The 144,179-nt window shown below is 46.0% G+C and overlaps 2 protein-coding genes across 4 annotated transcripts in view; both read left to right on the top strand.

Annotated features, from left to right (window-relative positions):
* The window catches only part of gbe1b (glucan (1,4-alpha-), branching enzyme 1b), a 318,001-nt gene extending 306,768 nt beyond the window's left edge, over window positions 1–11,233 (top strand). Inside the window, exon 16 of the mRNA XM_045704110.1 lies at window positions 8,336–11,233. Within this exon, the coding sequence (XP_045560066.1) occupies window positions 8,336–8,398 (63 nt within the window). The 3' untranslated portion in view covers window positions 8,399–11,233. The remainder of the gene's footprint in view (window positions 1–8,335) is intronic.
* Window positions 11,234–43,864: 32,631 nt separating this feature from the next.
* Window positions 43,865–123,152, top strand: LOC106581541 (high affinity cationic amino acid transporter 1). 3 transcript variants are annotated; one of them, XM_045704109.1, is made up of 12 exons: window positions 43,865–44,145; window positions 81,548–82,005; window positions 86,689–86,847; window positions 87,004–87,175; window positions 87,892–88,025; window positions 88,729–88,951; window positions 92,592–92,728; window positions 96,103–96,205; window positions 114,945–115,150; window positions 115,467–115,618; window positions 116,672–116,780; window positions 121,904–123,152. In XM_045704109.1, the coding sequence occupies exons 2-12, from the start codon at window positions 81,636–81,638 to the stop codon at window positions 122,095–122,097; spliced, it is 1,959 nt and encodes a 652-aa protein (XP_045560065.1). In that variant the 5' UTR covers window positions 43,865–44,145; window positions 81,548–81,635; the 3' UTR covers window positions 122,098–123,152. The 3 variants fall into 3 exon arrangements, with proteins under 3 accessions (XP_045560065.1, XP_045560063.1, XP_045560064.1); XM_045704107.1 differs by lacking the exon at window positions 92,592–92,728 and adding an exon at window positions 89,188–89,327 and having other exon boundaries at window positions 121,904–123,151; XM_045704108.1 differs by lacking the exons at window positions 43,865–44,145; window positions 92,592–92,728 and adding exons at window positions 79,578–79,871; window positions 89,188–89,327 and having other exon boundaries at window positions 121,904–123,151.
* Window positions 123,153–144,179: the final 21,027 nt, after the last annotated feature.

The raw sequence follows: 144,179 nt of genomic DNA, 5'->3' as shown, positions 1-144,179 counted from the left end.
CAGATCCCTTCCCTACTTATGTTTCCCTGTGCTACCATGGTTACGTCCCAAATGGCGCCCTATTCCATTGGAACCCTGTTGAAAAGTAGTGCACTATATAGAGAATGTGGTGCGATTTCGGACAGCCATGTTTATTCTCCCTCTATCCACCAAAGACCGATAGATGCCAGAATCCCAGTTCCTGGCTGACAGCTTCCTCCACAGATTCCTCTGTTTCATGTTGTCTATGTTCAATATCTATATTTCATGTTGTCTATGTTCAATATCTATGTTTCATGTTGTCTATGTTCATTATCTATGTTTCATGTTGAATGTGTTTAATATCAATGTTTCATGTTGTCTATGTTCAATATCTATGTTTCATGTTGTCTATGTTCAATATCTATGTTTCATGTTTTCTATGTTCAATATCTATGTTTGATGTTGAATGTGTTTAATATCAATGTTTCATGTTGTCTATGTTCAATATCTATGTTTCATGTTGTCTATGTTCAATATCTATGTTTCATGTTGTCTATGTTCAATATCTATGTTTCATGTTGTCTATGTTCAATATCTATGTTTCATGTTGACTATGTTCAATATCTGTTTCATGTTGAATGTGTTTAATATCTAGAAACAAAGCACCGTTGTCAATATGCTTTACATGTATTTTTGTCTTGATTTGAAGAGGAACATTTTCAAAATTCAAAGAACAGGACATTTTCTCTCCAGGCAAGAACTTTCAACTACAGTAAAGCAATTTATTTTCAGATATAATACTATGTAGTAATTTCACAAAGCACATAACAAGGAAAAATCATTATTTATAGAGTCATTAAACACAAAAATCAACAAACAGAACTGAGGTTTTCCATCAGGAAGAGTGAACTACTGACTGCGGTCGGTCGGTTCAGTATGACTGACTGCTGTTGGCCGGTTCAGTATGACTGACTGCTGTTGGTCGGTTCAGTATGACTGACTGCTGTTGGTCGGTTCAGTATGACTGACTGCTGTCGGCCGGTTCAGTATGACTGACTGCTGTTGGCCGGTTCAGTATGACTGACTGCTGTTGGCCGGTTCAGTATGACTGACTGCTGTTGGCCGGTTCAGTATGACTGACTGCTGTTGGCCGGTTCAGTATGAATGACTGCTGTTGGCCGGTTCAGTATGAATGACTGCTGTTGGCCGGTTCAGTATGACTGACTGCTGTTGGCCGGTTCAGTATGACTGACTGCTGTTGGCCGCTTCAGTATGACTGACTGCTGTTGGCCGGTTCAGTATGACTGACTGCTGTTTGCCGGTTCAGTATGACTGACTGCTGTTGGTCGGTTCAGTATGACTGCTGTCGGTCGGTTCAGTATGACTGCTGTCGGTCGGTTCAGTATGACTGCTGTCGGTCGGTTCAGTATGACTGACTGCTGTTGGTCGGTTCAGTATGACTGACTGCTGTCGGTCGGTTCAGTATGACTGACTGCTGTCGGTCGGTTCAGTATGACTGCTGTCGGTCGGTTCAGTATGACTGCTGTTGATCGGGTTCAGTATGACTGACTGCTGTTGGCCGGTTCCTTATGACTGACTGCTGTCGGTCAGTTCAGTATGACTGACTGCTGTTGGTCGGTTCAGTATGACTGACTGCTGTCGGCCGGTTCAGTATGACTGACTGCTGTCGGCCGGTTCATTATGACTGACTGCTGTCGGCCGGTTCAGTATGACTGACTGCTGTTGGCCGGTTCAGTATGACTGACTGCTGTCGGCCGGTTCAGTATGACTGACTGCTGTTGGCCGGTTCAGTATGACTGACTGCTGTTGGCCGGTTCAGTATGACTGACTGCTGTTGGTCGGTTCAGTATGACTGCTGTTGGCCGGTTCAGTATGACTGACTGCTGTCGGTCGGTTCAGTATGACTGACTGCTGTTTGCCGGTTCAGTATGACTGACTGCTGTTGGCCGGTTCAGTATGACTGACTGCTGTTGGCCACTTCAGTATGACTGACTGCTGTTGGCCACTTCAGTATGACTGACTGCTGTTGGCCGGTTCAGTATGACTCTCTGCTGTCGGTCAGTTCAGTATGACTGACTGCTGTCGGTCGGTTCAGTATGACTGACTGCTGTCGGTCGGTTCAGTATGACTGACTGCTGTCGGTCGGTTCAGTATGACTGACTGCTGTTTGCCGGTTCAGTATGACTGACTGCTGTTTGCCGGTTCAGTATGACTGACTGCTGTTGGCCGGTTCAGTATGACTGACTGCTGTTGGCCACTTCAGTATGACTGACTGCTGTTGGCCACTTCAGTATGACTGACTGCTGTTGGCCGGTTCAGTATGACTCTCTGCTGTCGGTCAGTTCAGTATGACTGACTGCTGTCGGTCGGTTCAGTATGACTGACTGCTGTCGGTCGGTTCAGTATGACTGACTGCTGTCGGTCGGTTCAGTATGACTGACTGCTGTTTGCCGGTTCAGTATGACTGACTGCTGTTTGCCGGTTCAGTATGACTGACTGCTGTTTGCCGGTTCAGTATGACTGACTGCTGTTTGCCGGTTCAGTATGACTGACTGCTGTTTGCCGGTTCAGTATGACTGACTGCTGTTTTCCGGTTCAGTATGACTGACTGCTGTTGGCCGGTTCAGTATGACTGACTGCTGTTGGCCGGTTCAGTATGACTGACTGCTGTTGGCCGGTTCAGTATGACTGACTGCTGTTGGCCGGTTCAGTATGACTGACTGCTGTTGGCCGGTTCAGTATGACTGACTGCTGTCGGCCGGTTCAGTATGACTGACTGCTGTCGGTCGGTTCAGTATGACTGACTGCTGTCGGCCGGTTCAGTATGACTGCTGTTGGCCGGTTCAGTATGACTGACTGCTGTCGGTCGGTTCACTATGACTGACTGCTGTTGGCCGGTTCAGTATGACTGACTGCTGTTGGCCGGTTCAGTATGACTGACTGCTGTTGGCCGGTTCAGTATGACTGACTGCTGTGGGCCGGTTCAGTATGACTGACTGCTGTTGGCCGGTTCAGTATGACTCTCTGCTGTCGGCCGGTTCAGTATGACTGACTGCTGTCGGTTGGTTTAGTATGACTGACTGCTGTTGGCCGGTTCAGTATGACTGACTGCTGTTGGCCGGTTCAGTATGACTGACTGCTGTTGGCCGGTTCAGTATGACTGACTGCTGTTGGCCGGTTCAGTATGACTGACTGCTGTTTGCCGGTTCAGCATGACTGACTGCTGTTGGTCGGTTCAGTATGACTGACTGCTGTTGGCCGGTTCAGTATGACTGACTGCTGTTGGCCGGTTCAGTATGACTGACTGCTGTGGGCCGGTTCAGTATGACTGACTGCTGTTGGCCGGTTCAGTATGACTGACTGCTGTTTGACGGTTCAGTATGACTGACTGCTGTCGGCCGGTTCAGTATGACTGACTGCTGTCGGCCGGTTCAGTATGACTGACTGCTGTCGGCCGGTTCAGTATGACTGACTGCTGTCGGCCGGTTCAGTATGACTGACTGCTGTCGGTCGGTTCAGTATGACTGACTGCTGTCGGTCGGTTCAGTATGACTGACTGGTGTTTGCCGGTTCAGTATGACTGACTGCTGTTTGCCGGTTCAGCATGACTGACTGCTGTTGGTCGGTTCAGCATGACTGACTGCTGTTGGCCGGTTCAGCATGACTGACTGCTGTTGGCCGGTTCAGTATGACTGACTGCTGTTGGCCGGTTCATTATGACTGACTGCTGTCGGCCGGTTCAGTATGACTGACTGCTGTTTGCCGGTTCAGTATGACTGACTGCTGTTGGTCGGTTCAGTATGACTGACTGCTGTTGGTCGGTTCAGTATGACTGACTGCTGTTGGCCGGTTCAGTATGACTGTGTCGTGTCTTTGGCTATGCCGGATTAAGTGATATGACATGCTAACTTATAAAATTATTTCTCTGTAATTAATATTACCTGATTAAGCTAATCATGTAAATGTAATTAACTAGAAAGTCGGGGCACCACAGAAGAACGTTTATAGAGCCGTTATCTTCCGAATAAACTCTTAAAATACTTTGTAATATTTTACATCGATAGCAGTCAATATTAACCCTTGTTTTATTTTCAGTCTCATAATGAAAGTTGTAAATTCTTGGTTATCTTCACGAACCCTGGCTAACAAGTTGAATCAGCAATACAAAATTGGGTTTAATTATTTATTTACTAAATACCTAACTAATCACACAGAATTACAAATACACAGAATACAATGATGTCATACAGAAAACGTCCTGGTGGACGGAACCTGTATCATGGCTGGTTACACAAAGGAAAGGGGGTTGGGCTTGAATGAAAGAGCGGGAAGATTTAGGAACACAGAAACAGCAGCTATGCTATCGTAAATACATTATCTTATTCATTCTAAATTACCGCCCATTTGGAAAAGGAAAATGCAATAAATATTTACTCTGAGCTGCGCTTCGGTAGATTGGTCGTAGATGCTGGCCGGGTTGGCCAACAGACCTTCCTGTCCTCGCAAGAATGTCTCTGGTGGTAAATTGGATACGTGGTGGTATCTTCGTCCGTCTGTTAGACTGGATCCGTCGTCCGTCCTTTCCTAGCCCACGTTACAGCGGCCGCTGCTAACTCAATGGCTAGGAAGTAGCACTTCTGTAGTGAATAAGCTCAAAGTTCATACCAGTTCATACCAGAGCTCACGCCGAGGTTGGCTTAGTTCTGTACTTGACATGTGTGTCCTTCTAACGTAGAGGCTGCAGACCTCCCGTACTGGAACAACGTGGTTATCTTTTCGTCAAAGGATTATATAGTAGAGAGGGGGAGGGAGGTGTTTCATCGTTTATAACCCCTGTCTCTTCACAGGGGTGGGCCACTGATCAAGCAGGGCACTTTCCCAATTCTCTCATTTGGAAGCTAAAATTACATTTAATCTCCTAACAAACAATTTCCATATCAAACATTTCAATTGCATAACAATTCCATGTGACTCTGATAACTAGAGGGTGGATACTTTCCCAGGTACAGTTTATGTCGTCCTGTCATCAATCATAATGTCTCAGATGACAACTGAAATGAAATCCATACTCATTACGTTATCAAGCATATTTCCAACTGGTTTTATTAACAAAATATGGTTCCTTTCCCCATTTGTTTGATGTTCCCAGGCTCTCTATATTTAACACAGGCTATTCAAGTCCTTCAGTAGATTCAGAGGGGAAGGGAGAAAGGTATTTATGGGGGGGGTCATAAACCTTACCCACAGGCCAACGTCATGACAACTGACTGCTGTTGGCCGGTTCAGTATGACTGACTGCTGTTGGCCGGTTCAGTATGACTGACTGCTGTTGGCCGGTTCAGTATGACTGACTGCTGTTGGCCGGTTCAGTATGACTGACTGCTGTTGGCCGGTTCAGTATGACTGACTGCTGTTGGTCGGTTCAGTATGACTGCTGGTGTTGACTGTTTAGCAGAACACTGTGCTTCTACACCTGCATTGCTTGCTGTTTGGGGTTTTAGACTGGGTTGCTGTACAGCACTTTGAGATATCAGCTGATTTAAGAAGGGCTTTATAAATACATTTGATTGATTTTGACATCTAGTTAGTTAAATAAAGGTGAAATAATCAGAACACTGCTGATGTCACCGGAAAACACAGAAATAGTTTGCATTCCAAATGGCACCCTGTTTCTCATATAGTGTACCAATTTTGGCCAGAGCCCTTTGCAGTATGTAGGGTGCCATTTGGGAAGCACTCTACAGGGCATATCATCATGATTTAGGAATATTTAAGCTGCAGTTTATTTTCTTATAAACATGTCTCCTCTCTCTTCTCCCCTCTAAACCCCTCCCCTTTACCTCTCTATCCCCTCCTCTTTACCTCTCCATCCCCTACTCTTTACCTCTTCCCTCCCCTCCCCTTTACCTCTCCATCCCCTACTCTTTACCTCTTCCCTCCCCTTTACCTCTCCAATTCTTTACCTCTCCTTCCCCTCCCCTTTACCTCTCCATCCCCTCCCCTTTACCTCTCCTTCCCCTCCCCTTTACCTCTCCAATTCTTTACCTCTCCATCCCCTCCCCTTTACCTATCCTTCCCCTCCCCTTTACCTCTCCTTCCCCTCCCATTTACCTCTCCTTCCCCTCCCCTTTACCTCTCCATCCCCTCCCCTTTACCTCTCTATCCCCTCCCCTTTACCTCTCCTTCCCCTCCCCTTTACCTCTCTATCCCCTCCCCTTTACCTCTCCATCCCCTCCCCTTTACCTCTCCATCCCCTCCCCTTTACCTCTCTATCCCCTCCCCTTTACCTCTCCTTCCCCTCCCCTTTACCTCTCTATCCCCTCCCCTTTACCTCTCCTTCCCCTCCCCTTTACCTCTCCATCCCCTCCCCTTTACCTCTCCTTCCCCTCCCCTTTACCTCTCCATCCCCTCCCCATTACCTCTCCCTCCCCTTTACCTCTCTATCCCCTCCCCTTTACCTCTCCTTCCCCTCCCCTTTACCTCTCCATCCCCTCCCCTTTACCTCTCCAATTCTTTACCTCTCCTTCCCCTCCCCTTTACCTCTCCTTCCCCTCCCCTTTACCTCTCCTTCCCCTCCCCTTTACCTCTCCATCCCCTCCCCTTTACCTCTCTATCCCCTCCCCTTTACCTCTCTATCCCCTCCCCTTTACCTCTCTATCCCCTCCCCTTTACCGCTCCTTCCCCTCCCCTTTACCTATCTATCCCCTCCCCTTTACCTCTCCTTCCCCTCCCCTTTTACCTCTCCATCCCCTCCCCATTACCTCTCCCTCCCCTTTACCTCTCCTTCCCCTCCCCTTTACCTCTCCATCCCCTCCCCTTTACCTCTCTATCCCCTCCCCTTTACCTCTCTATCCCCTCCCCTTTACCTCTCTATCCCCTCCCCTTTACCTCTCCTTCCCCTCCCCTTTACCTCTCCATCCCCATTACCTCTCCCTCCCCTTTACCTCTCTATCCCCTCCCCTTTACCTCTCCAATTCTTTACCTCTTCCATCCCCTCCCCTTTATCACTCCATCCCCTCCCCTTTACCTCTCCTTCCCCTCCCCTTTACCTCTCCATCCCCTCCCCTTTACCTCTCCATCCCCTCCCCTTTACCTCTCTATCCTCTCCCCTTTACCTCTCCAATTCTTTACCTCTCTATCCCCTCCCCTTTACCTCTCCAATTCTTTACCTCTTCCATCCCCTCCCCTTTATCACTCCATCCCCTCCCCTTTACCTCTCCTTCCCCTCCCCTTTACCTCTCCATCCCCTCCCCTTTACCTCTCTATCCCCTCCCCTTTACCTCTCTATCCCCTCCCCTTTACCTCTCCAATTCTTTACCTCTCCTTCCCCTCCCCTTTACCTCTCCATCCCCTCCCCATTACCTCTCCCTCCCCTTTACCTCTCCTTCCCCTCCCCTTTACCTCTCCTTCCCCTCCCCTTTACCTCTCCATCCCCTCCCCTTTACCACTCCCTCCCCTTTACCTCTCCTTCCCCTCCCCTTTACCTCTCTATCCCCTCCCCTTTACCTCTCTTTCCCCTCCCCTTTACCTCTCTATCCCCTCCCCTTTACCTCTCTATCCCCTCCCCTTTACCTCTCTTTCCCCTCCCCTTTACCTCTCTATCCCCTCCCCTTTACCTCTCTTTCCCCTCCCCTTTACCTCTCTATCCCCTCCCCTTTACCTCTCCAATTCTTTACCTCTTCCATCCCCTCCCCTTTACCTCTCCATCCCCTCCCCTTTACCTCTCCTTCCCCTCCCCTTTACCTCTCTATCCCCTCCCCTTTACCTCTCTTTCCCCTCCCCTTTACCTCTCTATCCCCTCCCCTTTACCTCTCCAATTCTTTACCTCTTCCATCCCCTCCCCTTTACCTCTCCATCCCCTCCCCTTTACCTCTCCTTCCCCTCCCCTTTACCTCTCTATCCCCTCCCCTTTACCTCTCTTTCCCCTCCCCTTTACCTCTCTATCCCCTCCCCTTTACCTCTCCAATTCTTTACCTCTTCCATCCCCTCCCCTTTACCTCTCCATCCCCTCCCCTTTACCTCTCCTTCCCCTCCCCTTTACCACTCCATCCCCTCCCCTTTACCTCTCTATCCCCTCCCCTTTACCTCTCCAATTCTTTACCTCTTCCATCCCCTCCCCTTTACCTCTCCATCCCCTCCCCTTTACCTCTCCTTCCCCTCCCCTTTACCTCTCCTTCCCCTCCCCTTTACCTCTCCTTCCCCTCCCCTTTACCTCTCCTTCCCCTCCCCTTTACCACTCCATCTCCACCTCTTTACCTCTCCTTCCCCTCCCCTTTACCTCTCTATCCCCTCCTCTTTACCTCTCCCCCTCTCTTCTCCATCCATTTACCTCTCTTGTCTCTCTCTCCACCAGGTGTACATCCCCTGCAGGACAGCTCTGATCCTGGGTAATGACGATACAGAGTCCTGTTATTAGAACGCTACGACTGACGCTCGCTACCAGCAGAAACAGACGCCCAGCTGGCGCCAACCTCAGTGTTATCAACCAATCACTGTCCGTTTCTTTTCAGTGTCAACCAACCACACGCCACTCATGCCTTCTCCTTCCCTACCCGTAATTCTACCACTTACACACAGTGTATATATATCATTCATATTTTCAGTCCATCCACCCACCACTAGTTTGCCAAGCCTTGGTATGACACCTACAACACTTGAAAAGAAACCGTGGTACAGGGATATGGTAATGCTAATATGCTAACATAAAGCATTGCTTGTGGTACAGTAATGCCAACATGCTAACATAAAGCATTGCTTGTGGTACAGTAATGCTAACATGCTAACATAAAGCATTACTTGTGGTACAGTAATGCCAACATGCTAACATAAAGCATTGCTTGTGGTACAGTAATGCTAACATGCTAACATAAAGCATTGCTTGTGGTACAGTAATGCTAACATGCTAACATAAAGCATTACTTGTGGTACAGTAATGCTAACATGCTAACATAAAGCATTGCTTGTGGCACAGTAATGCTAACATGCTAACATAAAGCATTACGTGTGGTACAGTAATGCTAATGCAGTTAGCAATAGTACTACCTTCTCCACTGATTCCAGCATGCACAGGCTTGAAAAAATATTATTTTACATATATATTGTATTTTGATCGGTGTGGTATTTATATAAAAATATAATACGCATGCAATTTTTGATGTACAATTTAATGCTTATGATTTTGTATTTAAATGCCAACAATGTTTTGCAATTGGCCATCCGAAAGTGTATACTATAAGAGTGTGTACTATTTAAAAGTGGATACTATAAAAGTGTGTACTATTTAAAAGTGGATACTATAAAAGTGTGTACTATTTACAAGGAATAGGACAGAAAAAGACTTACCAGTGCTGCATTAGAACCATGACTGCATCCCAAATGGCCCCCTATTCCCTATATAGTGCACTACTTTTGACCTGGACCCATAGGGCTCTGGTAAAAAAGTAGTGCACAATATATTTAAGCGATAAGGCCCTAGGAGGTGTGGTATATGGCCAATATACCACGGCTAAGGGCTGTTCTTAAGCACGATACATCGCGGAGTGCCTGGATACAGTCCTTAGCGTTGGTATATTGGCCGTATACCACAAACCCCCTGAGGTGCCTTATTGCTATTATAAACTGGTTACCAATGTAATTAGAGCAGTAAAAATTAATATTTTGTCATAGCCGTGGTATACTGGTCTGATATACCACGGCAGTCAGCCAATCGGCATTCAGGGCTCAAACCACCCAGTTTATCTAGAGGAAATAGGATGTCATTTAGGAAACATACCAGGAGATCCCTGTGGATGTCATCATGCTTGCTTCGTCACTGTTGATTTATTGATGCTTTGTTGGAATTGTATTTACATCGAAATAAGCCATCTTGAATAATATATATAATTTTGTTGACTAACCTTACTTTAGTGGGTTTGTAATACCTTTGTGGTGTGATGAGTCTTCTGTCAAAGCAGCTAAGGATCATGCGTTTTACTTGTTTATATACTTTTTGTGTGTCGGTAATTTGCAGCTAAAGCCACATAGTAAGAGTACTGATTACAGGCAGCTGAAAGCCAGTCTGCTATATGAGTCATGTAAACTTCTGGAATGGACAGTACTGGATCCTGCTAAAAGACAGGAACTGGCCGTCCATATTCTGAACCATTGTCCGTCCTGCCCAACTTACTTCCCTCTTGTCTGTCCCTTATACTCTATTTTAGACACTTTTACCCCTGGCGAAAATGGAGCTTTGATTTCAATTATACATATATATATATATATGTGTATGTATGTATATATTGTTTAACGTTATCTGCAAAGGTCCATACTGTCAGTGATTCTAAGGCTAAAATACTATTTCTATTTAGGAAAAGACCAAGATTGTTCATGCTCACTGAATACTTGTATGTTACCTCCCAAATTACCCCCTATTCTTAAATAGTGTACTGCTTTTCACCAGCCCGCCCCTTTGGGCTCTGGTCAAAAGTAGTGCACCATATAGAGTGTAACTTGGGATTCAGCCTGTGTGGGTGGGTTAAGGTCATGTAGCATCAAACATGAAGGATCACTGAGTCGTATTTACCAGAGGATCACTGAGTCGTATTTACCAGAGGATCACTGAGTCGTATTTACCAGAGGATCACTGAGTCGTATTTACCAGAGGGTCACTGAGTCGTATTTACCAGAGGATCACTGAGTCGTATTTACCAGAGGATCACTGAGTCGTATTTACCAGAGGATCACTGAGTCGTATTTACCAGAGGATCACTGAGTCGTATTTACCAGAGGATCACTGAGTCGTATTTACCAGAGGATCACTGAGTCGTATTTACCAGAGGGATCACTGAGTCGTATTAGTTAGCTGTAGTAGTTATTACCCGAAGACTTACTGTATAACGGTTTGCGTCTCAAATGGCACCTAATTCCCTTCATAGTGCACTATTTTGGACCCGGGTCCATAGGGCTCTGGTCAAAAAGGTTAAATAAAACATGTTTAAAAACTAGTGCACTATAAAGGGAATAGGGTGCGCCGTTTTGGTTAAAAGTAGTGCACTATAAAGGGAATAGGGTGCGCCGTTTTGGTTAAAAGTAGTGCACTATAAAGGGAATAGGGTGCCATTTCATTTGGGACTCTGCTGATCTCTGCTGTGGTTTTGTGGTTGTGTTTTCAGCTGTTGTCTAACCTCGTCCCCAGACTGGGGGGTGTTTAACATTGTCATGTGAACAAGAGGTGATGTTTTTTACTCCCCCCCCCCCCAAAAAAAAAAAAATAGTCATTAAACTGAATCAACCAATGGTGTCTGCTTATTGTCTTGTCTGTGGGTCCTCTTTTTCTACTGTATCTTAGAGACAGTCACGTTTCTTTATTCACTTGGGTGGATTATATGTCTGTATCCAAAATAGGCAGCGTATTCCCTCACAAGCTGACTTCTCCTGGCCAGAGCCCTATGGAACCTGGTCAAAAGTACTGCCATTTGGGATGTGTCCTATGTGTGCCATTAAAAACACCATTTGATCAAGTCAAGCATTTCATATTGGACATTTTAGTACTCATTTTTTTCCACCACTGTGTTTCCTATACGACTCTTTGTCTGCCTTCACTAAAAAATAAAAAAACTCCCAGTTTTTGACTAATATTCTGCCTTTTAAAGATCACTTAAGCAAAGTAATGCACCCTGTTATTCACATTCCTCTCACGTCCTGTATCAAAGCAATAAGATTGTCAATGTGAAACACCACAGACCCATTTTGTGTATTCCAGACGAAAGCTAATATCTTGATTTACGGATGCTGTAATTCTGAGCTTTAAACCCGTTGCATTGCTGCAGGTTCTGAGCACAGGCAGCGATGTAGACTAGCGTAGCATATGGCAGGTTTTAATCCATCTCCCCTTCAGCAGGAGAGAGAGAAAAAAAAAAAAATACATTGATATTCCAGGAACATCGTCCTAATATTTAACCACCAGAAGTATCTTCAACACTTCGTTTCCCTTTTTATATAACACCAAAGCTTTCAGAAAAAAAGGGGCTTTTTCACCTCTCCAAAAGCACAGAGGAGCACTTTGCATAAATATGGGCGGTAATGAAAGAGACCCGGTTGTGGAGACTGAGATGGGTACAGTGTTTTTAATCACGGACGGATCTCTTCTGAGCCAATGAGTTCGTCTGAAATTACACCCAAAGGGCTCTGGTCAAAACTAGTACACTATGTAGGGAACAGGTGCGCCGTTTCAGACGCGGTCGTTGTCGTTACCTTCGCCACAGTGACTCGGGAGGGTTTTTAAATCTCTCGTTGATTTAAAACTGAAAGAAGTCTGATACATTCAAATATAGCTAAGCTGCTCCATCCTGAATCAAACACACTTCTTCTGTATGATCGACCCCAGTAGAAGTAGTATTTAAACAGATATGAAAATCCTGAACGAATCATCCCTCAGTGACCCCAGATTCACTCAATGCCTCATCCAGCCTCCCACCGCTATAGAGAGATACATATATACACTATATATTTGGGCAGATAGATGGACAAATTTATAATGTCTCTGTGTGTCGTGTCCCAAATGGAACCCTATTCCTTAGTGCAATATATAGGGAATAGGGTGCCATTGGGGACGTATTTGTATTTGAGTACCTCAACACAAAGAGCTGTTGGATTTTACTGTTTGATGATCCTTTATCGTTTTCATGATCAGAACAAACACTAGAGCCTCTTCCCTGATGAAGCTGCTTCCCTTTACTCTCTGTCTGATGAAGCTGCTTCCCTTTACTCTCTGTCTGATGGAGCTGCTTCCCTCTACACTCTCTGATGGAGCTGCTTCCCTTTACTCTCTGTCTGATGGAGCTGCTTCCCTCTACTCTCTGTCTGATGGAGCTGCTTCCCTCTACTCTCTGTCAGATGAAGCTGCTTCCCTCTACACTCTGTCTGATGAAGCTGCTTCCCTTTACTCTCTCTCTGATGAAGCTGCTTCCCTTTACTCTCTGTCTGATGGAGCTGCTTCCCTCTACACTCTCTGATGAAGCTGCTTCCCTTTACTCTCTGTCTGATGAAGCTGCTTCCCTTTACTCTCTGTCTGATGAAGCTGCTTCCCTTTACTCTCTCTGATGGAGCTGCTTCCCTCTACTCTCTCTGATGGAGCTGCTTCCCTTTACTCTCTGTCTGATGAAGCTGCTTCCCTCTACACTCTCTGATGGAGCTGCTTCCCTCTACTCTCTCTGATGGAGCTGCTTCCCTCTACTCTCTCTGATGGAGCTGCTTCCCTCTACACTCTCTGATGGAGCTGCTTCCCTCTACACTCTCTGATGGAGCTGCTTCCCTCTACACTCTCTGATGGAGCTGCTTCCCTCTGCACTCTCTGATGGAGCTGCTTCCCTCTACACTCTTTGATGGAGCTGCTTCCCTCTACTCTCTGTCTGATGGAGGAGCTTCCCTCTACTCTCTGTCTGATGGAGGAGCTTCCCTCTACTCTCTGTCTGATAGAGCTGCTTCCCTTTACTCTCTGTCTGATAGAGCTGCTTCCCTCTACTCTCTCTCTGATGGAGCTGCTTCCCTCTACTCTGTCTGATGGAGCTGCTTCCCTTTACTCTCTGTCTGATAGAGCTGCTTCCCTTTACTCTCTCTCTGATGAAGCTGCTTCCCTCTACACTCTCTGATGGAGCTGCTTCCCTTTACTCTCTCTCTGATGAAGCTGCTTCCCTTTACTCTCTGTCTGATGAAGCTGCTTCCCTTTACTCTCTCTCTGATGAAGCTGCTTCCCTCTACACTCTCTGATGGAGCTGCTTCCCTCTACACTCTCTGATGGAGCTGCTTCCCTCTACACTCTCTGATGGAGCTGCTTCCCTCTGCACTCTCTGATGGAGCTGCTTCCCTCTACACTCTTTGATGGAGCTGCTTCCCTCTACTCTCTGTCTGATGGAGCTGCTTCCCTTTACTCTCTGTCTGATGGAGCTGCTTCCCTCTACTCTCTGTCTGATGGAGCTGCTTCCCTCTACTCTCTGTCTGATGGAGCTGCTTCCCTTTACTCTCTGTCTGATGGAGCTGCTTCCCTTTACTCTCTGTCTGATGGAGCTGCTTCCCTCTACACTCTCTCTGATGGAGCTGCTTCCCTCTACTCTCTCTCTGATGGAGCTGCTTCCCTCTACACTCTCTGATGGAGCTGCTTCCCTCTACACTCTCTGATGGAGCTGCTTCCCTCTACACTCTCTGATGGAGCTGCTTCCCTCTACTCTCTGTCTGATGGAGCTGCTTCCCTCTACTCTCTGTCTGATGGAGCTGCTTCCCTTTACTCTCTCTCTGATGAAGCTGCTTCCCTCTACACTCTCTGATGAAGCTGCTTCCCTTTACTCTCTGTCTGATGGAGCTGCTTCCCTCTACACTCTGTCTGATGAAGCTGCTTCCCTTTACTCTCTGTCTGATGGAGCTGCTTCCCTCTACACTCTCTGATGGAGCTGCTTCCCTCTACTCTCTCTGATGGAGCTGCTTCCCTCTACTCTCTCTGATGGAGCTGCTTCCCTCTGCTCTCTGTCTGATGGAGCTGCTTCCCTCTACACTCTCTGATGGAGCTGCTTCCCTCTACTCTCTGTCTGATGGAGCTGCTTCCCTCTACTCTCTCTGATGGAGCTGCTTCCCTCTACTCTCTGTCTGATGGAGCTGCTTCCCTCTAATCTCTGTCTGATGGAGCTGCTTCCCTCTACACTCTCTGATGGAGCTGCTTCCCTCTACTCTGTCTGATGGAGCTGCTTCCCTCTACTCTCTGTCTGATAGAGCTGCTTCCCTCTACACTCTCTGATGGAGCTGCTTCCCTCTACTCTGTCTGATGGAGCTGCTTCCCTCTACTCTCTGTCTGATAGAGCTGCTTCCCTTTACTCTCTGTCTGATGGAGCTGCTTCCCTCTACACTCTCTGATGGAGCTGCTTCCCTCTACACTCTCTGATGGAGCTGCTTCCCTCTACACTCTCTGATGGAGCTGCTTCCCTTTACTCTCTGTCTGATGGAGCTGCTTCCCTCTACTCTCTCTGATGGAGCTGCTTCCCTCTACACTTTCTGATGGAGCTGCTTCCCTCTACTCTCTCTGATGGAGCTGCTTCCCTCTGTACTCTGTTTGATGGAGGAGCTTCCCTCTACATTCTGATGAGGAAGATTTACCTTCTGAGGTTATTTTCAGGTGAAATGGTAATTTAAGTTAGCCTGGTACGATACCTGTTTATATAACAACAATATAACTAGCTTTAAAGCCACTTAGCCTGGTCCCAGATCTGTTTGTGTTGTCTTGACAAGTTAAATAAATGTTAAATAAATAAAACTGTCTTTCCTATAGCCATTGGCACACCAAGCACTGACCATAGGAGTTAGCAAGACAGCACAAACAGATCTAGGACCAGGATAGAGTAAGATCTGGGACCAGGATAGAGTAAGATCTGGGACCAAACAGATCTGGGACCAAACAGATCTGGGACCAGGATAGAGTAAGATCTGGGACCAAACAGATCTGGGACCAGGATAGAGTAAGATCTGGGACCAAACAGATCTGGGACCAGGATAGAGTAAGATCTGGGACCAAACAGATCTGGGACAAGGATAGAGTAAGATCTGGGACCAAACAGATCTGGGACCAGGATAGAGTAAGATCTGGGACCAAACAGATCTGGGACCAGGATAGAGTAAGATCTGGGACCAAACAGATCTGGGACCAGGATAGAGTAAGATCTGGGACCAAACAGATCTGGGACCAGGATAGAGTAAGATCTGGGACCAAACAGATCTGGGACCAGGATAGAGTAAGATCTGGGACAAGGATAGAGTAAGATCTGGGACCAAACAGATCTGGGACCAGGATAGAGTAAGATCTGGGACCAAACAGATCTGGGACAAGGATAGAGTAAGATCTGGGACCAGGATAGAGTAAGATCTGGGACCAAACAGATCTGGGACCAGGATAGAGTAAGATCTGGGACCAGGATAGAGTAAGATCTGGGACCAGGATAGAGTAAGATCTGGGACCAGGATAGAGTAAGTGGCCTTAATTCTACATCGTTGTATTGTAGTTATATACAGTAGGCAGATGCTATTTACTTAACCTCTGTTTTATAACCCCCGCACACTCGAGCCAAACATCGGATTCAGCTGTTCTGCATAGAGTAGAACGTTGAGAAGGGTTAAAAGTCCGTCACTGTAACATTCTTGAGGTTAGTTGTAGCAGAGAGTTATGGGTATATGGGAGTATATGGTATATGCCTGATGAGACAGACACTACAACAACTACTGAAGAGTGACTTTTCAACAGTACATGTTCAACTCAGAAGCCGTTCCAGATAAGAGAAAGGAGTGTTACTGGCAGAAAACGTACAGTGAGGGGAAAAAAGTATTTGATCCCCTGCTGATTTTGTACGTTTGCCCACTGACAAAGAAATGATCAATCTAATATTAATGGTAGGTTTATTTGAACAGTGAGGGACAGAATAACAAAAAAATCCAGAAAAACACATGTAAAAAATGTTATAAATTGATTTGCATTTTAATGAGGGAAATAAGTATTTGACCCCCTCTCAATCAGAAAGGTTTCTGGCTCCCAGGTGTCTTTTATACAGGTAACGAGTGCTCCTAATCTCAGTTTGTTACCTGTATAAAAGACACCTGTCCACAGAAGCAATCAATCAGATTCCAAACTCTCCACCATGGCCAAGACCAAAGAGCTCTCCAAGGATGTCAGGGACAAGATTGTAGACCTACACAAGGCTGGAATGGGCTACAAGACCATCACCAAGCAGCTTGGTGAGAAGGTGACAACAGTTGGTGCGATTATTCGCAAATGGAAGAAACACAAAAGAACTGTCAATCTCCCTCGGCCTGGGGCTCCATGCAAGATCTCACCTCGTGGAGTTGCAATGATCATGAGAACGGTGAGGAATCAGCCCAGAACTACACAGGAGGATCTTGTCAATGATCTCAAGGCAGCTGGGACCATAGTCACCAAGAAAACAATTGGTAACACACTACGCCGTGAAGGACTGAAATCCTGCAGCGCCTGCAAGGTCCTCCTGCTCAAGAAAGCACATATACATGCCAGTCTGAAGTTTGCCAATGAACATCTGAATGATTCAGAGGACAACTGGGTGAAAGTGTTGTGGTCAGATGAGACCAAAATGGAGCTCTTTGGCATCAACTCAACTCGCTGTGTTTGGAGGAAGAGGAATGCTGCCTATGACCCCAAGAACACCGTCAAACATAGAGGTGGAAACATTATGCTTTGGGGGTGTTTTTCTGCTAAGGAGACAGGACAATTTCACCGCATCAAAGGGACGATGGATGGGGCCATGTACCGTCAAATCTTGGGTAAGAACCTCCTTCCCTCAGCCAGGGCATTGAAAATGGGTCGTGGATGGGTATTCCAGCATGACAATGACCCAAAACACACGGCCAAGGCAACAAAGGAGTGGCTCAAGAAGAAGCACATTAAGGTCCTGGAGTGGCCTAGCCAGTCTCCAGACCTTAATCCCATAGAAAATCTGTGGAGGGAGCTGAAGGTTCGAGTTGCCAAACGTCAGCCTCGAAACCTTAATGACTTGGAGAAGATCTGCAAAGAGGAGTGGGACAAAATCCCTCCTGAGATGTGTGCAAACCTGGTGGCCAACTACAAGAAATGTCTGACCTCTGTGATTGCCAACAAGGGTTTTGCCACCAAGTACCAAGTAATGTTTTGCAGAGGGGTCAAATACTTATTCCCTCATTAAAATGCAAATCATTTTATAACATTTTTGACATAAGTTTTTCTGGATTTTTTAGTTGTTATTCTGTCTCTCACTGTTCAAATAAACCTACCATTAAAATTATAGACTGATCATTTCTTTGTCAGTGGGCAAACGTACAAAATCAGCAGGGGATCAAATACTTTTTTCCCTCACTGTAACGTCTAAACCTTCTCTCTATGAGGAGGATCTCTTCTGTCCTGTGATGCTGTGACATCTATAAAGATTCACAGCTTCTGTAAAGCCTGTCTGAAGCTATGCTGGAAACAGAAGGATTCTCGGGTATGTCCAGTCTACAAGAAAAAGTCCTCAATGCAACATCCTCCCTGCAACCTGGTTTTAAAGAACCTGTGTGAGACCTTCTTACAGCAGAGGAGTCAGAGAGCTTCAGCAAGGTCTGAGGTACAGGAGAGGAGTCAGAGAGCTTCATCAGGGTCTGAGTTACAGGAGAGGAGTCAGAGAGCTTCAGCAAGGTCTGAGTTACAGGAGAGGAGTCAGAGAGCTTCATCAGGGTCTGAGTTACAGGAGAGGAGTCAGAGAGCTTCATCAGGGTCTGAGGTACAGGAGAGGAGTCAGAGAGCTTCATCAGGGTCTGAGGTACAGGAGAGGAGTCAGAGAGCTTCATCAGGGTCTGAGGTACAGGAGAGGAGTCAGACAGCTTCATCAGGGTCTGAGGTACATGAGAGGAGTCAGAGAGCTTCAGCAGGGTCTGAGGTACATGAGAGGAGTCAGAGAGCTTCAGCAGGGTCTGAGGTACAGGAGAGGAGTCAGACAGCTTCATCGGGGTCTGAGGTACAGGAGAGGAGTCAGACAGCTTCATCAGGGATCTGAGTTACAGGAGAGGAGTCAGAGAGCTTCATCTGGGTCTGAGGTACAGGAGAGGAGTCAGAGAGCTTCAGCAAGGTCTGAGGTACAGGAGAGGAGTCAGACAGCTTCATCAGGGTCTGAGGTGCAGGAGAGGAGTCAGAGAGCTTCATCAGGGTCTGAGTTACAGGAGAGGAGTCAGACAGCTTCATCAGGGTCTGAGGTACAGGAGAGGAGTCAGAGAGCTTCATCAGGGTCTGAGGTACAGGAGAGGAGTCAGAGAGCTTCATCAGGGTCTGAGGTACAGGAGAGGAGTCAGAAAGCTTCATCGGGGTCTGAGGTACAGGAGAGGAGTCAGAGAGCTTCATCGGGGTCTGAGTTACAGGAGAGGAGTCAGAGAGCTTCATCAGGGTCTGAGGTACAGGAGAGGAGTCAGAGAGCTTCATCGGGGTCTGAGGTACAGGAGAGGAGTCAGAGAGCTTCATCAGGGTCTGAGGTACAGGAGAGGAGTCAGAGAGCTTCATCGGGGTCTGAGGTACAGGAGAGGAGTCGGAGAGCTTTATCGGGGTCTGAGGTACAGGAGAGGAGTCAGAGAGCTTCATCAGGGTCTGAGGTACAGGAGAGGAGTCAGAGAGCTTCATCAGGGTCTGAGGTACAGGAGAGGAGTCAGAGAGCTTCATCAGGGTCTGAGTTGCTCTGCAGTCTGCACGGTGAGAACTCAAGCTCTTCTATCTGGAGGATAAACAGCTCCTCTGTCTGATTTGTCAAACACCCAAAAAGCATAAGAGTCATGACTGCTGTCCGATAGATGAGGCTGATCAGGACCATAAGAAGGAACTCCAGACTGTCCTGAAGACTTTACAGGAGAAGCTGGAGGTCTTTAATAAAGTTAAACTAACCTGTGATCAAACAGCTGAGCACTTTAAGAGCCAGGCCCAGCACACAGAGAGGCAGATTAAAGAGAAGTTTAAGAAGCTTCATCAGATTCTACAAATGGAAAAGGAGGCCAGGATAACTGCACTGAGGGAAGAAGAGGAACAGAAGAGTCGGATGATGAAGAAGAAGAAGATTGAGGAGAAGATCAGAGAGATGTCATCACTTCCAGATAGTATCATAGCCCTAGAGGAGGAGCTGAGAGCTGAAGACATCTCAGTCCTGCTGAATTACAAGGCTACCATGAAAAGAGACCAGTACACTATCAGAGCCCTAGAGGAGGAGCTGAGAGCTGAAGACATCTCAGTCCTGCTGAATTACAAGGCTACCATGAAAAGAGACCAGTACACTATCAGAGCCCTAGAGGAGAAGCTGAGAGCTGAAGACATCTCATTCCTACAGGTAAGGACCAATATCTCGATAAGATGTAAACATTATTGTGACTGATATCATTTTAGTTTTTATATGAATTATTAATTCACTGTTTTGTCCCCCTGCAGAACTACAAGTCCACCATAAAAAAGGTAAGTGATCTGTCTCCTATCTCTCTCTTCTCATTGGTTCTAAACCCAACCCTACAGCAGCACTGACTCATGAATCTTCTTCCAGAGCCTCGCTGATAGATGAGGCCAAACACCTGGGAAACCTGCTGTTTAGAGTCTGGGAGAAGATGCAGGGCATTGTGAAATACAGTGAGTATCTGTTTCCATGATCCCTTACCTGGTGACATTTACTAGCAATCAACAATAGGAAAACATATATTATCATAGTGTCCAATGATATTAAACCAGAAGAAATACAAAATGATAACAAATGTATTAAAATTCCCTTTTTCCCCGGTCAGAAAAGATGGGTGTGACTTTCAGTCATTATGCTGATTTAATTATAATGTTATATTATTATGCTGTATATAATTATAATATTATATTATTATGCTCTATATAATTATAATATTATTTTATTATGCTGATTAAAATATTAGATTATATTATTATGATGTATGGCTGCAACTTGACTTGATTCGTGTACATACGGCTGCAGCTTGATTCATGTACGGCTGCAGCATGATTCATGTACGGCTGCAGCTTGATTCATGTACGGCTACAGCTTGATTCATGTACGGCTACAGCTTGATTCATGTACGGCTGCAGCTTGACTCATGATACGGCTGCAGCTTGATTCATGTACGGCTGCAGCTTGACTCATGTACGGCTGCAGCTTGATTCATGTACGGCTGCAGCTTGACTCATGTACGGCTGCAGCTTGACTCATGTACGGCTGCAGCATGATTCATGTACGGCTGCAGCTTGATTCATGTACGGCTGCAGCTTGACTCATGTACGGCTGCAGCTTGACTCATGTACGGCTGCAGCATGATTCATGTACGGCTGCAGCTTGATTCATGTACGGCTGCAGCTTGACTCATGTACGGCTGCAGCTTGACTCATGTACGGCTGCAGCATGATTCATGTACGGCTGCAGCTTGATTCATGTACGGCTGCAGCTTGACTCATGTACGGCTGCAGCATGATTCATGTACGGCTGCAGCTTGATACATGTACGGCTGCAGCTTGATTCATGTACGGCTGCAGCTTGACTCATGTACGGCTGCAGCTTGACTCATGTACGGCTGCAGCTTGATACATGTACGGCTGCAGCTTGATTCGTGTACGGCTGCAGCTTGACTCGTGTACGGCTGCAGCTTGACTCATGTACGGCTGCAGCTTGACTCATGTACGGCTGCAGCTTGACTCATGTACGGCTGCAGCTTTATTCATGTACGGCTGCAGCTTGATTCATGTACGGCTACAGCTTGATTCATGTACGGCTGCAGCTTGACTCATGTACGGCTGCAGCTTGATTCATGTACGGCTGCAGCTTGACTCATGTACGGCTGCAGCTTGATTCATGTACGGCTGCAGCTTGACTCATGTACGGCTGCAGCTTGACTCATGTACGGCTGCAGCATGATTCATGTACGGCTGCAGCTTGATTCATGTACGGCTGCAGCTTGACTCATGTACGGCTGCAGCTTGACTCATGTACGGCTGCAGCATGATTCATGTACGGCTGCAGCTTGATTCATGTACGGCTGCAGCTTGACTCATGTACGGCTGCAGCTTGACTCATGTACGGCTGCAGCTTGATTCATGTACGGCTGCAGCTTGATTCATGTACGGCTGCAGCTTGACTCATGTACGGCTGCAGCATGATTCATGTACGGCTGCAGCTTGATACATGTACGGCTGCAGCTTGATTCATGTACGGCTGCAGCTTGACTCATGTACGGCTGCAGCTTGACTCATGTACGGCTGCAGCTTGATACATGTACGGCTGCAGCTTGATTCGTGTACGGCTGCAGCTTGACTCGTGTACGGCTGCAGCTTGACTCATGTACGGCTGCAGCTTGACTCATGTACGGCTGCAGCTTGACTCATGTACGGCTGCAGCTTTATTCATGTACGGCTGCAGATTGACTCATGTACGGCTGCAGCTTGACTCATGACTCATTGTCTATTCTCCTCTTTCTGATCAACCATGACATCATGACCAGTTCTAATCTCTAGTTGTCTTTGTTCATCTCCTGTGATTGTGGACCCCAACCCTCTCCACCCACAATGCATCCTGTCTGAGGATCTGATCAGTGTGAGATACAGTGGAGTGAGACAGCAGCTTCCTGTCAACCCAGAAGAGGTTTGAATACTAGATATGGGTCCTGGGCTCTGAGGGTTTAACTCAGGGACCCAGCTGGGACGTTGAGGTTTGAATACTAGATATGGGTCCTGGGCTCTGAGGGTTTAACTCAGGGACCCAGCTGGGACGTTGAGGTTTGAATACTAGATATGGGTCCTGGGCTCTGAGGGTTTAACTCAGGGACCCAGCTGGGACGTTGAGGTTTGAATACTAGATATGGGTCCTGGGCTCTGAGGGTTTAACTCAGGGACCCAGCTGGGACGTTGAGGTTTGAATACTAGATATGGGTCCTGGGCTCTGAGGGTTTAACTCAGGGACCCAGCTGGGACGTTGAGGTTTGAATACTAGATATGGGTCCTGGGCTCTGAGGGTTTAACTCAGGGACCCAGCTGGGACGTTGAGGTTTGAATACTAGATATGGGTCCTGGGCTCTGAGGGTTTAACTCAGGGACCCAGCTGGGACGTTGAGGTTTGAATACTAGATATGGGTCCTGGGCTCTGAGGGTTTAACTCAGGGACCCAGCTGGGACGTTGAGGTTTGAATACTAGATATGGGTCCTGGGCTCTGAGGGTTTAACTCAGGGACACAGCTGGGACGTTGAGGTTTGAATACTAGATATGGGTCGGTTCATGGGTGTAATTAGCAGAGTCTGTCCACAGAAAGGAAGAGAAGACTTAGTGATACATGGATTATATATTATCATGAAGACAGATCAATTCAGACAGACAGCCAGTGAAGACGGAAACCCAAGAGGATCAGAGTGCAGCTGCACTGGGACAGAGGAAAGCTGTCATTCGCTGACCTTCATAATAACACACATCTACACACAACCACACACACTTTTACCGAGAGAGTCTATCCATGCGTTTGGTATAACTGTATACTTCACCCTCTGAGGATCATACTAGGCTAACTGATTGATAAAGATGTTGTAGAGAGGAGGAGGGAGAGAGAGGGAGGGTGAGAGAGGGAGAGAAAAGGAGGGAGAGAGAGGATGGGAGGGTGAGAGAGGGAGAGTCAGAGAGGAAGTGAGGGAGAGGAAGGGAGAGAGGGAGAGAAAGAGAGGAAGGGAGGTAGAGAGAGAAAGAGAGGGAGGGAGGGAGGGACAGAGAGGAAAGGAAGGGAGATAAAGCACACTGAACATATTTTGCAGTTATAAAGACCCTGTATAAATTTAACCAACCAATTAGTATTTGGCTTAAATTATTTGACTGTCATAACTTCAAACCTTCTACAGTGGCTTGCAAAAGTATTCACCCCCCTTGGCATTTTTCCTATTTTGTTGCCTTACAACCTGGAATTAAAATAGATTTTTGGGGGGTTTGTATCATTTGATTTACACATATAATGCCTACCACTTTGAAGATGCAAAATATTTTTTATTGTGAAACAAACAAGAAATAACACAAAAAAACATAAAACTTGAGCGTGCATAACCATTCACCCTCCCAAAGTCAATACTTTGTAGAGCCACCTTTTGCAGCAATTACAGCTACAAGTCTCTTGGGGTATGTCTCTATAAGCTTGGCACATCTAGCAACTGGGATTTTTGCCCATTCTTCAAGGCAAAACTGCTCCAGCTCCTTCAAGTTGGATGGGTTCCGCTGGTGTACAGCAATCTTTAAGTCATACCACAGATTCTCAATTGGATTGAGGTCTGGGCTTTGACTAGGCCATTCCAAGACATTTAAATGTTTCCCCTTAAACCACTCAAGTGTTGCTTTAACTAGGGTCATTGTCCTGCTGGAAGGTGAATCTCCGCCCCACTCTCAAATCTCTGTCAGACTGAAACAGGTTTCCATCAAGAATTTCCCTTTATTGAGCGCCATCCATCATTCCTTCAATTGTTACCAGTTTCCCAGTCCCTGCCGATGAAAAACATCCCCACCACCATGCTTCAATGTGGGGATGGTGTTCTTGGGGTGGTGAGAGCTGTTTGGTTTGCGCCAGACATAGCGTGTTCCTTGATGGCCAGAGTACCTTCTTCCATATGTTTGAGGAGTCTCCCACATGCCTTTTGGCGAACACCAAACGTGTTGGCTTATTTTTTTCTTTAAGCAATGGCTTTTTTTCTGACCACTCTTCCGTAAAGCCCAGCTCTGTGGAGTGTACTGCTTAAAGTGGTCCTATGGACAGATACTCCAATCTCCGCTGTGGAGCTTTGCAGCTCCTTCATGGTTATCTTTGGTCTCTTTGTTGCCACTCTGATTAATGCCCTCATTGCCTGGTCCGTGAGTTTTGATGGGCGGCGCTCTCTTGGCAGGTTTGTTGTGGTGCCATATTCTTTCAAATTTTTATTAATGGATTTAATGATGCTCTGTGGGATGTTCAATGTTTGGTGTATTTTTTTATAACCCAATCCTGAACTGTACTTCTCCACAAATTTGTCCCTGACCTGTTTGGAGAGCTCCTTGGTCTTCATAGTGCCGCTTGCTTGGTGGTGCCCCTTGCTTAGTGGTGTTGCAGACTCTGGGGCCTTTCAGAATGTGTGTGTGTGTGTGTGTGTGTGTGTGTGTGTGTGTGTGTGTGTGTGTGTGTGTGTGTGTGTGTGTGTATATATATATATATATATATATATATATATATACTGAGATCATGTGACACTTAGATTGCACACAGGTGAACATTATTTAACTAATTATGTGACTTCTGAAGGTAATTGGCTGCACCAGATCTTATTTAGGTACTTCATAGCAAAGGGGGTGAATACATATGCACCACTTTTCCGCTTTCAATTGTTTCGAATTTTTTGAATGAAATTATTTTTTTCATTTCACTTCACCAATTTGGAATATTTTGTGTATGTCCATTACATGAAATCCAAATAAAAATCAATTTAAATTACAGGTTGTAATGCAACAAAATAGGAAAAACGCCAAGTTTGATGAATACTTTTGCAAGGCACTGTATATGGAAGTTTACATACACTTATGTTAGAGTCATTAAAACTTGTTTTTATAAACTTGTTTTTCAACCACTCCACAAATTTCTTGTTAACAAACTATAGTTTTGGCAAGTCGGTTAGGACATCTACTTTGTGCATGACAAAAGTAATTTTTCCAACAAATGTTTACAGACAGATTATTTCACTTATAATTAACTGTATCACAAATCCAGTGGGTCAGAAGTTTACATACACTAAGTTGACTGTGCCTTTAAACAGCTTGGACAATTCCAGAAAATGATGTCATGGCTTTAGAAGCTTCTGATAGGCTAATTAACATCATTTGAGTCAATTGGAGGTGTACCTGTGGATGTATTTCAAGGCCTACCTTCAAACTCAGTGCCTCTTTGCTTGACAACATGGAAAAATCTAAAGAAATCAGCCAAGACCTCAGAAAAATGATTGTAGACCTCCACAAGTCTGGTTCATCCTTGGGAGCAATTTCCAAACGCCTGAAGGTACCACGTTCATCTGTACAAACAGCAGTACACAAGTATAAACACCATGGGACCACGCAGCCGTCATACCGCTCAGGAAGGAGACGCGTTCAGTCTCCTAGAGATGAATGTACTTTGGTGCGAAAAGTGCAAATCAATCACAGAACAGCAGAAAAGGACCTTGTGAAGATGCTGGAGAAAACAGGTACAAAAGTATCTATATCCACAGTCAAACGAGTCCTATATCGACATAACCTGAAAGGCCGCTCAGCAAGGAAGAAGCCATTGCTCCAAAACCGCCGTAAAAAAGCCAGACTACAGTTTGCAACTGCACATGGAGACAAAGACCGTACTTTTTTGAGAAATGTCCTCTGGTCTGATGAAGCAAAAAAGAGAACTGTTTAGCCATAATGACCATCGTTATGTTAGGAGGAGGGATGCTTGCAAGCTGAAGAACACCATCCCAACCGTGAAGCACAGGGGTGGCAGCATCATGTTGTGGGGGTGCTTTGCTGCAGGAGGGACTGGTGCACTTCACAAAATAGATGGCATCATGAGAGAAGAAAATGATGGGAATATATTGAAGAAACATCTCGAGACATCAGTCAGGAAGTTAAAACTTGGTCGCAAATGGGTCTTCCAAATGGACAATGACCCCAAGCATACTTCCAAAGTTGTGGCAAAATAGCTGAAGGACAACAAAGTCAAGGTATTGGAGTGGCCATCACAAAGCCCTGACCTCAATCCCATAGAAGATTTGTGGGCAGAACCGAAAAAGTGTGTGCGAGCAAGGAGGCCTACAAACCTGACTCAGTTACACCAGCTCTGTCAGGAAGAATGGGCCAAAATTCACCCAACTTATTGTGGGAAGCTTGTGGAAGGCTACCTGAAACGTTTGACCCAAGTTAAACAATTTAAAGGCAATGCTACCAAATCCTAATCGAGTGTATGTAAACTTCTGACCCACTGGGAATGTGATGAAATAAATAAAAACTGAAATAAATCATTCTCTCTACTATTATTCTGACATTTCACATTCTTAAAATAAAGTGGTGATCCTAACTGACCTAAGACTATTTTTACTGGGATTTAAAGTCAGGAAAAGTGAAAAACTGAGTTTAAATGTATTTGGCTAAGGTGTATGTAAACTTCAGACTTCAACTGTAATAGAGACAGTAGATATATCTCCAGAGTTTGTCCTGGTCTGTTATAATATAATAGAGACAGTAGATATATCTCCAGAGTATATCCTGGTCTGTTATAATAGAGACAGTAGATATATCTCCAGAGTTTATCCTGGTCTGTTATAATAGAGACAGTAGATATATCTCCAGAGTTTGTCCTGGTCTGTTATAATATAATAGAGACAGTATATATATCTCCAGAGTATATCCTGGTCTGTTATAATAGAGACAGTAGATATATCTCCAGAGTATATCCTGGTCTGTTATAATATAATAGAGACAGTAGATATATCTCCAGAGTATATCCTGGTCTGTTATAATAGAGACAGTAGATATATCTCCAGAGTTTGTCCTGGTCTGTTATAATATAATAGAGACAGTAGATATATCTCCAGAGTATATCCTGGTCTGTTATAATATAATAGAGACAGTAGATATATCTCCAGAGTTTGTCCTGGTCTGTTATAATAGAGACAGTAGATATATCTCCAGAGTTTATCCTGGTCTGTTATAATAGAGACAGTAGATATATCTCCAGAGTTTATCCTGGTCTGTTATAATAGAGACAGTAGATATATCTCCGGAGTATATCCTGGTCTGTTATAATAGAGACAGTAGATATATCTCCAGAGTTTGTCCTGGTCTGTTATAATATAATAGAGACAGTAGATATATCTCCGGAGTATATCCTGGTCTGTTATAATAGAGACAGTAGATATATCTCCAGAGTTTATCCTGGTCTGTTATAATATAATAGAGACAGTAGATATATCTCCAGAGTATATCCTGGTCTGTTATAATAGAGACAGTAGATATATCTCCAGAGTATATCCTGGTCTGTTATAATATAATAGAGACAGTAGATATATCTCCAGAGTATATCCTGGTCTGTTATAATAGAGACAGTAGATATATCTCCAGAGTTTATCCTGGTCTGTTATAATATAATAGAGACAGTAGATATATCTCCAGAGTATATCCTGGTCTGTTATAATATAATAGAGACAGTAGATATATCTCCAGAGTATATCCTGGTCTGTTATAATATAATAGAGACAGTAGATATATCTCCAGAGTATATCCTGGTCTGTTATAATAGAGACAGTAGATATATCTCCAGAGTATATCCTGGTCTGTTATAATATAATAGAGACAGTAGATATATCTCCAGAGTATATCCTGGTCTGTTATAATATAATAGAGACAGTAGATATATCTCCAGAGTATATCCTGGTCTGTTATAATAGAGACAGTAGATATATCTCCAGAGTTTATCCTGGTCTGTTATAATATAATAGAGACAGTAGATATATCTCCAGAGTATATCCTGGTCTGTTATAATATAATAGAGACAGTAGATATATCTCCAGAGTTTGTCCTGGTCTGTTATAATAGAGACAGTAGATATATCTCCAGAGTATATCCTGGTCTGTTATAATATAATAGAGACAGTAGATATATCTCCAGAGTATGTCCTGGTCTGTTATAATAGAGACAGTAGATATATCTCCAGAGTATATCCTGGTCTGTTATAATATATAGAGCCAGTAAATATATCTCCAGAGTATATCCTGGTCTGTTATAATAGAGACAGTAGATATATCTCCAGAGTATATCCTGGTCTGTTATAATAGAGACAGTAGATATATCTCCAGAGTATATCCTGGTCTGTTATAATAGAGACAGTAGATATATCTCCAGAGTTTATCCTGGTCTGTTATAATATAAAGAGACAGTAGATATATCTCCAGAGTATATCCTGGTCTGTTATAATATTGAGACAGTAGATATATCTCCAGAGTATATCCTGGTCTGTTATAATAGAGACAGTAGATATATCTCCAGAGTATATCCTGGTCTGTTATAATATTGAGACAGTAGATATATCTCCAGAGTATGTCCTGGTCTGTTATAATATAATAGAGACAGTAGATATATCTCCAGAGTTTATCCTGGTCTGTTATAATAGAGACAGTAGATATATCTCCAGATATTGTCCTGGTCTGTTATAATATAATAGAGACAGTAGATATATCTCCAGAGTATATCCTGGTCTGTTATAATAGAGACAGTAGATATATCTCCAGAGTATATCCTGGTCTGTTATAATATAATAGAGACAGTAGATATATCTCCAGAGTATATCCTGGTCTGTTATAATATAATAGAGACAGTAGATATATCTCCAGAGTTTATCCTGGTCTGTTATAATAGAGACAGTAGATATATCTCCAGAGTATATCCTGGTCTGTTATAATAGAGACAGTAGATATATCTCCAGAGTATATCCTGGTCTGTTATAATAGAGACAGTAGATATATCTCCAGAGTATATCCTGGTCTGTTATAATATAATAGAGACAGTAGATATATCTCCAGAGTATATCCTGGTCTGTTATAATATAATAGAGACAGTAGATATATCTCCAGAGTATATCCTGGTCTGTTATAATATAATAGAGACAGTAGATACATCTCCAGAGTATATCCTGGTCTGTTATAATAGAGACAGTAGATATATCTCAGAGACAATAGCTCCTACCGTGTTATTCACATGAGCCCTTACTGATTGAATGTCTCAGTTGTTGCCGTTTGTTCTCTTTATTATTATGATTGCGTTGGTTGATATGTATTAGTATTGTTGCTTAAACATATTGCTATGGCAACAGTGGCAACCACCTTTTCATGGTAATAAAGCATGTATTTGTGAAAGAGAGAATTCTCGTAGGTTAGACTGTATCGCTCTGCAGTTTACATCTTTCAACCCAGACTATGGAACAATATACAATCAATTATATAATGTAAAATATATTGATTCTTGCTCCACATAATTCGTATTCTTTACGCATTGCCATTATCATACTTTCCTTGTTGTTTATTTGATGAGTGTTATCAATATTAGCCTGTTTATTGTTGTTTAATTGATGAGTGTTATCAATATTAGCCTGTTTATTATTGTTTAATTGATGAGTGTTATCAATATTAGCCTGTTTATTGTTGTTTAATTGATGAGTGTTATCAATATTAGCTTGTTTATTATTGTTTATTTGATGAGTGTTATCAATATTAGCCTGTTTATTATTGTTTAATTGATGAGTGTTATCAATATTAGCTTGTTTATTATTGTTTAATTGATGAGTGTTATCAATATTAGCTTGTTTATTATTGTTTATTTGATGAGTGTTATCAATATTAGCCTGTTTATTATTGTTTAATTGATGAGTGTTATCAATATTAGCTTGTTTATTATTGTTTAATTGATGAGTGTTATCAATATTAGCTTGTTTATTGTTGTTTAATTGATGAGTGTTATCAATATTAGCTTGTTTATTATTGTTTATTTGATGAGTGTTATCAATATTAGCTTGTTTATTATTGTTTAATTGATGAGTGTTATCAATATTAGCCTGTTTATTATTGTTTATTTGATGAGTGTTATCAATATTAGCTTGTTTATTATTGTTTAATTGATGAGTGTTATCAATATTAGCCTGTTTATTGTTGTTTAATTGATGAGTGTTATCAATATTAGCTTGTTTATTATTGTTTAATTGATGAGTGTTATCAATATTAGCCTGTTTATTATTGTTTAATTGATGAGTGTTATCAATATTAGCTTGTTTATTATTGTTTAATTGATGAGTGTTATCAATATTAGCCTGTTTATTATTGTTTATTTGATGAGTGTTATCAATATTAGCTTGTTTATTGTTGTTTAATTGATGAGTGTTATCAATATTAGCTTGTTTATTATTGTTTAATTGATGAGTGTTATCAATATTAGCTTGTTTATTGTTGTTTAATTGATGAGTGTTATCAATATTAGCCTGTTTATTATTGTTTCATTGATGAGTGTTATCAATATTAGCCTGTTTATTATTGTTTCATTGATGAGTGTTATCAATATTAGCTTGTTTATTATTGTTTAATTGATGAGTGTTATCAATATTAGCCTGTTTATTGTTTTGATTGATTTTCTGTTTGTCTTCTTCTTGTGTTTACCTCCTGTCCTGTTTGTGTTGACAGAAGAAATGTTATACCACTGAAGCCTGCTGAATCATTGGTTGTGTTCTGTGCTTGGCCTAGTCTTTAGGCTCCCGAGTGGGGCAGCGGTCTAAGGCACTGCATCTCAGTGCTAGAGGTGTCACTACAGTCCCTGGTTTGAATCCAGGCTGTGTCACATCTGGCCGTGATTGGGATTCCCATAGGGCGGTGCAAAATTGGCCCAGCGTCGTCTGGGTTTGACTGACTTGCCTAGTTAAATAAAGGTTAAACGATTACCTTCCCTGTATCTGTCACTCCCTTTGGTTCCTTCCACAGGCGTTATTGACTGTCCCAGGTTTCATGTCTGTATGCTTTTCCTGTTTTGTACCATGTTCCATTTCTTTATTAAATGATTCACTCCCTGTAAATGATTCACTCCCTGTGAATGATTCACTCCCGGTGAATGATTCACTCCCTGTAAATGATTCACTCCCTGTAAATGATTCACTCCCTGTAAATGATTCACTCCCTGTGAATGATTCACTCCCTGTAAATGATTCACTCCCTGTGAATGATTCACTCCCGGTGAATGATTCACTCCCTGTAAATGATTCACTCCCTGTAAATGATTCACTCCCTGTAAATGATTCACTCCCTGTAAAAATATAATAAATAAACCAAAATCGCACACATTCCAGCCCATCTTCTGCATCAGAGTCTTACTGACTGGGGACTTTTTGTTTAGGCTACAGCTTGGCTCCATGGAAGCAGAGCCTAACACGGTCTCGGCGGTACACAGGAAACCCGGGTGTGAACCCAGGTTATGTTCCAAATGGCACCATGTTCATTACAGAGTCCATCAGTTTTGACCGAGGCCTGGTCAAACATAGTGCACTACAGGGAAAAGGGTTCCATTTGGGACCGAATCAGTCACTTGTTGTATTCTGGAACTCTGCCCTTGTCATGGAACATTCCACCGTGCTTGGACTAGCTCTCCATGACCTTGAACTAGTTAGCCACGGTGAACTGTCTATTTAGGGCCATTATGTCCAATTTGTAAGTCGCTCTGGATAAGAGCGTCCGCTAAATGACTTAAATGTAAATGTAACTAACTCTCCATGACCTTGGACTAACTCTCCATGACCTTGAACTAGCTCTCCATGACCTTGGACTAACTCTCCATGACCTTGGACTAACTCTCCATGACCTTGGACTAACTCTCCATGACCTTGGACTAGCTCTCCATGACCTTGGACTAACTCTCCATGACCTTGGACTAACTCCCCATGACCTTGGACTAACTCTCCATGACCTTGGACTAACTCTCCATGACCTTGGACTAACTCTCCATGACCTTGGACTAACTCTCCATGACCTTGGACTAACTCTCCATGACCTTGGACTAACTCTCCATGACCTTGGACTAACTCTCCATGACCTTGGACTAACTCTCCATGACCTTGGACTAACTCTCCATGACCTTGGACTAACTCTCCATGACCTTGAACTAGCTCTCCATGACCTTGAACTAGTGTGTAGTGCGCTGCCAGCCCACGGCTCTCTGTGTCCTCCCCCGGCAGCACGCAGGGCCTGTTCTCATCGGAGAGGTCTTTGGGGCCTTGAATGGGGGTTTCAAATTTGGGGAAATGACACTCTCTCTGACTGTTTTGCGTTTTTTGCATTTTGTCAGGGGGTGCAGCTCCGTCTCGGGTTCTGCTGTTGTGCAGTGGTTGCGCGGCCTTTCCTCTGCAGGGAGCCGGGTTTTCCTGTGTCTGCCCTTCTCGATGGCGGGGCTGTGCTCACTGGGCCTGTACTTTGTCAGGGTTTTTCTATGGTTTTGATCAGTGGCCATGGTCAAATAGTTAGCCACGGTGAACTGTCTATTTAGGGCCATTATGTCCAATTTGTAAGTCGCTCTGGATAAGAGCGTCCGCTAAATGACTTAAATGTAAATGTAACTAACTCTCCATGACCTTGAACTAACTCTCCATGACCTTGGACTAACTCTCCATGACCTTGGACTAACTCTCCATGACCTTGAACTAGCTCTCCATGACCTTGGACTAGCTCTCCATGACCTTGGACTAACTCTCCATGACCTTGGACTAACTCTCCATGACCTTGAACTAGCTCTCCATGACCTTGGACTAACTCTCCATGACCTTGGACTAACTCCCCATGACCTTGGACTAACTCCCCATGACCTTGGACTAACTCTCCATGACCTTGGACTAACTCTCCATGACCTTGGACTAACTCTCCATGACCTTGGACTAGCTCTCCATGACCTTGGACTAACTCTCCATGACCTTGGACTAACTCTCCATGACCTTGGACTAACTCTCCATGACCTTGGACTAACTCTCCATGACCTTGAACTAGCTCTCCATGACCTTGGACTAACTCTTCATGACTTTGGACTAACTCTCCATGACCTTGAACTAGCTCTCCATGACCTTGGACTAACTCTCCATGACCTTGGACTAACTCTCCCCTTGTCATGGAACATTCGACCGTGCTTGGACTAATTTACTGCATGTATGTTAGCTGTGTCTGCTCTCGAAAATGCACTACTTTTGACCAGGACCTATTCCCTATACAGTGCACTACTTTTGACCAGGACCTATTCCCTATACAGTGCATTGGTCAAAAGTAATGCAGTGTATAGGGAATAGGTCCTGGTCAAAAGTAATGCAGTGTATAGGGAATAGGTCCTGGTCAAAAGTAGTGCACTGTAGAGGGAATATTCCCTATACAGTGCACTACTTTTGCCCAGAGCCATGTACCCCATTATGTAAGGAAAAGGCTACTGTTCAGGATGTAACCCATGTTAAACAGTGCAGAGTCAGACAAGAGACTCATTCATATGCTAGCTAACACTGCTCTCTGGCGGTAACCATGTTCCATTGCAGCCACTGTCTATCCTGGGATGAATCTCAATAGTCTTTTCCTTGATTCCTCACATCCTCTCCCCTCACGTCTTTCTCAAAACACATTGGAGGAGAAGATCTGTGGTTCCTCTCCTCGCACCTTCTACTCCAATACGCTTACAGAAGGAGGTGAGGACAGAGGATGCAAGGAATCAAGGAATCAAGGAAATACAATTGAGAATCACCCCAGGACTGTCTCCTTGACTGATCTGAAACAGGCTGGATATACAGTACCAGTCAAAAGTTTGGACACACCTACTCATTCAAGGGTTTTTCTTTATTTTACTATTTTCTACATTGTACAATAATAGTGAAGATATCCAAATTATGAAATAACACACTTGGAATCATGTATTAACCAAAAAAGTGTTAAACATATATATATATATATATATATATATATATCACTGCTCAAAAAAATAAAGGGAACACTTAAACAACACATCCTAGATCTGAATGAATGAAATAATCTTATTAAATACTTTTTTCTTTACATAGTTGAATGTGCTGACAACAAAATCACACAAAAATAATCAATGGAAATCCAATTGATCAACCCATGGAGGTCTGGATTTGGAGTAACACTCAAAATTAAAGTGGAAAACCACACTACAGGCTGTTCCAACTTTGATGTAATGTCCTTAAAACAAGTCAGAATGAGGCTCAGTAGTGTGTGTGGCCTCCACGTGCCTGTATGACCTCCCTACAACGCCTGGGCATGCTCCTGATGAGGTGGCGGATGGTCTCCTGAGGGATCTCCTCCCAGACCTGGACTAAAGCATCCGCCAACTCCTGGACAGTCTGTGGTGCAATGTGGCGTTTGTGGATGGAGCGAGACATGATGTCCCAGATGTGCTCAATTGGATTCATGTCTGGGGAACGGGCGGGCCAGTCCATAGCATCAATGCCTTCCTCTTGCAGGAACTGCTGACACACTCCAGCCACATGAGGTCTAGCATTGTCTTGCATTAGGAGGAACCCAGGGCCAACCGCACCAGCATATGGTCTCACAAGGGGTCTGAGGATCTCATCTCGGTACCTAATGGCAGTCAGGCTACCTCTGGCGAGCACATGGAGGGCTGTGCGGCCCCCCAAAGAAATGCCACCCCACACCATGACTGACCCACTGCCAAACCGGTCATGCTGGAGGATGTTGCAGGCAGCAGAACATTCTCCACGGTGTCTCCAGACTCTGTCACGTCTGTCACGTGCTCAGTGTGAACCTGCTTTCATCTGTGAAGAGCACAAGGTGCCAGTGGCGAATTTGCCAATCTTGGTGTTCTCTGGCAAATGCCAAACGTCCTGCACGGTGTTGGGCTGTAAGCACAACCCCCACCTGTGGACGTCGGGCCCTCATACCACCCTCATGGAGTCTGTTTCTGACCATTTGAGCAGACACATGCACATTTGTGGTCTGCTGGAGGTCATTTTGCAGGGCTCTGGCAGTGCTCCTCCTGCTCCTCCTTGCACAAAGGCGGAGGTAGCGGTCCTGCTGCTGGGTTGTTGCCCTCCTACGGCCTCCTCCACGTCTCCTGATGTACTGGACTGTCTCCTGGTAGCGCCTCCATGCTCTGGACACTACGCTGACAGACACAGCAAACCTTCTTGCCACAGCTCGCATTGATGTGCCATCCTGGATGAGCTGCACTACCTGAGCCACTTGTGTGGGTTGTAGACTCCGTCTCATGCTACCACTAGAGTGAAAGCACCGCCAGCATTCAAAAGTGACCAAAACATCAGCCAGGAAGCATAGGAATTGAGAAGTGGTCTGTGGTCCCCACCTGCTGAACCATTCCTTTATTGGGGGTGTCTTGCTTATTGCCTATAATTTCCACCTGTTGTCTATTCCATTTGCACAACAGCATGTGAAATGTATTGTCAATCAGTGTTGCTTCCTAAGTGGACAGTTTGATTTCACAGAAGTGTGATTGACTTGTAGTTACATTGTGTTGTTTAAGTGTTCCCTTTATTTTTTTGAGCAGTATATATATATATATATATTTGAGATTCTTCAAAGTAGCCACCCTTTGCCTTGGTGCCAGCTTTGCACACTCTTGGCATTCTCTCATCCAGCTTCACCTGGGATGCTTTTCCAACAGTCTTGAAGGAGTTCCCACATATGCTGAGCACTTGTTGGCTGCTTTTCCTTCACTCTGCGGTCCAACTCATCCCAAACTGTAACGTGTACACTGGGAAGCAAGAACAGGGAGGGAATAATTTACAGGGAGTGAATAATTTACAGGGAGTGAATCATTTACAGGGAGTGAATCATTTACAGGGAGTGAATCATTTAATAAAGAAATGGAACATGGTACACAACAGGAAAAGCATACAGACATGAAACCTGGGACAGTCAATAACGCCTGTGGAAGGAACCAAAGGGAGTGACAGATACAGGGAAGGTAATCGTTTAACCTTTATTTAACTAGGCAAGTCAGTTAATAACAAATTATTATTTACAATGACGGCCTACCCCGGCCAAACCCGGACGATGCTGGGCCAATTGTGCACCGCCCTATGGGACTCAATCACCCAATCACGGACGGTTGTGACACAACCTTGATACGAACCAGGGTCTGTAGTGACGCCTCGCACTGAGATGCAGTGCCTTAGACCGCTGCGCCACTCGGGAGCCCTGGCCTCCACGATCGCCCGACCTCAACCCAATTGAGATGGTCTGTGTCACGTATACTCCCTCTCCGGTGCTCACGGTCACCGTACAGACACGAAGTCCAGGTGAGTCTGATGAGGCGCTGGTGCGCGTAACGATGATGACAGGTGTGCGTAATAATGAGCAGCCTGGTGACCGGAGAGGTTAGTATACGTGACACAAACCATCTCAATTGGGTTGAGATCAGGTGATTGTGGAGGCCAGGTCATCTGATGCAGCACTCCATCACTCTCCTTCCTGGTCAGATAGCCCTTACACAGCATGGAGGTGTTTTGGGTCACTGTCCTGTTGAAAAACAAATGATAGTCCCACTAAGCTCAAACCAGATGGGATGGCATATCGTTATAGAATACTGTGGTTGCCAGCAAAGCAGCCCCACACCACCACACCTCATCTCACATCTCACAAAGACACGGTGGTTGGAACCAAACATCTCAAATTTGGACTCATCAGACCAAAGGACAGATTTCCACCGATCTAATCTCCATTGCTCGTGTTTCTTGACCGAAGTAAGTCTCTTCTTCTCTTCTTATTGGTGTCCTTTAGTAGTGGTTTCTTGGCAGCATTTAGACTATGAAGGCCTGAACAGTTGATGTTGAGATGTGTCTGTTACTTGAACTCTGTGAAGCATTTATTTGGGTTGCAATTTCTGAGGCTGTTAACTCGAATGAACTTATCCTCTGCAGCAGAGGTAACTCTGGGTCTTCCTTTCCTGTGGCGGTCCTCATGAGAGCCAGTTTCATCATAGCGCTTGATGGTTTTTGCAACTGCACTTGAAGAAACTTTAAAAGTTCTTGAAATCTTCCATATTGACTGACCTTCATGTCTTAAAAGTAATGATGGACTGTCGTTTCTCTGCTTATTTGAGCTGTTCTTGCCATAATATGGACTTGGTCTTTTACCAAATAGGGCTATCTTCTGTATACAACCCCTACCTTGTCACAACACAACTAATTGGCTCAAATGCATTAAGAAGGAAAGAAATTCACCAAATTAACTTTTAACAAGGCACACCTGTTAATTGAAATGGATTCCAGGTGACTACCTCATGAAGCTGGTTGAGAGAATGCCAAGAGTGTGCAAAGCTGTCAGCAAGGCAAAGGGTGGCTACTTTGAAGAATCTCAAATATAAAATAAATGTTGATTTCTTTAACACTTTTTGGGTTACTACATGATTCCATATGTGTTATTTCATAGTGTTGATGTCTTCCCTATTATTCTACAATGTAGAAATTTGTAAAAAATAAAGAAAATCCCTGGAATAAGTATGTGTGTCCAAATTTTGACTGGTTCTGTATATATATATATATACAGTGAGGGAAAAAAGTATTTGATCCCCTGCTGATTTTGTACGTTTGCCCACTGACAAAGAAATGATCAGTCTATAATTTTAATGGTAGGTTTATTTGAACAGTGAGAGACAGAATAAGAACAAAAATCCAGAAAACGCATGTCAAAAATGTTATAAAATGATTTGCATTTTAATGAGGGAAATAAGTATTTGACCCCTCTGCAAAACATGACTTAGTACTTGGTGGCAAAACCCTTGTTGGCAATCACAGAGGTCAGACGTTTCTTGTAGTTGGCCACCAGGTTTGCACACATCTCAGGAGGGATAAACTCATCAAAAAAAAAAACGTCCCTTTTTCAGGACCCTGTCTTTCAAAGATTATTCGTAAAAATCCAAATAACTTCATAGATCTTTGTTGTAAAGAGTTAAAACACTGTTTCCTATGCCTGTTCAATGAACCATAAATAATTTATGTACATGCACCTGTGGAACGGTCGTTAAGACACTAACAGCTTACAGATGGTAGGCAATTAAGGTCACAGTTATGAAAACTTAGGACACTAAAGAGGCCTTTCTACTTACTCTGAAAAACACCAAAAGAAAATGCCCAGGGTCCCTGCTCATCTGCGTGAACGTGCCTTAGGCATGCTGCAAGGAGGCATGAGGACTGCAGATGTGGCCAGGGCAATAAATTGCAATGTCCGTACTGTGAGACGCCTAAGACAGCGCTACAGGGAGACAGGACGGACAGCTGATCGTCCTCGCAGTGGCAGACCACGTGTAACAACACCTGCACAGGATCGGTACATCCGAACATCAGACCTGCGGGACAGGTACAGGATGGCAACAACAACTGCCTGAGTTACACCAGGAACGCACAATCCCTCCACCAGTGCTCAGACTGTCCTCAATAGGCTGAGAGAGGCTGGACTGAGGGCTTGTAGGCCTGTTGTAAGGCAGGTCCTCACCAGACATCTCCGTCAACAACGTCGCCTATGGGCACAAACCCACCGTTGCTGGACCAGACAGGACTGGCAAAAAGTGCTCTTCACTGACGAGTCACGGTTTAGTCTCACCAGGGGTGATGGTCGGATTTGCATTTATCGTTGAAGGAATGAGCGTTACACCGAAGCCTGTACTCTGGAGCGGGATCGATTTGGAGGTGGAGGGTCCGTCATGGTCTGGGGCGGTGTGTCACAGCATCATCGGACTGAACTTGTTGTCATTGCAGGCAATCTCAACGCTGTGCGTTACAGGGAAGACATCCTCCTCCCTCATGTGGTACCCTTCCTGTAGGCTCATCCTGACATGACCCTCCAGCATGACAATGCCACCAGCCATACTGCTCGTTCTGTGCGTGATTTCCTGCAAGACAGGAATGTCAGTGTTCTGCCATGGCCAGCAAAGAGCCCGGATCTCAATCCCATTGAGCACGTCTGGGACCTGTTGGATCAGAGGGTGAGGGCTAGGGCCATTCCCCCCAGAAATGTCCGGGAACTTGCAGGTGCCTTGGTGGAAGAGTGGGTTAACATCTCACAGCAAAAACTGGCAAATCTGATACAGTCCATGAGGAGAAGATGCACTGCAGAACTTAATGCAGCTGGTGGCCACACCAGATACTGACTGTAACTTTTGACTGTTAATTTTGAACCCCCCTTTGTTCAGAGACACATTATTCCATTTCTGTTAGTCACATGTCTGTGGAACTTGTTTAGTTTATGTCTCAGTTGTTGAATTTGTTATGTTCACACAAATATTTACATGTTAAGTTTGCTGAAAATAAACGCAGTTGACAGTGAGAGGACATTTCTTTTTTTGCTGAGTTTATATATGGGTGTAAAGGAATAATAATGGAGACCTGGTCTGGTAGTTATAATGTAATGGAATAATAATGGAGACCTGTCCTGGTCTGGTAGTTATAATGTAATGGAATAATAATAGAGACCTGTCCTGGTCTGGTAGTTATAATGTAATGGAATAATAATAGAGACCTGTCCTGGTCTGGTAGTTATAATGTAATGGAATAATAATAGAGACCTGTCCTGGTCTGGTAGTTATACTATAATGGAATAATAATAGAGACCTGTCCTGGTCTGGTAGTTATAATGTAATGGAATAATAATAGAGACCTGTCCTGGTCTGGTAGTTATAATGTAATGGAATAATAATAGAGACCTGTCCTGGTCTGGTAGTTATAATGTAATGGAATAATAATAGAGACCTGTCCTGGTCTGGTAGTTATAATGTAATGGAATAATAATGGAGACCTGTCCTGGTCTGATAGTTATAATGGAATGGAATAATAATGGAGACCTGTCCTGGTCTGATAGTTATAAGTGGTCATGAAGGAGAGCACACACCCAGCCCTAGACAGTGTCTCAAATGGCACCATATTCCCTTTACACTTCACACTATGGGCCCTGGTCAAAAGTAGTGCACTATATCGGGAATAGGGTGCCATTTGTGAGTAAGGACACACCCTAGACCTGGTAGTGAGCACTCCTCTTGAGACAGCATACGAGTCATTTTGATGACAGCTGTATCAAAAGGAAGACTTCCATGCTATAGTGAACATAGACATAGGATGTCTGTTAATTTCATTTTTGTTCACTCATCATGATTAAGTGTGAAATAAATGTCACTTAGCCTATTTCACCTTCACTGATCAATGCAGTGACCTGATACCCTTGCAGTGACCCTATCTCCTATGTAGTCGACTAGTGATGGGTCGTTCGCGAACGACTCAGCTCTTGTATGTGAACGTTGGGAGCCGGCTTACATATCAGAAGAGCCGAATCTATTTATAAAAATATAAAACAATTAAGATATGAATAATCAAAAGATTTAAATGAATACAATTAACTAATTCAAAGAACGAAAAAAATTGAAATAAAATAATATAGGCCTAAACGCTTAAGCGCACACACATTCGTTCTGACTGTCTGCTCAGACTAACAGCCTCAGCTTTTGTTCTTGTCAATCAGACACGCAGGGTCAACCAATGAACCAAAGATGGGTGAGGGAGGGCTGAGGCCTTTCAAAATCACTTATTCCACAACTGTACGAGAACAGACAGGCTTCACTGCGGGAAAGAGTCCAAAAAGCTACTGCAGTTTGCCTTACCACTGACTGCTGGACATCAAGGGTAACCACTTCTTACATGTCGGTTACATGTCACTTCATTGAAGATGTTTTCGATGTCTAGCTGTCTTCTGGACTGCTTTGAGTTCAGCGACAGACACACCTCAGAGAACTTGGCAGAGGAACTGTTGAGAGTGGCCAGAGAATGGCAAGTAGATGGAAAAGTGGTCTGTTGTGTTAGCGACAATGCAGCTTACATAGCCAAAGCCATGAAAATGTTCAAATGGACCCATCATCCATGTCTTGCCCAGAGATGCTCTGAAGGTGATGAGTGAAAGTGAAAGTAGCTGTGGAATATTTCCACAGGAGCACAGTAGGTGCTGAAAAAACTAAAGTCTACACAACGCCAGATGGGGATGCCTGAGCTGAGGCCTAAACAAGACTGCACTACAAGGTGGAATTCAACATTTTATATGTTGAAGCGGTTTCTTGAGCCAAAGGATGACATCATCTCTACCCTGGCCATTGTCAATGCACCTGTTGATGCTCTGACCCAAGAGGAATGGGAGGTAGTGGAGGAGGTGTGCAGAGTCCTGGAACCTTTTGAGCAGGTCACTGTGAAGATCAAATCAAAATCAAATCAAATGTATTTATATAGCCCTTCTTACATCAGCTGATATCTCAAAGTGCTGTACAGAAACCCAGTCTAAAACTCCAAACAGCAAGCAATGCAGGTGTAGAAGCATGGTGGCTAGGAAAAACTCCCTAGAAAGGCCAAAACCTAGGAAGAAACCTAGAGAGGAACCAGGCTATGAGGGGTGGCCAGTCCTCTTCTGGCTGTGCCGGGTGGAGATTATAACAGAACATGGCCAAGATGTTCAAATGTTCATAAATGACCAGCATGGTCAAATAATAGTAATCACAGTGAACAGGTCAGGGTTCCATAGCCGCAGGCAGAACAGTTGAAACTGGAGCAGCAACACGGCCAGGTGGACTGGGGACAACAAGGAGTCATCATGCCAGGTAGTCCTGAGGCATGGTCCTAGGGCTCAGGTCCTCCGAGTGAAAGAAAGAGAGAAAGAGAGAATTAGAGAGAGCATACTTAAATTCACACAGGACACCGGATAAGACAGGAGAAATACTCCAGATATAACAGACTGACCCTAGCCCCTCCTTCCAGTTCTCTGCTGCCAATGACTGGAACGAACTACAAAACTCTCTAAAACTGGAAACACTTACCTCCCTCACTAGCTTTAAGCACCAGCTGTCAGAGCAGCTCACAGATCACTGCACCTGTACATAGCCCATCTATAATTTAGCCCAAACAACTACCTCTTCCCCTACTGTATTTATTTATTTATTTTGCTCCTTTGCACCCCAATATTTCTATTTCTACTTTGCACTTTCTTCCACTGCAAATCTACCACTCCAGTGTTTTACTTGCTATATTGTATTTACTTCGCCACCATGGCCTTTATTGCCTTTACCTCCCTTATCTCACCTCATTTGCTCACTTTGTATATAGACTTATGTTTCTACTATATTATTGACTGTATGTTTGTTTTACTCCATGTGTAACTCTGTGTTGTTGTATGTGTCAAACTGCTTTGCTTTATCTTGGCCAGGTCGCAATTGTAAATGAGAACTTGTTCTCAACTTGCCTACCTGGTTAAATAAAGGTGAAATAAAATAAAATACAAATAAATAGGACCTACTGAAGAGATGAGTCTTCAATAAAGACTTAAAGGTTGAGACTGAGTCTGCGCCTCTCACATGGGTAGGCAGACCATGTGAGAGGTACAGTAAGCAGTTATTACTACATCATTATTTAATCCAGTATTATATATGTATATGAGCAGTAGATGAGAATGTAGTATCAGTAGACAAAACATGAATCTGAACTAATTAAGTTACTGTTCTCTCTTTTCAGCTATGTGACAGCCTCAAAAATGATACTCCTGTGTAAGGGTCTGCAGCGAATCACAGCCAGCCGCCAGAGAGAAGCAGATGTAACCACAGGACATGTGACAGAGTTGATGGACACCCTATGTTCATCAATAGACAGAAAGTTCCACAGAATGGAATATAATCACGTGCTCAGAAACCACTGCACATGACCACAGGTTTAAGAAGTTTGCCTTCAGTGATGCCAGAGCGATTGATGAGGCTCTTCAAAGAATAACCTCAGCAGCAGGGAGGGACAGCCCCAGCAGTCAGCTGGCTCAGGCACCAGGGCAACAGGAAGAAGAGGGATCAGAAGGAGCAGAAGCACCAGCAGTAGTGCCACAAACGTCTGCTGTTTGGATGCTGTTTGACGAGAGAGCAACTGGGGATGCAGCAAGAAGGAATCCCTCAGCAGATTCCATAATGGAGGTCCGATCCTATTTGGAGGAGCCCCTCTTCCAAAGATCTGCAGATCCTCTGAGCTGGTGGAAGCACAAGGCCTCTGTCTGCCCACGGCTTACTAAAGTCATGACAGGGAGACTCTGCATAGTGGCCACATCCGTTCCCTCTGAGAGGGTCTTCTCGAAAACAGGACAAATAATTACTGAGAGAAGAAACCGCATCAGCCCCTCGAAAGTGAGGCAGCTTGCATTTCTGAACGCAAATCTCACATAAAAGCAAAATATGGTCAGCATTGCTGTGTGCTGCTGGTTTTAACATGGCAATAAATAGAAGAGAGAGAAAAGAGGGACCAGTTTAATGTTTTAAGTGGGATGCTGCAGTTTTGCACATTGTTATTTATTTTTCTTTGATATGGTGCAATATTCTATTATTATGCTGTTCAGATTGTATTCCTTTTGAATGGTTACATTTATATGCACTTTGTTTATATACATGAAAAAGTTATACTTTAAATGCAAATGTTTAATAGCATTCTTTTTCATAACAATCCAATTCATTTTTAAATACATTCTAGTTAAGGTAGAGTATGATTTCATTGAATAATTTAATTAGAATTGTTTTAACACTAATCATAGTCAAATTATCGCAAACTGTTTTTTTTAAAGAGCAATGTGGGAGCCAAAAGAGCCGGAATGCCCATCACTATCAGTCGACTACTTTTGACCAGGGCCCATAGGGCTACGATCAAATGCAGGGCTTCATATTGGGAATAGGGTGCCATTTGACACGGAAAAAGTGTCTGACACATCTATGTGAATAGGACTAATTTGCTTCTGAAAGTAGTACATTCGCAGGCCAACAGACACTTCCTACCCCGAGAATAAAACGGTATTGGGGCGTCGGCCAACTTCAGAACGTAACAGTCCAATGGCAACTCTATAGGGCGGGGTTGAAGGGTTCCTTCCTGATGAAGGTGAAGGTTGAAGCGTTCCTTCCTGATGAAGATGTCCTCGTCATTTATCAGAAGCTGCAGCGAAAGTGGACTGATCTCGTCCTTCAGTTGAAGTCTGTGTAGCTTAAATAATCACTCTATATCGTTAAGATTTGACCATAGGCGTGTCTTCTTTCAACGGCAACTGCAAAGGTAAGAACTTTTACATTATAAATGAAAGTCCATATTATTATTATTTATTTTTTAATTGTGAGAAATGCCATTTTTGTTGGTGAAAGTTTTCATTTTGTAGCCAGCAGTTCCAGTGTAATTGTCCATTCATGAAGTTACTAGTTACCGGAAGGAAGGTTTGGGCGATGCACCGATGCACATGGTCTTGTAGGATCCGTGTTTGAGCTGATGCAACATGCTAGTTGTATGACTGGGTTGTAAACCGCAACATGTATTACCAGTAAATAATACGCTACATTTGTGCACATAACATGGAAATGTCCGCTGTTCATTTAGAGCAGGAAATAAATGGAGGACGTTTAGTAGTAGTGTAGTGTAGTTGTAGTAGTAGCTGGTAACAACTAGTGAATACATGTCCTTTTATAGTGTGCTGTGTGCATGCTTCTCAGGGTGTGCTCCACGGCCAGCAGGCTATACAATGTAACACTGTGCTCATCGAGCTTCCTATACTACCCATACTGTTCAAAAGGTACCGTTTACAATACATCTAGGTTACAGTGTTATTATTGTACAGGGCTGAACTGGGCTGTGGTTTGAAGTCTGTCATGTCAACTTGACCGTGTGTTTTTCTTTGTTTTCCGTCCCAAAGCCAGCACGCCATGCTCCTAGTTGGATTGTTCTGGCTACATACCATAGTATATATTAAAACCACCTGTATTCTACTACTAGTTTTCATACCAGCACGAACGATGGCGTAAATGTACCATTTGTAATGAGGACACGTTGAAATAATATCCCGCAGTTCAAAACATTTCAAGGTGGATAACTCATTGAAAAGATACAACGTTTGAATCAATGACAATTTGTACAGAGCCCCACAGTGGAGGTGTCACAAAACCTCCCAGGTCAAACAGGGAAATGCTTCCAATCCTTTTTCCACTATTCATTTTTCCTAAGGGGATTTTAGAAATACTTCAAATAAAGGCTGCGTTTTGATAACCGTGTAAATCTCTCTAGGAAACGGTCTCTGTTTACTCTTACATGCTGACATGTAGAAATCTATGTTATTCAATCCCTTTATAGGGCACTACTTTTGACCAGGGCCCATCGGGTAATAGTGCACTATATAAGGCAGCTCTCTGAAAGATCTGGGACAGCCAGGTGTGGGTCTAACTGACTTCTGTCAGTGAAGGGCAGGGGTACTGTGTACTTCCCAAATAGCACCATATTCCCTATATAGTGCACTACTACCCTATGGGCACTGGTCAAAAGTAGTGCCCTATAAAGGGATTTGGGTGCCATTTAGGACAAGAACAAAGGGGTTAGGTACTGACTCCCTTTAACAGACAGATGTAACCTAACCTTCAAAACAAAAAGAACACACCTAGGTATACTATAAAAACTACAGCCAGTTGTAAACAGGAAATACAACTGTGGTACACCTAGGTATACTATAACACTACAGCCAGTTGTAAACAGGAGATACAACTGTGGTACACCTAGGTATACTATAACACTACAGCCAGTTGTAAACAGGAAATACAACTGTGGTACACCTAGGTATACTATAACACTACAGCCAGTTGTAAACAGGAGATACAACTGTGGTACACCTAGGTATACTATAACACTACAGCCAGTTGTAAACAGGAAATACAACTGTGGTACACCTAGGTATACTATAACACTACAGCCAGTTGTAAACAGGAAATACAACTGTGGTACACCTAGGTATACTATAACACTACAGCCAGTTGTAAACAGGAAATACAACTGTGGTACACCTAGGTATACTATAACACTACAGCCAGTTGTAAACAGGAAATACAACTGTGGAAGACATGAGAGTCTTAAGTATGGAGTGAGATACCTGCCAAAAGGTTGAACATACGAAATTGTTAGGATCGTAAGAAAATCCATACTTAATTGTTAGGATTGTAATAAAAGCCATGCATGAAACATGAAACGTAATCGTGAAATTTAATCTGTGAACGTACAAACACCATGTTAGGATTACGGACTAACATTTTTAGGCTCGAACAAATCTTGTGTCTTGTGTTGCGATTCTGTCGTACAATAATACCCTTTAGAGTTTTGGCAGTTTCATCTCACCAACAAAAAAAACCGTACACCAAACGGCCTGTGAGGAGTGCTACGCGAAGAAGAATAACACAGTATTAAAAAAAAACGGAAGTCGGGGGAAACCCGGGAAAGAGATATCCTGCACGTTTTCAAGTTAAAAGTCTCCATTCTCTAATACTCTTCAGTTGATTTTACTTCACATTTAGACAGCTAATGTAATGTATTTCTGGAGTCTGCCACTAAACATATATTTTTATATAGTATTTCCATAGTTATTTCATCACTCAAAAATATTGCCAAAGCATATTCTGTAGGAGGGGTTAATATGAATTTTAAATAATTTGACATGATTTTGTCACGTGTGCTCCCTCTCTGGCCTCTAGGTCACCGTGCTGCTCGTTATGGCGCACACCTGTCACCATGGTTACGCGCATTATGACGCTCACCTCCTTGATTACCTTCACTATATATGTGTCACTCCCTTTGGTTCCTTCCCCAGGTGTCATTGTTTCTGTTTCTTGTCTGTGTGCTGTTAGTGTTTCTTGTTTTGTATTACAGCCCATTTATTTTATAAAAACACTCACTCCCTGAACTTGCTTGCCGACTCTCAGCGCACATCGTTACAGATTTAAATGAATCGGGTCATGAACATATGGACTTTGATATGAACAAGGGAGAGGTTAAACGTAGGCTAAGAGCATGGCATATTTAGAGAGCGAAATAGGCCTAAATCAAATTTACTTTCTATTTTGCAGCTCAGGTGGTTAATCTAGACAAGGCTCTTCTGTGTCTTTATCATTCTCACACAAGCCATTTGCTGAAGGCACACGCTTTTACTACACCATAAAGTGCTATAATATCCGTATTGAATACAGTTCTCTAAAAAGCTCTAGACTTTTATTTGGGAAATGAAACCGGAAGCTGCAAAGCATCTCCAACGTCTGAGCTGGAGTTGCTCGATAGAGTAGTATGTCCTTCATCTCCAACGTCTGACCTGGAGTTGCTCGATAGAGTAGTATGTCCTTCATCTCCAACGTCTGAGCTGGAGTTGCTCGATAGAGTAGTATGTCCTTCATCTCCAACGTCTGAGCTGGAGTTGCTCGATAGAGTAGTATGTCCTTCGCAGATGCCACATTTGATCTGTAACTGAGTAAAGGGAGATGTAAAGTAAAAATTGAACCTTTAAAATGTTAATTCATAGTCGTAACATAGGGTTTGTACGTTTACAGATCTAATTTAACGTTTATGTTTTGTTTCATGCATGGCTTTTCTTACGATCCTAATGATATGCATGTTCAACCTTTTGGCAGTTATCTCACTTCATACTTAAGGGCTCTACACAGTTTATGCAAACGTGCTGACAGAGATTTGTTTGCGTCGCTCTCTACGTAGTTCTATGTCCATATGTGGGGCTGAAATTTTGAATGTGATGCAAATGGACCTCCAACGGCTCCGTTTGTGTAGACTGCGTAGAGCCCTTAAGTGGCATTCTCAATAGTAAAATGCACATGACCACAACATAAAAAAATACCATCAATATTTAATCATATGAGAGGTCTAATTGAATGAAAAGAATAGAAAAGCCTGCACACTTTATATTCAGCAGTCACCCTTTAAATCTTATATTTATATTGTAACAATGTGCGCTGAGAGTCGGGAAGCAAGTCCAGGGAGTGAGTACGTTTAATTAATCAATGAAACAAAACAAGAAATGCAAACAGGGCACCAACATGAAACAGATACAATGACGACTGGGAAAGGATCCAAAGGGAGTGACATATAAAGGGCAGGTAATCAAGGAGGTGATGGAGTCCAGGTGAGCGTCATAATGCGCCCTAATGAGCAGCCTGGTCACCTAGAGGTCAGAGAGGGAGCAGCCTGGTCACCTAGAGGTCAGAGAGGGAGCAGACTGGTGACCTAGAGGTCAGAGAGGGAGCAGACTGGTGACCTAGAGGTCAGAGAGGGAGCAGACTGGTGACCTAGAGGTCAGAGAGGGAGCAGACTGGTGACCTAGAGGTCAGAGAGGGAGCAGACTGGTGACCTAGAGGTCAGAGAGGGAGCAGCCTGGTGACCTAGAGGTCAGAGAGGGAGCAGACTGGTGACCTAGAGGTCAGAGAGGGAGCAGCCTGGTGACCTAGAGGTCAGAGAGGGAGCAGCCTGGTGACCTAGAGGTCAGAGAGGGAGCAGACTGGTGACCTAGAGGTCAGAGAGGGAGCAGACTGGTGACCTAGAGCTCAGAGAGGGAGCAGACTGGTCACCTAGAGGTCAGAGAGGGAGCAGACTGGTCACCTAGAGGTCAGAGAGGGAGCAGCCTGGTGACCTAGAGGTCAGAGAGGGAGCAGACTGGTGACCTAGAGGTCAGAGAGGGAGCAGACTGGTCACCTAGAGGTCAGAGAGGGAGCAGACTGGTGACCTAGAGGTCAGAGAGGGAGCAGCCTGGTCACCTAGAGGTCAGAGAGGGAGCAGACTGGTGACCTAGAGGTCAGAGAGGGAGCAGACTGGTGACCTAGAGGTCAGAGAGGGAGCAGACTGGTGACCTAGAGGTCAGAGAGGGAGCAGACTGGTGACCTAGAGGTCAGAGAGGGAGCAGACTGGTGACCTAGAGGTCAGAGAGGGAGCAGCCTGGTCACCTAGAGGTCAGAGAGGGAGCAGACTGGTGACCTAGAGGTCAGAGAGGGAGCAGACTGGTGACCTAGAGGTCAGAGAGGGAGCAGACTGGTGACCTAGAGGTCAGAGAGGGAGCAGCCTGGTGACCTAGAGGTCAGAGAGGGAGCAGCCTGGTGACCTAGAGGTCAGAGAGGGAGCAGACTGGTGACCTAGAGGTCAGAGAGGGAGCAGCCTGGTGACCTAGAGGTCAGAGAGGGAGCAGCCTGGTGACCTAGAGGTCAGAGAGGGAGCAGACTGGTGACCTAGAGGTCAGAGAGGGAGCAGACTGGTGACCTAGAGCTCAGAGAGGGAGCAGACTGGTCACCTAGAGCTCAGAGAGGGAGCAGCCTGGTGACCTAGAGGTCAGAGAGGGAGCAGACTGGTGACCTAGAGGTCAGAGAGGGAGCAGACTGGTGACCTAGAGGTCAGAGAGGGAGCAGACTGGTGACCTAGAGGTCAGAGAGGGAGCAGCCTGGTCACCTAGAGGTCAGAGAGGGAGCAGACTGGTGACCTAGAGGTCAGAGAGGGAGCAGACTGGTGACCTAGAGGTCAGAGAGGGAGCAGACTGGTGACCTAGAGGTCAGAGAGGGAGCAGCCTGGTGACCTAGAGGTCAGAGAGGGAGCAGCCTGGTGACCTAGAGGTCAGAGAGGGAGCAGACTGGTGACCTAGAGGTCAGAGAGGGAGCAGCCTGGTGACCTAGAGGTCAGAGAGGGAGCAGCCTGGTGACCTAGAGGTCAGAGAGGGAGCAGCCTGGTGACCTAGAGGTCAGAGAGGGAGCAGACTGGTGACCTAGAGGTCAGAGAGGGAGCAGACTGGTGACCTAGAGCTCAGAGAGGGAGCAGACTGGTCACCTAGAGGTCAGAGAGGGAGCAGACTGGTCACCTAGAGGTCAGAGAGGGAGCAGCCTGGTGACCTAGAGGTCAGAGAGGGAGCAGACTGGTGACCTAGAGGTCAGAGAGGGAGCAGACTGGTCACCTAGAGCTCAGAGAGGGAGCAGACTGGTCACCTAGAGGTCAGAGAGGGAGCAGACTGGTGACCTAGAGGTCAGAGAGGGAGCAGCCTGGTGACCTAGAGGTCGGAGAGGGAGCAGCCTGGTGACCTAGAGGTCAGAGAGGGAGCAGCCTGGTGACCTAGAGGTCGGAGAGGGAGCAGCCTGGTGACCTAGAGGTCAGAGAGGGAGCAGACTGGTGACCTAGAGGTCAGAGAGGGAGAAGACTGGTGACCTAGAGGTCAGAGAGGGAGCAGCCTGGTGACCTAGAGGTCAGAGAGGGAGCAGACTGGTGACCTAGAGCTCAGAGAGGGAGCAGCCTGGTGACCTAGAGGTCAGAGAGGGAGCAGACTGGTGACCTAGAGGTCAGAGAGGGAGCAGACTGGTGACCTAGAGGTCAGAGAGGGAGCAGCCAGGTGACCTAGAGGTCAGAGAGGGAGCAGCCTGGTGACCTAGAGCTCAGAGAGGGAGCAGACTGGTGACCTAGAGCTCAGAGAGGGAGCAGACTGGTGACCTAGAGGTCAGAGAGGGAGCAGACTGGTGACCTAGAGCTCAGAGAGGGAGCAGACTGGTGACCTAAAGGTCAGAGAGGGAGCAGCCTGGTGACCTAGAGGTCAGAGAGGGAGCAGACTGGTGACCTAGAGGCCAGAGAGGGAGCAAGCTGGTGACCTAGAGATCAGAGAGGGAGCAGCCTGGTGACCTAGAGGTCAGAGAGGGAGCAGCCTGGTGACCTAGAGGTCAGAGAGGGAGCAGACTGGTGACCTAGAGGTCAGAGAGGGAGCAGCCTGGTGACCTAGAGGTCAGAGAGGGAGCAGACTGGTGACCTAGAGGTCAGAGAGGGAGCAGACTGGTGACCTAGTGGTCAGAGAGGGAGCAGCCTGGTGACCTAGAGCTCAGATAGGGAGCAGACTGGTGACCTAGAGGTCAGAGAGGGAGCAGACTGGTGACCTAGAGGTCAGAGAGGGAGCAGCCTGGTGACCTAGAGGTCAGAGAGGGAGCAGCCTGGTGACCTAGAGGTCAGAGAGGGAGCAGCCTGGTGACCTAGAGGTCAGAGAGGGAGGAGCCTGGTGACCTAGAGGCCAGAGAGGGAGCAGACTGGTGACCTAGAGGTCAGAGAGGGAGCAGCCTGGTGACCTAGAGGTCAGAGAGGGAGCAGCCTGGTGACCTAGAGGTCAGAGAGGGAGCAGCCTGGTGACCTAGAGGTCAGAGAGGGAGCAGCCTGGTGACCTAGAGGTCAGAGAGGGAGCAGACTGGTGACCTAGAGGTCAGAGAGGGAGCAGACTGGTGACCTAGAGGTCAGAGAGGGAGCAGACTGGTGACCTAGAGGTCAGAGAGGGAGCAGACTGGTCACCTAGAGGTCAGAGAGGGAGCAGCCTGGTGACCTAGAGGTCAGAGAGGGAGCAGACTGGTGACCTAGAGGTCAGAGAGGGAGCAGACTGGTCACCTAGAGCTCAGAGAGGGAGCAGACTGGTCACCTAGAGGTCAGAGAGGGAGCAGACTGGTGACCTAGAGGTCGGAGAGGGAGCAGCCTGGTGACCTAGAGGTCGGAGAGGGAGCAGACTGGTGACCTAGAGGTCGGAGAGGGAGCAGCCTGGTGACCTAGAGGTCAGAGAGGGAGCAGCCTGGTGACCTAGAGGTCAGAGAGGGAGCAGACTGGTGACCTAGAGGTCAGAGAGGGAGAAGACTGGTGACCTAGAGGTCAGAGAGGGAGCAGCCTGGTGACCTAGAGGTCAGAGAGGGAGCAGACTGGTGACCTAGAGGTCAGAGAGGGAGCAGACTGGTCACCTAGAGGTCAGAGAGGGAGCAGACTGGTGACCTAGAGCTCAGAGAGGGAGCAGACTGGTGACCTGGAGGTCAGAGAGGGAGCAGCCTGGTGACCTAGAGGTCAGAGAGGGAGCAGACTGGTGACCTCGAGGTCAGAGAGGGAGCAGACTGGTGACCTCGAGGTCAGAGAGGGAGCAGCCTGGTCACCTAGAGGTCGGAGAGGGAGCAGACTGGTGACCTAGAGGTCAGAGAGGGAGCAGACTGGTGACCTAGAGGTCGGAGAGGGAGCAGACTGGTGACCTAGAGGCCAGAGAGGGAGCAGACTGGTGATCTAGAGGCCAGAGAGGGAGCACACGTGACAAATATATTATTGTGGAACGCTACTCCTCTTCCGTTTAAGCTAAAAACGCCATTCAATCTTTAAAACGTGTAGACCGGTCTGGAATAGTGTGCTTAGATACAACTTTTTTTTATACGTTATACTTTTTAAACTATTAAGCGTCTTGTCCTCCTAATCAACCTCTTTATTGGGATTTTTTTCAATGTTATAAAGCTCCCATTGTTAAAAAAAAACGTCCATTCTAAAACTGTGGGTGTTTCTCAAAATGCGTACTACGTAAATTGGAGCACTGGAGGGTTGGAGAAGGAGTCCAAATCAAAACACCGAGCACAGAGGGTACTTCTCGAATGCGTACTCTCGTTTGTACATATTTTCAAGCATGCATCAATGCAAGCTTCAGTGGAAAGTATGCAAAGATTTATGATGCAACCACGTAAAAAAAATCTACTACTACTAATACTACTACTACTACTACTACTGCTTCTACTACTATTGTGCTACTGCTACTACTGCTACCGCTACTACTGTGCTACTACTACTGCTACTACTACTGCTACTACTGCTACTACTACTGCTACTACTACTACTACTGCTACTTCTACTGCTACTTCTACTGCTACTACTGCTACTACTACAGCTACTACTACTGCTACTACTACAGCTACTGCTACTACTACTGCTACTACTACTGCTACAGCTACTACTACAGCTACTACTACAGCTACTACTGCTACTACAGCTACTACTACTGCTACTACTGCTACTGCTACTACTACAGCTACTACTACTACTACAGCTACTACTACTGCTACTGCTACTACTACAGCTACTACTACAGCTACTACTACTGCTACTACTGCTACTGCTACTACTACAGCTACTACTACTACTACTGCTACTACTACTGCTACTGCTACTACTACAGCTACTACTACAGCTACTACTACTACTACTGCTACTGCTACAGCTACTACTACAGCTACTACTACTACTACAGCTACTACTACAGCTACTACAGCTACTACTGCTACTACTACAGCTACTGCTACTACTACAGCTACTACTACTGCTACTACTACTGCTACTGCTACAGCTACTACTACAGCTACTACTACTACTACTGCTACTACTGCTACTGCTACAGCTACTACTACAGCTACTACTACTACAGCTACTACTACTACTACTGCTACTACTACAGCTACTGCTACTACTACAGCTACTACTACTACTACAGCTACAACTGCTACTACTACTACTACAGCTACTACTACTACTACAGCTACTACTACTACTACAGCTACTACTACTACTACAGCTACTACTACAGCTACTACTACAGCTACTGCTACTGCAACTACTACAGCTGCTACTACTACAGCTACTACTACTGCTACTACTACTGCTACTGCTACTACTACAGCTACTACTACAGCTACTGCTACTACTACTGCTACTACTACTGCTACTACTACTGCTACTACTACTGCTACTACTACAGCTTCTACTACTGCAACTACTACAGCTACTACTACAGCTACTGCTACTTCTACTGCTACTACTACAGCTACTACTATTACTGTGCTGCTACTGCTACTACTGCCGCTACTACTACAGCTAATACTACAGTTACTACTACAGCTACTGCTGCTACTACTGCTACTTCTACTGCTACTACTGCTACTTCTACTGCTACTACTAGTGCTACTGCTACTACTACTACTGCTACTACTGCTACTGTGCTACTACTTCTACTGCTACTACTACTGTGCTACTACTACTACTGCTACTACTACTGTGCTACTACTACTACTACTACTACTACTGTGCTACTACTACTACTGCTACTGCTGCTACTACTACTGTGCTACTACTACTGCTACTACTACTTCTACTGCTGTACTACTGCTACTGCTACTACTTTGCTACTACTACTACTGCTACTACTACTAGTAGTACTACTACTGCTACTACTGTGCTACTGCTACTACTACTACTGTTACTACTGCTACTACTGCTACTACTACTACTAGTACTACTACTGCTACTGCTCTGCTGCTACTACTATTGCTACTACTACTACTGTTACTACTGCTACAACTACTATTGTTACTGCTACTACTACTGCTGCTGCTGTTACTACTACTACTGCTACTACTACTACTACTAGTACTACTACTGCTACTGCTCTGCTGCTACTACTATTGCTACTACTACTACTGTTACTGTGTTACTACTGCTACTACTACTACTGTTACTACTGCTACAACTACTACTGTTACTGCTACTACTACTGCTGCTGCTGTTACTACTACTACTGCTACTTCTGCTACTGCTGCTACTATTACCAGTACTACTACGACTACTGTTACTACCACTACCACCAGTACTACTACTGCTACTACTTCAGGGCAACAGTCACTAAAAGCTACCATCTCACTAATATTTTTAATACAATCATTACTAGAGGTCTACCGATTATCATTTTTCAACGCCGATACCGATTATTTGAGGGCCCCCCAAAAAAAGCCTCTGCCGATTAATCGGCCGATTGTTTTTTTTTTGGTTTTTTTTGTAATAATGACAATTACAACAATACTGAATGAACACTTATTTTAACTTTATATAATACAGTTAATACTATCAATTTGGTTTAAATAATGCAAAAACAGTGTTGGAGAAGAAAGTAAAAGTGCAGTATGTGCCATGTGAAAAAGCTAACGTTTAAGTTCCTTGCTCAGAACATGAGAACATATGAAAGCTGGTGGTTCCTTTTAACATGAGTCTTCAATATTCCCAGGTAAGAAGTTTTAGGTTGTAGTTATTATAGGAATTATAGGACTATTTCTCTCTATACGAGTTGTATTTCATATACCTTTGACTATTGGATGTTCTTATAGGCACTTTAGTATTGCCATTGTAACAGTATAGCTTCCATCCCTCTCCTCGCTCCTACCTGGGCTCGAACCAGGAACACATCGACAACAGCCACCCTCGAAGCATCGTTACACATGTAGAGCAAGGGGAACAACCACTCCCAAGTCTCAGAGCGAGTGACGTTTGAAACGCTATTAGCGCGCACCCGCTAACTAGCTAGCCATTTCACATCGGTTACACCAGCCTAATCTCGGGGGGTGATAGGCTTGAAGTCATAAACAGCGCAATGCTTGAAGAATTGCGAAGAGCTGCTGGCAAACGCACGAAGGTGCCGTTTGAATGAATGCTTACGAGCCCGCTACTGCCTACCATCGCTCAGTCAGACTGCTCTATCAAATATCAAATCATAGACTTAATTATAACATAATAACACACAGAAATACGAGCCTTTGGTCATTAATATGGTCGAATCCGGAAACTATCATCTCGAAAACGAAACGTTTATTATTTCAGTGAAATACGGAACCGTTCCGTATTTTATCTAACGAGTGGCATCCCTAAGTCTAAATATTCCTGTACATTGCACAACCTTCAATGTTATGTCATAATTATGTACAATTCTGGCAAATTAATTACAGCCTTTGTTATGAATAAATGGACTTCACACAGTTCGCAATGAGCCAGGCGGCCCAAACTGCTGAATATACCCAGACTGCTTGCACGGAACGCAAGGGAAGTGACACAAATTCATGTTAGCAGGCAATATTAACTAAATATGCAGGTTTAAAAATATATACTTGTGTATTGATTTTAAAGAAAGGCATTGATGTTTATGGTTAGGTACACTGGTGCAACAACAGTGCTTTTTTCGTAAATGCGCTTGTTAAATCATCACCCGTTTCTCGAAGTAGGCTGTGATTCGATGAGAAATTAACAGGCACCGCATCGATTATATGCAACGCAGGACACGTTAGATAAACTACTAATATCATCAACCATGTGTAGTTAACAAGTGATTATGTTAAGATTGATCGTTTTTTTATAAGATAAGTTTAATGCTAGCTAGCAACTTATCTTGGCTTCTTGCTGCCCTCGCATAACAGGTAGTCAGCCTGCCACGCAGGCTCCTCGTGGAGTGCAATGTAAGGCAGGTGGTTAGAGCGTTGGACTAGTAACCGGACGGTTGCAAAAACAAATCCCCGAGCTGACAAGGTAAAAATCTGTTGTTCTGCCCCTGAACAAGGCAGTTGACCCCCGTTCCTAGGCCATCATTGAAAATAAGAATGTGTTCTTAATCTGACTTGCCTAGTTAAATAAAGGTGTTTTTATCGGTCGACCTCTAATCATTACTATAATATGTTCACTTTTTCAACACTAGCCTTCCACTAACATAAAAATACTTTTGGACAGCTGAAGCAAGACACAACATTTTTCTTTCTGAAAAATGCCCCTTTCGAGTTGGTCAGTAAAGGTGTTAATTGGGAGCCTGTTTAGTGTGCAGACCTTTCTGTTCTTTATACATTGTTTGTCCAGCGTGATTTGACAATGAGTCTTAGACCACAGAGTAGGACACTTTTCTAAACTCCCCAGAGCTGGGTTTGCTTATTTGTGTTTATCAGGCCACAGCAGACTGCCCACACCCTCACAGCTCTGGGAATCTGTACTGCAGCCAAACGCCAGAATATACACTAACACCAAGGCCATGTTCAGGAGGGTACACATGCGTAGTAAAATGTTATGGAATGGGAAAAAAAAAAAAAAACTGTCACGGATCCCTCCGGAACTTTCATTACGCACACCTGTCACCTGCTCCCACTGATTAGTAGTTGTATAAGTGTTCCCTTTGGTTTCCATTGGGCTGTCCATTATTGTTACAATGTCTGTTGGTGCGTGTGAGTACCTGTGTAGTGTGTTTTGGGCTTTCCTGCCATTGTGGATTGCACAGATGATTACGGGTCTCGTCCCGTGTGTTAATAATCGGGAGGCAGGTAGCCTAGTGGTTAGAGGCAGGTAGCCTAGTGGTTAGAGGCAGGTAGCCTAGTGGTTAGAGGCAGGGTAGCCTAGTGGTTAGAGGCAGGGTAGCCTAGTGGTTAGAGGCAGGTAGCCTAGTGGTTAGAGGCAGGGTAGCCTAGTGGTTAGAGCGTTGGACTTGTAACCGAAAGGTTGCAAGATCGAATCCCCGAGCTGACAAGGTAAAAATCTGTCATTCTGCCCCTGAACAAGGCAGTTAACCCACTGTTCCTAGGCCGTCATTATAAATAAGAATTTGTTCTTAATTGACTTGCCTAGTTAAATAAAAAAATGTGTGTGTGTTATTTATTTGAGGTTTCATCCCTGTGTTTTTGTTACGTGTTTGTTTGGTCTTCGTCCCCGTGCCTTTACACGCCGTAATTTGGGCTTAATAAAAAAAAATGAAAATACGCATTCCTGCGTCTGTCTCCCGAATCTCTTCATACCAACGTGACAAAAACATTCTTTTTGGTTCAGCTAGGTAGTACCTTCCTATTTCAAAAATGTTTTCTCGCTTGACCTACACATTTCAATTCAATCTGTGTGTCTAGAGGAATGTTCTCTCTGCATTGTTACAGGTAGCGCAGGTAACTTTACGCATGTGTGTTACTCATGTGTCCTAACAAACTGCTTGCTGACGATTGCACCAAGATATGCAGCACCCACTGTGGAACATAACACTGTTATTGAGGACCCAATTGCACTGCACCCACTGTGGAACATAACATTGTTAATCAGGACCCAATAGCAACACTTATATATGAAGGTTCATCCTGGGAAGTCGGTGTTGTGACAGGATGATGCCCCATTTACCACCTGGGCTGGGCAAGGAGTTCTTCCATGAGAGCTGAGCTGACCAAAAATAACTTGGCCCTAGTTCGTTACTGAACTAACTTAGCAATTAACTAACTAGCAATCACCTAACTATCAATCAACTAACTAGCAATCACCTAACTAGCAATCAACTAACTAGCAATCAACTAACTAGCAATCAACTAACTAGCAATCACCTAACTAGCAATCACCTAACTAGCAATCAACTAACTAGCAATCAACTAACTAGCAATCAACTAACTAGCAATCACCTAACTAGCAATCACCTAACTAGCAATCACCTAACTAGCAATCAACTAACTAGCAATCAACTAACTAGCAATCAACTAACTAGCAATCAACTAACTAGCAATCACCTAACTTAGCAATCAACTAACTTAGCAATCAACTAACTTAGCAATCACCTAACTTAGCAATCACCTAACTAGCAATCAACTAACTAGCAATCACCTAACTAGCAATCAACTAACTAGCAATCACCTAACTAGCAATCACCTAACTAGCAATCACCTAACTTAGCAATCACCTAACTTAGCAATCACCTAACTTAGCAATCACCTAACTAGCAATCAACTAACTTTTTTAATTTTAATTTTATTTATTTAATAATTATTTATTACAAAAAAAACACAAGGAAGGGGTAACATTAAAGTATTAGAACATGAAGGACAAACAATACAGCATCAAGACACTATCAAACATGTATCAGTCTTTCCACAACAGAGCCATCCTTATGTGTGAGGGTGCGTGTGCATGATAGTGATATATACAACAGAGCCATCCTTATGTGTGAGGGTGCGTGTGCATGATAGTGATATATACAACAGAGCCATCCTTATGTGTGAGGGTGCGTGTGCATGATAGTGATATATACAACAGAGCCATCCTTATGTGTGAGGGTGCGTGTGCATGATAGTGATATATACAACAGAGCCATCCTTATGTGTGAGGGTGCGTGTGCATGATAGTGATATATACAACAGAGCCATCCTTATGTGTGAGGGTGCGTGTGCATGATAGTGATATATACAACAGAGCCATCCTTATGTGTGAGGGTGCGTGTGCATGATAGTGATATATACAACAGAGCCATCCTTATGTTTGAGGGTGCGTGTGCATGATAGTGATATATACAACAGAGCCATCCTTATGTGTGAGGGTGCGTGTGGATGATAGTGATATATACAACAGAGCCATCCTTATGTGTGAGGGTGCGTGTGCATGATAGTGATATAAAATATATGTCATAGTTTCCTTTTTCATGATCACAATCTAGTGAAACCTGAACCCTCCAAGATCCCCCCCACAGTTCCCCAATAGCTGTCCCTCAACCCTCCAAGATCCCCCCCACAGTTCCCCAATAGCTGTTCCTCAATCCTCCAAATAGCTGTCCCTCAACCCTCCAAGATCCCCCCACAGTTCCCCAATAGCTGTCCCTCAACCCTCCAAGATCCCCCCCCACAGTTCCCCAATAGCTGTCCCTCAACCCTCCAAGATCCCCCCCACAGTTCCCCAATAGCTGTTCCTCAATCCTCCAAATAGCTGTCCCTCAACCCTCCAAGATCCCCCCGCAGTTCCCCAATAGCTGTCCCTCAACCCTCCAAGATCCCCCCCACAGTTCCCCAATAGCTTTTCCTCAAGCCTCCAAATAGCTGTCCCTCAACCCTCCAAGATCCCCCCCACAGTTCCCCAATAGCTGTCCCTCAACCCTCAGTCCCCCACAGTTCCAATAGCTGTCCCTCAACCCTCCAAGATCCCCCCACAGTTCCCCAATAGCTTTTCCTCAAGCCTCCAAATAGCTGTCCCTCAACCCTCCAAGATCCCCCCACAGTTCCCCAATAGCTGTCCCTCAACCCTCCAAGATCCCCCCACAGTTCCCCAATAGCTTTCCCTCAAACCTCCAAGATCCCCCCACAGTTCCCCAATAGCTGTTCCTCAAACCTCCAAGATCCCCCCCACAGTTCCCCAATTGCTCTCCCTCAACCCTCCAAGATCCCCCCACAGTTCCCCAATAGCTGGTCCCTCAACCCTCCAAGATCCCCCCACAGTTCCCCAATAGCTGTCCCTCAACCCTCCAAGATCCCCCCACAGTTCCCCAATAGCTTTTCCTCAAGCCTCCAAATAGCTGTCCCTCAACCCTCCAAGATCCCCCCCACAGTTCCCCAATAGCTGTCCCTCAACCCTCCAAGATCCCCCCACAGTTCCCCAATAGCTGTCCCTCAACCCTCCAAGATCCCCCCCACAGTTCCCCAATAGCTGTCCCTCAACCCTCCAAGATCCCCCCCACAGTTCCCCAATAGCTTTCCCTCAACCCTCCAAGATCCCCCCCACAGTTCCCCAATAGCTCTCCCTCAACCCTCCAAGATCCCCCCCACAGTTCCCCAATAGCTGTTCCTCAACCCTCCAAGATCCCCCCACAGTTCCCCAATAGCTGTCCCTCAACCCTCCAAGATCCCCCCACAGTTCCCCAATAGCTGTCCCTCAACCCTCCAAGATCCCCCCCACAGTTCCCCAATAGCTGTCCCTCAACCCTCCAAGATCCCCCCACAGTTCCCCAATAGCTGTCCCTCAACCCTCCAAGATCCCCCTAAAGTTCCCCAATAGCTGTCCCTCAACCCTCCAAGATCCCCCCACAGTTCCCCAATAGCTGTTCCTCAACCCTCCAAGATCCCCCCCACAGTTCCCCAATAGCTGTCCCTCAACCCTCCAAGATCCCCCCACAGTTCCCCAATAGCTGTCCCTCAACCCTCCAAGATCCCCCCCACAGTTCCCCAATAGCTGTCCCTCAACCCTCCAAGATCCCCCCACAGTTCCCCAATAGCTGTCCCTCAACCCTCCAAGATCCCCCCCACAGTTCCCCAATAGCTGTCCCTCAACCCTCCAAGATCCCCCCACAGTTCCCCAATAGCTGTTCCTCAACCCTCCAAATAGCTGGCCCTCAACCCTCCAAGATCCCCCCACAGTTCCCCAATAGCTGTCCCTCAACCCTCCAAGATCCCCCCCACAGTTCCCCAATAGCTGCTCCCTCAACCATTCGAGAACCCCCCCCCCAATGCACCAACAACCAAGAGAATAAACTGAAGAGAAAAAAGGAAAATACAGAAGAAAACAGTAAACAACAATGCAAAAAACAATAAAACAAAATAATACATTCCAAACAAAGGACATGAAGGACAACTGAAATCATAACAGCAATGCCAGCTGTATATGTTTGTGTGCATGTCTGGCACTATCACATGTGTGTGTGTGTTCTTGTATGTGTTTATTTGAATGAGAGTGTGTGTATATGCATGTGTACCAACACCTGCACGGCATCAGCCTCAGGCAAACCGGCATTAGTTGTAAAAACACTGCCACCTAGTGTCATTCAAATGTACTTTTATTAGGTTTTATTTAGACTTTTTCTCCCTTTATCTTTTGACCATCATTCTCTCTCTCACACAGCAACTCCACTCCCACTTGTCTCCAATTTCACATCCCAACCCTCAGCTTCCCTCAGCCCATCCCATCTATCTCTGCTGGCCACCCACTTCGTGTTTCTACTCAACACATATCTTTCAACTATGCTGTGATGTTTAACGTACAATTTCAATCTATCTAATCGAAAATAATCTACAGATTGCGTGTTGAAGATAAATACTTTAACTAAGAGTATTAGTATATTAGTAATTGACTGACCCGGTCTCTCCAGATCTCCTAACAGTACTATTTCTAGGGTCAATTTTAGATCAATGCTATGCATTTTCAGCCATTCCTGATCCTGAGACCAGAAACAGGCTACCTGAGGGCAATACCATAATAAATGGTCTATTGATTCTGTATCCTCACAACAACATCTGCAGAGCTTTGATGATTTTATGCCCCAAATATTCAACATTTTGTTGGTGGCAAGAATTCTATATAATAATTTTAGCTGAAAAGCACGAAGTCTTGAATCTTGTGTTGTTTTATATATCAACTCATACACCCTGTACCATGGAATTGGTACATCAAGAATCTCTTTCCAACTATTTTGCAATCTGTACGGCACAGTTGTCAACATCCTGGTCCTCAAATGAAACTGGTATACTTTCCTATTTATGCTATTTTTATTCCTCCACCAGTTTTGATCCTTTATATTGGGCAGACAGACCAGTTCCCTACCTCCTCCCGCTGCCACCCGCCTCCTCCATTTTAGGGGCAATGCTGTAATCAATTGGTTGTACTCTTGGACTGAGCAGACCTTCCTGTACAATTCTGATAACTCCATGAAGGACATAACCCTACCATTACAATTTACAATATCATTTAAGAACCAAATACCCTTTTCAAACATCTTTCCCATAAATACAGGTATTTTATCAACCAGCACATTTGAGTTCAGCCAGGGGAATGAAATTGGATGAATGAAAAAAGGAAACCGCACACTGCTCTTGATAGTATCACTGATATTTAATAAGCTTACGTATCGGCCTAACGGCCTTCATCAGAGCTTTACGTACCGACCTCACGGTCTTCGTCAGAGCTTTACGTACCGGCCTCACAGCCTTCATCAGAGCTTTACGTACCGACCTCACGGTCTTCGTCAGAGCTTTTGTGAATTTTCTGAAAACAGCACCTCTATGTATACCTAGCCCCACCCACATCCGTTCCACGTATGGAAAGGGATTGGAGGCAAAGGAAAAATAAATAAGTGCTACCAAACATAACAATATGCATTTCACAAACATTACAAAAGTGTATAGATAAGACACATTGAATACGTCCATAAAATCACAATGAGGACATAGCAAGTTTTCATTAATCATTGGGTACATCATATGAAAAACATCAGAGTAATCTTAAATAGGGACATATTTCAAATTCACAACATAACATACATAGGCATTTCATCATTAAGTCCTTTAGGAAATAATGTCTGGAGGGTGAAAATCCAAAAACATTCTCTTTTACTCAGAGTATTATTAATATCACCTCCCCTGTCTGATGTCTTAACTTTCTCTACGCCACAACATCCTAAAAAGGTAGAAATGTCATGTTTCAGGTCATTAAAATGTACTGCGACTGGATAATCCCTGTCGTTTCTCCTGATTGAACTTTTATGTTCACTGATTCTCTGTTTGAGAGAACGAGAGGTCTTACCGACATAGCACAGCCCACATGGACATGTAATCATGTAAATAACATGGGTGGTGGTACACGTAATGATATCGTTTATTTGAAACCGTTTTCCTGTGTGGGGGTGGCAGAAATATTCACACTTCATCATATTGTTGCACTGTGCGCATCCTCTGCATTTATAGCTACCATTTGGTAGAGGGCGTAAAAGAGCCTGGCTGATTTTCTTTCGTGGCTGGCAGTTGGCATGAACCAATTTATCGCGTAAATTGCGACCTCTCCTATACACAATGAGTGGTGGATTTTAAGGGGGGATGAAATTGAAATTGTAGCCAGCTCTGCAATGCTTGTGTCACAGGTGTCTGAAGAAGGAGACCAAGCCGCAGCGTGTGTATTGTTCCACATTTTTATTATAACTGTGAAACTATGCAAGACATACAAATAAACTAATAAACAAAACAACAAACCGTGGACCGCCGCCGGAGACCCAGGACCGCCGCCGGAGACCCAGGACCGCGGACCGCCGCCGGAGACCCAAGGACCGCGGACCGCCGCCGGAGACCCAGGACCGCGGACCGCCGCCGGAGACCCAGGACCGCCGCCGGAGACCCAGGACCGCGGACCGCTGCCGGAGACCCAGGACCGCGGACCGCCGCCGGAGACCCAGGACCGCGGGCCGTCTCAGGAGGCTCTGGACTGGGAACTGTCGTCGGAAGCTCTGGACTGGGAATGCACACTGGAGCCCTGATGCGTGGGGCTGGCAAAGGTGGTGCCAGACTGGTAACACGCACCTCAGGGCGAGTACGGGGAGCAGGCACAGGGCGTACTGGGCTGTGGAGACGCACTGGAGGTCTGGAGCGTAGGGCTGGCACAATCCGTCCTGGCTGGATGCTCACTTTAGCCCAGCAAGTGCGGGGCGCTGGCACAGGACGCACTGGGCTGTGAATGCGCAGTGGAGACACCGTGCGTATCACCTCAAAACATGGTGCCTGACAGGTCACCCGCTCCCTCAAGCGAGTGCGTAGAGGAGACACAGGACGTACCAGACTGGGGAGGCGCAGTGAAGGCCAGATGCGTGAAACTGGTGCATATGACACCGGACTGGTGTCACGCTCCTCAGCACGCCCGCTCTGCAGCCCTGTCAATGCCAACACCTCTCTCCGGAATCTTGCGTCGAGTTCCTCACTCGTCTCCCTGACTGGCTCTGGTTCACCCCTCAGCTCTCCACGGTAAGCACGAGGAGATGGCTCAGGTCCCAAACCTGACTCCACCAAACTCCCCATGTGCCCCACACAATTTTTTGGGGGGAGCTGCCTCTCGGGCTTACGTCGTTGCCGTGCTCGTTCCTCGTATTGTCGCCGTTCCTCTCTCGCTGTCTCCGCCTGCTTGCCTTGATGGTATAACGCCTCGTAATATCACCGTTCTGCTCTCGCTGCTTCAATCTCCTCCTTTGGACGGCGATACTCCCCGGGCCTTGTCCAGGGTCCTGCCCCATCCAGGATTTCCTCCCAGGTCCAGTCCTGACCACGCTGCTTGGTCCGTTGGTGGTGGGAGATTCTGTCACGGATGTCTGAAGAAGGGGACCAAGCCGCAGCGTGTGTATCGTTCCACATTTTATTATAACTGTGAAACTATGCAGGACATACAAATAAACTAATAAACAAAACAACAAACCGTGATGAAGAGGTGCAACATACACTAACTCAAAATAATCTCCCACAAACCCTAGTGGGAAAAACAACCACTTAAATATGATCCCCAATTAGAGACAACGATGACCAGCTGCCTCTAATTGGAGATCATCCCCCCAAAAAAACATAGAAATACAACAACACCTAGAACCCCACATAGAAATACATAAACTAGACAAAAACCCCAACATAGAAAAAATAAACTAGAACCAACAGACATAAATAAACTAGACAAAACCCTCTGTCACGCCCTGACCTACTCTACCATAGAAAAATAAAAGCTTTCTATGGTCAGGACGTGACAGCTTGTTTGAAAAAGACAGATACTTTGAAAAAAGTATAATTTTCAATGAGTCTAAAATGAGACATGGCAATCTGCACAAAGGCAAAAAGGCCATATTTAAACAATGGATGAGCTGTTCTTATTAATCTACTTGAGAACCATTTAGGGTTCATATAAAACTTTTGAATGAGTGAAGCTTTTAGAGAGAGGTTTAGTGCTTTTATATTTAATAATCTCAGCCCACCCAATTCATATTCAATATATAGATAGGCTCGTTTTATTTTGTCTAGTTTAGTGTCCCAGATAAAGCGAAATAATTTTTGCTCATATGATTTGAAAAACGAATCATCAGGGGTAGGCAGTGCCATAAGTAAGTGAGTAAACTGAGATATGACTAAGGAGTTAGTCAGGGCAATTTTTCTATAAATAGACAGGTATTTACCTCTCCATGGTTGCAGGATCTTGTCTATTTTTACAAGTTTTCTATGGAAATTCATTATGGAGAGCTTATTTATATATTTTGTGATATGAATACCGAGTATGTCTACTTCACCATCAGCCCATTTTATAGGTAAACTGCAGGGTAATGTAAAAGTTGTATTTTTTAAGGATCCAATACGTAATATTGTACACTTATCATAATTAAGTTTTAGTCCAGAGAGTACAGAAAAGTTATCTAGATCTTTAATGAGACATTGCAGGGATCTAGCTTGCGGACTTAACATAAAACTTGAGTCATCGGCATACATGGACACCTTTGTTTTTAAGCCTTGGATTTCTAATCCTCTAATGTTGTTATTGGATCTGATTTTAATAGCTAGCATTTCGATGGCCATAACGAATAGATATGGTGACAGCGGACACCCTTGTTTAACTCCTCTTGACAATTCAAAACTCTCTGATAAGTAGCCGATATTTACTATTTTACACCCGGGGTTGCTATACATGATCTTTTACCCATTTTATAAGAGAATTACAGAAATGGAAAAAATCCAGGCATTTATAAATAAAATCCCGTCTTACTTTATCAAATGCCTTTCCAAATCCGCTATAAACACCATTCCTGGCTTCTTATGTTTCATGATGTTCTATTTTTTTCTAGTAGTTGTCGTATATTATCTCCAATGTATCGTCCATGTAAAAAACCTGTCTGATCAGGATGAACAATACCTGGTAAAGCAATCAGCTAACTTAGCAATCAGCTAACTTAGCAATCAGCTCACTTAGCAATCAGCTAACTTAGCAATCAACTAACTAGCAATCAGCTAGCCCAGTAATATATCAAAACTGATACTTTGCCTGTTCTCTAGGGCAACTTGATACCCCAAGGAGCAGTTAAGTCCCCACCTTCATTCACCCCGACTGTCTTAGTGTCTTTAGCTATAGCATCCTAGAGATAAAACTATAACCATGTTACTCTGTGTTCTTACTGATGTACAGACTGTAGACTGTTGTTTGTCTGTGGCAGAGTTCTGTTTTGGTGTCTCTGTGTTCTTTAGTCCTGGACTTAGTGTTCTGATCTATACCCATGTTACTCTGTGTTCTTTAGTCCTGGACTTAGTGTTCTGATCTATACCCATGTTACTCTGTGTTCTTTAGTCCTGGACTTAGTGTTCTGATCTATAACCATGTTACTCTGTGTTCTTTAGTCCTGGACTTAGTGTTCTGATCTATAACCATGTTACTCTGTGTTCTTTAGTCCTGGACTTAGTGTTCTGATCTATAACCATGTTACTCTGTGTTCTTTAGTCCTGGACTTAGTGTTCTGATCTATACCCATGTTACTCTGTGTTCTTTAGTCCTGGACTTAGTGTTCTGATCTATACCCATGTTACTCTGTGTTCTTTAGTCCTGGACTTAGTGTTCTGATCTATACCCATGTTACTCTGTGTTCTTTAGTCCTGGACTTAGTGTTCTGATCTATAACCATGTTACTCTGTGTTCTTTAGTCCTGGACTCAGTGTTCTGATCTATAACCATGTTACTCTGTGTTCTTTAGTCCTGGACTTAGTGTTCTGATCTATACCCATGTTACTCTGTGTTCTTTAGTCCTGGACTTAGTGTTCTGATCTATAACCATGTTACTCTGTGTTCTTTAGTCCTGGACTTAGTGTTCTGATCTATAACCATGTTACTCTGTGTTCTTTAGTCCTGGACTTAGTGTTCTGATCTATAACCATGTTACTCTGTGTTCCTACTGATGTACAGACTGCGGTGTTATATAGTATAGTGTTGTTTCTTTGTTCTACATTTACATTTACATTTAAGTCATTTAGCAGACGCTCTTATCCAGAGCGACTTACAAATTGGTGCATTCACCTTATAATATCCAGTGGAACAACCACTTTACAATAGTGCATCTAAATCTTTTAAGGGGGGGGTTAGAAGGATTACTTTATCCTATCCCAGGTATTCCTTGAAGAGGTGGGGTTTCAGGTGTCTCCGGAAGGTGGTGATTGACTCCGCTGTCCTGGCGTCGTGAGGGAGCTTGTTCCCCCATTGGGGTGCCAGAGCAGCGAACAGTTTTGACTGGGCTGAGCGGGAACTGTGCTTCCTCAGAGGTAGGGAGGCGAGCAGGCCAGAGGTGGATGAACGGAGTGCCCTTGTTTGGGTGTAGGGCCTGATCAGAGCCTGAAGGTACGGAGGTGCCGTTCCCCTCACAGCTCCGTAGGCAAGCACCATGGTCTTGTAGCGGATGCGAGCTTCGACTGGAAGCCAGTGGAGAGAGCGGAGGAGCGGGGTGACGTGAGAGAACTTGGGAAGGTTGAACACCAGACGGGCTGCGGCGTTCTGGATGAGTTGTAGGGGTTTAATGGCACAGGCAGGGAGCCCAGCCAACAGCGAGTTGCAATAATCCAGACGGGAGATGACAAGTGCCTGGATTAGGACCTGCGCCGCTTCCTGTGTGAGGCAGGGTCGTACTCTGCGAATGTTGTAGAGCATGAACCTACAGGATCGGGTCACCGCCTTGATGTTGGTGGAGAACGACAGGGTGTTGTCCAGGGTCACGCCAAGGCTCTTAGCACTCTGGGAGGAGGACACAAGGGAGTTGTCAACCGTGATGGCGAGATCATGGAACGGGCAGTCCTTCCCCGGGAGGAAGAGCAGCTCCATCTTGCCGAGGTTCAGCTTGAGGTGGTGATCCGTCATCCACACTGATATGTCTGCCAGACATGCAGAGATGCGATTCGCCACCTGGTTGTCAGAAGGGGGAAAGGAGAAGATTAATTGTGTGTTATCTGCATAGCAATGGTATGAGAGACCATGTGAGGATATGACAGAGCCAAGTGACTTGGTGTATAGCGAGAATAGGAGTGGGCCAAGAACAGAGCCCTGGGGGACACCAGTGGTGAGAGCACGTGGTGCGGAGACAGATTCTCGCCACGCCACCTGGTAGGAGCGACCTGTCGGGTAGGACGCAATCCAAGCGTGGGCGGCGCCGGAGATGCCCAGCTCGGAGAGGGTGGAGAGGAGGATCTGATGGTTCACGGTATCAAAGGCAGCAGATAGGTCTAGAAGGATGAGAGCAGAGGAGAGAGAGTTAGCTTTAGCAGTGCGGAGAGCCTCCGTGACACAGAGAAGAGCAGTCTCAGTTGAATGCCCAGTCTTGAAACCTGACTGATTAGGATCAAGAAGGTCATTCTGAGAGAGATAGCAAGAGAGCTGGCCAAGGACGGGCGCGTTCAAGAGTTTTGGAGAGAAAGGAAAGAAGGGATACTGGTCTGTAGTTGTTGACATCGGAGGGATCGAGTGTAGGTTTTTTTCAGAAGGGGTGCAACTCTCGCTCTCTTGAAGACGGAAGGGACGTAGCCAGCGGTCAAGGATGAGTTGATGAGCGAGGTGAGGTAGGGGAGAAGGTCTCCGGAAATGGTCTGGAGAAGAGAGGAGGGGATAGGGTCAAGTGGGCAGGTTGTTGGGCGGCCGGCCGTCACAAGACGCGAGATTTCATCTGGAGAGAGAGGGGAGAAAGAGGTCAAAGCACAGGGTAGGGCAGTGTGAGCAGGACCAGCAGTGTCGTTTGACTTAGCAAACGAGGATCGGATGTCGTCAACCTTCTTTTCAAAATGGTTGACGAAGTCATCCGCAGAGAGGGAGGGGGGGGGAGGGGGAGGAGGATTCAGGAGGGAGGAGAAGGTAGCAAAGAGCTTCCCTAGGGTTAGAGGCAGATGCTTGGAGTTTAGAGTGGTAGAAAGTGGCTTTAGCAGCAGAGACAGAAGAGGAAAATGTAGAGAGGAGGGAGTGAAAGTATGCCAGGTCCGCAGGGGAGGCGAGTTTTCCTCCATTTCCGCTCGGCTGCCCGGAGCCCTGTTCTGTGAGCTCGCAGTGAGTCGTCGAGCCACGGAGCAGGAGGGGAGGACCGAGCCGGCCTGGAGGATAGGGGACAGAGGAAATCAAAGGATGCAGAGAGGGAGGAGAGGAGGCTTGAGGAGGCAGAATCAGGAGATAGGTTGGAGAAGGTTTGAGCAGAGGGAAGAGATGATAGGATGGAAGAGGAGAGAGTAGCGGGAGAGAGAGAGCGAAGGTTGGGACGGCGCAATACCATCCGAGTAGGGGCAGAGTGAGAAGTGTTGGATGAGAGCGAGAGGGAAAAGGATACAAGGTAGTGGTCGGAGACTTGGAGGGAGTTGCAATGAGATTAGTGGAAGAACAGAATCTAGTAAAGATGAGGTCAAGCGTATTGCCTGCCTTGTGAGTAGGGGGGGAAGGTGAGAGGGTGAGGTCGAAAGAGGAGAGGAGTGGAAAGAAGGAGGCAGAGAGGAATGAGTCGAAGGTAGACGTGGGGAGGTTAAAGTCACCCAGAACTGTGAGAGGTGAGCCATCCTCAGGAAAGGAACTTATCAAGGCGTCAAGCTCATTGATGAACTCTCCAAGGGAACCTGGAGGGCGATAAATGATAAGGATGTTAAGCTTGAAAGGGCTGGTAACTGTGACAGCATGGAATTCAAATGAGGAGATAGACAGATGGGTCAGGGGAGAAAGAGAGAATGTCCACTTGGGAGAGATGAGGATTCCAGTGCCACCACCCCGCTGGCTCGATGCTCTAGGGGTATGCGAGAACACGTAGTCAGACGAGGAGAGAGCAGTAGGAGTAGCAGTGTTATCTGTGGTAATCCATGTTTCCGTCAGCGCCAGGAAGTCTAGGGACTGGAGGGTAGCATAGGCTGAGATGAACTCAGCCTTGTTGGCCGCAGACCGGCAGTTCCAGAGGCTGCCGGAGACCTGGAACTCCACGTGGGTCGTGCGCACTGGGACCACCAGGTTAGAGTGGCAGCGGCCACGCGGTGTGGAGCGTTTGTATGGCCTGTGCAGAGGAGAGAGAACAGGGATAGACAGACACATAGTAGACAAGCTACAGAAGAGGCTACGCTAATGCAAAGGAGATTGGAATGACAAGTGGACTACACGTCTCGAATGTTCAGGAAGTTAAGCTTACGTTGCAAAAATCTTATTGACTAAAATGATACAGTACTGCTGGCTGGTGGAGTAGGCTAGCTAGCAGTGGCTGCGTTGTTGACTTTGAACGTGTAGCTGGCTAGGTAACCTCGGTAGTTTCAGTACTACACCTTGTCATGATACAAAGCAACTTTGTAGCTAGCTAGCTAACATAACACTAATCAAGACGTTCCTTGTAGTGTATTCTATGTCTGTTGTATCAGTCTACTCATTAGTCCTGTGTTAGGCCTCTTTGTCTTTAGCTATAAAGTGCGAAGGGCACAGCCGTCCGGCAGCCAGGCAGGCTGAGTGTTAATATGGACACAATCCCAGGAAAATGAAAGGCCTCATAGCTCATGGAGCTGTCGCTTTTATCATCCCCACCCCCCCCCACCCATCGGAGGGGTGGAAGGGGGAGAGGGGCTGATGGGGGAGAGGAGTCGGAGGGGTGGAAGGGGGAGAGGGGTCGGAGGGGTGGAAGGGGGAGAGGGGTGGATGGGGGAGAGGAGTCGGAGGGGTGGAAGGGGGAGAGGGGCTGATGGGGGAGAGGAGTCGAAGGGGAGAGGAGTCGGAGGGGTGGAAGGGGGAGAGGAGTCGGAGGGGTGGAAGGGGGAGAGGGGCGGATGGGGGAGAGGAGTCGGAGGGGGAGAGGTGTCGGAGGGGCGGATGGGGGAGAGGAGTCGGAGGGGTGGAAGGGGGAGAGGAGTCGGAGGGGTGGAAGGGGGAGAGGGGCGGATGGGGGAGAGGAGTCGGAGGGGTGGAAGGGGGAGAGGAGTCGGAGGGGTGGAAGGGGGAGAGGAGTCGGAGGGCTGGATGGGGGAGAGGTGTCGGAGGGGTGGATGGGGGAGAGGGGCGGATGGGGGAGAGGAGTCGGAAGGGGGAGAGGAGTCGAAGGGGAGAGGAGTCGGAGGGGTGGAAGGGGAGAGGGGCGGATGGGGGAGAGGAGTCGGAAGGGGAGAGGAGTCGAAGGGGGAGAGGAGTCGGAGGGGTGGATGGGGGAGAGGAGTCGGAGGGGTGGAAGGGGAGAGGGGCTGATGGGGGAGAGGAGTCGGAGGGCTGGATGGGGAGAGGAGTCGGAAGGGGAGAGGGGTGGAAGGGGGAGAGGAGTCGGAGGGGTGGAAGGGGAGAGGTGTCGGAGGGGTGGAAGGGGGAGAGGAGTCGGAGGGCTGGATGGGGGAGAGGGGCGGATGGGGGAGAGGGGCGGATGGGGGAGAGGGGGCGGAAGGGGAGAGGGGTGGATGGGGAGAGGAGTTGGAAGGGGAGAGGAGTCGAAGGGGGAGAGGAGTCAGAGGGGTGGATGGGGGAGAGGAGTCGGAAGGGGGAGAGGAGTCGAAGGGGAGAGGAGTCGGAGGGGTGGAAGGGGGAGAGGAGTCGGAGGGGTGGATGGGGGAGAGGGGCGGAAGGGGGAGAGGGGGGATGGGGGAGAGGGGTCGGAGGGGTGGATGGGGGAGAGGGGTGAGGGGGTGGATGGGGGAGAGGGGGATGGGGGAGAGGGGTGGATGGGGGAGAGGAGTCGGAGGGCTGGATGGGGAGAGGAGTCGGAAGGGGGAGAGGAGTCGAAGGGGTGGAAGGGGGAGAGGAGTCGGAGGGGTGGAAGGGGGAGAGGAGTCGGAGGGCTGGATGGGGGAGAGGGGCGGATGGGGGAGAGGGGGCGGATGGGGGAGAGGGGTGGATGGGGGAGAGGAGTTGGAAGGGGAGAGGAGTCGAAGGGGGAGAGGAGTCGGAGGGGTGGATGGGGGAGAGGGGCGGAAGGGGGAGAGGGGGGATGGGGGAGAGGGGTCGGAGGGGTGGATGGGGGAGAGGGGAGAGGGGGATGGGGGAGAGGGGCTGATGGGGAGAGGAGTCGGAGGGGTGGAAGGGGGAGAGGGGCTGATGGGGAGAGGAGTCGGAGGGCTGGATGGGGAGAGGAGTCGGAAGGGGGAGAGGGGTGGAAGGGGGAGAGGAGTCGGAGGGGTGGAAGGGGGAGAGGTGTCGGAGGGGTGGAAGGGGGAGAGGAGTCGGAGGGCTGGATGGGGGAGAGGGGCGGATGGGGAGAGGGGGCGGATGGGGGAGAGGGGGCGGAAGGGGGAGAGGGGTGGATGGGGGAGAGGAGTTGGAAGGGGAGAGGAGTCGAAGGGGGAGAGGAGTCGGAGGGGTGGATGGGGGAGAGGAGTCGGAAGGGGGAGAGGAGTCGAAGGGGGAGAGGAGTCGGAGGGGTGGAAGGGGGAGAGGAGTCGGAGGGGTGGATGGGGAGAGGGGCGGAAGGGGAGAGGGGGGATGGGGGAGAGGGGTCGGAGGGGTGGATGGGGGAGAGGGGTGAGGGGTGGATGGGGGAGAGGGGGATGGGGGAGAGGGGTGGATGGGGGAGAGGAGTCGGAGGGCTGGATGGGGGAGAGGAGTCGGAAGGGGAGAGGAGTCGAAGGGGAGAGGAGTCGGAGGGGTGGAAGGGGGAGAGGAGTCGGAGGGGTGGAAGGGGGAGAGGAGTCGGAGGGCTGGATGGGGGAGAGGGGCGGATGGGGGAGAGGGGGCGGATGGGGGAGAGGGGTGGATGGGGGAGAGGAGTTGGAAGGGGGAGAGGAGTCGAAGGGGAGAGGAGTCGGAGGGGTGGATGGGGGAGAGGGGCGGAAGGGGGAGAGGGGTCGGGAGGGGTGGATGGGGGAGAGGGGAGAGGGGGATGGGGGAGAGGGGCTGATGGGGGAGAGGAGTCGGAGGGGTGGAAGGGGAGAGGGGCTGATGGGGGAGAGGAGTCGGAGGGCTGGATGGGGAGAGGAGTCGGAAGGGGGAGAGGGGTGGAAGGGGAGAGGAGTCGGAGGGGTGGAAGGGGGAGAGGTGTCGGAGGGGTGGAAGGGGAGAGGAGTCGGAGGGCTGGATGGGGGAGAGGGGCGGATGGGGGAGAGGGGCGGATGGGGGAGAGGGGCGGAAGGGGGAGAGGGGTGGATGGGGGAGAGGAGTTGGAAGGGGAGAGGAGTCGAAGGGGGAGAGGAGTCGGAGGGGTGGATGGGGGAGAGGGGCGGATGGGGGAGAGGGGGCGGATGGGGAGAGGGGCGGATGGGGGAGAGGGGAGAGGAGTCGGAGGGGCGGATGGGGAGAGGGGCGGAAGGGGAGAGGAGTCGGAGGGCTGGATGGGGGAGAGGGGCGAATGGGGGAGAGGAGTCGGAAGGGGGAGAGGAGTCGAAGGGGAGAGGAGTCGGAGGGGTGGAAGGGGGAGAGGTGTCGGAGGGGTGGAAGGGGGAGAGGAGTCGGAGGGCTGGATGGGGGAGAGGGGCGGATGGGGGAGAGGGGGCGGATGGGGGAGAGGGGTGGATGGGGGAGAGGAGTTGGAAGGGGAGAGGAGTCGAAGGGGAGAGGAGTCGGAGGGCTGGATGGGGGAGAGGGGCGGATGGGGGAGAGGGGAGAGGAGTCGGAGGGGCGGATGGGGGAGAGGGGCGGAAGGGGAGAGGGGGATGGGGGAGAGGGGTCGGAGGGGTGGATGGGGGAGAGGGGTGAGGGGGTAGAGGGGGATGGGGGAGAGGGGGCGGATGGGGAGAGGGGGTGGATGGGGGAGAGGGGTCGGAGGGGCGGATGGGGGAGAGGGGCGGATGGGGGAGAGGTGGGATGGGGGCGAGGGCGATGGGGGAGAGGGGCGGATGGGGGAGAGGGGGTGGAAGGGGAGAGGGGCGGATGGGGGAGAGGGGGGAGAGGGGGTGGAAGGAGGAGAGGGGTGGATGGGGGAGAGGGGGATGGGGAGAGGGGTGGATGGGGGAGAGGGGGATGGGAGAGAGGGGTGGATGGGGGAGAGGGGGTGGATGGGGGAGAGGGGGAGAGGGGGTGGAAGGAGGAGAGGGGTGGATGGGGGAGAGGGGGGAGAGGGGGTGGAAGGAGGAGAGGGGTGGATGGGGGAGAGGGGGATGGGGAGAGGGGTGGATGGGGGAGAGGTGGATGGGGGAGAGGGGGTGGAAGGGTTCTGTTGTCCTTCAGAAGTTCAGATTCCAGCTAACAGCAGTTGTTTAAGTGATATTTATTTGGGTTGTGGAGCGGGTCACACGCTAAGCATAACTCAATGGATGGGGGAGAGGGGCGGATGGGGGAGAGGGGTGGAGGGCTGGATGGGGGAGAGGGGTGGATGGGGGAGAGGGGTGGATGGGGGAGAGGGGGTGATATTTATGTGGGTTGTGGAGTGGGTCACACGCTAAGCATAACTCAATGCATTACACCATTTGTTTTGTGTCACATGCTTAACAGCTGGAGGATCTACAGTCTGTGTGTAACCTTCCGTGTTTCTGGCTGCCAACCTAGTGACAATGGCTGTGTCCCAACAAGTACCCTATGTACCTAGTGCAGTGGTCACCAACAGGCACCCTATGTACCTAGTGCAGTAGTCACCAACAGGCACCCTATGTACCTAGTGCAGTGGTCATCAACAGGCACCCTATGTACCCAGTGCAGTGGTCACCAACAGGCACCCTATGTACCCAGTGCAGTGGTCACCAACAGGCACCCTATGTACCCAGTGCAGTGGTCACCAACAGGCACCCTATGTACCCAGTGCAGTGGTCACCAGCAGGCACCCTATGTACCCAGTGCAGTGGTCACCAACAGGCACCCTATGTACCCAGTGCAGTGGTCACCAACAGGCACCCTATGTACCCAGTGCAGTGGTCACCAACAGGCACCCTATGTACCCAGTGCAGTGGTCACCAACAGGCACCCTATGTACCCAGTGCAGTGGTCACCAGCAGGCACCCTATGTACCCAGTGCAGTGGTCACCAACAGGCACCCTATGTACCCAGTGCAGTGGTCACCAACAGGCACCCTATGTACCCAGTGCAGTGGTCACCAACAGGCACCCTATGTACCCAGTGCAGTGGTCACCAACAGGCACCCTATGTACCCAGTGCAGTGGTCACCAACAGGCACCCTATGTACCCAGTGCAGTGGTCACCAACAGGCACCCTATGTACCCAGTGCAGTGGTCACCAGCAGGCACCCTATGTACCCAGTGCAGTGGTCACCAACAGGCACCCTATGTACCCAGTGCAGTGGTCACCAGCAGGCACCCTATGTACCCAGTGCAGTGGTCACCAACAGGCACCCTATGTACCCAGTGCAGTGGTCACCAACAGGCACCCTATGTACCTAGTGCAGTGGTCACCAGCAGGCACCCTATGTACCCAGTGCAGTGGTCACCAACAGGCACCCTATGTACCCAGTGCAGTGGTCACCAACAGGCACCCTATGTACCCAGTGCAGTGGTCACCAACAGGCACCCAATGTACCCAGTGCAGTGGTCACCAACAGGCACCCAATGTACCCAGTGCAGTGGTCACCAACAGGCACCCTATGTACCCAGTGCAGTGGTCACCAACAGGCACCCTATGTACCCAGTGCAGTGGTCACCAACAGGCACCCTATGTACCCAGTGCAGTGGTCACCAACAGGCACCCAATGTACCCAGTGCAGTGGTCACCAACAGGCACCCTATGTACCCAGTGCAGTGGTCACCAACAGGCACCCTATGTACCCAGTGCAGTGGTCACCAACAGGCACCCTATGTACCCAGTGCAGTGGTCACCAACAGGCACCCAATGTACCCAGTGCAGTGGTCACCAACAGGCACCCTATGTACCTAGTGCAGTGGTCACCAGCAGGCACCCTATGTACCCAGTGCAGTGGTCACCAACAGGCACCCTATGTACCCAGTGCAGTGGTCACCAACAGGCACCCTATGTACCCAGTGCAGTGGTCACCAACAGGCACCCAATGTACCCAGTGCAGTGGTCACCAACAGGCACCCAATGTACCCAGTGCAGTGGTCACCAACAGGCACCCTATGTACCCAGTGCAGTGGTCACCAACAGGCACCCTATGTACCCAGTGCAGTGGTCACCAACAGGCACCCTATGTACCCAGTGCAGTGGTCACCAACAGGCACCCAATGTACCCAGTGCAGTGGTCACCAACAGGCACCCTATGTACCCAGTGCAGTGGTCACCAACAGGCACCCTATGTACCCAGTGCAGTGGTCACCAACAGGCACCCTATGTACCCAGTGCAGTGGTCACCAACAGGCACCCTATGTACCCAGTGCAGTGGTCACCAACAGGCACCCTATGTACCCAGTGCAGTGGTCACCAACAGGCACCCTATGTACCCAGTGCAGTGGTCACCAACAGGCACCCTATGTACCCAGTGCAGCGGTCATCAACAGGCACCCTATGTACCCAGTGCAGTGGTCACCAACCGGTTGATTGCCAAGGCATCTCTAGTCGATCACCAAACATTTCTGTAGTAAACCCAATGATGCGGTAATTTTCTTTTCGCTGTCTGCGGTAGATGCACACGATTCAGCTGCCCTGGGCACCGGGTAGGCAAAGTGTTCCCATTTTTAACCATTTAATTTGACTGAAGGTACAAACTTCAATAAGGAGAGTGATGGAGTGCTGCATCAGATGACCTGGCCTCCACAATCACCCGACCTCAACCCAATTGAGATGGTTTGGGACGAGTCGGACCGCAGAGTGAAGGAAAAGCAGCCAACAAGTGCTCAGCATATGTGGGAACTCCTTCAAGACTGTTGGAAAAGCATTCCAGGTGAAGCTGGTTGAGAGAATGCCAAGAGTGTGCAAAGCTGTCATCAAGGCAAAGTGTGGCTACTTTGAAGAATCTCAAATATAAAATATATTTTGATTTGGTTACTACATGATTCCATATGTGTTATTTTATAGTTTTGATGTCTTCACTATTATTCTACAATGTAGAACTCTGGAATGAGTAGGTGTGTCCAAACTTTTGACTGGTACTGTATGTAAACCCTGGAAAGAGATGCATGTGACCAAAGTCACCCCCACCGCCGATCCCAATTTACCCAAGTTCTCCATGTGCCAGGCAGCGTCAGGTGCCCTGCTCTGTGATTGGTGGAGAAGGGGGCCGGGCCCTTCCCGGACCAACCTCTTTATTTAGCCTTACCACAGCATGTGAGGCACGAGGGTATGTGCGTGCAGCCGTCTCTCTCTCTCCCTTTCTCCCTCTTTCTTTCAACGTCTGTCTTTCAACCTCCCTCTCTCTCTCTATCTCCCTCTCTCTACCCTCCCTCTCTCTCTTCCTCTCTCTATCACCCCCTCTCTCTCTCTTCCTCTCTCTACCTCTTTCTCCCTCTCTCTATCCCCCCTCTCTCTCTTCCTCTCTCTATCACCCCCTCTCTCTCTCTTCCTCTCTCTACCTCTTTCTCCCTCTCTCTATCCCCCCTCTCTCTTCCTCTCTCTACCTCTCTCCCTCTCTCTATCCCCCCCTCTCTCTCTCTTCCTCTCTCTATCTCTCCTTCTCTCTACCCCCCCACTCTCTCCCCCTAACTCTCTCCCCCTCTCTGTACCCCCCTCGCTCTCCCTCTCTCTTCCCCTCTCTACGCCCCCTCTCTCTCTCTATCTCCATGTGTAGGGCAGTAATTTTGACAAGGGCCCATAGGAAATAGTGTGCCCATTTGGGTCACCGTCCTGTTCCACTGTTCATGTCCCTTCTGCCCTTGTGAAAGAATGTCAAACGTTCAGCCCTGAGGACTTTGTCACTCTAGGAGCTGGAATACTGGACATTGGTGTGGATAACTAGTTTAGTTTATTCCATACTGGACATTGGTGTGGATAACTAGTTTAGTTTATTCCATACTGGACATTGATGTGGATAACTAGTTTAGTTTATTCCATACTGGACATTGATGTGGATAACTAGTTTAGTTTATTCCATACTGGACATTGATGTGGATAACTAGTTTAGTTTATTCCATACTGGACATTGGTGTGGATAACTAGTTTAGTTTAGCTTGACTTTGTTGACCATCAAAGTCAAGTGGATTTCAGATTGACCCATTACATTTGACAATGCAAGGGTTTCATCCATTTGCTTTAAGTGACACATTGGATGTTTTCCACTGCCAGCCCTATATTGCAGGTATATAATGTGTGAAAAGTCTATGTATTTGCTGATAGGAATGGGGAGAATAAGATGGGACTATTTCACCACCCCAAAAAGTACCCATTTTTGGTTTAGCCTATGGCCTAATGAGATGTCAGTTGATTGGATCGATCCTACTTTTCTATTAAGGTGAGGTTAGATGTTATTATTTGGAAGCTTAGAGGAACAGGATACAGTGTACTGATCTATCACAAGCCCCGTTTATACCTGGTTCTAACATGCGTCCTTTGAAGCCCCGTTTATACCTGGTTCTAACATGCGTCCTTTGAAGCCCCGTTTATACCTGGTTCTAACATGCGTCCTTTGAAGCCCCGTTTATACCTGGTTCTAAGATGCGTCCTTTGAAGCCCCGTTTAAACCTGGTTCTAACATGCGTCCTTTGAAGCCCCGTTTATACTTTGTTCTAACATTTGTCCTAATCTTGTCCACATTTGATAGACAGGTGAAGACGATTAAAATACGCATTGTGATCTTCCAGAGGTAGTCAGAGACCCATTGTGTCTGGATATTTTACAAGTGTAGATGGATGTAGCCAGTGAAACAATTTAAATTGTCATTATATCGCCTTCTAAAAACATTGACAAGGAGGCACCATTGACATAAGGCATCAATACGTTTCTTAAAAGAAATCAATATTATTTTGAAAGGTTATCTCAAATAATTAGCATTACAGGGAGGGACCAGGAAATGTGGTCAAAAGGTGAACACAGTGGACGGATAAGAGACATTTTAACAGCAGGTGGAGATCCAACGGGTTACTGAGTGCCTATGACCTAATTATCTCTCCTTTCTCCCAGTGTGTGCCCTTGTCCACTTACCTTCACTGAGTTGAAATAAAAGGACTGGTAAAAGTAATATGGTGAAAAACCTAGCCCTTCACGGTTACAATGCTTTCAGATTCCTGGGAAGTAGTGAATGAGTGTACACTTCAGGAGAAAGGAATGATTATTTGGACTCACACAGTGTATCAGTCATTCCCTCTCCCGTGCACGTTTTAATGGTTAGCTTGTCTCAGTGAAACGTGGGAATGATGTCTGTGTGTGCTGTAGTGTGTGTGTGTGTGTGTGTGTGCTGTAGTGTGTGTGTGTGTGTGTGTGTGTGTGTGTGTGTGTGTGTGTGTGTGTGTGCTGTAGTGTGTGAAGTCAGGTATCTCGACAGGAATGGGCTACTGTCGGTCAAGGAGAGAGAGGGAGAGAGCGAGAGGGATGGAGCGAGAAAGAGGGGGAGCGAGAAAGAGGGGGAGCGAGAAAGAGGGGAGAGCGAGCGAGAGAGAGAGAGAGAGAGAGAGAGAGAGAGAGAGAGAGAGAGAGAGAGAGAGAGAGAGAGAGAGAGAGAGAGAGAGAGAGAGAGAGAGAGAGAGAGAGAGAGAGAGAGAGAGAGAGAGAGAGAGAGAGAGAGAGAGAGAGAGAGAGAGAGAGAGAGAGAGAGAGAGAGAGAGAGTGAGAGATGTGGTGTGTTCTGTCGTCACAGCTGGTCGGTCATGTGATGTGTAACCTTTCTATTTGTGTTCCAGCCATGTGAATGGGTTGTTACTCTCCCTCTGAATGGTGGTCTAACTCAGACTGATCAACACCTCCTACTCCTTCTATTGATCTGTGTCAGACAGAGAGAGGTGGCACACATAGAAGATGCATGGAGAAACTCCTGCTACTTTACAATAGGACAATTGTTCAGAAATAAAATAATTTGCCAGTAAACGAGAAAAACGTTCGTTTTGGGATTGAACGTTTCCGGGAATTTATAAACGGAGCAAGCCAGAAGGCTTTTCTGACATCTTGTGAGTACTTACTTGGACATTTGTGTTCATGTTGTATAATCTAAAAGACTGACTGCTGGGTCTAAACAATCTGCCACCTGTCAAGAATGTTACAGAGCTTGTTAAAGCTTTACACTGAATATTGAGATGGTATACTGTATGTATATTCTCATTTGGTAGTCACTTGATATTAAACACAACGGTTCTTAGATGCTTTATTCGTTCCTGTATGTGACATTATAACATTATCTATTCCCAGTGTGTCCAGCCCCAGAGATCTCCACGGCAGAGAGAAGTGTCAGGTCCTCTCCATATGAGGGGTTATCTGGGAGCAGCAGGCAGGAGGAGAGCAGACCTGGCTTCTATTTGAAGTCTTTACAAATACTTTTAGCATTTGCTTAGCCTGCCTAGAATGCCATATCAAATCAAATTCTGTGAGTCACATGTGCCGAATACAACAGGTCTAGTAGACCTTACAGTGAAATGTTTACTGACAAGGCTTAACCAACAATGCAGTTTCAAAAAATACAGATAACAATAAGAGATAAAAGTAACAAGTAATTAAAGAGCGGCTGTAAAATAACAATAGCGAGACTATATATATACAGGGGGTACCGGTACAGAGTCAATGTGGAGGCTATATACAGGGGGTACTGGTACAGAGTCAATGTGGAGGCTATATACAGGGGGTACCGGTACAGAGTCAATGTGGAGGTTATATACAGGGGGTACCGGTACAGAGTCAATGTGGAGGTTATAGACAGGGGGTACTGGTACAGAGTCAATGTGGAGGCTATATACAGGGGGTACCGGTACAGAGTCAATGTGGAGGTTATAGACAGGGGGTACTGGTACAGAGTCAATGTGCGGGGGCACCGGTTAGTTGAGGTAATATGTACATGAAGGTAGAGTTATTAAAGTGACTATGCATAGATGATAACAACAGAGAGTAGCAGCGGTGTAAACGAAGGGGTGGGGGGTGCAATGCAAATAGTCTGGATAGACATTTGATTAGGTGTTCAGGAGTCTTGTGGCTTGGGGGTAGAAGCTGTTTAGAAGCCTCTTGGACCTAGACTTGGTGCTGCGGTACCACTTGCCGTGCGGTAGCAGAGAGAACAGTCTTGACTATGATGGCTGGAGTCTTTGACAATTTTTAGGGCCTTCCTCTGACACCGCCTGGTATAGAGGTCCTGGATGGCAGGAAGCTTGGCCCCAGTGATGTACTGGGATGTACACACTACCCTCTGTAATGCCTTGCGGTCGGAGGCCGAGCAGTTGCCATACCAGTCAGTGATGCAACCAGTCAGGATGCTCTCGATGGTGCAGCTGTAGAACCTTTTGAGGATCTGAGGACCCATGCCAAATCTTGTCAGTCTCCTGAGGGGGAATAGGTTTTGTCGTGCCCTCTTCACAACTGTCTTGATGTGCTCGGACCATGTTAGTTTTTTGGTGATGTGGACACCAAAGAACTTGAAGCTCTCAAGCTGCTCCACTACAGCCCCGTCAATGAGAATGGGGGCGTGCAGGGTCCTCTTTTTCCTGTAGTCCACAATCATCTCCTCTGTCTTGATCATGTTGAGGGAGAGGTTGTTGTCCCTGCACCACACGGCTAGGTCTCTGACCTCCTCCCACACACACACACACACACACACACACACACAGTTGTTGGAAAGGTCCTGATGCTCTCTCTGTTCCAGGTGATTTCCCCCATCGTGCTACAGAAAGGTGAAGTGTTATCTGACAGACAGAGAGCGATCCAGAGGGACTGACAAAGAGCCAGCCAGGATGATTCTGGCCATGCTGAAGGGCTTTGGGAAGCAGCTGCTGCGTGTCAAGGTGGTGGACTACAACACTGAGGACTCACGTCTCTCCCGGTGCCTCAACACCTTTGACCTGGTGGCTCTCGGGGTAGGCAGTACTCTGGGAGCTGGGGTCTACGTCCTGGCTGGGGCCGTGGCTAGAGAGAACTCTGGTCCAGCCATTGTCCTGTCCTTCCTCATCGCAGCGCTGGCCTCGGTGCTGGCTGGTCTGTGTTACGCTGAGTTTGGGGCCCGCGTCCCCAAGACAGGCTCGGCCTACCTGTATAGTTATGTTACTGTTGGGGAGCTCTGGGCCTTCATCACCGGATGGAACCTCATCCTCTCTTACATTATAGGTGAGAGGGTCACACACACACACACACACACACACACACACACACACACACACACACACACACACCCCCCCACATACCTTCCTCCTCACGCATGTATGTTCAGAGAGGAACATTAGAAAGAGACTGTTATAATGTAGACAATATGTGGATATGGGATGCATTGCATTTTTATGCCTTTTGTATTAACATATAATGATTGTTGATCCTGGATCATTTAGCTGTGTTGATCTTAGACCATAATGTAGCTGTGTTGATCTTAGATCATAATTTAGCTGTGCTGATCTTAGATCATAATTTAGCTGTGTTGATCCTGGATAATAATTTAGCTGTGTTGACCCTGGATAATTTAGCTATGTTGATCCTGGATCATAATTTATCTGTGTTGATCCTAGACCATAATTTAGCTGTGTTGATGTTAGATAATAATTTAGCTGTGTTGATCGTGGATAATTTAGTTGTGTTGATCCTGGATTGTAATTTAGCTGTGTTGATCCTAGACCATAATTTAGCTGTGTTGATCTTGAATCATAATTTAGCTGTGTTGATCCTGGATCATTTAGCTGTGTTGATCCTAGACCATCATTTAGCTGTGTTGATCCTGGATAATTTAGCTGTGTTGATCCTAGACCATAATTTAGCTGTGTTGATCCTGGACCATAATTTAGCTGTGTTGATCCTGGATAATTTAGCTGTGTTAATCCTAGACCATAATTTAGCTGTGTTGATCTTAGATCATAATTTAGCTGTGTTGATCTTGGATCATAATTTAGCTGTGTTTATCCTAGACCATAATTTAGCTGTGTTGACCCTGGATAATTTAGCTGTGTTGATCCTGGATCAAAATTTATCTGTGTTGATCCTAGACCATAATTTAGCTGTGTTAATGTTAGATAATAATTTAGCTGTGTTGATCCTGGATCATAATTTATCTGTGTTGATCCTAGACCATAATTTAGCTGTGTTAATGTTAGATAATAATTTAGCTGTGTTGATGGTGGATAATTTAGTTGTGTTCATCCTAGTCCATAATTTAGCTGTGTTCATCCTAGTCCATAATTTAGCTGTGTTGATCCTGGATCATTTAGCTGTGTTGATCTTAGATAATAATTTAGCAGTGTTGATCTTCAATCATAATTTAGCAGTGTTGATCTTAGATAATAATTTAGCTGTGTTGATCTTGGATCATAATTTAGCTGTACTAGTAGAAAGAGGAGGAAGGGAAGCGCTATTTAGGTACACAATAGTAAATGTTGGTAGACAGAAGGTGCTCTTTGGTAAAAGGGGTGAGTTGGTCATCAGAAAGAAAGGAGGACCAAGGCACTCTTCATATACTTCATTAAAATACCTTTATTAGTATGGAATGTTCAATAGAAACAATGTTTTTAAAAACCAACGCGTTTCGGCTGCATGGCCTTCGTCAGGGAGTACAAAGAAATAATACAACGTTCTCTTTTTAACAGCTTTTCCAAATAGCCCTAATTTGAAGAGGGAGTGGTTACAAAATTGATTGGACACACCTAGTAAGCAATACTATACAAACTTTAAAGTGAAATAATGTAGCTATGTTATCATAAAAATACAACTCCAAGCTTGAAGTATCAAAACACTTAGAAAGGTAGTTCTAACCTTAAATATGGCTGGGAGAAGTGTCAAGAATAAGAAAGCAATATATTCCATAGTACACTAGAACACAGCAAAACATGAACAACAACAGTCTAAACATAGCTGAGGGCAAATGGACCCATCACGACCCTACAGGAAGGGTGAGAAATCCATATCTTCATTTAAACCAGGGTATTTAGTGGCCTGTTGTTTGTAAATCCATATCTTCATGTAAACCCGGGTATTTAGTGGCCTGTAGTTTGTAAATCCATATCTTCATTTAAACCCGGGTATTTAGTGGCCTGTAGTTTGTAAATCCATATCTTCATTTAAACCCGGGTATTTAGTGGCCTGTTGTTTGTAAATCCATATCTTCATTTAAACCAGGGTATTTAGTGGCCTGTTGTTTGTAAATCCATATCTTCATTTAAACCAGGGTATTTAGTGGCCTGTAGTTTGTAAATCCATATCTTCATGTAAACCAGGGTATTTAGTGGCCTGTAGTTTGTAAATCCATATCTTCATGTAAACCAGGGTATTTAGTGGCCTGTAGTTTGTAAATCCATATCTTCATGTAAACCAGGGTATTTAGTGGCCTGTAGTTTGTAAATCCATATCTTCATTTAAACCAGGGTATTTAGTGGCCTGTAGTTTGTAAATCCATATCTTCATTTAAACCCGGGTATTTAGTGGCCTGTAGTTTGTAAATCCATATCTTCATGTAAACCAGGGTATTTAGTGGCCTGTAGTTTGTAAATCCATATCTTCATGTAAACCAGGGTATTTAGTGGCCTGTAGTTTGTAAATCCATATCTTCATGTAAACCAGGGTATTTAGTGGCCTGTAGTTTGTAAATCCATATCTTCATGTAAACCAGGGTATTTAGTGGCCTGTAGTTTGTAAATCCATATCTTCATGTAAACCCGGGTATTTAGTGGCCTGTAGTTTGTAAATCCATATCTTCATGTAAACCAGGGTATTTAGTGGCCTGTAGTTTGTAAATCCATATCTTCATTTAAACCAGGGTATTTAGTGGCCTGTAGTTTGTAAATCCATATCTTCATGTAAACCAGGGTATTTAGTGGCCTGTAGTTTGTAAATCCATATCTTCATGTAAACCAGGGTATTTAGTGGCCTGTAGTTTGTAAATCCATATCTTCATTTAAACCTGGGTACTTAGTGGCCTGTAGTTTGTAAATCCATATCTTCATTTAAACCCAGGTATTTAGTGGCCTGTAGTTTGTAAATCCATATCTTCATGTAAACCAGGGTATTTAGTGGCCTGTAGTTTGTAAATCCATATCTTCATTTAAACCCGGGTATTTAGTGGCCTGTAGTTTGTAAATCCATATCTTCATTTAAACCCGGGTATTTAGTGGCCTGTAGTTTGTAAATCCATATCTTCATTTAAACCCGGGTATTTAGTGGCCTGTAGTTTGTAAATCCATATCTTCATTTAAACCCAGGTATTTAGTGGCCTGTAGTTTGTAAATCCATATCTTCATGTAAACCAGGGTATTTAGTGGCCTGTAGTTTGTAAATCCATATCTTCATTTAAACCAGGGTATTTAGTGGCCTGTAGTTTGTAAATCCATATCTTCATTTAAACCAGGGTATTTAGTGGCCTGTAGTTTGTAAATCCATATCTTCATTTAAACCAGGGTATTTAGTGGCCTGTAGTTTGTAAATCCATATCTTCATTTAAACCAGGGTATTTAGTGGCCTGTAGTTTGTAAATCCATATCTTCATGTAAACCAGGGTATTTAGTGGCCTGTAGTTTGTAAATCCATATCTTCATTTAAACCAGGGTATTTAGTGGCCTGTAGTTTGTAAATCCATATCTTCATTTAAACCAGGGTATTTAGTGGCCTGTAGTTTGTAAATCCATATCTTCATTTAAACCAGGGTATTTAGTGGCCTGTAGTTTGTAAATCCATATCTTCATGTAAACCAGGGTATTTAGTGGCCTGTAGTTTGTAAATCCATATCTTCATGTAAACCAGGGTATTTAGTGGCCTGTAGTTTGTAAATCCATATCTTCATGTAAACCAGGGTATTTAGTGGCCTGTAGTTTGTAAATCCATATCTTCATTTAAACCAGGGTATTTAGTGGCCTGTAGTTTGTAAATCCATATCTTCATGTAAACCAGGGTATTTAGTGGCCTGTAGTTTGTAAATCCAAAAACTTTCCCTTTGGTTTAACTGTTTAAGACGGTCCCCTTTTCTAATAGAGGCCGGAACATGATCAATACCCATAGCTTGTAGGGAGGCAGGGTTGACATGGTGTAAGGACTTATAGTGCCTTGCCATGGGGTAGTCGTCATTGCCTACCCGTATGGCGTACTTGTGTTCCGCTAGGCGATCTTGAAGGCGTCTCTTAGTCCGTCCAATGTAGAACACCTTGCACTGTGGACATTCCAATCTATAGATGACATGAGTGGTTTTGCAGTTAATGAAATGCTTGACATAATAATACTCCATTTTGGAAGCTGTATCAACAAAACACTTTTTCTGTGCAATATTTCTGCAATGGTTGCACTGGTTACATTTAAAAGAGCACTTGGGTTTGTGGTCAAGCCACGTTTTTTGAGAGTCACCCGGAAGATAACTGTGGACTAATTTGTCCTTTAGGGTAGGACATCTCTTAAAGCTTATGACTGGTGGCTCAGGAAAGACTTGGCGTAGTAGCGTATCACTTTGAATGATTCCCCAATTATTTTTAATGATTCTTTTAATGTTCTCTGCTTCAGTGCTGTATTTTGGAACAAAATCCACTCTCTCTGATGCATCACGAGGCACTCCCCTTAGTATTGCTTACTAGGTGTTGTCCAATCAATTGTGTAACCGCTCCCTCTTCAAATTAGGGCTATTTGGAAAAGCTGTTAAAAAGAGAACGTTGTATTATTTCTTTGTACTCCCTGACGAAGGCCATGCGGCCGAAACGCGTTGGTTTTTTAAAACATTGTTTCTATTGAACATTCCATACTAATAAAGGTATTTTAATGAAGTATATGAAGAGTGCCTTGGTCCTCCTTTCCTTTCTGATAATTCAGCTGTGTTGATCCTGGATCTCCTAACAGGAACCTCTAGCGTGGCTCGGGCATGGAGCGCCACGTTTGATGAGCTGATTGGTCGACACATCGAGCAGTGGTGCCGGGTCCACATGGCGATGAAGACCCCAGGGATCCTGGCTGAATACCCAGACATGTTCGCTGTCATCATCATCATCATTCTCACAGGTGGGCGTTGCTCCATAAATACATATATTTATATGTTGTCTGTTTTGGGACCTTTTCTCTGGAGTATTGTGCTGTGGGAAACCAGACCTGGAATCGAAATATTTGAAATAACTTTAATAATAATCTCTGTATTTCTCTCTCCCTCACTTCCTCCAGGCCTACTAGCGTTTGGAGTGAAGGAGTCAGCCATGGTGAACAAGGTGTTCACCTGTATTAATGTGTTAGTGCTGGTGTTTGTGGTCATCTCAGGGCTGGTCAAAGGAACTGTAAAGAACTGGCATCTGAACCCTGATGAAATCCTCAACATCACTGTCAATGCAACACTGAAGTGAGTCAGGGATCAGGGATCAGGGAACAGGGATCAGGGAACAGGGATCAGGGAACAGGGAACAGGGATCAGGGAACAGGGATCAGGGAACAGGGATCAGGGATCAGGGAACAGGGAACAGGGATCAGGGAACAGGGATCAGGGAACAGGGATCAGGGAACAGGGATCAGGGATCAGGGAACAGGGATCAGGGATCAGGGAACAGGGATCAGGGATCAGGGATCAGGGAACAGGGATCAGGGAACAGGGAACAGGGAACAGGGATCAGGGATCAGGGAACAGGGATCAGGGAACAGGGATCAGGGAACAGGGATCAGGGAACAGGGATCAGGGATCAGGGAACAGGGATCAGGGATCAGGGAACAGGGATCAGGGATCAGGGAACAGGGATCAGGGATCAGGGAACAGGGATCAGGGAACAGGGATCAGGGAACAGGGATCAGGGAACAGATGGATATGTTTGGAAGTCATGTGTTTGCTGCTTAATGCTGCCTGTGTGTTTGTTTAGATATTCATCTGTATTACTGAGGATTTGTTTCTGAGCACACGTGTTGATGTTGTGTGTGTGTGTGTGTGTGTGTGTGTGTGTGTGTGTGTGTGTGTGTGTGTGTGTGTGTGTGTGTGTGTGTGTGTGTGTGTGTGTGTGTGTGTGTGTGTGTGTCTATGTGTGTGTGTGTGTGTGTGTGTGTGTGTGTGTGTGTTCTCCTCTCCTCCAGTATGACAGAGTCCTTGCCATCGAAGGAGAGTCTGGGTCAGGGAGGCTTCATGCCGTTTGGCTTTACTGGGGTCCTCTCTGGAGCAGCAACCTGTTTCTATGCCTTCGTAGGCTTTGACTGTATCGCCACCACTGGTCAGTACACTTGTCAAGGCTTTAGAAAGAATTCATAATGTCTTCATAAACACTCATTATTAACATACTTCATTAATCTCTGAATTTCATGCTTTTTCCGTCCAGAATCCAGGAATCTTCCAACCAGAATTTTTCTGGAAAATCAGGGAATTTGGGGAAAATTACCAGAAGTTTGCAACCGTATCTAACATCTCCGGTACTCTCTGTCTCTCCCTGTAGGGGAGGAGGTGGAGAACCCTCAGAGAGCCATCCCCATAGGCATCATAGCCTCTCTCCTCATCTGTTTCCTTTAACCCCTGACCTTTAACCCCTATAGGTGAGGAGGTAAAGAACCCGCAGAGAGCCATCCCCATAGGCATCGTAGCCTCTCTCCTCATCTGTTTCCTTTAACCCCTGACTTTAACCCCTATAGGTGAGGAGGTAAAGAACCCGCAGAGAGCCATCCCCATAGGCATCGTAGCCTCTCTCCTCATCTGTTTCCTTTAACCCCTGACCTTTAACCCCTATAGGTGAGGAGGTAAAGAACCCGCAGAGAGCCATCCCCATAGGCATCGTAGCCTCTCTCCTCATCTGTTTCCTTTAACCCCTGACCTTTAACCCCTATAGGTGAGGAGGTAAAGAACCCGCAGAGAGCCATCCCCATAGGCATCGTAGCCTCTCTCCTCATCTGTTTCCTTTAACCCCTGACCTTTAACCCCTATAGGTGAGGAGGTAAAGAACCCGCAGAGAGCCATCCCCATAGGCATCGTAGCCTCTCTCCTCATCTGTTTCGTGGCCTACTTCGGAGTGTCTGGTGCCCTCACCATGATGATGCCCTACTATATGTTGGATAAGAACAGTCCTCTGCCTGTGGCCTTTAAACACGTAGGCTGGGAGGGAGCCACCTATGCTGTGGCTGTAGGGTCCCTGTGTGCTCTGTCCACCAGGTAAGCTGGTCTACACTACTTCTCTGATAGGGTGGATGTGTTTGTTCTTCACCCAACTTATGTTCCTGGTCTTTAACAAGAGTTAGATGAAGCTCTAACACATTTTGCAATCAGGTTAGGCTAGTTTCATGGGTTATGCCTAAAATGATGATTAGAGTAGCTTTGTGTGTGTTTAACGATGTTATCTCCCTGTATATCTCCCTGTGTTTTGCACGGCTCTCCTATCTCCCTGCTAGCCTGCTAGGCTCCATGTTCCCCATGCCTCGTGTCATCTGGGCCATGGCTCAGGACGGCCTCCTCTTCAAGAGTCTGGCCCAGATCAGCGACCGAACCAAAACCCCTCTAATCGCTACAGTAACCTCTGGAATGGTGGCAGGTGAGATTAGAACCCTTTCTAACCAGTTAAACCACTAACAGGGCTGCTAACCTCACCCCCCCCTTACAGCTCCCTCCTTACAGGAACCAACCAATGCTAGCGCCGTTACCCTGGTTACCTCAACATGCTACTGTTCACAGTGCACCTGCTTAGAATACCTGACCAAACCTACAAAACCTGTGGATAGATCAGGGGTATTAAAATCTTACTACTGATATTATTACCCTGGGGGATATGGAGTACTACTGATATTATTACCCTGGGGATATGGAGTACTACTGATATTATTACCCTGGGGGGATATGGAGTACTACTGATATTATTACCCTGGGGGATATGGAGTACTACTGATATTATTACCCTGGGGGGATATGGAGTACTACTGATATTATTACCCTGGGGGGATATGGAGTACTACTGATATTATTACCCTGGGGGTATGGAGTACTACTGATATTATTACCCTGGGGGTATGGAGTACTACTGATATTATTACCCTGGGGATATGGAGTACTACTGATATTATTACCCTGGGGGTATGGAGTACTACTGATATTATTACCCTGGGGGTATGGAGTACTACTGATATTATTACCCTGGGGGTATGGAGTACTACTGATATTATTACCCTGGGGGGATATGGAGTACTACTGATATTATTACCCTGGGGGTATGGAGTACTACTGATATTATTACCCTGGGGGTATGGAGTACTACTGATATTATTACCCTGGGGGATATGGAGTACTACTGATATTATTACCCTGGGGGTATGGAGTACTATGTATTTTCTGTTCTACCTGATCATTTATTGCACCCATCTGGTGTCCCATGTCTAAACCAGTCCCTAATTAAAGGGGAAGAATTCTGGTGTCCCGTGTCTAAACCAGTCCCTAATTAAAGGGGAAGAATTCTGGTGTCCCATGTCTAAACCAGTCCCTAATTAAAGGGGAAGAATGCTGGTGTCCCGTGTCTAAACCAGTCCCTAATTAAAGGGGAAGAATGCTGGTGTCCCATGTCTAAACCAGTCCCTAATTAAAGGGGAAGAATTCTGGTGTCCCGTGTCTAAACCAGTCCCTAATTAAAGGGGAAGAATTCTGGTGTCCCATGTCTAAACCAGTCCCTAATTAAAGGGGAAGAATTCTGGTGTCCCATGTCTAAACCAGTCCCTAATTAAAGGGGAAGAATGCTGGTGTCCCATGTCTAACCAGTCCCTAATTAAAGGGGAAGAATGCTGGTGTCCCATGTCTAAACCAGTCCCTAATTAAAGGGGAAGAATGCTGGTGTCCCATGTCTAAACCAGTCCCTAATTAAAGGGGAAGAATGCTGGTGTCCCATGTCTAACCAGTCCCTAATTAAAGGGGAAGAATTCTGGTGTCCCATGTCTAAACCAGTCCCTAATTAAAGGGGAAGAATTCTGGTGTCCCGTGTCTAAACCAGTCCCTAATTAAAGGGGAAGAATTCTGGTGTCCCATGTCTAAACCAGTCCCTAATTAAAGGGGAAGAATGCTGGTGTCCCATGTCTAACCAGTCCCTAATTAAAGGGGAAGAATGCTGGTGTCCCATGTCTAAACCAGTCCCTAATTAAAGGGGAAGAATGCTGGTGTCCCATGTCTAAACCAGTCCCTAATTAAAGGGGAAGAATGCTGGTGTCCCATGTCTAAACCAGTCCCTAATTAAAGGGGAAGAATGCTGGTGTCCCATGTCTAAACCAGTCCCTAATTAAAGGGGAAGAATTCTGGTGTCCCATGTCTAAACCAGTCCCTAATTAAAGGGGAAGAATGCTGGTGTCCCATGTCTAAACCAGTCCCTAATTAAAGGGGAAGAATGCTGGTGTCCCATGTCTAACCAGTCCCTAATTAAAGGGGAAGAATTCTGGTGTCCCATGTCTAAACCAGTCCCTAATTAAAGGGGAAGAATGCTGGTGTCCCATGTCTAAACCAGTCCCTAATTAAAGGGGAAGAATTCTGGTGTCCCATGTCTAAACCAGTCCCTAATTAAAGGGGAAGAATTCTGGTGTCCCATGTCTAACCAGTCCCTAATTAAAGGGGAAGAATTCTGGTGTCCCATGTCTAAACCAGTCCCTAATTAAAGGGGAAGAATGCTGGTGTCCCATGTCTAAACCAGTCCCTAATTAAAGGGGAAGAATTCTGGTGTCCCATGTCTAAACCAGTCCCTAATTAAAGGGGAAGAATGCTGGTGTCCCATGTCTAAACCAGTCCCTAATTAAAGGGGAAGAATGCTGGTGTCCCATGTCTAAACCAGTCCCTAATTAAAGGGGAAGAATGCTGGTGTCCCATGTCTAAACCAGTCCCTAATTAAAGGGGAAGAATGCTGGTGTCCCATGTCTAACCAGTCCCTAATTAAAGGGGAAGAATTCTGGTGTCCCATGTCTAAACCAGTCCCTAATTAAAGGGGAAGAATGCTGGTGTCCCATGTCTAAACCAGTCCCTAATTAAAGGGGAAGAATGCTGGTGTCCCATGTCTAACCAGTCCCTAATTAAAGGGGAAGAATTCTGGTGTCCCATGTCTAAACCAGTCCCTAATTAAAGGGGAAGAATGCTGGTGTCCCATGTCTAAACCAGTCCCTAATTAAAGGGGAAGAATTCTGGTGTCCCATGTCTAAACCAGTCCCTAATTAAAGGGGAAGAATGCTGGTGTCCCATGTCTAAACCAGTCCCTAATTAAAGGGGAAGAATGCTGGTGTCCCATGTCTAAACCAGTCCCTAATTAAAGGGGAAGAATGCTGGTGTCCCATGTCTAAACCAGTCCCTAATTAAAGGGGAAGAATTCTGGTGTCCCATGTCTAAACCAGTCCCTAATTAAAGGGGAAGAATGCTGGTGTCCCATGTCTAACCAGTCCCTAATTAAAGGGGAAGAATTCTGGTGTCCCATGTCTAAACCAGTCCCTAATTAAAGGGGAAGAAGGAAAAGCAGTGGAACTGGCTTGGAGGTTCAGATTTGAATTTGAGGGGATTCTATACACTCATCTTGTCTGCTCTACATGTTTATTACGGGCAGACAGATCCTAAGGCTCTAAGGTTCTGTGTGTCTGGGTGGTGCACTGGGAACTGCAGCAGTTGAAACCATGTGACTGGACTTCATGGAGAGACTTGGAGTGTTTTTGGGTTATAAATCTTTGCCCCCTTCCTCCTCTTCCACCCCTGGCCTATCCTCTTCCTCCACCTCCTCCTTCTCCTCCTCCACCCCTGGCCTCTCCTCCTCCCTCTCCTCCTTTCCTTCTCTCCCCCAACCCTCCTATAGCCTTCTAGGCTCCATGTTTCCTCTACCTCGTATAATCTTTGCCATGGCCCGCGATGGTCTCCTCTTCTCCTTTCTGGCCAAGGTCAGTGAGAGGAAGTCGCCCATCAACTCCACCATTGCGTCAGGTTTCATGTCCGGTAAGACTGGGTTAGAGGTCAAGGATTAAGCTCAGAGCTGATCTGTATCTGGCGGTAACAAGCCTATGCCCACCTGAGGAGGAGAGAGAGAGGTGTAGCAGACAGAGACTTTAGGTTGAAGGTACCTGAGGAGGAGAGAGGTGTAGCAGACAGAGTCTTTAGGTTGAAGGTACCTGAGGAGGAGAGAGGTGTAGCAGACAGAGACTTTAGGTTGAAGGTACCTGAGGAGGAGAGAGAGGTGTAGCAGACAGAGACTTTAGGTTGAAGGAACCTGAGGAGGAGAGAGAGAGGTGTAGCAGACAGAGACTTTAGGTTGAAGGTACCTGAGGAGGAGAAAGGTGTAGCAGACAGAGTCTTTAGGTTGAAGGTACCTGAGGAGGAGAGAGGTGTAGCAGACAGAGACTTTAGGTTGAAGGTACCTGAGGAGGAGAGAGAGGTGTAGCAGACAGAGACTTTAGGTTGAAGGTACCTGAGGAGGAGAGAGAGGTGTAGCAGACAGAGACTTTAGGTTGAAGGAACCTGAGGAGGAGAGAGAGGTGTAGCAGACAGAGACTTTAGGTTGAAGGAACCTGAGGAGGAGAGAGAGGTGTAGCAGACAGAGACTTTAGGTTGAAGGTACCTGAGGAGGAGAGAGGTGTAGCAGACAGAGACTTTAGGTTGAAGGAACCTGAGGAGGAGAGAGGTGTAGCAGACAGAGACTTTAGGTTGAAGGAACCTGAGGAGGAGAGAGAGGTGTAGCAGACAGAGACTTTAGGTTGAAGGAACCTGAGGAGAGAGAGGTGTAGCAGACAGAGACTTTAGGTTGAAGGTACCTGAGGAGGAGAGAGAGGTGTAGCAGACAGAGACTTTAGGTTGAAGGAACCTGAGGAGGAGAGAGAGGTGTAGCAGACAGAGACTTTAGGTTGAAGGTACCTGAGGAGGAGAGAGGTGTAGCAGACAGAGACTTTAGGTTGAAGGAACCTGAGGAGGAGAGAGAGGTGTAGCAGACAGAGACTTTAGGTTGAAGGAACCTGAGGAGGAGAGAGAGGTGTAGCAGACAGAGTCTTTAGGTTGAAGGAACCTGAGGAGAGAGAGGTGTAGCAGACAGAGACTTTAGGTTGAAGGTACCTGAGGAGGAGAGAGAGGTGTAGCAGACAGAGACTTTAGGTTGAAGGAACCTGAGGAGGAGAGAGAGGTGTAGCAGACAGAGACTTTAGGTTGAAGGTACCTGAGGAGGAGAGAGGTGTAGCAGACAGAGACTTTAGGTTGAAGGGACCTGAGGAGGAGAGAGAGGTGTAGCAGACAGAGACTTTAGGTTGAAGGTACCTGAGGAGGAGAGAGAGGTGTAGCAGACAGAGACTTTAGGTTGAAGGAACCTGAGGAGGAGAGAGAGGTGTAGCAGACAGAGACTTTAGGTTGAAGGGACCTGAGGAGGAGAGAGAGGTGTAGCAGACAGAAACTTTAGGTTGAAGGTACCTGAGGAGGAGAGAGGTGTAGCAGACAGAGACTTTAGGTTGAAGGAACCTGAGGAGGAGAGAGAGGTGTAGCAGACAGAGACTTTAGGTTGAAGGAACCTGAGGAGGAGAGAGAGGTGTAGCAGACAGAGACTTTAGGTTGAAGGTACCTGAGAGAGGAGAAAGGTGTAGCAGACAGAGTCTTTAGGTTGAAGGAACCTGAGGAGGAGAGAGAGGTGTAGCAGACAGAGACTTTAGGTTGAAGGTACCTGAGGAGGAGAGAGGTGTAGCAGACAGAGACTTTAGGTTGAAGGTACCTGAGGAGGAGAGAGAGGTGTAGCAGACAGAGACTTTAGGTTGAAGGTACCTGAGGAGGAGAGAGGTGTAGCAGACAGAGACTTTAGGTTGAAGGAACCTGAGGAGGAGAGAGAGGTGTAGCAGACAGAGACTTTAGGTTGAAGGTACCTGAGGAGGAGAGAGAGGTGTAGCAGACAGAGACTTTAGGTTGAAGGAACCTGAGGAGGAGAGAGAGGTGTAGCAGACAGAGACTTTAGGTTGAAGGTACCTGAGGAGGAGAGAGAGGTGTAGCAGACAGAGACTTTAGGTTGAAGGGACCTGAGGAGGAGAGAGAGGTGTAGCAGACAGAGACTTTAGGTTGAAGGTACCTGAGGAGGAGAGAGGTGTAGCAGACAGAGACTTTAGGTTGAAGGAACCTGAGGAGGAGAGAGAGGTGTAGCAGACAGAGACTTTAGGTTGAAGGAACCTGAGGAGGAGAGAGAGGTGTAGCAGACAGAGACTTTAGGTTGAAGGTACCTGAAGAGGAGAAAGGTGTAGCAGACAGAGTCTTTAGGTTGAAGGAACCTGAGGAGGAGAGAGAGGTGTAGCAGACAGAGACTTTAGGTTGAAGGTACCTGAAGAGGAGAGAGGTGTAGCAGACAGAGACTTTAGGTTGAAGGTACCTGAGGAGGAGAGAGGTGTAGCAGACAGAGACTTTAGGTTGAAGGTACCTGAGGAGGAGAGAGGTGTAGCAGACAGAGACTTTAGGTTGAAGGAACCTGAGGAGGAGAGAGAGGTGTAGCAGACAGAGACTTTAGGTTGAAGGTACCTGAGGAGGAGAGAGAGGTGTAGCAGACAGAGACTTTAGGTTGAAGGAACCTGAGGAGGAGAGAGAGGTGTAGCAGACAGAGACTTTAGGTTGAAGGTACCTGAGGAGGAGAGAGGTGTAGCAGACAGAGACTTTAGGTTGAAGGGACCTGAGGAGGAGAGAGAGGTGTAGCAGACAGAGACTTTAGGTTGAAGGGACCTGAGGAGGAGAGAGGTGTAGCAGACAGAGACTTTAGGTTGAAGGGACCTGAGGAGGAGAGAGAGGTGTAGCAGACAGAGACTTTAGGTTGAAGGTACTATAGAGAACTGTGATTTAGTTAAGCAGAAGTAAAACATGATGTGAAACAGACAGTTTCTTAGTCTCGACTCTTCAAAAGTTTGAAAAATGATGCCGTTTTCTTCCTTATTTCCTGTATGTGAATTGAAGGTGACTACTGTGTCTAGCCTACTGGTTGCGGTGATACTGTACCGTGATGTGAATATGTTGTGTGTAACATGTTTCACAGGAAATGTAATAATACTGTTATTATGTCTCTTTGTCAGAAAAGGGCAGTTGTTGAGTCATCATAATGTTAATTCTTACTGCAGATGCCTAATGCCAGAATCAAACAGAATTATGTCATTTTGGGGCGGTTTCTCAGACACAGATTTAAACCTAGTCCTGAAAAACAACTTATTTTAGATTCTCCGTTGAGCTTGCTTTTTAGTCCAGGAATATCTGTGTCCAGGAACACCGCCCATTAATGTGTGCATTGGCTTGTATTTTAAACTGGGTTATTCTGGGATAGATCCTGTCGTATGTCGTATTTCTTCATGGTCTTGGACTTCTTCCTACAGCGGTGATGGCCTTCCTGTTTGACCTGAAGGACCTGGTTGATCTGATGTCTATCGGCACCTTGCTAGCCTACACCTTGGTGGCAGCCTGTGTTCTAGTACTCAGGTTAGTACCCTACATACTACACCCTACACCCTACTAGCCTACACCTTGGTGGCAGCCTGTGTTCTAGTACTCAGGTTAGTACCCTACACCCTACTAGCCTACACCTTGGTGGCAGCCTGTGTTCTAGTACTCAGGTTAGTACCCTACATACTACACCCTACACCCTACTAGCCTACACCTTGGTGGCAGCCTGTGTTCTAGTACTCAGGTTAGTACCCTACATACTACACCCTACACCCTACTAGCCTACACCTTGGTGGCAGCCTGTGTTCTAGTACTCAGGTTAGTACCCTACACACCCTACACCCTACTAGCCTACACCTTGGTGGCAGCCTGTGTTCTAGTACTCAGGTTAGTACCCTACATACTACACCCTACACCCTACTAGCCTACACCTTGGTGGCAGCCTGTGTTCTAGTACTCAGGTTAGTACCCTACATACACACCCTACACCCTACTAGCCTACACCTTGGTGGCAGCCTGTGTTCTAGTACTCAGGTTAGTACCCTACATACTACACCCTACACCCTACTAGCCTACACCTTGGTGGCAGCCTGTGTTCTAGTACTCAGGTTAGTACCCTACATACTACACCCTACACCCTACTAGCCTACACCTTGGTGGCAGCCTGTGTTCTAGTACTCAGGTTAGTACCCTACACCCTACTAGCCTAACCTTGGTGGCAGCCTGTGTTCTAGTACTCAGGTTAGTACCCTACACCCTACACCTTGGTGGCAGCCTGTGTTCTAGTACTCAGGTTAGTACCCTACACCCTACACCCTACTAGCCTACACCTTGGTGGCAGCCTGTGTTCTAGTACTCAGGTTAGTACCCTACACCCTACTAGCCTACACCTTGCTGGCAGCCTGTGTTCTAGTACTCAGGTTAGTACCCTACATACTACACCCTACACCCTACTAGCCTACACCTTGGTGGCAGCCTGTGTTCTAGTACTCAGGTTAGTACCCTACATACTACACCCTACTAGCCTACACCTTGGTGGCAGCCTGTGTTCTAGTACTCAGGTTAGTACCCTACATACTACACCCTACACCCTACTAGCCTACACCTTGGTGGCAGCCTGTGTTCTAGTACTCAGGTTAGTACCCTACATACTACACCCTACACCCTACTAGCCTACACCTTGGTGGCAGCCTGTGTTCTAGTACTCAGGTTAGTACCCTACACTACACCCTACACCCTACTAGCCTACACCTTGGTGGCAGCCTGTGTTCTAGTACTCAGGTTAGTACCCCTACACCCTACACCTTGGTGGCAGCCTGTGTTCTAGTACTCAGGTTAGTACCCTACACCCTACACCCTACTAGCCTACACCTTGGTGGCAGCCTGTGTTCTAGTACTCAGGTTAGTACCCTACACCCTACTAGCCTACACCTTGGTGGCAGCCTGTGTTCTAGTACTCAGGTTAGTACCCTACATACTACACCCTACACCCTACTAGCCTACACCTTGGTGGCAGCCTGTGTTCTAGTACTCAGGTTAGTACCCTACATACTACACCCTACACCCTACTAGCCTACACCTTGGTGGCAGCCTGTGTTCTAGTACTCAGGTTAGTACCCTACACCCTACACCCTACTAGCCTACACCTTGGTGGCAGCCTGTGTTCTAGTACTCAGGTTAGTACCCCTACACCCTACTAGCCTACACCTTGGTGGCAGCCTGTGTTCTAGTACTCAGGTTAGTACCCTACACACTACACCCTACTAGCCTACACCTTGGTGGCAGCCTGTGTTCTAGTACTCAGGTTAGTACCCTACATACTACACCCTACTAGCCTACACCTTGGTGGCAGCCTGTGTTCTAGTACTCAGGTTAGTACCCTACATACTACACCCTACACCCTACTAGCCTACACCTTGGTGGCAGCCTGTGTTCTAGTACTCAGGTTAGTACCCTACAACCTACACCCTACTAGCCTACACCTTGGTGGCAGCCTGTGTTGTAGTACTCAGGTTAGTACCCTACACCCTACCACCTTGGTGGCAGCCTGTGTTCTAGTACTCAGGTTAGTACCCTACACCCTCTACACCTTGGTGGCAGCCTGTGTTCTAGTACTCAGGTTAGTACCCTACACACTACACCCTACTAGCCTACACCTTGGTGGCAGCCTGTGTTCTGTACTCAGGTTAGTACCCTACACCCTACACCTTGGTGGCAGCCTGTGTTCTAGTACTCAGGTTAGTACCCTACACCCTACACCTTGGTGGCAGCCTGTGTTCTAGTACTCAGGTTAGTACCCTACACCCTACACCTTGGTGGCAGCCTGTGTTCTAGTACTCAGGTTAGTACCCTACACCCTACTAGCCTACACCTTGGTGGCAGCCTGTGTTCTAGTACTCAGGTTAGTACCCTACACCCTAGCCTACACCTTGGTGGCAGCCTGTGTTCTAGTACTCAGGTTAGTACCCTACACACCTACACCCTACTAGCCTACACCTTGGTGGCAGCCTGTGTTCTAGTACTCAGGTTAGTACCCTACATACTACACCCTACACCCTACTAGCCTACACCTTGGTGGCAGCCTGTGTTCTAGTACTCAGGTTAGTACCCTACATACTACACCCTACACCCTACTAGCCTACACCTTGGTGGCAGCCTGTGTTCTAGTACTCAGGTTAGTACCCTACATACTACACCCTACACCCTACTTGCCTACACCTTGGTGGCAGCCTGTGTTCTAGTACTCAGGTTAGTACCCTACACACTACACCCTACTAGCCTACACCTTGGTGGCAGCCTGTGTTCTAGTACTCAGGTTAGTACCCTACATACTACACCCTACTAGCCTACACCTTGGTGGCAGCCTGTGTTCTAGTACTCAGGTTATTACCCTACACCCTACTAGCCTACACCTTGGTGGCAGCCTGTGTTCTAGTACTCAGGTTAGTACCCTACTCTAGCCTACACCTTGGTGGCAGCCTGTGTTCTAGTACTCAGGTTAGTACCCTACATACTACACCCTACTAGCCTACACCTTGGTGGCAGCCTGTGTTCTAGTACTCAGGTTAGTACCCTACACACTACACCCTACTAGCCTACACCTTGGTGGCAGCCTGTGTTCTAGTACTCAGGTTAGTACCCTACATACTACACCCTACACCCTACTAGCCTACACCTTGGTGGCAGCCTGTGTTCTAGTACTCAGGTTAGTACCCTACATACTACACCCTACACCCTACTAGCCTACACCTTGGTGGCAGCCTGTGTTCTAGTACTCAGGTTAGTACCCTACATACTACACCCTACTAGCCTACACCTTGGTGGCAGCCTGTGTTCTAGTACTCAGGTTAGTACCCTACATACTACACCCTACACCCTACTAGCCTACACCTTGGTGGCAGCCTGTGTTCTAGTACTCAGTTTAGTACCCTACACACTACACCCTACTAGCCTACACCTTGGTGGCAGCCTGTGTTCTAGTACTCAGGTTAGTACCCTACACCCTACTAGCCTACACCTTGGTGGCAGCCTGTGTTCTAGTACTCAGGTTAGTACCCTACACCCTACACCCTACTAGCCTACACCTTGGTGGCAGCCTGTGTTCTAGTACTCAGGTTAGTACCCTACATACTACACCCTACACCCTACTAGCCTACACCTTGGTGGCAGCCTGTGTTCTAGTACTCAGGTTAGTACCCTACATACTACACCCTACTAGCCTACACCTTGGTGGCAGCCTGTGTTCTGTACTCAGGTTAGTACCCTACACCCTACACCTTGGTGGCAGCCTGTGTTCTAGTACTCAGGTTAGTACCCTACACCCTACACCTTGGTGGCAGCCTGTGTTCTAGTACTCAGGTTAGTACCCTACACCCTACACCTTGGTGGCAGCCTGTGTTCTAGTACTCAGGTTAGTACCCTACACCCTACTAGCCTACACCTTGGTGGCAGCCTGTGTTCTAGTACTCAGGTTAGTACCCACCCTACCCTACTAGCCTACACCTTGGTGGCAGCCTGTGTTCTAGTACTCAGGTTAGTACCCTACATACTACACCCTACTAGCCTACACCTTGGTGGCAGCCTGTGTTCTAGTACTCAGGTTAGTACCCTACATACTACACCCTACACCCTACTAGCCTACACCTTGGTGGCAGCCTGTGTTCTAGTACTCAGGTTAGTACCCTACATACTACACCCTACACCCTACTAGCCTACACCTTGGTGGCAGCCTGTGTTCTAGTACTCAGGTTAGTACCCTACACTACCCCTACACCCTACTAGCCTACACCTTGGTGGCAGCCTGTGTTCTAGTACTCAGGTTAGTACCCTACACCCTACACCTTGGTGGCAGCCTGTGTTCTAGTACTCAGGTTAGTACCCTACACCCTACACCTTGGTGGCAGCCTGTGTTCTAGTACTCAGGTTAGTACCCTACACCCTACACCCTACTAGCCTACACCTTGGTGGCAGCCTGTGTTCTAGTACTCAGGTTAGTACCCTACACCCTACTAGCCTACACCTTGGTGGCAGCCTGTGTTCTAGTACTCAGGTAAGTACCCTACATACTACACCCTACACCCTACTAGCCTACACCTTGGTGGCAGCCTGTGTTCTAGTACTCAGGTTAGTACCCTACATACTACACCCTACTAGCCTACACCTTGGTGGCAGCCTGTGTTCTAGTACTCAGGTTAGTACCCTACATACTACACCCTACACCCTACTAGCCTACACCTTGGTGGCAGCCTGTGTTCTAGTACTCAGGTTAGTACCCTACATACTACACCCTACACCCTACTAGCCTACACCTTGGTGGCAGCCTGTGTTCTAGTACTCAGGTTAGTACCCTACATACTACACCCTACACCCTACTAGCCTACACCTTGGTGGCAGCCTGTGTTCTAGTACTCAGGTTAGTACCCTACACCCTACACCTTGGTGGCAGCCTGTGTTCTAGTACTCAGGTTAGTACCCTACACCCTACACCCTACTAGCCTACACCTTGGTGGCAGCCTGTGTTCTAGTACTCAGGTTAGTACCCTACACCCTACACCCTACTAGCCTACACCTTGGTGGCAGCCTGTGTTCTAGTACTCAGGTTAGTACCCTACATACTACACCCTACACCCTACTAGCCTACACCTTGGTGGCAGCCTGTGTTCTAGTACTCAGGTTAGTACCCTACATACTACACCCTACACCCTACTAGCCTACACCTTGGTGGCAGCCTGTGTTCTAGTACTCAGGTTAGTACCCTACACCCTACACCCTACTAGCCTACACCTTGGTGGCAGCCTGTGTTCTAGTACTCAGGTTAGTACCCTACACCCTACTAGCCTACACCTTGGTGGCAGCCTGTGTTCTAGTACTCAGGTTAGTACCCTACATACTACACCCTACTAGCCTACACCTTGGTGGCAGCCTGTGTTCTAGTACTCAGGTTAGTACCCTACATACTACACCCTACTAGCCTACACCTTGGTGGCAGCCTGTGTTCTAGTACTCAGGTTAGTACCCTACATACTACACCCTACACCCTACTAGCCTACACCTTGGTGGCAGCCTGTGTTCTAGTACTCAGGTTAGTACCCTACATACTACACCCTACTAGCCTACACCTTGGTGGCAGCCTGTGTTGTAGTACTCAGGTTAGTACCCTACACCCTACACCTTGGTGGCAGCCTGTGTTCTAGTACTCAGGTTAGTACCCTACACCCTACACCTTGGTGGCAGCCTGTGTTCTAGTACTCAGGTTAGTACCCTACATACTACACCCTACTAGCCTACACCTTGGTGGCAGCCTGTGTTCTGTACTCAGGTTAGTACCCTACACCCTACACCTTGGTGGCAGCCTGTGTTCTAGTACTCAGGTTAGTACCCTACACCCTACACCTTGGTGGCAGCCTGTGTTCTAGTACTCAGGTTAGTACCCTACACCCTACACCTTGGTGGCAGCCTGTGTTCTAGTACTCAGGTTAGTACCCTACACCCTACTAGCCTACACCTTGGTGGCAGCCTGTGTTCTAGTACTCAGGTTAGTACCCTACTAGCCTACACCTTGGTGGCAGCCTGTGTTCTAGTACTCAGGTTAGTACCCTACATACTACACCCTACTAGCCTACACCTTGGTGGCAGCCTGTGTTCTAGTACTCAGGTTAGTACCCTACATACTACACCCTACACCCTACTAGCCTACACCTTGGTGGCAGCCTGTGTTCTAGTACTCAGGTTAGTACCCTACATACTACACCCTACACCCTACTAGCCTACACCTTGGTGGCAGCCTGTGTTCTAGTACTCAGGTTAGTACCCTACATACTACACCCTACACCCTACTAGCCTACACCTTGGTGGCAGCCTGTGTTCTAGTACTCAGGTTAGTACCCTACATACTACACCCTACTAGCCTACACCTTGGTGGCAGCCTGTGTTCTAGTACTCAGGTTAGTACCCTACATACTACACCCTACTAGCCTACACCTTGGTGGCAGCCTGTGTTCTAGTACTCAGGTTAGTTACCCTACACCCTACTAGCCTACACCTTGGTGGCAGCCTGTGTTCTAGTACTCAGGTTAGTACCCTACACATACTAGCCTACACCTTGGTGGCAGCCTGTGTTCTAGTACTCAGGTTAGTACCCTACACCCTACACCCTACTAGCCTACACCTTGGTGGCAGCCTGTGTTCTAGTACTCAGGTTAGTACCCTACATACTACACCCTACACCCTACTAGCCTACACCTTGGTGGCAGCCTGTGTTCTAGTACTCAGGTTAGTACCCTACATACTACACCCTACACCCTACTAGCCTACACCTTGGTGGCAGCCTGTGTTCTAGTACTCAGGTTAGTACCCTACATACTACACCCTACACCCTACTAGCCTACACCTTGGTGGCAGCCTGTGTTCTAGTACTCAGGTTAGTACCCTACATACTACACCCTACTAGCCTACACCTTGGTGGCAGCCTGTGTTCTAGTACTCAGGTTAGTACCCTACATACTACACCCTACACCCTACTAGCCTACACCTTGGTGGCAGCCTGTGTTCTAGTACTCAGTTTAGTACCCTACATACTACACCCTACTAGCCTACACCTTGGTGGCAGCCTGTGTTCTAGTACTCAGGTTAGTACCCTACACCCTACCCTACTAGCCTACACCTTGGTGGCAGCCTGTGTTCTAGTACTCAGGTTAGTACCCTACACCCTACACCCTACTAGCCTACACCTTGGTGGCAGCCTGTGTTCTAGTACTCAGGTTAGTACCCTACATACTACACCCTACACCCTACTAGCCTACACCTTGGTGGCAGCCTGTGTTCTAGTACTCAGGTTAGTACCCTACATACTACACCCTACACCCTACTAGCCTACACCTTGGTGGCAGCCTGTGTTCTAGTACTCAGGTTAGTACCCTACATACTACACCCTACTAGCCTACACCTTGGTGGCAGCCTGTGTTCTAGTACTCAGGTTAGTACCCTACATACTACACCCTACTAGCCTACACCTTGGTGGCAGCCTGTGTTCTAGTACTCAGGTTAGTACCCTACATACTACACCCTACACCCTACTAGCCTACACCTTGGTGGCAGCCTGTGTTCTAGTACTCAGGTTAGTACCCTACATACTACACCCTACTAGCCTACACCTTGGTGGCAGCCTGTGTTCTAGTACTCAGGTTAGTACCCTACACCCTACACCTTGGTGGCAGCCTGTGTTCTAGTACTCAGGTTAGTACCCTACACCCTACACCTTGGTGGCAGCCTGTGTTCTAGTACTCAGGTTAGTACCCTACATACTACACCCTACCCTACACCTTGGTGGCAGCCTGTGTTCTAGTACTCAGGTTAGTACCCTACACCCTACCTTACCTACACCTTGGTGGCAGCCTGTGTTCTAGTACTCAGGTTAGTACCCTACACCCTACACCTTCTACTAGCCTACACCTTGGTGGCAGCCTGTGTTCTAGTACTCAGGTTAGTACCCTACACCCTACTAGCCTACACCTTGGTGGCAGCCTGTGTTCTAGTACTCAGGTTAGTACCCTACACCCTACACCCTACTAGCCTACACCTTGGTGGCAGCCTGTGTTCTAGTACTCAGGTTAGTACCCTACATACTACACCCTACACCCTACTAGCCTACACCTTGGTGGCAGCCTGTGTTCTAGTACTCAGGTTAGTACCCTACATACTACACCCTACACCCTACTAGCCTACACCTTGGTGGCAGCCTGTGTTCTAGTACTCAGGTTAGTACCCTACATACTACACCCTACACCCTACTAGCCTACACCTTGGTGGCAGCCTGTGTTCTAGTACTCAGGTTAGTACCCTACATACTACACCCTACTAGCCTACACCTTGGTGGCAGCCTGTGTTCTAGTACTCAGGTTAGTACCCTACATACTACACCCTACTAGCCTACACCTTGGTGGCAGCCTGTGTTCTAGTACTCAGGTTATTACCCTACACCCTACTAGCCTACACCTTGGTGGCAGCCTGTGTTCTAGTACTCAGGTTAGTACCCTACCCCATAGCCTACACCTTGGTGGCAGCCTGTGTTCTAGTACTCAGGTTAGTACCCTACATACTACACCCTACTAGCCTACACCTTGGTGGCAGCCTGTGTTCTAGTACTCAGGTTAGTACCCTACATACTACACCCTACACCCTACTAGCCTACACCTTGGTGGCAGCCTGTGTTCTAGTACTCAGGTTAGTACCCTACATACTACACCCTACACCCTACTAGCCTACACCTTGGTGGCAGCCTGTGTTCTAGTACTCAGGTTAGTACCCTACATACTACACCCTACTAGCCTACACCTTGGTGGCAGCCTGTGTTCTAGTACTCAGGTTAGTACCCTACATACTACACCCTACTAGCCTACACCTTGGTGGCAGCCTGTGTTCTAGTACTCAGGTTAGTACCCTACATACTACACCCTACACCCTACTAGCCTACACCTTGGTGGCAGCCTGTGTTCTAGTACTCAGTTTAGTACCCTACATACTACACCCTACTAGCCTACACCTTGGTGGCAGCCTGTGTTCTAGTACTCAGGTTAGTACCCTACACCCTAGTAGCCTACACCTTGGTGGCAGCCTGTGTTCTAGTACTCAGGTTAGTACCCTACACCCTACACCCTACTAGCCTACACCTTGGTGGCAGCCTGTGTTCTAGTACTCAGGTTAGTACCCTACATACTACACCCTACACCCTACTAGCCTACACCTTGGTGGCAGCCTGTGTTCTAGTACTCAGGTTAGTACCCTACATACTACACCCTACACCCTACTAGCCTACACCTTGGTGGCAGCCTGTGTTCTAGTACTCAGGTTAGTACCCTACATACTACACCCTACTAGCCTACACCTTGGTGGCAGCCTGTGTTCTGTACTCAGGTTAGTACCCTACACCCTACACCTTGGTGGCAGCCTGTGTTCTAGTACTCAGGTTAGTACCCTACACCCTACACCTTGGTGGCAGCCTGTGTTCTAGTACTCAGGTTAGTACCCTACACCCCTACACCTTGGTGGCAGCCTGTGTTCTAGTACTCAGGTTAGTACCCTACACCCTACTAGCCTACACCTTGGTGGCAGCCTGTGTTCTAGTACTCAGGTTAGTACCCTACTAGCCTACACCTTGGTGGCAGCCTGTGTTCTAGTACTCAGGTTAGTACCCTACATACTACACCCTACTAGCCTACACCTTGGTGGCAGCCTGTGTTCTAGTACTCAGGTTAGTACCCTACATACTACACCCTACACCCTACTAGCCTACACCTTGGTGGCAGCCTGTGTTCTAGTACTCAGGTTAGTACCCTACATACTACACCCTACACCCTACTAGCCTACACCTTGGTGGCAGCCTGTGTTCTAGTACTCAGGTTAGTACCCTACATACTACACCCTACACCCTACTTGCCTACACCTTGGTGGCAGCCTGTGTTCTAGTACTCAGGTTAGTACCCTACATACTACACCCTACTAGCCTACACCTTGGTGGCAGCCTGTGTTCTAGTACTCAGGTTAGTACCCTACATACTACACCCTACTAGCCTACACCTTGGTGGCAGCCTGTGTTCTAGTACTCAGGTTATTACCCTACACCCTACTAGCCTACACCTTGGTGGCAGCCTGTGTTCTAGTACTCAGGTTAGTACCCTACTAGCCTACACCTTGGTGGCAGCCTGTGTTCTAGTACTCAGGTTAGTACCCTACATACTACACCCTACTAGCCTACACCTTGGTGGCAGCCTGTGTTCTAGTACTCAGGTTAGTACCCTACATACTACACCCTACACCCTACTAGCCTACACCTTGGTGGCAGCCTGTGTTCTAGTACTCAGGTTAGTACCCTACATACTACACCCTACACCCTACTAGCCTACACCTTGGTGGCAGCCTGTGTTCTAGTACTCAGGTTAGTACCCTACATACTACACCCTACACCCTACTAGCCTACACCTTGGTGGCAGCCTGTGTTCTAGTACTCAGGTTAGTACCCTACACCCTACTAGCCTACACCTTGGTGGTAGCCTGTGTTCTAGTACTCAGGTTAGTACCCTACACCCTACACCCTACTAGCCTACACCTTGGTGGCAGCCTGTGTTCTAGTACTCAGGTTAGTACCCTACACCCTACTAGCCTACACCTTGGTGGCAGCCTGTGTTCTAGTACTCAGGTTAGTACCCTACATACTACACCCTACACCCTACTAGCCTACACCTTGGTGGCAGCCTGTGTTCTAGTACTCAGGTTAGTACCCTACATACTACACCCTACACCCTACTAGCCTACACCTTGGTGGCAGCCTGTGTTCTAGTACTCAGGTTAGTACCCTACACCCTACACCCTACTAGTCTACACCTTGGTGGCAGCCTGTGTTCTAGTACTCAGGTTAGTACCCTACACCCTACACCCTACTAGCCTACACCTTGGTGGCAGCCTGTGTTCTAGTACTCAGGTTAGTACCCTACACCCTACTAGCCTACACCTTGGTGGCAGCCTGTGTTCTAGTACTCAGGTTAGTACCCTACACCCTACTAGCCTACACCTTGGTGGCAGCCTGTGTTCTAGTACTCAGGTTAGTACCCTACATACTACACCCTACTAGCCTACACCTTGGTGGCAGCCTGTGTTCTAGTACTCAGGTTAGTACCCTACATACTACACCCTACACCCTACTAGCCTACACCTTGGTGGCAGCCTGTGTTCTAGTACTCAGGTTAGTACCCTACACCCTACTAGCCTACACCTTGGTGGCAGCCTGTGTTCTAGTACTCAGGTTAGTACCCTACATACTACACCCTACTAGCCTACACCTTGGTGGCAGCCTGTGTTCTAGTACCCGGATTAGTACCCTACACCCTACTAGCCTACACCTTGGTGGCAGCCTGTGTTCTAGTACTCAGGTTAGTACCCTACATACTACACCCTACACCCTACTCGCCTACACCTTGGTGGCAGCCTGTGTTCTAGTACTCAGTTTAGTACCCTACATACTACACCCTACACCCTACTAGCCTACACCTTGGTGGCAGCCTGTGTTCTAGTACTCAGGTTAGTACCCTACATACTACACCCTACACCCTACTAGCCTACACCTTGGTGGCAGCCTGTGTTCTAGTACTCAGGTTAGTACCCTACACCCTACTAGCCTACACCTTGGTGGCAGCCTGTGTTCTAGTACTCAGGTTAGTACCCTACATACTACACCCTACACCCTACTAGCCTACACCTTGGTGGCAGCCTGTGTTCTAGTACTCAGGTTAGTACCCTACATACTACACCCTACACCCTACTAGCCTACACCTTGGTGGAAGCCTGTGTTCTAGTACTCAGGTTAGTACCCTACACCCTACACCTTGGTGGCAGCCTGTGTTCTAGTACTCAGGTTAGTACCCTACATACTACACCCTACACCCTACTAGCCTACACCTTGGTGGCTTCCTGTGTTCTAGTACTCAGGTTAGTACCCTACATACTACACCCTACACCCTACTAGCCTACACCTTGGTGGCAGCCTGTGTTCTAGTACTCAGGTTAGTACCCTACATACTACACCCTACACCCTACTAGCCTACACCTTGGTGGCAGCCTGTGTTCTAGTACTCAGGTTTGTACCCTACATCCTACACCCTACTAGCCTACACCTTGGTGGCAGCCTGTGTTCTAGTACTCAGGTTAGTACCCTACATACTACACCCTACTAGCCTACACCTTGGTGGCAGCCTGTGTTCTAGTACTCAGGTTAGTACCCTACATACTACACCCTACCCCCTACTAGCCTACACCTTGGTGGCAGCCTGTGTTCTAGTACTCAGGTTAGTACCCTACATACTACACCCTACACCCTACTAGCCTACACCTTGGTGACAGCCTGTGTTCTAGTACTCAGGTTAGTACCCTACACCCTACACCTTACTAGCCTGCACCTTGGTGGCAGCCTGTGTTCTAGTACTCAGGTTAGTACCCTACATACTACACCCTACTAGCCTACACCTTGGTGGCAGCCTGTGTTCTAGTACTCAGGTTAGTACCCTACATACTACACCCTACTAGCCTACACCTTGGTGGCAGCCTGTGTTCTAGTACTCAGGTTAGTACCCTACACCCTACTAGCCTACACCTTGGTGGCAGCCTGTGTTCTAGTACTCAGGTTAGTACCCTACATACTACACCCTACACCCTACTAGCCTACACCTTGGTGGCAGCCTGTGTTCTAGTACTCAGGTTAATACCCTACACCCTACACCTTGGTGGCAGCCTGTGTTCTAGTACTCAGGTTAGTACCCTACATACTACACCCTACTAGCCTACACCTTGGTGGCAGCCTGTGTTCTAGTACTCAGGTTAGTACCCTACACCTTGGTGGCAGCCTGTGTTCTAGTACTCAGGTTAGTACCCTACATACTACACCCTACTAGCCTACACCTTGGTGGCAGCCTGTGTTCTAGTACTCAGGTAAGTACCCTACATACTACACCCTACACCCTACTAGCCTACACCTTGGTGGCAGCCTGTGTTCTAGTACTCAGGTTAGTACCCTACATACTACACCCTACACCCTACTAGCCTACACCTTGGTGGCAGCCTGTGTTCTAGTACTCAGGTTAGTAACCTACATACTACACCCTACACCCTACTAGCCTACACCTTGGTGGCAGCCTGTGTTCTAGTACTCAGGTTAGTACCCTACATACTACACCCTACACCCTACTAGCCTACACCTTGGTGGCAGCCTGTGTTCTAGTACTCAGGTTAGTACCCTACATACTACACCCTACTAGCCTACACCTTGGTGGCAGCCTGTGTTCTAGTACTCAGGTTAGTACCCTACACCCTACACCTTGGTGGCAGCCTGTGTTCTAGTACTCAGGTTAGTACCCTACATACTACACCCTACTAGCCTACACCTTGGTGGCAGCCTGTGTTCTAGTACTCAGGTTAGTACCCTACACCCTACACCTTGGTGGCAGCCTGTGTTCTAGTACTCAGGTTAGTACCCTACATACTACACCCTACTAGCCTACACCTTGGTGGCAGCCTGTGTTCTGTACTCAGGTTAGTACCCTACACCCTACACCTTGGTGGCAGCCTGTGTTCTAGTACTCAGGTTAGTACCCTACACCCTACACCTCGGTGGCAGCCTGTGTTCTAGTACTCAGGTTAGTACCCTACACCCTACACCTTGGTGGCAGCCTGTGTTCTAGTACTCAGGTTAGTACCCTACACCCTACTAGCCTACAACTTGGTGGCAACCTGTGTTCTAGTACTCAGGTTAGTACCCTACACCCTACTAGCCTACACCTTGGTGGCAGCCTGTGTTCTAGTACTCAGGTAAGTACCCTACATACTACACCCTACTAGCCTACACCTTGGTGGCAGCCTGTGTTCTAGTACTCAGGTTAGTACCCTACATACTACACCCTACACCCTACTAGCCTACACCTTGGTGGCAGCCTGTGTTCTAGTACTCAGGTTAGTACCCTACACCCTACACCCTACTAGCCTACACCTTGGTGGCAGCCTGTGTTCTAGTACTCAGGTTAGTACCCTACACCCTACTAGCCTACACCTTGGTGGCAGCCTGTGTTCTAGTACTCAGGTTAGTACCCTACACCCTACTAGCCTACACCTTGGTGGCAGCCTGTGTTCTAGTACTCAGGTTTGTACCCTACATACTACACCCTACACCCTACTAGCCTACACCTTGGTGGCAGCCTGTGTTCTAGTACTCAGGTTAGTACCCTACATACTACACCCTACACCTTACTAGCCTACACCTTGGTGGCAGCCTGTGTTCTAGTACTCAGGTTAGTACCCTACATACTACACCCTACACCCTACTAGCCTACACCTTGGTGTCAGCCTGTGTTCTAGTACTCAGGTTAGTACCCTACACTCTACACCCTACTAGTGTACACCTTGGTGGCAGCCTGTGTTCTAGTACTCAGGTTAGTACCCTACACCCTACACCCTACTAGCCTACACCTTGGTGGCTGCCTGTGTTCTAGTACTCAGGTTAGTACCCTACACCCTACACCTTGGTGGCAGCCTGTGTTCTAGTACTCAGGTTAGTACCCTACATACTACACCCTACTAGCCTACACCTTGGTGGAAGCCTGTGTTCTGTACTCAGGTTAGTACCCTACACCCTACACCTTGGTGGCAGCCTGTGTTCTAGTACTCAGGTTAGTACCCTACTCCCTACACCTTGGTGGCAGCCTGTGTTCTAGTACTCAGGTTAGTACCCTACACCCTACACCTTGGTGGCAGCCTGTGTTCTAGTACTCAGGTTAGTACCCTACACCCTACTAGCCTACACCTTGGTGGCAGCCTGTGTTCTAGTACTCAGGTTAGTACCCTACTAGCCTACACCTTGGTGGCAGCCTGTGTTCTAGTACTCAGGTTAGTACCCTACATACTACACCCTACACCCTACTAGCCTACACCTTGGTGGCAGCCTGTGTTCTAGTACTCAGGTTAGTACCCTACATACTACACCCTACACCCTACTAGCCTACACCTTGGTGGCAGCCTGTGTTCTAGTACTCAGGTTAGTACTCTACATACTACACCCTACACCCTACTAGCCTACACCATGGTGGCAGCCTGTGTTCTAGTACTCAGGTTAGTACCCTACACCCTACTAGCCTACACCTTGGTGGCAGCCTGTGTTCTAGTACTCAGGTTAGTACCCTACACTCTACACCCTACTAGTGTACACCTTGGTGGCAGCCTGTGTTCTAGTACTCAGGTTAGTACCCTACACCCTACACCCTACTAGCCTACACCTTGGTGGCTGCCTGTGTTCTAGTACTCAGGTTAGTACCCTACACCCTACACCTTGGTGGCAGCCTGTGTTCTAGTACTCAGGTTAGTACCCTACATACTACACCCTACTAGCCTACACCTTGGTGGAAGCCTGTGTTCTGTACTCAGGTTAGTACCCTACACCCTACACCTTGGTGGCAGCCTGTGTTCTAGTACTCAGGTTAGTACCCTACTCCCTACACCTTGGTGGCAGCCTGTGTTCTAGTACTCAGGTTAGTACCCTACACCCTACACCTTGGTGGCAGCCTGTGTTCTAGTACTCAGGTTAGTACCCTACACCCTACTAGCCTACACCTTGGTGGCAGCCTGTGTTCTAGTACTCAGGTTAGTACCCTACTAGCCTACACCTTGGTGGCAGCCTGTGTTCTAGTACTCAGGTTAGTACCCTACATACTACACCCTACACCCTACTAGCCTACACCTTGGTGGCAGCCTGTGTTCTAGTACTCAGGTTAGTACCCTACATACTACACCCTACACCCTACTAGCCTACACCTTGGTGGCAGCCTGTGTTCTAGTACTCAGGTTAGTACTCTACATACTACACCCTACACCCTACTAGCCTACACCATGGTGGCAGCCTGTGTTCTAGTACTCAGGTTAGTACCCTACACCCTACTAGCCTACACCTTGGTGGCAGCCTGTGTTCTAGTACTCAGGTTAGTACCCTACATACTACACCCTACTAGCCTACACCTTGGTGACAGCCTGTGTTCTAGTACTCAGGTTAGTACCCTACACTCTACACCCTACTAGTGTACACCTTGGTGGCAGCCTGTGTTCTAGTACTCAGGTTAGTACCCTACACCCTACACCCTACTAGCCTACACCTTGGTGGCAGCCTGTGTTCTAGTACTCAGGTTAGTACCCTACACCCTACAGCTTGGTGGCAGCCTGTGTTCTAGTACTCAGGTTAGTACCCTACATACTACACCCTACTAGCCTACACCTTGGTGGCAGCCTGTGTTCTGTACTCAGGTTAGTACCCTACACCCTACACCCTACTAGCCTACACCTTGGTGGCCGCCTGTGTTCTAGTACTCAGGTTAGTACCCTACACCCTACACCTTGGTGGCAGCCTGTGTTCTAGTACTCAGGTTAGTACCCTACACCCTACACCTTGGTGGCTGCCTGTGTTCTAGTACTCAGGTTAGTACCCTACACCCTACTAGCCTACACCTTGGTGGCAGCCTGTGTTCTAGTACTCAGGTTAGTACCCTACATACTACACCCTACACCCTACTAGCCTACACCTTGGTGGCAGCCTGTGTTCTAGTACTCAGGTTAGTACCCTACATACTACACCCTACACCCTACTAGCCTACACCTTGGTGGCAGCCTGTGTTCTAGTACTCAGGTTAGTACCCTACATACTACACCCTACTAGCCTACACCTTGGTGGCAGCCTGTGTTCTAGTACTCAGGTTAGTACCCTACACCCTACACCCTACTAGCCTACACCTTGGTGGCAGCCTGTGTTCTAGTACTCAGGTTAGTACCCTACATACTACACCCTACACCCTACTAGCCTACACCTTGGTGGCAGCCTGTGTTCTAGTACTCAGATTAGTACCCTACATACTACACCCTACACCCTACTAGCCTACACCTTGGTGGCAGCCTGTGTTCTAGTACTCAGGTTAGTACCCTACATACTACACCCTACACCCTACTAGCCTACACCTTGGTGGCAGCCTGTGTTCTAGTACTCAGGTTAGTACCCTACACCCTACACCCTACTAGCCTACACCTTGGTGGCAGCCTGTGTTCTAGTACTCAGGTTAGTACCCTACACCCTACTAGCCTACACCTTGGTGGCAGCCTGTGTTCTAGTACTCAGGTGAGTACCCTACATACTACACCCTACTAGCCTACACCTTGGTGGCAGCCTGTGTTCTAGTACTCAGGTTAGTACCCTACATACTACACCCTACACCCTACTAGCCTACACCTTGGTGGCAGCCTGTGTTCTAGTACTCAGGTTAGTACCCTACACCCTACTAGCCTACACCTTGGTGGCAGTCTGTGTTCTGTACTCAGGTTAGTACCCTACACCCTACACCTTGGTGGCAGCCTGTGTTCTAGTACTCAGGTTAGTACCCTACACCCTACACCTTGGTGGCAGCCTGTGTTCTAGTACTCAGGTTAGTACCCTACACCCTACTAGCCTACACCTTGGTGGCTGCCTGTGTTCTAGTACTCAGGTTAGTACCCTACATACTACACCCTACTAGCCTACACCTTGGTGGCAGTCTGTGTTCTGTACTCAGGTTAGTACCCTACACCCTACACCTTGGTGGCAGCCTGTGTTCTAGTACTCAGGTTAGTACCCTACACCCTACTAGCCTACACCTTGGTGGCAGCCTGTGTTCTAGTACTCAGGTTAGTACCCTACATACTACACCCTACACCCTACTAACCTACACCTTGGTGGCAGCCTGTGTTCTAGTACTCAGGTTAGTACCCTACATACTACACCCTACTAGCCTACACCTTGGTGGCAGCCTGTGTTCTAGTACTCAGGTTAGTACCCTACATACTACACCCTACACCCTACTAGCCTACACCTTGGTGGCAGCCTGTGTTCTAGTACTCAGTTTAGTACCCTACATACTACACCCTACTAGCCTACACCTTGGTGGCAGCCTGTGTTCTAGTACTCAGGTTAGTACCCTACACCCTACTAGCCTACACCTTGGTGGCAGCCTGTGTTCTAGTACTCAGGTTAGTACCCTACACCCTACACCCTACTAGCCTACACCTTGGTGGCAGCCTGTGTTCTAGTACTCAGGTTAGTACCCTACATACTACACCCTACACCCTACTAGCCTACACCTTGGTGGCAGCCTGTGTTCTAGTACTCAGGTTAGTACCCTACATACTACACCCTACACCCTACTAGCCTACACCTTGGTGGCAGCCTGTGTTCTAGTACTCAGGTTAGTACCCTACATACTACACCCTACACCCTACTAGCCTACACCTTGGTGGCAGCCTGTGTTCTAGTACTCAGGTTAGTACCCTACACCCTACACCCTACTAGCCTACACCTTGGTGGCAGCCTGTGTTCTAGTACTCAGGTTAGTACCCTACATACTACACGCTACTAGCCTACACCTTGGTGGCAGCCTGTGTTCTAGTACTCAGGTTAGTACCCTACATACTACACCCTACACCCTACTAGCCTACACCTTGGTGGCAGCCTGTGTTCTAGTACTCAGGTTAGTACCCTACATACTACACCCTACTAGCCTACACCTTGGTGGCAGCCTGTGTTCTAGTATTCAGGTTAGTATCTGCTCATGGATGATCAGTTCTTGGATCCATAGCTCTGTCTGTGAATTTCAGAGTGGTTGTATTTCTTCAACAAGTGGTGGGTTACCATGTTTACCTCGTTATTAATGTGGCTATCCTTTCTGTCCTGCAGGTACCAGCCGGAACAATCCAGCATGGCCTATCAGATGGCTGCTACGCAGGACGAGCCAGACACCTTAGAGTCCGTTAACGAGGGAAGTGTGGGGATCCTGCCGGGAGCAGAGGAGGTGTTCTGTGCCAAAAACCTTTTGTTCCCTCACAACACAGAACCCAACAACCTGTCTGGCTTCGTAGTCAACATCTGTACCAGTACATTAGGTAAGACACACACACACACACACACACACACACACACACACACACACACACACACACACACACACACACACACAGACACACACACACACACACACACACCTATTCAGTTTTGTCCCTACAGGAGTATTAGCTCTGGTCTCCTCTGTCCCTTCCTTACTGTCTCTGTGTCTGTCCCTCTCCCTACAGGAGTATTAGCTCTGGTCTCCTCTGTCTCTTCCTTACTGTCTCTGTGTCTGTCCCTCTCCCTACAGGAGTGTTAGCTCTGGTCTCCTCTGTCTCTTCCTTACTGTCTCTGTGTCTGTCCCTCTCCCTACAGGAGTATTGGTGTGTATCTTCTGTGTGGTAGCAGTGCAGGGAGGCTTTGCTTCCTGGTCTGTCTCTCTACTGAGCCTCATATTTACAGCCTGTCTGGCAGTCACTCTACTGGTCTGGAGACAGCCTGAGAGCAAGACCAATCTCTCTTTCAAGGTATGTTCACTCAGCTGTACCCCACGGTCAGGGACATGCCTCTCCTCCCTATCCTCCCAGGAGCCACTATGTTTATAAATCTTCTCCTCCTCTCCCCTCTCCTCCTCTCCCCTCTCCTCTTCTCCCTTCTCCTCTTCTCCTCATGCCTCCTCTTCTCCCTTCTCCTCTCCTCATGCCTCCTCTCCTCCCCTCTCCTCCTCTCCTCACGCCTCCTCTCATATTCTCCCCTCTCCTCACGCCTCCTCTCATATTTTCCCCTCTCCTCTTCTCCTCTCCTCCCTTCTCCTCTCCTCACGCCTCCTCTCCTCTTCTCCCCTCTCCTCACGCCTCCACTCCTCTTATCCCTTCTCCTCCTCTCCTCATGCCTCCTCTCCTCCCTTCTCCTCCTCTCCTCACGCCTCCTCTTCTCCTCTTCCTCTCCTCTTCTCCCCTCTCCTCACGCCTCCTCTCCCCTTCTCTCTTCTCCTCATGCCTCCTCTCCTCCCTTCTCCCCTCTCCTCATGCCTCCTCTTCTCCCTTCTCATGCCTCCTCTCCTCCCTTCTCCCCTCTCCCCCCGCCTCCTCCGCTCTTCTCCCTTCTCCTCATGCCTCCTCTCCTCCCTTCTCCCCTCTCCTCACGCCTCCTCTTCTCCCTTCTCCTCCTCTCCTCATGCCTCCTCCCCTCTCCTCATGCCTCCTCTACTCTTTTCCCTTCTCCTCCTCCCCTCACACCTCCTCTCCTCTTCTCCTCACGCCTCCACTCCTCTTATCCCTTCTCCTCCTCTCCTCATGCCTCCTCTCCTCCCTTCTCCCCTCTCCTCCTCTCCTCTTCTCCCCTCTCCTCATGCCTCCTCTCCTCCCTTCTCCCCTCTCCTCCTCTCCTCCCTTCTCCCCTCTCCTCACGCCTCCTCTGCTCTTCTCCCTTCTCCTCCTCCCCTCTCCCCTCCTCTTCTCCCTTCTCCTCCTCCCCTCACGCCTCCTCGTCCCCTTCTCCTCCTCTCCTCATGCCTCCTCTTCTCCCTTCTCCTCCTCTCCTCACGCCTCCTCTCCTCCCCTCTCCTCCTCTCCTCCCAGGTGCCCCTGCTTCCCTTCCTCCCAGTGGCCAGTATGTTTATCAACATCTTCCTGATGTGTCAGCTGGGCCGAGGAACCTGGATCCGCTTCTCTTTCTGGATGATCATAGGTATACTACATTATTAATATAGATTAAATATGACCTATAGATATACTACATTATTAATATAGATTAAATATGACCTATAGGTACACTACATTATTAACCTCTATGGGCTAGGTGGGACGCTAGCGTCCCCCCCGTGGTGCACCCTATCAACAGCAGGTGCATTTCAAGAGCGGCAAATTTGAATCCAAATAAATGTCAAAATTCAAATTTTTCAAACATACAACTATTTTACACCCTTTGAAAGATAAACATCTCCTTAATCTAACCACGTTTTACGATTTCAAAAAGGTTTTACGGCGAAAGCATAAATTTAGAGTATGTTAGGACAGTACATTTACAAGAGTTGTGTGTAATGTTTTGTCAATTCAAAGACAGGGTCACCAAAACCATAAAACCAGCTAAAATGATGCACTAACCTTTTACAATCTCCATCAGATGACACTCCTAGGACATTATGTTAGACAATGCATGCATTTTTAGTTCTATCAAGTTCATATTTATATCCAAAAACAGCGTTTTACTATGGCATTGATGTTGAGGAAATCGTTTCCCTCCAATAACCGGCAGTCAAGTCAACACCACAAATGAAATAATTAAAATTAGAAAACATTGGTAAAATATTATATTGTCATTTAAAGAATTATAGATTTACATCTCTTGAATGCAATCAACTTGCCAGATTTAAAAATAACCTTACTGGGAAATCACACTTTGCAATAATCTGAGCACTGCGCCCAGAAAAATACGCGTTGCGATACAGACTAGAGCGTCATGTTGGGGAGATCTAAAATCGAAAATACTATGTAAATAATCCATTACCTTTGATTCTCTTCATCAGATGTCACTTCCAGGTATCACAGGTCCATAACGAATGTAGTTTTGTTCAAAAAAGCTCATCATTTATGTCCAAAAATCTCCGTCTTGTTAGCACATGATCTAAGCCAGCCGGACTTCTCGTCATGAACGAGGGGAAAAAATATATTTACGTTCGTTCAAACATGTCAAACGTTGTATAGCATAAATCATTAGGGCCTTTTTTAACCAGAACATGAATAATATTCAAGGTGGACGAATGCATACTCTTTTATAACGTATTGGAACGAGGGTACCCAACATGAACTCGCGCGCCAGGTGTCTAATGGGCCATCATCGTTCCATGGCTCTTGTTCGGTCAGATCTCCAGATCTCTCTAGTTACTGGGTAGGATTAGTAACCAGATTAAATCGGGTACATTTTTTTTATCCAGCCGTGCAAATACTGCCCCCTAGCCCTAACAGGTTAATATAGATTAACCTGTTGGGGCTAGGGGGCAGTATTTGCACGGCTGAATAAAAAATGTACCCGATTTACTACTAGCCCATAGCCCATAGAGGTTAAATATGACCTATAGGTACACTACATTATTAATATAGATTAAATATGACCTATAGATACACTACATTATTAATATAGATTAAATATGACCTATAGATATACTACATTATTAATATAGATTAAATATGACCTATAGGTATACTACATTTATCTGTAATATAGATTAAATATGACCTATAGATACACTACATTTATCTGTAATATAGATTAAATATGACCTATAGGTATACTACATTATTAATATAGATTAAATATGACCTATAGATAAATGTAGTGTATCTGTAATATAGATTAAATATGACCTATAGATACACTACATTTATCTGTAATATAGATTAAATATGACCTATAGGTACACTACATTATTAATATAGATTAAATATGACCTATAGGTATACTACATTTATCTGTAATATAGATTAAATATGACCTATAGATACACTACATTTATCTGTAATATAGATTAAATATGACCTATAGGTACACTACATTATTAATATAGATTAAATATGACCTATAGGTATACTACATTATTAATATAGATTAAATATGACCTATAGATATACTACATTCTTAATATAGATTAAATATGACCTATAGATACACTACATTATTAATATAGATTAAATATGTCCTATAGGTATACTACATTATTAATATAGATTAAATATGACCTATAGATACACTACATTATTAATATAGATTAAATATGACCTATAGGTACACTACATTATTAATATAGATTAAATATGACCTATAGATACACTACATTATTAATAAAGATTAAATATGACCTATAGATATACTGCATTATTAATATAGATTAAATATGACCTATAGGTACACTACATTATTAATATAGATTAAATATGACCTATAGGTACACTACATTATTAATATAGATTAAATATGACCTATTGGTACACTACATTATTAATATAGATTAAATATGACCTATAGGTACACTGCATTATTAATATAGATTAAATATGACCTATAGGTACACTACATTATTAATATAGATTAAATATGACCTATAGGTATACTACATTATTAATATAGATTAAATATGACCTATAGATATACTACATTATTAATATAGATTAAATATGACCTATAGATACACTACATTATTAATATAGATTAAATATGACCTATAGATATACTACATTATTAATATAGATTAAATATGACCTATAGGTATACTACATTTATCTGTAATATGGATTAAATATGACCTATAGATACACTACATTTATCTGTAATATAGATTAAATATGACCTATAGGTACACTACATTATTAATATAGATTAAATATGACCTATAGGTATACTACATTATTAATATAGATTAAATATGACCTATAGATACACTACATTATTAATATAGATTAAATATGACCTATAGGTATACTACATGATTAATATAGATTAAATATGACCTATAGATACACTACATTATTAATATAGATTAAATATGACCTATAGGTATACTACATTATTAATATAGATTAAATATGACCTATAGATACACTACATTATTAATATAGATTAAATATGACCTATAGGTATACTACATTATTAATATAGATTAAATATGACCTATAGATATACTACATTATTAATATAGATTAAATATGACCTATAGATACACTACATTTATCTGTAATATAGATTAAATATGTCCTATAGGTATACTACATTATTAATATAGATTAAATATGACCTATAGGTATACTACATTATTAATATAGATTAAATATGACCTATAGATATACTACATTATTAATATAGATTAAATATGACCTATAGATATACTACATTATTAATATAGATTAAATATGACCTATAGATACACTACATTTATCTGTAATATAGATTAAATATGTCCTATAGGTATACTACATTATTAATATAGATTAAATATTACCTATAGATACACTACATTATTAATATAGATTAAATATGACCTATAGATACACTACATGTATCTGTAATATAGATTAAATATGACCTATAGGTACAGTACATTTTTCTGTAATATAGATTAAATATGACCTATAGATACAGTAGTTTGGACACACCTACTCATTCCAGGGTTTTTCTTTATTTTTACTATTTTCTACATTGTAGAATAATGTTGAAGACATCAAACCTACGATATAACACATATGGAGTCATATAGTAACCAAAAAAGTGTTCATCTGTCTGGGGTATGTGTGACACTAGCTAATTTTATCCAAATTCAAAACAACAAAAATCTCATAATTAAAATCTCTCACACATACAAGTATTATACACCATTTTAAAGATAAGATTCTCGTTAATCCAACCACATTGTCCGATTTCAAAAAGGCTTTACGGCGAAAGCATAACATTAGATTATGTTAGGACAGCAACTTGACAAGAAAAACCACACAGCCATTTTCCAAGCAACGAGAGGCGTCACAAAAACCAGAAATACAGCTAAAATTAATCACTAACCTTTGATGATCTTCATCAGATGGCACTCATAGGACTTCATGTTACACAATACATACATGTTTTGTTCGATAAAGTTCATATTTATATCCAAAATCCCCATTTTACATTGGCGCGTGATGTTCAGAAAATGTATTCCCACCAAAACTGCCGGTGAATGAGCACATCAATTTACAAAAATACTCATCATAAACGTTGATAAACTTTACAACAGTTATTGAAAGAATTATAGATACACTACTCCTTAATGCAACCGCTGTGTCAGATTTCAAAATAGCTTTACGGCGAAAGCACATTGTTCAATATTCTGAGTACAGAGCTCAGCCATCAAAGCAAGCTATACAGTTACCCGCCAAGTTCTGGAGTCAAAAAAAGTCAGAAATAGTATTATAAATCTTCACTTACCTTTGCTGATCTTCGTCGGAATGCACTCCCAGGACTCCCACTTCCACAAGAAATGTTTGTTTTGTTCGATAAACTCCATATTTATGTCCAAATACCTCCTTTTTGTTCGCACGTTCAGACGAGTTATCCAAATGCGCAATGCTGGCGCATTTTGTTGAGACGAAAAGTCCAAAAAGTTATACTACAGTTTGTAGAAACATGTCAAACGATGTATAGCATCAATCTTTAGGATGTTTTTATCATACATCTTTGATAATATTCCAACTGGACAAATCCTTTGTCTTCAGAAAGGAAAAAGAAAGCACCTCGCACTGACGGCCACACGCATGGATGATCTAATGGCACTCAGCCAGACACCTGGTTGAAATGACTGTCATTCCCTTCCAGGTCACAGTAGAAGCCTGTAACAACGTTCTAAAGACTGTTGACATCTAGTGGAAGCCTTGGGAACTGCAAAATGACCCCTAAGTCACTGTAGTTTGAATAGGGAATCAATTGAAAAAACTACAAGCCTCAGATTTTCAACTTCCTGGTTAGATTTTTCTCAGGGTTTTGCCTGCCATATGAGTTCTGTTATACTCACAGACATCATTCAAACGGTTTTAGACACTAGTGTTTTCTATCCAAATCTACTAGTAATGTGCATATCCTACCTTCTGGGTCTGGGTATCAGGCAGTTTACTACGGGCACACTTTTCATCCGGACGTCAAAATACTGCCCCCTACCCTAGAGAAGTTTTAAACACATCAAAATATAGTTTATATTTGAGATTCCTCAAAGTATCCACCCTTTGCCTTGATGACAGCTTTGCACACTCTTGGCATTCTCTCATCCAGCTTCACGTTTTGCACCCTTCCCCCAGGTTTCATCATCTACTTTGGCTATGGGATCCGTAACAGTGTAGAAGCTGCTTTAGCCAATACTGACAGTAACCTGCATGGATACAAGCCAGACTGCACTCTCAACGGACAGCCAATGGACATCGAGAAGGAAGTCTTCCTACACAACGGCCTGGACCTGGACAACACAGTGGACGAGGAGGACGGGGACCTCTAGAGGTTGGGAGGTGCAGTGCACTTCTCCAATGCTACTATCTGATTACTTTATCTATCTCAACTGTCAGATTAGTACCATATACTGTCAGAAATATGTTCACATGAAGGGGGACAATCATGTACAATCAGAACCAGCTCTATTAGGACCTCATGTTGCCTAGTATCAAACCAGACACAGGGCTCTTCACACTGGGCAGTGGTCCACCTTACCAGCTCCGCGTCCACTGATCATGACTCTGTTAATGATAGCGTTTGTAAACACCAAACCAACGAGTCCGTCTGTCATTGTTAGCACAAAGCAGGAGGACTATCACACTTCTCTTGGAAGAAGAAAGTGGCTTGAAAGGATCTGTGGCCCTTAACATTTTATTCAAATTTGTTGGAAATACTGAATAGTCTATAATTTCACACTGAAGAGCAGGGCTCTTCCATAATATTAACATTACTGGTGGATTACCATGCAGTCTATCACCCTCTGCTGGAGTCCTGGTGTCACTGCATGATAGATGCTGAAAGAGGATGTGTCACAAGGGAACCCTATTCCCTATATAGTGCACTACTTTTGACCAGGACCCATAGTGGGCACAGTGCTGGTTGCTGTGCCCCCCTCTACTATTCAAGTCAACATCATCCTCCACAATTTCATTACTTACAATGACATCGACATATTCTGCTTCTTATCTACGAATATATTGACTTATTGATGACAACAAGTGATGTTTTTTCATTCATATCTTCAGAGCCACCTCTGAGTCAAGACAGCTGCACTTCCTTGTTTGATTGAACGTTATATTCAGGATGTAATGAATTATAATTGATACGTCTCAAATTACAACTACAGTATGAATTGAGGTGAGTGTTTTAAGGTAATAAGCTGGCATTGTTCCAACTTCCATTATGGAGGAGTGATGACTTACGGAATGTTGCACGAGTCTTCTTCTCCTCCTTCTCATTCTTCTTCTCCTCCTTCTCATTCTTCTTCTCCTTCTCATTCTTCTTCTCCTTCTCATTCTTCTTCTCCTTCTCATTCTTCTTCTCCTTCTCATTCTTCTTCTCCTTCTCCTTCTCATTCTTCTTCTCCTTCTCATTCTTCTTCTCCTTCTCATTCTTCTTCTCCTTCTTCTTCTTCTTCTCCTTCTCATTCTTCTTCTCCTTCTCATTCTTCTTCTCCTTCTTCTTCTCCTCCTCCTCCTCCTTCTTCTTCTCCTCCTCCTTCTTCTTCTCCTTCTTCTCCTCCTCCTTCTTCTTCTCCTTCTTCTCCTCCTCCTCATTCTTCTTCTCCTCCTCCTTCTTCTTCTCCTTCTTCTCCTCCTTCTTCTTCTCATTCTCCTCCTTCTTCTCCTTCTTCTTCTCCTCCTCCTCCTTCTTCGTCTTCTTGCACACTGTGAGAGTTCCTCATAGTCAACGAGCTGTCTGGAAGACGAGCAGTGTTTGTTTCTTGATTGCATCAAAAAACCAATGCACATGTATGTCCAACTTAAGTAATAAGGCCTGAGGAGGAGTGGTATACGGCCAATATACCACAGCTAAGGGCTGTTCTTAGGCACGACGCATTGCAGAGTGCCTGGATACAGCCCTTAGCCGTGCTATACCTGTATTGGCCATATACCACAACCCCCCGAGGTGCCTTATTGCTATTATAAACTGGTTACCAATGTAATTAGAGCAGTTAAAATGTATACCCGTGGTATAGGATCTGATATACCATGGCTGTCAGCCAATCAGCATTTAGGGCTCGAACCACCCAGTTTATAATCTGTAATATAGTACAATATTGCATGTACAGTTAGTGTAAATTAAAATAAGTTACATTTATAAATGAGCACATCCGCAGCGTGTGAGGGAATTGAGTTAGGCTACGTCCCAAATGGCACCCTATTCCCTGTATACTGTACTACTATTGACCAGAGCCCTTTGGGCCCGGTTTAAAAGTAGTGCACTTTATAAGGAGTAGGGTACTATTTGGGATGCTTCCTAAGTCACTTCAGGAGTTAAAGTTAAGTGCCTACTTTGTCAGCCAGAGGATCATGATCACCCTAATGAAATGTTAAATGATGACTAGTCAACATAGGTAAAAAAAGGGAGATACCTAGTCAGTTGCACAACTGAATGCATTGAACTGAAATGTGTCTTCCGCATTTAACCCAACCCTCTGAATCAGGGGCGGCAGGTAGCCTAGTGGTTAGAACGTTGGATTAGTAACCAAAAGGTTGGTGGATCGAATCCCCGAGCTGACAAGGTAAAAATCTGTCGTTCTGCCCCTGAACAAGGCAGTTAACCCACTGTTCCCTGGTAGTCCGTCATTGTAAATAACAATTTGTTCTTAGCTGACTTGCCTGGTTAAATAAATGTTCAACTTTAAAACTCTGAGAGGTGCAAGGGGCTGCCGTCGTCTAGGGAACAGGTGTTGTTGGGGATTAACTGCCTTGCACAATGGTAGATTTTTCCACTGCTTATTTTAAAATGTTTCTGTCTGAGAACTTATTTTATTATGACGGTATCTTGTGTGATTTGCTATTTATAGTATTATAATGTGTGTTTGGCCAAATGTGTTACTTAGTAATATCATTGTGTGATTTTCCTCAAAGAAATGTGGAATCCTTTTTCTTGCACCAAAACATTTTTTATTCATAGAACAAGTCCACGTCAAAAATCCTAAATTGTTAATTGTCTCAAACATATTTAACGACCTGTTGGTGAAGAAACTCGGTTCACGTCCCAATCAGGCACCCCCCCTCCCCAAATTCACCACAATATTTATTGCCGTGAACTATACATTTTAGAAATGTTATTATTTTGAATTTCTGAATGTTTAGTGACTTATTATGATACAATCCCCTTTAAACTCTCATTCATTCTGTACATATTGGGTACTTTGTTGTAGTAAGGATTTCTTGTCAGTTTGTACTCTTATGAAGCCATATCTGTGCATGTGTATGCGGTGCTCAGTCCTGCGACAAACACATTGGGATGTGTCTTTCTAAGATAAAGAGCCTGGTTAAATCAAACTGAATGAAGTACTCACTATGGTAAATGTAGCATTCACACTGGTTTAACCAGGTTCATATTTTCCTCTTACACTAAGGTTGCACCCTAATCCCTTTAGTGTGCCCTGGTCAAAATGTGTGCACTAAATAAGGAATAGGGTGCCATTTGGGATGCACACTTAAGACGTCTTGTTGAACAATATCTTGGTTCCCACGTCTGGTTGTGCTGTCTTGACAACTGCTATGGTCATTGTCACAGAGGCAAGACGGCACAACCAGATCTGGGTACAGGCTAGTTCAGCAACACTAAGTATGCCTGCCTGATGCCAGCCAGATGTGTACATGGCCTTACATTTGAATTCATGTAGGACTTGGTGCTTTGTGTGCCTCTTGAACAGGCATGTGACCTAGCCCTGTGATATACTTCCACCCCCGGAAAGGTCAAGTTCAACATGTATGCCCGTTTCTTTTCCGCTGTGCTCTGAGTAAACTTATTAGCACAATGTTGTGTTTCCTGTTGGAATTGTGATCGTTACTGTCATCACTGGGGTGTGTCTTCATGGCTGAGGGCTGCCAGCGTTTGTCTTCTTGGTGCTTATATGAAATACAGCTACTGTACATTGCATTGAGTGTTGCATGTCTGTGAGGGCAGTGTTCCAGTAATGACAACAGTCTGGCAGTAGAGGGCAGTGTTCCAGTAATGACAACAGTCTGGCAGTAGAGGGCAGTGTTCCAGTAATGACAACAGTCTGGCAGTAGAGGGCAGTGTTCCAGTAATGACAACAGTCTGGCAGTAGAGGACAGTGTTCCAGTAATGACAACAGTCTGGCAGTAGAGGACAGTGGTCCAGTAATGACAACAGTCTGGCAGTAGAGGACAGTGTTCCAGTAATGACAACAGTCTGGCAGTAGAGGGCAGTGTTCCAGTAATGACAACAGTCTGGCAGTAGAGGACAGTGTTCCAGTAATGACAACAGTCTGGCAGTAGAGGACAGTGTTCCAGTAATGACAACAGTCTGGCAGTAGAGGGCAGTGTTCCAGTAATGACAACAGTCTGGCAGTAGAGGAGAGTGTTCCAGTAATGACAACAGTCTGGCAGTAGAGGGCAGTGTTCCAGTAATGACAACAGTCTGGCAGTAGAGGACAGTGTTCCAGTAATGACAACAGTCTGGCAGTAGAGGGCAGTGTTCTGATGAAATAATGTGGTACATTGGTTGAATTGAAATATAGTTGTGTATTATTGTTAGTGTATATTTGGAGGCTGGGTATTACTATAAGTATTTATTTTAATGTGTGCTAAAAACAAAGAAAGTTTAAAGAAGCTTTGAAAACCAGGTTCTCCGTCCTAAATCTGAATCCTAGACATATGGATGTAATGTTCTGGCCTTTGAAATGTATGTCCCAAAGCTAGCTTTACCCTGCTGGATCCACAGGGTCCTGACAATCTAATGTGCGTCCCAAATGGTACCCTATTCCCTACATAGTGCACTACTTTACCAGGCTCCATAGGACTTTGGTCAAAAGTAGTGCACTATATAGGGAATAGGGTTCCATTTGGGACACACTGTAAGGGTTCGAGGGTTCGATTCAGGAAGAGTCATAGACCTTTATAGATATGGCTCTGAGTTCAGGTTTCATAGAGGAAAGACGAGTCTCTGCAAAAACATTTTTTTAATCTGCTTGTGTTTGTTTTTGGACCATTCATTTGAAGACTGGTGTTCAATGCAAGTCGTATTATAGTGTGTCTCACTATACAATTCACCTTTTCCACAGCGTTCGCGGAAATCGCCTTCATGCTAAGCGCTGTGCATTTCGGCTTAAGCGTCAATTGCCTTTTACATGTCTGTTCTAGTGGCCTGTACTATAACGAGCATTAAATTGAGTCCCTTTTGCCAAACTGTGTCAGTCTATTACTGTATTTTGTTACTGTAATAAACCGTCAGGCTTCTGCCATCTGTTTAACAGCTGCTGTAAATAAAACAAACTTTGAAACGTTTATGTCTCGTTGTTCATTATTCATTTTTTTTTTTATCAACCAAGACATGTCCTCATTCCAGAAAAACATCTTGTAAGTTCAGTATGTATTGTTCTGTTATCTTTCTGTATCTCTAATGGTTCCCTATGTATTACGTAGTGTGTACACTTGGGTGCAGAGCCCTAAATGTAGTCCACTATATGGAATAGGGTGCTATCAGGGACGCATATTATGAGTTCATCTTTCTATTTTGTTATATAACAAATTAATCTTCCTTGATACAGTTTTCTCCAGACGGGTTACCCAGAAAGATAAAGAGAGGATTATATCCTGTCTAGTGGCTATGGAGGGTAGAGAGGTGTGTGTGTGTGTGTGTGTGTGTGTGTGTGTGTGTGTGTGTGTGTGTGTGTGTGTGTGTGTGTGTGTGTGTGTGTGTGTGTGTGTGTGTGTGTGTGTGTGTGTGTGTGTGTGTGTGTGTGTGTGTTTCTCAGTGTCATGAATTGAGATCAGATGTGTCTATTGTCACTCATTCTGTCTTCATCGAAGGTTTTCATACAAACACGATTGGCTGCGAGTCCCAAAAGGCATTAAAGGTTGTACACTATATAGGGAATAGGGTGCCATGTGGAACACAGCCATTTTGACATAGAAAACGTGGCTATTAGATAGTGTTGAGTGTTAAATATAATGACTATAAACTAAATGCCAGGCCTTGTAACCCAGAGGCAGTGTGCTACTTTCACACCTTTGCAAAGATCCCATTTAGATAGAATACCACCAGCAAACTAGGTAGAAATCAAATCCAATTTTATGAGTCACATGCGCTGAATACAACAGGTCCTTACACTGAAATGCTGAATACAACAGGTCCTTACAGTGAAATGCTTACTTACAGGCTCTAACCAACAATGCAGTTTAAAAACAAATACGGATAAGAATAAGAAATAAAAGTAACAAGTAATTAAAGAGCAGCAGTGAAATAACAATAGTGAGACTATATACAGGGGGGGGTACCGGTACAGAGTCAATGTGGAGGCTATATACAGGGGGTACCGGTACAGAGTCAATGTGGAGGCTATATACAGGGGGTACCGGTACAGTCAATGTGGAGGCTATATACAGGGGGTACTGGTACAGAGTCAATGTGGAGGCTATATACAGGGGGTACCTGTACAGAGTCAATGTGGAGGCTATATACAGGGGGTACCGGTACAGAGTCAATGTGGAGGCTATATACAGGGGGTACCGGTACAGAGTCAATGTGGAGGCTATATACAGGGGGTACCGGTACAGAGTCAATGTGGAGGCTATATACAGGGGGTACCGGTACAGAGTCAATGTGGAGGCTATATACAGGGGGTACCGGTACAGAGTCAATGTGGAGGCTATATACAGGGGGTACCGGTACAGAGTCAATGTGGAGGCTATATACAGGGGGGTACCGGTACAGAGTCAATGTGGAGGCTATATACAGGGGGTACCGGTACAGAGTCAATGTGGAGGCTATATACAGGGGGTACCGGTACAGAGTCAATGTGGAGGCTATATACAGGGGGTACCGGTACAGAGTCAATGTGGAGGCTATATACAGGGGTAACGGTACAGAGTCAATGTGGAGGCTATATACAGGGGGGTACCGGTACAGAGTCAATGTGGAGGCTATATACAGGGGGGTACCGGTACAGAGTCAATGTGGAGGCTATATACAGGGGGTACCGGTACAGAGTCAATGTGGAGGCTATATACAGGGGGGTACCGGTACAGAGTCAATGTGGAGGCTATATACAGGGGGGTACCGGTACAGAGTCAATGTGGAGGCTATATACAGGGGGTACCGGTACAGAGTCAATGTGGAGGCTATATACAGGGGTACCGGTACAGAGTCAATGTGGAGGCTATATACAGGGGGTACCGGTACTGAGTCAATGTGGAGGCTATATACAGGGGGTACCGGTACTGAGTCAATGTGGAGGCTATATACAGGGGGGTACCGGTACAGAGTCAATGTGGAGGCTATATACAGGGGGGTACCGGTACAGAGTCAATGTGGAGGCTATATACAGGGGTACCGGTACAGAGTCAATGTGGAGGCTATATACAGGGGGTACCGGTACTGAGTCAATGTGGAGGCTATATACAGGGGGTACCGGTACTGAGTCAATGTGGAGGCTATATACAGGGGGTACCGGTACAGAGTCAATGTGGAGGCTATATACAGGGGGTACCGGTACAGAGTCAGTGTAGAGGCTATATACAGGGGTACCGGTACAGAGTCAGTGTGGAGGCTATATACAGGGGATACCGGTACAGAGTCAGTGTAGAGGCTATATACAGGGGTACCGGTACAGAGTCAATGTGGAGGCTATATACAGGGGGTACCGGTACAGAGTCAATGTGGAGGCTATATACAGGGGGTACCGGTACAGAGTCAGTGTGGAGGCTATATACAGGGGATACCGGTACAGAGTCAGTGTAGAGGCTATATACAGGGGGTACCGGTACAGAGTCAATGTGGAGGCTATATACAGGGGGTACCGGTACAGAGTCAATGTGGAGGCTATATACAGGGGGTACCAGTACAGAGTCAATGTGGAGGTTATATACAGGGGGTACCGGTACAGAGTCAATGTGGAGGCTATATACAGGGGGTACCGGTACAGAGTCAATGTGGAGGCTATATACAGGGGGTACCGGTACAGAGTCAATGTGGAGGCTATATACAGGGGGTACCGGTACAGAGTCAATGTGGAGGCTATATACAGGGGGTACCGGTACAGAGTCAATGTGGAGGCTATATACAGGGTGTACCGGTACAGAGTCAATGTGGAGGCTATATACAGGGGGTACCGGTACAGAGTCAATGTGGAGGCTATATACAGGGGGTACCGGTACAGAGTCAATGTGGAGGCTATATACAGGGGGGTACCGGTACAGAGTCAATGTGGAGGCTATATACAGGGTGTTACGGTACAGAGTCAATGTGGAGGCTATATACAGGGGGTACCGGTACAGAGTCAATGTGGAGGCTATATACAGGGGGTACCGGTACAGAGTCAGTGTGGAGGCTATATACAGGGGGGTACCGGTACAGAGTCAATGTGGAGGCTATATACAGGGGGTACCGGTACAGAGTCAATGTGGAGGCTATATACAGGGGGTACCGGTACAGAGTCAGTGTGGAGGCTATATACAGGGGGTACCAGTACAGAGTCAGTGTGGAGGCTATATACAGGGGGTACCGGTACAGAGTCAATGTGGAGGCTATATACAGGGGGTACCGGTACAGAGTCAATGTGGAGGCTATATACAGGGGGTACCGGTACAGAGTCAATGTGGAGGTTATATACAGGGGGTACCGGTACAGAGTCAATGTGGAGGCTATATACAGGGGGTACCGGTACAGAGTCAATGTGGAGGCTATATACAGGGGGTACCGGTACAGAGTCAATGTGGAGGCTATATACAGGGGGGTACCGGTACAGAGTCAATGTGGAGGCTATATACAGGGGGTACCGGTACAGAGTCAATGTGGAGGCTATATACAGGGGGTACCGGTACAGAGTCAATGTGGAGACTATATACAGGGGGTACCGGTACAGAGTCAATGTGGAGGCTATATACAGGGGCTACCGGTACAGAGTCAATGTGGAGGCTATATACAGGGGGTACCGGTACAGAGTCAATGTGGAGGCTATATACAGGGGGTACCGGTACAGAGTCAATGTGGAGGCTATATACAGGGGGTACCGGTACAGAGTCAATGTGGAGGCTATATACAGGGGGGTACCGGTACAGAGTCAATGTGGAGGCTATATACAGGGGGTACCGGTACAGAGTCAATGTGGAGGCTATATACAGGGGGTACCGGTACAGAGTCAATGTGGAGGCTATATACAGGGGGTACCGGTACAGAGTCAATGTGGAGGTTATATACAGGGGGTACCGGTACAGAGTCAATGTGGAGGCTATATACAGGGGGGTACCGGTACAGAGTCAATGTGGAGGCTATATACAGGGGGTACCGGTACAGAGTCAATGTGGAGGTTATATACAGGGGGTACCGGTACAGAGTCAATGTGGAGGCTATATACAGGGGGTACCGGTACAGAGTCAATGTGGAGGCTATATACAGGGGGTACCGGTACAGAGTCAATGTGGAGGCTATATACAGGGGGTACCGGTACAGAGTCAATGTGGAGGGGGTACCGGTACAGAGTCAATGTGGAGGTTATATACAGGGGGTACTGGTACAGAGTCAATGTGGAGGCTATATACAGGGGGTACCGGTACAGAGTCAATGTGGAGGCTATATACAGGGGGTACCAGTACAGAGTCAATGTGGAGGCTATATACAGGGGTTACCGGTACAGAGTCAATGTGGAGGCTATATACAGGGGGTACCGGTACAGAGTCAATGTGGAGGCTATATACAGGGGGTACCGGTACAGAGTCAATGTGGAGGTTATATACAGGGGGTACCGGTACAGAGTCAATGTGGAGGCTATATACAGGGGGTACCGGTACAGAGTCAATGTGGAGGTTATATACAGGGGGTACCGGTACAGAGTCAATGTGGAGGCTATATACAGGGGGTACCGGTACAGAGTCAATGTGGAGGCTATATACAGGGGGGTACCGGTACAGAGTCAATGTGGAGGCTATATACAGGGGGTACCGGTACAGAGTCAATGTGGAGGCTATATACAGGGGGTACCGGTACAGAGTCAATGTGGAGGCTATATACAGGGGGTACCGGTACAGAGTCAATGTGGAGGATATATACAGGGGGTACCGGTACAGAGTCAATGTGGAGGCTATATACAGGTGGGTACCGGTACAGAGTCAATGTGGAGGCTATATACAGGGGGGTACCGGTACAGAGTCAATGTGGAGGCTATATACAGGGGGTACCGGTACAGAGTCAATGTGGAGGCTATATACAGGGGGGTACCGGTACAGAGTCAATGTGGAGGCTATATACAGGGGGTACCGGTACAGAGTCAATGTGGAGGCTATATACAGGGGATACCGGTACAGAGTCAATGTGGAGGCTATATACAGGGGGTACCGGTACAGAGTCAATGTGGAGGCTATATACAGGGGGTACCGGTACAGAGTCAATGTGGAGGCTATATACAGGGGGTACCGGTACAGAGTCAATGTGGAGGCTATATACAGGGGGGTACCGGTACAGAGTCAATGTGGAGGCTATATACAGGGGGTACCGGTACAGAGTCAATGTGGAGGCTATATACAGGGGGTACCGGTACAGAGTCAATGTGGAGGCTATATACAGGGGGGTACCGGTACAGAGTCAATGTGGAGGCTATATACAGGGGGTACCGGTACAGAGTCAATGTGGAGGCTATATACAGGGGATACCGGTACAGAGTCAATGTGGAGGCTATATACAGGGGGTACCGGTACAGAGTCAATGTGGAGGCTATATACAGGGGGGTACCGGTACAGAGTCAATGTGGAGGCTATATACAGGGGGTACCGGTACAGAGTCAATGTGGAGGCTATATACAGGGGGGTACCGGTACAGAGTCAATGTGGAGGCTATATACAGGGGGTACCGGTACAGAGTCAATGTGGAGGCTATATACAGGGGGTACCGGTACAGAGTCAATGTGGAGGATATATACAGGGGGTACCGGTACAGAGTCAATGTGGAGGCTATATACAGGGGGGTACCGGTACAGTCAATGTGGAGGCTATATACAGGGGGTACCGGTACAGAGTCAATGTGGAGGCTATATACAGGGGGTACCGGTACAGAGTAAATGTGTTCGTTGTACGTAGCTTATTCCTGCCCCATACCATAAACCCACCGCCACTATGGGTCACTCTGTTCACAACGTTGACCTCAGCAAACCACTCGCCCACACGATGCCATACACGCTGTCTGCGGTTGTGAGGCTGTTTGGACGTACTGCCAAATTCTGTAAAACGACGTATCGTAGAGAAATTAACATTCATTTCTTTGGCAACAGCTCTGGTGGACATTCCTGCAGTCAGCATGCCAATTGCACGGTCCCTCAAAACATCTGAGGCATTGTGTTGTGTGACCACATTTTAGAGTTGTCTTTTAATGTCCCCATTTTCACTTTACGTGTTAGGTTTATATTTTACTTCAGTGTGTATATATACAGCACCAGTCAAAAGTTTGGACACACCTACTCATTCCAGGGTTTATTTTTACTACTTTCTACAATGTAGAATAATAGTGAAGACATCAAAACTATGAAATAACACATATGGAATCATGTAGTAACCAAAAAAGTGTTAAACAAATCCAAATATATTTTATATTTGAGATTCTTCAAAGTAGCCACCTTTTGCTTTGATGACAGCTTTGCACACTCTTTGCATTCTCTCAACCAGCTTCATGAGGTAGTCCCCTGGAATGCATTTCAATGAACAGTACCAAACCTTTGACTGGTACTGTATATATACAGTGCATTTGGAAAGTATTCAGACCCCTTACTTTTTCCACATTTTGTTACGTTACAGCCTTATTCTAAAATTGGTTAAATAATTGTTTCCCTCAACAATCTACACACAATATCCCAAAATGATAAGGTGAAAACAGGTTTTTAGATTTATATGCAAATTTATTACAAATAAAAAACAGAAATACCTTATTTACATAAGTATTCAGATCCTTTGCTATGAGACATGAAATTGAGCTCAGGTGCGTCCTGTTTCCATTGATCATCCTTGAGATGTTTCTACAACTTGATTGGAGTCCAGCTGTGGTAAGTCCAATTGGTTGGACACGATTTGGAAAGGCACACATCTATCTATATAAGGTCCCACAGTTGACAGTGCATGTCAGAGCAAAAACCAAGCCATGAGGTCGAAGAACTTGTCCGTAGAGCTCCGAGACAGGATTGTGTCGAGGCACAGATCTGGTGAAAGGTACCAAAACATTTCTGCAGCATTGAAGGTCCAAGAACACAGTGGCCTCCATCATTCTTAAATGGAAGAAGTTTGGAACCACAAAGACTCTTCCTAGAGCTGGCCGCCTGGCCAAACTGAGCAATCGGGGGAGAAGGGCCTTGGTCAGGGAGGGGACCTATAACCCAATGGTCATTCTGACAGAGCTCCAGAGTTCCTATGTGGAGATGGGAGAACTTTTCAGAAGGACAACCATCTCTGCAGCACTCCACCAATCAAGCCTTTATGGTAATGGCCAGACAGAAGCCACTCCTCAGTAAAAGGCACATAACAGCCCACTTGGAGTTTGCCAAAAGGCACCTAAAGGACTCTCAGACAATGAGAAACAAGATTCTCCGGTCTGATGAAACCAAAATTGAACTATTCCGCCTGAATGCCAAGTGTCACGTCAGGAGGAAACCTGGCACCATCCCTACGGTGAAGCATGGTGGTGGCAGCATCACGCTGTGCGGATGTATTTCAGCGGCAGAGACTAGTCAGGTTTAAGGAAAGATAAATGGAGCAAAGTACATAGAGATCCTTGATGAAAACCTGCTCCAAAGCACTCAATACCTTATACTGGGGCAAAGGACAACAACTCTAAGCACACAGCCAAGACAACACAGGTGTGGCTTCAGGACAAGTCTCTGAATCCTTGAGTGGCCCAGCCAGAACCAGGACTTGAACCCAATCGAAAATCTCTGGAGAGACCTGAAAATAGCTGTGCAGCGACGCTCCCCATCGAACCTGACAGAGCTTGAAGCTTTCCGAGTAGCACAGCGGTCTAAGGCTCTGCAGTGCTTGAGGCGTCACTACAGATCCGGGTTCAATCCCGGGCTGTGTCGTAGCCGGTCAAGACTGGGAGACCCATGAGGTGATGCACAATTGGCCCAGCGTCGTCCGGGTTAGGGGAGGGTTTGGCCGGCAGGGATGTCCTTGTCCAATCTCGCTCTAGCGACTCCTGTGGCGGTCCGGACGCATCTACGCTGACACAGCCGCCAGTTGTACGCCGTTTCCTCCGACACATTGGTGCGGCTGGCTTCCGGGTTAAACGAGCAGTGTGTCAAGAAGCAGTGCAGCTTGTCAGGGTCGTGTTTCTGAGGACGCGCGGCTCTCGACCTTCGCTTCTCCTGAGTCCGTGCGGGAGTTGCAGCGATGGGACAAGACTGTAACTACCAATTGGATATCACAAAATTGGGGAGAAGAAAGGTGTAAAAAAACAAACAAACAAAAAAATACAGAGCTTGAGAGGATCTGCAGAGAAGAATGGGAGAAACTTCCCAAATACAGATGTGCCAAGCTTGTAGCGTGATACCCAAGAAGACTCAAGCCTGTAATCACTGCCAATGGTTCTTCAACAAAGTACTGAGTAAAGGGTCTGAATACTTATGTAAATGTAATATTTCATTTTTTTACTTTTAATACATTTGCAACATTTTCTAAAAACCTGTTTTTGCTTTGTCATTATGGGGTATTGTGTGTAGATTGATGATTCGTTTTTTTAATCACTTTTAGAATAAGGCTGTAGCGTAACAAAATGTGGAAAAAGTCGAGGGGTCTGAATACTTTCCGGTTGCACTGTATATATATATATATATATATATACACATACAGTTTGGGAACCACTGTGAAAAAGGGCAACTATAGTGCATCCCAAATGGTTACCTATTCCCTTTACAGTGCACTACTTTTGACCAGGGTCCATAGGTAAAGTGCACTACTTTTGACCAGGGGGCATCAAAAGTAGTGCACCAAATAATGAATAGGGCACCATCTGGGACACATAGCTACAGTACCATCTCTCACAATTAGGATTCTTCCCTTCATGCAGTTTGTGTTTGGTAGCATAAACTAAGTATAGCCTTATCTTCTCCTACAGAACAGAACATAGACTATCACAGTAAGAGAGAGAAGAGAGGAGAGGGGGATGATCTGAGGAGGAGGGGGAAGTGGAGGAGGAGGGTTGAGGAGGAGGAGGAGAGGGGAGGAGGAGGGGTGAGAAGGAGGAGGGATGAGGAGGAGAGGAGAGGAGGAGGAGGAGAGGGGAGGAGGAGGGATGAGGAGGAGGGGTGAGGAGGAGGAGGGATGAGGAGGAGGGGTGGGGAGGGGAGGAGGAGGAGAGGGGAGGAGGATGGGTGAGGAGGAGGAGGAGAGGGGAGGAGGAGGAGGAGAGGGGGGAGGAGGAGGGGTGAGAAGGAGGAGGGATGATCTGAGGAGGAGGGGGAAGTGGAGGAGGAGGGGTGAGGAGGAGGAGGAGAGGGGGAGGAGGAGAGGGGGAGGAGGAGGGGTGAGAAGGAGGAGGGATGAGGAGGAGGAGGAGGAGGGGTGAGAAGGAGGAGGGATGAGGAGGAGAGGGGGAGGGGTGAGGAGGAGAGGGGGAGGAGGAGGGGTGAGAAGGAGGAGGGATGAGGAGGAGAGGGGTAGGAGGAGGGGTGAGGAGGAGGAGGAGAGGAGAGGGGGAGGAGGAGAGGGGGGAGGAGGAGGGGTGAGAAGGAGGAGGGATGAGGAGGGGAGGAGGAGGGGTGAGGAGGAGGGATGAGGAGGAGGGGTGGGGAGGAGGAGGAGAGGGGAGGAGGAGGGGTGAGGAGGAGGAGAGGGGAGGAGGGGTGAGGAGGAGGAGGAGAGGGGGAGGAGGAGAGGGGGAGGAGGAGGGGTGAGAAGGAGGAGGGATGAGGAGGGATGAGGAGGGGAGGAGGAGGAGGGATGAGGAGGAGGGGTGAGGAGGAGGAGGAGAGGGGAGGAGGAGGGGTGAGGAGGAGGAGGAAAGAGAAGGAGAGGGGGAGGAGGAGGGGTGAGGAGGATGGATGAGGAGGAGGAGGGATGAGGAGGAGGAGAGGAGAGGAGGAGGAGGAGAGGGGGAGGAGGAGGGGTGAGGAGGAGGAGGAGGAGGAGGAAGCAGCTGTGCATCATGGCAAGGTCAGCATCATCTGTAATCCCCGGCCTCATTTATGCCAGATTAAAAATCTGCTCTGTCCGATTCCTGATTAAGAACGCAGGGTTAGAAGATTAAGGACCAAGCAAACAAAATGAAAGCAGTTTAAGCCCAATCCCGGAATTCATCAGTATAACCGAAACCTTAAACTTTCATTACAACGTGAGATTAATGCAAAGCTGCTTCGCCTCCCCATATCTGCTTTTATGTCTTCTCTTGCAATGGACTCTTCCTTTCCTTTCTCCTCTCTTCTCTTCTTCTCTCTTTTCTTCTCTCTCTCTCTCTATCAGGAGTCAGTCAGGACCCTGAACTTTGAACACTGATCCTCTTTCAGAGAATCCGGGTGAATTCTTCATACTTTTCATACTTCCCTCAGTCCTCCCTCTCCCTCTCCCTCTACCTCTACCTCTCCCTCTTTAAATCTGGTTTTCTCTTGCCCCCCCTCATCCCTCCCTCTCTCTCTAACTCTCTCTTTCTCTCTCTCTCTCTTCATCATAACATCCTCTGTCCTCTTCTCATCCCCCTATCTCTTCTCCCCCTCTCCTCCTCACCCTTCCTCCTCCCCCTCTCCTCCTCCCCCTCTCCTCCTCTCTCCTGTGTTGAGTTCAGTATCAGGACACAGGTGGTGGAGGATAATGAGGATTATAGCAGAAAGCATCTGAGAGTGAAGTGAGCCTGGAGCAGGGTTAAGGTTAGGAGTCTACCACTGCACCAGAGATGGAGATCCCTACACAGCACCGATGGCTAGAGAAAAGGGACACTATATATATATATATATATATATATAAACTGCGTCTCAAATGGTACCCTATTCCCTACATATAGTGCACTACTTTCAAAGTAGTGTGCTACGTGTTTGTATGGTGTTATTTGGGACATACCCAACAGCTATGCTTTTATTTCCACTTGGAATCAATTACCATATTGTTTTCAAGTGTTTGTCTTAGCATGTATGGTGCCAGTCTCTATTCGTTAGTGAGAGAGATAATGTTGCCAGTCTCTATTGTTAGTGAGAGAGATAATGTTGCCAGTCTCTATTCGTTAGTGAGAGAGATAATGTTGCCAGTCTCTATTCGTTAGTGAGAGAGATAATGTTGCCAGTCTCTATTCGTTAGTGAGAGAGATAATGTTGCCAGTCTCTATTCGTTAGTGAGAGAGATAATGTTGCCAGTCTCTATTCGTTAGTGAGAGAGATAATGTTGCCAGTCTCTATTCGTTAGTGAGAGAGATAATGTTGCCAGTCTCTATTCGTTAGTGAGAGAGATAATTTTGCCAGTCTCTATTCGTTAGTGAGAGAGATAATGTTGCCAGTCTCTATTCGTTAGTGAGAGAGATAATGTTGCAGCCAACCACTCTCCTTATCAGATGGATACACAACCATGGGTTTTCTTTTAGGCGTTGGCTCTCATCTGCATCCAATGTGTTATGTGTCTTTATCATTCCTGATTTTACACTATCATCTGAAGCAAGGGTAGACAATGGGCCGAGCGGCAATAACCCAAGGGTAGATTGCAGGATAAATGCCGGTTGAAATATCTCTCCCAATCCCAGCCTCATTTCCAGGACAATGGTTGCATCCCATGTGATACCCTAGTCCCTATATAGTGCACTACTTTTGACTAGGGCCCATAAGGCTCTGGTCAAAAGTAGTGCACTATACAGGGAATAGGGTGCAATCTGGGATAGAGACGATATGCGATGTCCTGTCCACAGTCGTTTCGTAACCTGATGTAATGGGTAACCTGATGTAATGGGTAACCTGATGTAATGGGTAACCTGATGTATTGGGTAACCTGATGTAATGGGTAACCTGATGTAATGGGTAACCTGATGTATTGGGTAACCTAATGTAATGGGTAACCTGATGTATTGGGTAACCTGATGTAATGGGTAACCTGATGTAATGGGTAACCTGATGTAATGGGTAACCTGATGTATTGGGTAACCTGATGTATTGGGTAACCTGATGTAATGGGTAACCTGATGTATTGGGTAACCTGATGTAATGGGTAACCTGATGTAATGGGTAACCTGATGTAATGGGTAACCTGATGTAATGGGTAACCTGATGTATTGGGTAACCTAATGTAATGGGTAACCTGATGTATTGGGTAACCTGATGTAATGGGTAACCTGATGTAATGGGTAACCTGATGTAATGGGTAACCTGATGTATTGGGTAACCTGATGTATTGGGTAACCTGATGTAATGGGTAACCTGATGTAATGGGTAACCTGATGTAATGGGTAACCTGATGTATTGGGTAACCTGATGTAATGGGTAACCTGATGTATTGGGTAACCTGATGTATTGGGTAACCTGATGTAATGGGTAACCTAATGTAATGGGTAACCTGATGTAATGGGTAACCTGATGTAATGGGTAACCTGATGTAATGGGTAACCTGATGTATTGGGTAACCTGATGTAATGGGTAACCTGATGTAATGGGTAACCTGATGTATTGGGTAACCTGATGTATTGGGTAACCTGATGTAATGGGTAACCTGATGTAATGGGTAACCTGATGTAATGGGTAACCTGATGTATTGGGTAACCTGATGTAATGGGTAACCTGATGTATTGGGTAACCTGATGTAATGGGTAACCTGATGTAATGGGTAACCTGATGTATTGGGTAACCTGATGTATTGGGTAACCTGATGTATTGGGTAACCTGATGTAATGGGTAACCTGATGTAATGGGTAACCTGATGTATTGGACATTATTGGAAAAAGCAGTTAACCCACTGTTCCTAGGCCGTCATTGAAAATAAGAATTTGTTCTTAACTGACTTGCCTGGTTAAATAAAGGTAAAATAAAAAATAAAAAACAAGAGAAAGGGGGGGAAGTGATTCTCCATCTGGTTGTCCTGGAGATAACACCAGGACAGGAGATATTTTACCTCAGTAAAGGTGGTGTCCTATTCCTTAGCTCCATAGCCTGGGTTCCTAACTCATCTCCATAGCCTGGGTTCCTAACTCATCTCCATAGCCTGGGTTCCTCCCTCGACTCCATAGCCTGGGTTCCTAACTCATCTCCATAGCCTGGGTTCCTAACTCATCTCCATAGCCTGGGTTCCGAACTCATCTCCATAGCCTGGGTTCCTAACTCATCTCCATAGCCTGGGTTCCTAACTCATCTCCATAGCCTGGGTTCCTAACTCATCTCCATAGCCTGGGTTCCTAACTCATCTCCATAGCCTGACTTCCTCCCTCGACTCCATGTAGCCCGGTTTCCTCCCTCAACTCCATAGCCTGTTAGTAACATAATAACACAGTGAACGTGTTATCTTCTCTCACTAAGCTATCCTGAGCGATTACAGACCATGGCAGGCCATGCACGGTGGACCGTGTCTCTGTACCAAATAGCGCCCTATTCCATATAGTGCACTACATTTGACCAGGGATCCAGGAAATAGGGTACCATTTGGAACACGCCCTGTGTTTTAAGGGTAGTGCTTGCTAGTACATAGGAAAGGAAGGAAGGAAGGGCTGTTGCTGTATCCTATTGACAGGATTACAGACTCAAGGCCCGTAATCTACCATAATCTCCCTGCGAAATGAGAGGGACTAGTGGACGTGTGGAAGAGGAAGAAGAGAGAGAGGAGCCTGTTGCTATAGTGACACATAGTTTGATGATGCAGTGAGATAACTGTAGTGAGATATAACGGTCCTGGTCAGATTATAACAGACAGATATATCTGTCCTGGTCAGATTATAACAGACAGATATAACTGTCCTGGTCAGATTATAACAGACAGATATAACTGTCCTGGTCAGATTATAACAGACAGATATAACGGTCCTGGTCAGATTATAACAGACAGATATAACTGTCCTGGTCAGATTATAACAGACAGATATAACTGTCCTGGTCAGATTATAACAGACAGATATAACTGTCCTGGTCAGATTATAACAGACAGATATAGTGAGATATAACGGTCCTGGTCAGATTATAACAGACAGATATAACGGTCCTGGTCAGATTATAACAGACAGATATAACTGTCCTGGTCAGATTATAACAGACAGATATAACTGTCCTGGTCAGATTATAACAGACAGATATAGTGAGATATAATGGTCCTGGTCAGATTATAACAGACAGATATAACTGTCCTGGTCAGATTATAACAGACAGATATAGTGAGATATAACAGACCTGGTCAGATTATAACAGACAGATATAACTGTCCTGGTCAGATTATAACAGACAGATATAACTGTCCTGGTCAGATTATAACAGACAGATATATCTGTCCTGGTCAGATTATAACAGACAGATATATCTGTCCTGGTCAGATTATAACAGATATAGTGAGATATAACTGTCCTGATCAGATTATAACAGACAGATATAGTGAGATATAACTGTCCTGGTCAGATTATAACAGACAGATATAGTGAGATATAACTGTCCTGGTCAGATTATAACAGATATAGTGAGATATAACTCTCCTGGTCAGATTATAACAGACAGATATAGTGAGATATAACTGTCCTGGTCAGATTATAACAGATATAGTGAGATATAACTGTACTGGTCAGATTATAACAGACAGATATAGTGAGATATAACTGTACTGGTCAGATTATAACAGACAGATATAACTGTCCTGGTCAGATTATAACAGACAGATATAGTGAGATATAACTGTCCTGGTCAGATTATAACAGACAGATATAGTGAGATATAACTGTCCTGGTCAGATTATAACAGATATAGTGAGATATAACTGTCCTGGTCAGATTATAACAGATATAGTGAGATATAACTGTCCTGGTCAGATTATAACAGATATAGTGAGATATAACTGTCCTGGTCAGATTATAACAGATATAGTGAGATATAACTGTCCTGGTCAGATTATAACAGACAGATATAGTGAGATATAACTGTCCTGGTCAGATTATAACAAACAGATATAGTGAGATATAACTGTCCTGGTCAGATTATAACGATATAGTGAGATATAACTGTCCTAGTCAGATTATAACAGATATAGTGAGATATAACTGTCCTGGTCAGATTATAACAGACAGATATAGTGAGATATAACTGTCCTGGTCAGATTATAACAAACAGATATAGTGAGATATAACTGTCCTGGTCAGATTATAACAGATATAGTGAGATATAACTGTCCTGGTCAGATTATAACAGATATAGTGAGATATAACTCTCCTGGTCAGATTATAACAGACAGATATAGTGAGATATAACTGTCCTGGTCAGATTATAACAGCTATAGTGAGATATAACTGTCCTAGTCAGATTATAACTGATATAGTGAGATATAACTGTCCTAGTCAGATTATAACAGATATAGTGAGATATAACTGTCCTGGTCAGATTATAACAGTTATAGTGAGATATAACTGTCCTGGTCAGATTATAACAGTTATAGTGAGATATAACTGTCCTGGTCAGATTATAACAGATATAGTGAGATATAACTCTCCTGGTCAGATTATAACAGACAGATATAGTGAGATATAACTGTCCTGGTCAGATTATAACAGATATAGTGAGATATAACTGTCCTAGTCAGATTATAACTGATATAGTGAGATATAACTGTCCTAGTCAGATTATAACAGATATAGTGAGATATAACTGTCCTGGTCAGATTATAACAGTTATAGTGAGATATAACTGTCCTGGTCAGATTATAACAGTTATAGTGAGATATAACTGTCCTGGTCAGATTATAACAGACAGATATAGTGAGATATAACTGTCCTGGTCAGATTATAACAGATATAGTGAGATATAACTGTCCTAGTCAGATTGTAACAGATATAGTGAGATATAACTGTCCTGGTCAGATTATAACTGATATAGTGAGATATAACTGTCCTAGTCAGATTATAACAGATATAGTGAGATATAACTGTCCTGGTCAGATTATAACAGTTATAGTGAGATATAACTGTCCTGGTCAGATTATAACAGTTATAGTGAGATATAACTGTCCTGGTCAGATTATAACAGACAGATATAGTGAGATATAACTGTCCTGGTCAGATTATAACAGATATAGTGAGATATAACTGTCCTAGTCAGATTGTAACAGATATAGTGAGATATAACTGTCCTGGTCAGATTATAACAGATATAGTGAGATATAACTGCCCTGGTCAGATTATAACAGATATAGTGAGATATAACTGTCCTGGTCAGATTATAACAGACAGATATAGTGAGATATAACTGTCCTGGTCAGATTATAACAGATATAGTGAGATATAACTGTCCTAGTCAGATTGTAACAGATATAGTGAGATATAACTGTCCTGGTCAGATTATAACAGATATAGTGAGATATAACTGCCCTGGTCAGATTATAACAGATATAGTGAGATATAACTGTCCTGGTCAGATTTTAACAGACAGATATAGTGCGATATAACTGTCCTGGTCAGATTATAACAGATATAGTGAGATATAACTGTCCTTGTCAGATTGTAACAGATATAGTGAGATATAACTGTCCTTGTCAGATTGTAACAGATATAGTGAGATATAACTGTCCTTGTCAGATTGTAACAGATATAGTGAGATATAACTGTCCTGGTCAGATTATAACAGATATAGTGAGATATAACTGTCCTAGTCAGATTGTAACAGATATAGTGAGATATAACTGTCCTGGTCAGATTATAACAGATATAGTGAGATATAACTGCCCTGGTCAGATTATAACAGATATAGTGAGATATAACTGTCCTGGTCAGATTTTAACAGACAGATATAGTGCGATATAACTGTCCTGGTCAGATTATAACAGATATAGTGAGATATAACTGTCCTTGTCAGATTGTAACAGATATAGTGAGATATAACTGTCCTTGTTAGATTGTAACAGATATAGTGAGATATAACTGTCCTTGTCAGATTGTAACAGATATAGTGAGATATAACTGTCCTGGTCAGATTATAACAGACAGATATAGTGAGATATAACTGTCCTGGTCAGATTATAACAGACAGATATAGTGAGATATATCTGTCCTGGTCAGATTATAACAGACAGGTATAGTGAGATATAACTGCCCTGGTCAGATTATAACAGATATAGTGAGATATAACTGTCCTGGTCAGATTATAACAGATATAGTGAGATATAACTGCCCTGGTCAGATTATAACAGATATAGTGAGATATAACTGTCCTAGTCAGATTGTAACAGATATAGTGAGATATAACTGTCCTGGTCAGATTATAACAGATATAGTGAG

Source organism: Salmo salar, chromosome ssa20 (genome assembly GCF_905237065.1).
Source record: "Salmo salar chromosome ssa20, Ssal_v3.1, whole genome shotgun sequence".
In the NCBI taxonomy this organism is placed as follows: domain Eukaryota; kingdom Metazoa; phylum Chordata; class Actinopteri; order Salmoniformes; family Salmonidae; genus Salmo; species Salmo salar.
Note: the sequence above shows the minus strand (reverse complement) of the source record. Positions and strands in the feature narration are given on the sequence as shown.

Bases quoted from the DNA above. Each gene is read 5' to 3' on its own strand.
- LOC106581541 (XM_045704107.1), top strand. From the start codon at position 81,636: ATGATTCTGGCCATGCTGAAGGGCTTTGGGAAGCAGCTGCTGCGTGTC. The intron at 88,026-88,728 runs GTCAGTACACTT...TAACCCCTATAG, and splicing joins TGACTGTATCGCCACCACTG to GTGAGGAGGTAAAGAACCCG. The intron at 115,619-116,671 runs GTATGTTCACTC...CTCTCCTCCCAG, and splicing joins AGACCAATCTCTCTTTCAAG to GTGCCCCTGCTTCCCTTCCT.